Consider the following 143,214-nt stretch of genomic DNA (forward strand, 5'->3'; position numbering starts at 1 on the left):
ATTCCATCTTCCTGGGTGTCTGATTTATTACTGCTGCAAAGAAGACTTTTCAAAATTCATCTGGTTAGAAGACTTCAGAAACAAAGAGAACAAATGGCAGTTAATCTGCTTTATCTTTAATTTTATTTCTAATTGAACCCTTTCTTAAATCACACTTCCTTTGAAGAACACTTTGTTTGCCATTCATTGTTTGTGGCTTTTTCTCAGGTGCAAAAAATTTGTTTCAATTAAGAAAGAGAAAAAGCTTTGAGGAACTTATCACCCAAAAAATGCAGCTTTATCTTTTATATAAGCATACATAGGTCTGAGAAATACACGGCATGTCTCCAATTCACTTGATTAGCTAAAGAATTCCTTCCTCCCTGCAGTAAACCAGAGTTGTGCTTGCAGTGTGATGTTTGTCCCTTCTGTGCCTGTGCTTTCCACCTTCCAGTAGTGCCACCTGGCTGTCCCTTACTTGAGGAAGGACTTGCCATCAGCCTGGCATCCAGAGTCTGTTTAAATCTTTGCAAATCAATACAAACAAGCAGCAATTGTCAGACATCTCTGACCTTCTCTTTACTGTGAGAGTACTTGAATATTGAACCAGATTGTCAGGAGAAGTTATGGAGTCTGCATCCTTGGAGATACTCAAAACACAATTGGACACGATCCTCAGCACCCTTATCCATCTATGCTTCTTTTGAGCAGAGATTTTGGGCTAGATAATCTCCAGAGTTCCCTTTCTGCCTCAGCTGCTCTGTAATGTTCTCTCCAAGTGCCTTAGCAGCTTCAGGGAAAGGCCCATGGTCATGGCTAAGGGGTGAGTCCTCTCTTGGGGGGACTGACTGTCCCTGTCACCTGTGTCTGGGACAGCCAAGTGCTCTGGTAACCAGGCTAAAGAAGCTGAACACCAGATCCTTTTCATGCTTGACCGTTAAATACCATAACAGTGCTGTTGTCCCAAACTTGCATGGCACTGTTGCCTTTGAATAATCAATGGAAACAGCAGGGCATGGAAGGGAAAACAATCCATTTTGTGCCACTTAAGAAGGAAGCAATTTACCTGAGAAAGAGCTCAGACAGCAGGTCTCACATGGGGGCAGTGAACCAAGCGGGACCCTCATTTGGCACTCTGCATGTTTCTGTCAGAGGGACTGATCTCCAGAACTGCAGCTGAAAGTACAGCTAGAGTCAAAACAGCTGCAGCATGGAGGTCTTGGACATGATTTTCATTATGTCAAATTTAGTCTATGAAGCCTTGAAGGCTAATGCAGTGTATGATAAATCAGGTGCCCACTGAAAAGAATGCCATGTAGGATCTTGCATGCTGCTGCAGAGTAAACTGAAACAAGTAATATCTGTGACAGAAAGCATCGCAGACTCATTTTGGCTTCTACCAGGCAACTCAGCTGCTGACAAATAATATGAGATCAAATTCAAGCTATGTATTTTCTGTGGATGCAGAGATGTAGGAAAAGCCTTGTTTTGTGTGTGCTGCCATCCACAGAGCTCTAAGAGATCTCAGTAAGTCCCTCTAGCACTTCAGATTGTGTGAAACAATGCTGCTCTTCCTTTCTTCAATTGGAGTTGTGCCTGTAAAAGATTTATTTGTATTTTAAAGTGCTCTGTGTCTTTATAAGCCTAGTCTAAGTCATGTGAAGACCTTCTGTCTCCTTGGAGATGCTGTGTGCCTTAACAGGGAGAGAAGGATTCATGCACTGGATGTAGAGAGAGGCTTGTTAGCCTGACAGAAGAAAATGCAGGCTGCCCTGTTTCGCTGCACCAAGGGCAGCAGCTGCAGAGGGCAGGCACATGTGTGCCACCTTTTTGCCTCAAACAGGGTGATGGGCTATGCCTTTGTTTGTAATGACTCTGGCACTGGGGGACTTCTGTTGCTGAAGGGCGTTGCTGGTATTCTGGGCTGGCCTCCCTGGCTGCAACTCAGACGGGTGTAGCAGTTTCTGTTACAAGGGCCTGGAAAGAGGGACTGTTTGGAAAGCAGCCAGGGCAGGATCTAGCATACTTCAGAGCTGGAGGCCATTGCTGCAGCATCCCAGAGTCTCCACGTGTTCAGTACCTCAAAGCTGCATGGGCCTGTAATAAAATCTTGCCCCAAGTGACTTTTCAAGGCTCAAGATAAAGGCCCTGGCTCCTCTCCCAGCCCTCGCATTGGCTCTGGAGAATAAGCCTATTTTTAATGGATTTTCTGCTTTTGTTTTTCTGCTTATCAGTTATTAACTGCCAGCAGTTATTAAAAGCCATGGCTGGCATTTTGTGTAGCATAGGAAAGCACGGTAATAAACTGGTGACCTTTTTCGGTCAAAAGAGTAAAGTTGTGCAGCATGTCCACAACTGAAATGAAAAAGTATAATGAAATGCAGCTCGTTTACAGATGATTTTTGAAGGCTATATGCAAGATATTTTTATGTTTTTCAGGAGGGGGAGGCCTGAAGCCATAACTGAGGCGTCCAGGTGTGCTGATGGGAAAAGGAGTGGGCTTGTCCAAGGGAAGGATTTCCTCGCAGTGTACCAGTTTGGTCTTGTCAGATGCTCACAGAGAATGACAGAGTAATTTAGACTGGGAGGGATGTACAGAGGTCATCTTGTCAAACCCCCTGCTTAGAGCAGCTCTAATTAATTCAGGTTGTTTTAACATTGAGGCTGTTCAACAGAGCTTCTGTCAGTTCTGTTAAACATCACTGACAGGAGCACTCACTTCTCAGTTTAAAATAATTGATTGCTGTCTTTGGTCTGAGATCCATGGCCTGGCTTGAGGAACTGGTAGACAGTTATGCAAAACATCTTTGCTTGTAAATTCCGGAGATGTTATTGCTACAGGACTGGCCCGTGGTCTTCTCTAAAGGTGTTCTCTGTCTCTGGAGCCCGCGAGGCTGTGTGAGTGTGCACACACAAACCCAGGCAGTCTGTCATTACCCTTCTTAGGCAAGCAGTCTGTCTGACCGGCTGGGCTCACTTTGCAGGGTTAAACTGAGAGAATGGTCATTACATCTTTTTGCACTTTCATTCACAAAATCCTGTGCACCCACATTCTTGGATTTCCACCCCACGCTTTGATAGCTGGTTTCCGTGCTGCTTCCCTAGTATTAACCAAAAAAGGTTACTAATTGCCTAGCTTACTGAATGACACCCTAATGCCTAGCACTTTGCAACTTGATAATTTATTGTGAGGAAAATTATTTCTTAATTATTGTCTTTTCTTGGTCTGTCTGTACCATTGTTCCTGGGGCACAGGTATGTGTAAATTGATTTTGCATCATCTGAAAGAAGCAAGTGTATTTCCTTATTTCACACTGTTTTGCAGGGCAGTTCATTTTAATGTGTAATTAATTTGCAAACAAAGGCAACCTACTTAAAGTTTAATTAGTCAGGTTGCAAAATATTCTTGATTGTAAGAAAATGAAATAATTTTTTAGGAATATCTTTGTTATTTCATACAGGAATAGTCTGTCCTAGTGTGATCTGAAAGCTACCAGAAGTTCATTCATCTATTGCCCAATTCCTTTCCTCTGGAATTACTTCCTGAAAACATCTGCAATTTTAATGAATGTTTTTCATCCTTGTTTCAGGGCTCAAGATTTCAGGTAAATGATGTCCCAAAATCTAGCAGTTTTCTAGAACCTACTTCTCCTGTAATACATTTTTTACCTGATCCAGGTGGTCAGAGTTTGCCACTGAACTTCTGCACACATCAGGGAGAATTCTCTGCATCTTCCAGGGCAAGCACTTTTCCCAGCATAAAAAAGAAAAAAGAAAAAAAAAAAAAACCCAAACAAAAAACAAACCAAACAAACAAATGAAAAAAAAATAGGAAAAAGACCCCAACAAGGAATTCTAAGGTATTTTCTTGACTCCTGCATTGAATTGATTTGTAATCAATCTCCATCACTCCAAGTGCTTGAGCTCCTGTAGGGATGTGTGTGTTTCTGGGTGGAGCAGGGAATCCTTTGTGCATAATCTTTTTAGAGTTTTACTAACTTTGAACAGGAAAATAACAGGGTGGGTGGTGGGAATGGAAGGTACAGCCCAGGGAGGGTATTAATGCTTGACAGGTACCTGTGTCCTCAGTCAGTAAAGGCTCAGGTAAGGCAGGCAACTGCAACAATGCCCTTTCCACAGGGAGCTCGGAGAAGCCAAAAACCCCAATTTTGATTTGATCAAAGCAAATGAAAAAATCAGTGTTGCAGAAACAGCAGATGCTGTTTAGCAGTGATCAGCTTTTCCCACAGTCCTCAAAAGAGTCTGCCCAGATGATCCTCCAATTGCACTGAAATGCCTGTGAATGGATAACTTTGGGGAAAGATGGAAAATGAGTTGGTATGTTTTGGTAAAATTTTACTCAAATTTTCATCTTGCCTTTTTTCTTTCCTACCCTCCCTTTATTCTGAGGCTGTTTCTGGAATAGAGTGAATGTTCCAACAAAAATAACTGAAATCTTGAGACTTCATGGGAATACCAAATGCTTCAAGCTTTTTGGCACAAATGCAAGTGCATCAAACAGCATAAAACGGATTTGCTTTCTTTGCTTTCTTTTACTTTTTCTTTGTGATTTTCAATTTTTGATGTAAATGCACATTTTCTCACTAGTGAATCTCCATTTTTCCCCCTTTCCAGATGGCTCTGAAGAATCACGTTTGTGCTGGGAGAAGGGAATTCCAAGGAGATTGGTGGCCCTTTTCACAGAGTAAGCATTTTCCACAGGCGGGGTTATGCCAACCATTAAATGACTAACATGTAATTAGGAGGCTGGATACTTATAGTTGTCTTGTCCCTGATGCCAAGGGAGTCCAGGACAGCTGTGGATGAGTGAGCACCGAGGTAGACCAGGCTTGGCTGACCAAGCCATTTACGTCCGTATTTGTTTCTGTGTTGGCTCTCTCAGAAGACAAGTGACTTAGCGTCGCGGACAGCGTGGTGCCTCTCTGCTGCGGGTTTTACAGTGAGCATGTGGTAGAAGGTGCAGCCACTGAGGGCAAGGCCTGCTGTAGGGATAAAAACTGGACAGAAAGGGAGTGCTGGAAAAGGGAAATCTCACGCACTTCCTGTTCCGCTGTAGTGAAGAACAAGTCTTATTGCTTGGGCCGGTTTATCTGCTCACTCCATCTCTGCCTGGGGAGCTCTTTGATGCGGAGCTGATCGGAAGGTTGCAGTCTCCTTATCAACTCCATGCTTACCTCTGTTTGTTTTTATTCTCAAGTTCGTTCCCTCATTTTGCAATAACCCACAGGGTGCTGGGTGTTGCGCCAACCGTGCCTCAATGAAGGATCTTCATTCAACAGCTTTCCCTTCCCGTCACACCAGTCAATGCGACTCCTGCGTTTTCCAGCACCATTCTCTGCGCAGCCCAGACTTTAGCCAAGCCTTCATTGGTGGGCAGAAAGGCTACCAGGCCTACCGGGACCTGCCATGGGATCTTCAAAAGTAGGTGGCATGTTTGAACCTGGCAAGTTTAATTTGGAGGGGTAATGGTGGTAAAGGGGACTGTCTGTGGGAAAGCTTTAGGGCTTCAGGGACATAGATCTGGAGGAGAAATCTGGTTTTTCTCTTTGCTTTGCTGCTCAATGCTCTATCTATGCCTCTTTCATGCTTTTCGACCTGGGGTACATCCTGGATCTGTTTGAAATGTGCATTCTGAAAAGGGATGACAAACAGAGGGAAAGCTTAAGAGGAAATTGCAGGATGAAAGGGTGGTTTTGGAGGTTGAGGTCTGGATGAAAAGAGTAATGTGGCTGGAGTGAGAAATGCAGAAGGAAATCCTTCTCTAGCATGGCCAGGAGTACAATGATTTGCTGTTTGTTTAGAAAGATGATATCAGGTTGACACTTTTCTTCCTTCTGGTCATCTTAAGCTGCCTGAAGCAGGCTTTTATTGCAGCAGTGAAGCCCTTTTGTGTCAAAATGAAGTGCTAGTAACATGATCTTTGAAAAACCTGTGGTTTGTAGTTGTAATATTATTTCCCCCAAATCCTGCAAAAAATCCTGGTTAAATAAGTGATGTCAGCACAACTACATTAGGGGAACACTATAGGTGTTCATCATTCTGGTTTTATCCCTTGTATTTTCATGAAGAAGCCATGATTTTTAGGGAGCAATGAGTAGGTGGTTTGCATCAGAAAGTATTTTAGGCAGTCAGAGATGCTGGATATCCTTAGTTTTTTTTTACTGTAACAATATTTCAGACAGCTCGGGAAAGTTCAGAGTATTTTTACAAAAATAAGTCTTCCAGGTGCAGCACTCTACCATTGTCTCTTGGGTCAGAACAGTGATTGGGTTCTAGATGTGCAGGAAACATCTTGGAATTTGTAATTTCTGTTTAACTCACTGGATTCTGGATTCCTATGGCAATCGGGGAATGCTCAGTCTCCCATGTGTATGTTTTTTGTTGTTGTCTCAGCAGTTGATGAAGCTTAAATGTATGACTTCAGGGACAAAATTAAAAATAAATTGAATTATTTAAAAAATCCTAATGATTTGCGGGGATGGTTGAATTTTTTTGTGTGGTTGTTAAAGACTACATTAATCTTCTCTCTGTGTTGCTTTGGGCAACTGGCTGTGGATGATTGCAAGATACTACTTATTTTTTCCATCCTCAGTATTTTTAAAAGTTAGGTTTTTAAAATAATTTCAGGGCATACTGAAATAGAAACATTGTTTCTGGATGGACAAAACTTATTATTTGTGCCCACTGAAGTGTTGTTCTCATTTTGTGGAAACAATATCATTTTAGTCAATAATCTTGACTTTGCCAGGAGAGGATGAAGTAGTAGTGATGCTTAGTAGTACCCTGCTCAATACCCAAAGATTTTCTGCCCCATTTAATATCCATAACTTAAAATATATGCTACTCAATCTGTCAGGTAAAGAAGAAATCCCCACCAGTTGTGATTATCAGTTTGTGTTTGTTACATAAGCAGGGAAAACTAAAAGTGAGTTCTCTACCTAACAGAACTGAAAAGCCTTTTTTTTTTCTAGTTGGATGTAGATCTACTTGCCATGTCCTTGTGATATCAGCAGTGGTATAAATAATTTTAGTGACAGTGTGCTAGAGGGTAGTTAAATAACCTCTGAGTACAGTTTGGCTGCTTCCTATTTAGGAAAGGATTTAATTGTTTAAATGGTTGTTTAAATTATTATAAAATCTAAAGTACATTGGGGGAAATCTGTGTTGGATATTTACATATTTGGGAAGGGATGAAAACTGCCTAGTCTTAATCAAAGCCCCTGTGTAACCAGAGTTCTTTGCTGGGCAGGGATGTGGACCTGAGTGTGGAGCTGTAAGCTGTGCTGTTTGAGCTCATCCTCCTCTGCCTTAGTCCCTTGTAAAAGTGGATTTCACTGGCAGCTTTATCCAGTTCCAAGATGCCACTTTTCAAAGCATTTCAAGCTTTTACAAAGCATTACGTGTGCTCTGTAAAATCCTTGAGGAAGCAAACCTGCTGAGGAAATCTGGGTGGAGTAGACAGCCTTGCTGGCTGTGCTGTGTCCTGCACTCTGGGCAGCAGGTGCAATGTCCTCTCTGCAGCTTCCCTGTGAAGGTCTCGTGCCCTGGCAGGGTGAGGGGCAGAGTGGCTGGTGTCGTATAGGGCAGGCTAAAAGTGAATATGCAGGTGGAAATGCAGTGCCACTTGCACCAATTTGTCATGCAGTAGGTGGGCAAAATGAATGCAAATTACAGACTGCCGAGGTGTAGCAGGAAATAGATGCCAGCCCTGGTGCAAGGACACTCATGTGCCACTGGCATTAGTGGGAGTTTACCTCGATTATTGCAGCAGGCAGATGTGGTTCCTGCACGGTGCCAAAGAGAAACCTATCCTGCTCAGTTTGTCCCAGAGCAGATCCTGAATTCAGGAAACCCTAGTGGAATACTTTTGCTTTTGGTACAGACCACACCTGATTTGACTCATATGGAATTGGAACCGTTGATATTTGGAACCTTGCTGATTTCCCTCAGTTTCTGGCCATTTAAGACAAGAAAACTAGAATGAGACAAGACCTCCTCCTGTGCCTTAAAATCTTGTCATCTTCATTCCCTGAGCAAGCCCCAGTGTAATCCCAGCTTTTCTGGCCTCTGCTGTTCCTTTTAGAGAATGTTTTAGAAGTGTTTCCCTTTATTGATTTTTGCCATGCAGCTTTGTGATTGGGCATTTTGGGTCAGCATAAGCTTTGCAAATCAAGGAATTCTGCTTCCACCACATACTCCTTCCATGATTATGTTTTTTGTTAAATACAGACCCTCCTTTTGAATGAACCCAAGCTACCACAAAGCCTGGGATGGCTTAATTTGACATGTTTCTGATACAGGACAATCTGAAAGCTTCATGTAGTCTGTGGACAGATTTGGTCATAACAGGGAGACAGATTTTATACAGAATTGAACGCAGAAATTATCCAGTTTCTCTGCCACTGGAGAGTTGCCTGGGGTTTCAATATCGGCTGAACCACCTGTCTAAGGAGCTTTCTCTAATTTCAGCAGCATTTTTCTCATGAAGAAATTTGTCCATCTCTGTTCAGTGAAAATACATTGCTAGATTACAGCATTTCACTGTTTATCTACCTAGCCTAGCAACTGTTTATTATATATTGTGGTTTAACCTCAAACAGCAGCTAAGTGCCATGCAGCCACTCACACCCCACCCACATCACCCCCATCCCCGTGGGATGGGGAGGATATTTAGGGAAAAAAAGGCAAAACCCAATAGGTTGACATAAGAGCAGTCTACTAATTGAAATTATTAATATTAATAATAGAGAGGGAACAACAAAAAAATACAAATAAAGATAACTGATGTACAATACAATTGCTCATCCACTGACCAATACCCAGCCCATGCTACAGCAGGGAATGGCCCCTTCCAACCAATCTTCTCCCCATTTATATACTGAGCATGATGCTCTGTGGTATGGAATATCCCTGTGGCCAGTTCAGGTCAGCTGTCCTGGCCATGCTTCATCTCAGCTCCTTTCACATCTGCTCACTGCCAGAGTGTGGGAAACTGAAAAGTCCTCGACTGACAGTGAGCACAACTGAGCCACAGCTAAATCACCACTGTGTTACCCACAATATTCTCACACTAAGCCTAAAACTTGGCCCTGTACCAGCTTCTAAGAAGAAAATTAGCTGTATCCCAGTCAAAACCAGGACATAAAGTACAAAGCACAGGAGTAGATATTATTATCCAGAAATATAAGCATTTAAACTACAAAGGAAGGTGGATGACCAAAGGAAGGTCAGATTCTGAGTCCACATAAGCTGTCACAATGCACACCAGCAGAAGAGCTGTATCTGACTTGCAGAGCTCCTTGGGAGTGATAGCAAGTATAGCTTTCATGTACCAGTAAAGAGATTTATTTCAGTAAACAAATTGAAGCACGTCACTGTCCTACTGTTTGTGTATTTGTATATTACTCTGCATTGTAATGTAATATTACAACTACTGCTATACTGATTTTTATTTTTATTTTTTTTTCTGAAAGCACCTTAAGAGATAGGTACTATATGTATCCTAAAACAGCGGTGAAATTTTGTGGATCTAAGCATGCCTCTCTTATAGGAAGGACTAAAAACAGAGGACGTGTAATAGCCCACAAGAGATCATCTCTAGGTGACTGTTTTGGGTTTGGCTTTTCATCAGCCTGTCCTGTCAGCACCTTTCCTGAGCAGCCACTGGCAGTGGGTGCGTGCCAAAGCAGAGCCTGTGCTCTCCTTCCTGGAGCATGCTGACTTAGCTGGACACTGCCTCTGACACAAAGCTCACTGCAGTAATGGAGGTCTCCCACTGGCGTCCAAATGTGCTTCCAGCCCTGGTGAGGAAAACCTTGGAGGCTTTTCCTCTGAAGCAGCCAGTTTGACTCCTAGATGGCAGTTTTAATTCTGCTTCTTTGCAAGAAGTGAATCTAAATTTCAGTAGGTAAAAGATACTAATTTCTTCTATAACCTAAGAGTTTCAGGCTGCAGTGAGTCAAGTGCATTTATGATTTATTTAATGCAATGTTTATAATTTGTTTATTAAACATCCTTAAAAACCCAAGTAAGGATATTAAGCAATAATTTAAATTTTCCTTTGAGACTAACATTTTTTCTTTTGATACTCTTCTGTTACTAAAAGTCAGACATAATTAACTGTGTCCTTCTTATGCCTTCTATAATGCATAATAGGAGGGATCCCTCTGGCTCTGCATTCATTGGTGTGAGCTCCTTGTTGAGGAAAAGGTTCCTGAAAAGCTTCTTTGTGTATGATGTGAAGGAATCAAAGTATGGAATGCAGGGCTCCAAATCACAGACCACTGTTCAGGAAAGGTCTCAGTGGGTATTTCTGGGAAAATGTCAGCTGAATTTCAGTTGAAAAAGCGGAGACAATGTTGGGAATTACTAGGAAACCAAGAGAGGACAAAGAAGTAAAATTGTTTTGTCAGTGTAAACAATTCTATGGCAGTTTTTGTTGCTTCCCTTTGCCAGCAAGTATTTTACTCCTTTTCCTCACTGGAAAATCTTAATCCATGGCAGTCTTCTGTCAAGAGATGAAATCCAGTCCTTGTTTGCAGGGCATTTAAGATTACTGCACAGACATAGTTTCCTGGGAAAAAGCAGAATTCCTGGGGAACAGGGACAGGCCACTTCAGCTGCAAGCAACCTGGGAAAAAGCAGAATTCCTGGGGAACAGGGAACAGCTGCAAGCAGAAGGGACCTTGTCAGAAAGCCCTCTGAGGTCAGTGGGAGCTTTCATCTTCAGGTATTTGGTTCAGACATAAAATTTCCACTTCTGCTCTGGAGGACTTCAGTGACTTTCCCAGCTGGAGTGTTTTTAATCTTAGTGTGCATTTCAGTGCCTGTGCCTTTGCTTTGAGCACATAGCTCCCATGGAGTAAGCAAAGGCTGCTTGGCTCTTGGTCTGAGAAAAATAAATTCACAGTGTTGAACTTTTATCATCTCTCACCAGAGTGTTCAAGCCCTGACAGGTCATCACACAGGTCTCAGTTGTTTCAGTTCTGGCACAATAACTGTTCTGGCAAATAACTATTTTCTCTTGTGTGTACTGAATCCCTGTAAGTGCTGTTAAGTTTACACAGTGGGACATGTCAGATAAAATAATTAGTTTTTGAGGAACGAACCTTAGAAGGTACAGCAAAGCAGTAATAAAGTTCAAAGTTAATGGGAATAGAAAATTATCAGTTCAATAATCTTTCTGGGTTTGTCTCACAGGTATCTTTGAAAACCTGGATTAGAAATCCTCTTAGTCTGCAGCCTGTCTATTCAAAATGTTGGTCCAGATGGTACAGCCTAACTAAGGATATTTTGCTCAAAAATACCTTTTGTTTTTAAAACCAATTTTCATTTTTAAAAGAAATTAGGAGTGGAGGATAAAATTTAACAGCTGTTTAAGATAAAAATCAAGAAAAAAGACATCCAAATCCCAAACAGCACCTCCTTCCCCTATTAAGTGACTTTCTGAGATGAATTCCTTCTAAACTATTCAGTTTAGAAGCTGGTGCTGAAACCCCTCTGCACGTCTTTGAAATGATGTTCTCAAACAGGCTTTGTGAATTAGGTGAAAGTCATGTAAGTGAGTAAAATTACATGTGTGAGTAACTGTTGTGGACTGGGGCTTCTGTTTGTTAATGATAACATGGAACTTGAAATAGAAGAAATAAAGAATAAGAGTTACAAAAAATTTTACACTATATACCAGAGACTGCTGAGAAGGTTTCAAATTTATAGTACTCTATTTAACAGTGTCCCAGCCATGTTACTTCTGATCTGAAACTGCTGTTTCACTGATATGATAGGCAGTAATTTCTTCAGGCTCACCCTGCTGTGGTGCAGATGTGGCATTCAGCCTTTCAAATGGGCTTCTCCAACCCAGCATTTTGGTTTGAGGTTATGCCAGGATCATTACAGCTGAAAGACCTTCCAAGTGTTTTCCTTCTGTGCAGCCTAATCAAGACAACTGTTCTTTAAATGAGAGTATCTACAAGAAGACAAGGGTAGGTTGTCTTAAATTAAATGCACTTTTGTGTTTGTTTTGTTGGCTTTTCTTGTAACTTAGTTTCATTTCAAACATAATAGACACACTTGCAAAAGCATTTAGGCCATGCAAAAGACTATTACCTAGAGTGAGGGAAAAAAACTCCAACAAACAATAAAACAACAAATGCATGTTGAACTCACCACTGACTTTATGATTTCACCTAAAAGCTACAACTTAGAAATATTCTTATTAGTGAGGTAGAGTCCTGACTATTTATACTTCTATATTTTTCATTTCTCCAGTTGAAGTTTTAAGGCAATTTTCATACAATAGTCTCAGAAATAATTTTGGAGGTGCTCATCTCTGAACTGTTAACAGGGCTATTCAATTTCAGTCTTTGCTTTTTGGGGCCATTTTTTGTTGGCTGGTTGGTTGGTTGGTTGTTGTTTTTTGTTTGTCTGGCATTTTGGGGGTGTTTTTTTCTTGCTGTGGAGTCACAAATGAGTTTTGACGCAAACTTGATGAGAGGTTAATGGCTGTTATACAGGATAGCAGGAGGGAAGGGAACACTAAATAGGACATGCAGAACAAGTCAGAACAGATCCAAGTGACAAATTATTACTCCCATTTTCATTCAATCACGTATCAGGATATTTGGCCTGAGTCAGTTGTTTTCCAAGCCAAAGTAATAAGATTGTAATTGTAAGGCATCTCACTGGAATTAAAATGAAATATCAGCATCTGCTTTTCTATTTATGAGCCATGCACAGTTGCTTGCTGTCCCTTTCCTGCACACAGCTGCAGGGGTCACTTGCAATTATTTCAACTTATTTGGATGTATTTAAACTTGTGGCTCATGAGGTGTGTGCTCTGGGGGTGAGCTGTGTGTACTTTGTATGTGGGACCTCACACCCTTGGGGGGAGGATCCCTGCAGCCTGCTTTTCTGAGGCGGGCTGCACCTTAACCTGCAGGTGTGCATGTCTGCATGAGTGAGGTGTGTGAAACAGAATGAAGGACTCTTTACCAAAAATAGTGGCTCCTTGTTCTGTGTTTTGTAATGGCTGATAATAGAAAAATGGCTTTAAGGTTCTTAAGGAGTATTTGAGTTTAGAGACAAAGACATAATTTGCTGTAACAAACTTTTTTTCAGGGCTTTTTTTTTTTAAATCACACTGACTGTCCATTGGCTTTTCTAATGAGTTAATTTGGATTAGTATCCATGTAATCAAGAGCATAGCAGAGAGAAGCCTCTGGTGAGAATCCTACTCACATGTCTTTGCCCTTCCCTGTCATTCCATCACTTCAGCAAATACTGCTTAAAGCAGTATTTGCCTTTGTGTTTAGATTCAGTCTGAATAAGGCAGGAAACCTAGGCTGGACCTCTGAAATCTCTTTCTCTTTTTTGTTCAGCTCTGTTTTGAAGGCTGAAGTGGACTGAGCAGCTGGAATAATGTATAGATACGTACTATACAAAGTATGGGGTGCTTTTCCCCAATTTTACTGCACAAAGCAGTTTTGGGAGCAAAGGTTCCAGTGTGTCTGATAAATGATTTGCTTAACCAATTGAAAGGTGGATACACTGCTGCGTGAAAGTTCACCTAGCTGAAAAACAAGTTTTGGTTGCAAATTTCTAGGTGGGAGTCACATGAGAATCTTAGTAAGACTCCTATTTGATTTGGCCCTAATAATACCTAAAACTGTCAAACCCATCTGTGTTCTTTGACTTCTAGCACATCCCAACACCTATTTCAAAATAGTCTTGTGTCATGGTTTCATTTTCAAGGGTGTTGGGTGAGAAGTCAATTTGTATTGCTGGGAAGAATCAACTAATGTTGAGGGAGAAAACTTTAGCTTACTTTTTTGTGGGGGGAGATGGGGGCTAAATAGAAAAGGATCTCTTAATAATCTCCCTTTGTTCTTATTTTTCCCCAGAATTCATCAGTCAGCCATCAGAATAAGACATCTTGAGCCCTGGAAAATTGCTGCAATCGTTATTGGAACAGCAGTGGCAGCAGCAATCACCATTGGTCTCCTAGTTTATTTTCTGGCATATGGTAAGTTTTGCATAATGTACCATTTCCTCTGTGCCTGTTGTGCCAGATGATGCTATGAGTTTTCACCAGTCTGTCTAAAGCTTATTTGGGGGGAAAAACACTTGCTTCTCTAGAGCTCTCTTTCCTTCCTCACTTAGCATCTTTGCAGATCTCCTAGGAACACTTCCTGTGGTGCAGGGTGATTTAGGGCTGTGGTTTCTGTTGGTTTTCATTTACTTTCACTCATTTCACATTTTTCTCATGATCTACTTTTGGGATGAAGTCAATACACAAGTGTCTGGTCTCCCTTACACGAGCGGCAGACAGAGCTTTCTGCATGTCTCTCTGGGATGTTTCTCTGTTCCCTTTCTCTGATCACTCACAGCTTCCTGCCAGGGCTTGGAGTTGAGTGGACAGGCCAGGAAGGAAGGTAACTAAGCAGCAAGGTGCAGCTTGTGATTCCGTGTGAGCCCTAAGTTCTGTTGGTTGGCCAGAAATGTCACAGCTGGGAAAACTTGGATTAGATCACCTAACCAAATCAAGTGATTATTCCTAGCTTTTGGAAGCAGTATTTCAATGGGTTGGATACAGCTGAAGGCCCATCCACTTCCTAGGTGTTAGGTGCCAGGTGTTTCTCTAAAGTTCATTCATCTTGGTACTTTGAGTATTGCCTGTTCCTCTTCTTTCCCTTACAGATCAGAAGCTGTTCTATTACAGTGCCAATGTAAAAATCACCAACATCCGGTACAATAACGAATTTTCCAGACAATCCTCAGGAAGGTTTAGAGACCTGAGCGAGAGGGTTGAGAGACTGGTAAGTTTGGATCATTGTGCCTTTCCATTAAGGACTGTGTGATAATAAGAGTCATTAATGTGAACCAGACCACAGGGTCTGGTGTACCCTCAGTCCCCAGACCTGGGAAATGGAGAGTAGGAGAGGCACGATCATACCAGGCACTTGGCACTCGGCATCTCCTAGGCTGTCACTTCTCTCTGTCTCTGCAGTGTTGAAAGAGATATTTAAAATCATCTCAGCTTCCTCCTATATCACTGATTGTAGGATCACAGAATACTCTCACCTGAAAGGATCTCACAAGGACCATCAACTCCAGCTCTCCAGTGAAATGCTCATACAGTGATTGAACCCACAGCCTTGGTGTTTTTGGCTCTAATCAGCTGAGCTAATCTCATTATTTGTGTGTGTTCTCTTTTCATGCCCTGAGCCTGGTTTTGTGATTTATGTCCCATTGTCTCTAAGGAAAGCATTCTTTTACACCCTCTCCTTTACAGGGTGGGGAACTCTACCTGTTGGGCTGTTGCTGTGTGTTGAGAAAACAACACACAAGCCCTTTTCCTGCGCCTTTGGTATGTTTTGTTGGGAAACCCTCCTACAAATAGCAGAGGTTGCTGAGTGGCTCTCAGTCATACAGTAGCTATGGAAATAAATAGACACATTGCAATTTCCTTTCTTGTTTTCTCTTTGGGACACTACCCCAGAGATGCTAATTACAGAGTTCATCTCTATACAGCAATAAGCATGTGATTGTGCTTGTATCTTTTTGTGTTTCATTCATCAGAATCTGATGCATATCTCTTACCTCCTGTTTGGCAACCCATGCACAGATACCCAGTTACTAGGACAATGCTTTGTCCCCCACAATCATTTAATTTAGGGAATGTCACTTGTCCACAACAGAACGTGAGCTGTGCTGGACATTGCTCTGCAGAAGTAGGGTGCTGTGTAGGGACTTGGCAATACTAGCATCTCTTCACAGCTCCACTGCGGAGGTCTTCAGTGATCTTAGTCAAGTTGTCCTCTTCTCTGTATGTGTCTGTTCTCTTTCTGCCCTCTTTGTCTACTGGGACCTAGACCAGATTTCCCAGGATGTACTTCTGGTGCATATCCATGTGTATAGAGTCCTACACAAGCTGTGTTTGCTTAGGTGCTACCACTTTACAGCTATTGCCTAATAATTGCAATAATTTTCACCTTGTGATATAGGACCTTGGAGAGGGAATGTTCTCCCTGACCAAGAAGACACTGTGTATTGCTGAGGGGGAATGAAGGCAAGGACTGAGAAGGAGTCTGAGGAATGACACTTTACTGAGTACAGTTGTATTTCTTCCTCCCATTCCATTCCTTTTTATTTTTTTTTTAAACATGTGCCTCCTTTGGCAAAGAAACACTCATTTTAGCTAAGGAGTACTTTCAGACAGTGTCCAATGCAATCAGATTTCCTCTGAACATGGCTATCAATTTAGATGCTTGAATGGAAGCCAGTGCTTTAGAAACCCCATCTCCTCTCTGGGTGTTGAGCAGCTCTGACAGTAGTGACAGTAAATACCAGTGCAGGTTGAGCAGTGAGAACTATTATATCAGGGCATGTTAATTGTACCTGATAAGTAATACCATAACAAACATACACAGAACTGTGCTGTCTTTCCTTCATTCCTGTAATTTTTCTTAAGAGCTGTCCTTAATTCAGCCATTAAATTCTATGTTTCTGTCTCAAATTTTATGAATTCTTTGCTTCTGTAAATGGCCCCTGCCATAAGTTTGGCTTTTTGTGGTTTTAGTTCCAGGTGTTCCATTTAACAAGGCTGAGTGATGTTGAGAATTATCTGTAATCTTATTGAAAGCAACTCCATATAGTAATGAGACAATGTGTTCCTTGTAAGTGTGATTTTATAACAGCAAAACTCATCTTGTGGTGATAAAAATCAAAGCAATCTTTCCAGACACACGTATCCTCTTGATATCTTGACAGACAGCTGTCTCAAAACATTTGCATTTTTCTTCTCAGCATCTTCACAGCAACTATGATAGAGGAGGAGAAACTTGAGTCCTTTATCACATTTTCTAATTTGTCTGGATTTACCAAAGCACTTTGCAGTCTTTCCCTAGCTGGTTTTGGATGTCCAAGCCTTTCCATTGTCATAGTAGTAACGATACCTTAAGCTCATGTTGTGAAACAGTGAGTCAATGCAGATAAATGCAATGTCTTTCTCAATACTTGGTGCAAAGTGAACAGAAGTGAATCATCTCTGATAATCAGAAGCATTCAAATTACCTGAGTTAGTGCAACTCCCTGCCAAGTATTCCCTTCTCTGACTCCTTCCTGATGAAGCCCTCCTTCATTTGTCTCCAGAAACACCCAGAAAAGAGCTCATTTCAGAGCTGGGGTTTCACCAGGACAAATGTTTTCATTTCCATATGGAAGCCATATCGTGACTTCCTTGGGACCTGCAGCAAATGCCTGATGTTTGCTTTGGTTTCCAGATTTGAATAGTAACACCCATTGTGTGAACAACATTCCTGACTCTTATCTCATTGAAGGTGGGAGGGAATGCAGCCAGATCATGCCAGAGAGCTGATGAAGCTGGTACTCCAGTCAACATCTCAGGGCTGACTGGAAAGTCTGGAAACTGTCTTCTGGGGTGGAGCTGGGGGGACTGAGGAACAGATGATGAAAGGTCTTTGCTCCTTGACTGGCTTCCTGTAAGTGTCTGTGAGTGTTTCCTTTGTGCTCTCTTGAAAAATCAGACTTGACTGAATGCCACTATGGAAAGAGAGATTCCAGCTTACCAGAGCCTCCTCACTTTTCTAGTTGGACCAGTCCCTCTTCCCTTGCCAAGCTAAAATGCTCTGTGCCAGACTGTCTCCTCTTACACTAAAAAGGGCACAGTCACAGCTTCTCCAAGGAGCTTCTATTTTATAGTGGGTTCACTTATTGTGTGGCTCATCTGCACAACTTTTACACACTGTTTTTCTCCAACTCCTTCACCAGACTTGGATTTCTTCTTCTTCTCCCACAAAAGATATTAATTCTTTTGGATTTCCCAAGAATGCCTTGGAGACACTAACTACTCTCTTACCAACAGTATCCTGGGGGAGATTTCCAAGGCCCTGCTTTAAGCTTTGCTTCTCCAGCCTCTCTGGCATGCCAAAGAGTGGAGGGAGCTGTGACAATCAGATAGATCTGGGTGACTGGGATGATCCCAGTTTGCCTGCTCTGGGCAGCTGCAGTAACTGCCCTGTGTGCAGGAAGAAGGGTGGAGGGGTGTTGTGTCTTGTGTAGAAAGTCATCTTTGACCCCAAGGAAAGGGGATGTGCAGTCAGAAGAGCTTGAAATGAGCATATCAATCTCAGTGGAAGCTGTCTCAGCTGAAGGCTGGCAAGTTTCTAGCTGTGAGAGAGAAGTGGATATCAAGCAGCCACAGCAGGTGATCCCTTGTACATGGCTGGTTGCTCAACAGAAGACATCACCCTTTAACAGGGGTGTGTAAATGTACCTGTTGGCTCTTTTTTGCCACTATGACAAATTTCTGATACTTCCTCCTAGAAGTGGTGGGCTTTCCCCTCCTCAAGGAGAACCTTTCTCCTTTCTCAGGCACCTTGTTATCTCCCTGTCTCCTTCTCTGGCCAGAGCTGTTCCCAGCCCTGCTGTGTGGCTGCTTCTCCCTGTTGGAGTCCACGTGTCTCTGTGGAATCTTGTGCTGGACTCTGTACCATTCCCAGCTTCTGGGGCTTTGTCCTGTCATTCCCTTCTCAGCCCCTCTCCCATGTGCTGGTAAGCCCGGCTGTGAGCTGGGTGGATGGATGTTCCTCAGGTGTGAGTGCAGCATGGCTCCCTCCTTAGCTGGTCAAGGGCCTGGGGGAGAGTTGAGGTGTTTGTTTTCCTTTCTGGAGTGCCTTGAGCCATGGAATGGACTGATGTGGGTTTCCCCTTTTGTCTCATAATCCAGAAGGCACCTGGACTACCCCCTTGTCCTTCCACCATCTGAAACCAGCACAGAACTAATTGGCCGGATCTGGGCAGTGGGGTTGGGGATTATATTAAAACAATACCTGGATGCTTCCACTGGGAAACTACTGCCTATCCAAATATTTCTATTGAATTAACAGAATTTCATGAAGTAATTTTCACCTCAGAACTCAGCACTGTGTGCCATGACATCTCCTTAGAAACAAATGTCTTGCTTCAGCTACTTCAAGTGACAAGAGAATCTTCTATGTCCTTAAGTACAGGTGTTGGGGGAAAGTTTTTAATTAACACAGCTCTTGAAGTTTGTCCTATCTGATAGAGCTGAATTAGTGTGGGTTTAATTTAATGTCTCTACTGGGTATTGCAGAGGCACTTGAGATTCCACAGGAAAATGCTGCCCAACAGTTCTGATAATGATGCCTGTTCTCAGCAGGTTGAAGGGCTCACTGCTGAGTCCCTCTACTGGAACTGGTGAGGAAGGAGGCAATTTTCTCCCTTGGCAGATGATGGTTTTAGAGGTTGTTGAGACACATCTCTCACTATGAATTGGGTGGAGAAGAAACAGAGGAGCAAGCAGGTGCCATGCACCTCCTTGCCTCCCCCCAGCTCTGACACCTGATAACCCTGTTTGCTGGAAGGGTTAGCCTTCAACAGGATGCTTGTAACTGAAAGGCTCTTTGCTTTATACCCAGGGACAAGTTTGCATCATCCCAATATCGGGAAGTATCTTGAATCCTATAAGTTGTGAACAGATTACTGTCACATCTGCATCTGTCAGAGTTCTGATTAGGGTTTCTATCAGAGCTGGACTCCAAGGAAGCCTATCTGAAAACACCAAGAACACTGGTGAGTGAGCAGATGAGGCTGCTGTTTTATAGCACTTGGCCTTTTAGGGTCACACGTGACTCAAGTCTTCCTGGGGAGCAGAAGTGTGTAAATTTGGGAGAGAGAGGGTGGTGAAATACAAATCCCTTCAGAGCACACAGCTGCAAAGCCGGGTGAAACTGTGCACGAGGTGTGTTTGTCACACCTTCCACGTGGGTGTTTAGATAAAGCTCAAAAGTCTGTGGCTTGCTCCATCAGTGCCTCATGGTCCTTGGGTTGGGAGGTTAATTCAGTAGGAGCAGATCCCCAAGGCAGCAGGTTTTTGAAACACTCCTAAAGAATATTTGTTCTGGGAGACCAGACTGTGAGGATCATTTTAGAGATGATGAGTAAACATGCCCTGAGAAAGGGGAGTATGCTGAAGCTCAAGGCAGTCCAACATGACTCTCATTTTTACAGCAAAAAAAGTGCAAGTATGTGCAGGTATCTACAAGTACGATGTAGCTTCATTTGCTGTGTGTGCAAAACCCCCACTTGTTTCCCCCTCTTAGCCCCTAAACCAAAAGAAAATTTAATACAAATTAGCCAAATCAGAAATTATGGTATTTGCAGCAGCCAGACTTTTCCAAGGACTTTTCAGAGTCTCTCAGCACCCAGACCAAACTGAATAAGGATGTTCTATATGTAAGAAATGTCAAAAGAGATTTGGTAGTGTTTATGGATAGTGATCCCAAAATCTAAAATCGAAGTCTCTATTTAAACTCAAGCATTCCTAGGCTTCATATGTGTTCCCACAAGTAATTACACAGTACCAATATGAGGTGAACAGAGTAGAAATTTTATTAAAGATTTTCTTGTTCATCATTAAAGGCAATTTTATTTACAAATGCATCTATAGTACAAAAGCCAGAATAATTAAGCTTTTTAAATTTAACTTTTCAGAGACTTTTAAAAAAAAGTCTCTTTTTTTAATTCTGAAAAACAATATTGTAAAATCAGGAAAAAAATCTTTTATCTATGTAAAAAAACTTATTTTAGGAACATTTTGAGAAGAAAAGTACCAAAATAAATTTAGGGGATTTGACAACTTCCACTTTATAAGCTTAGTTTTAAGGGAATGATTCTCACAAATAGGAAACATTGTCCTTGGACTAGCGTGGTACAATTGGGGTGCCCTCTATGGGTGTCTGGGGCTAGAAACAAATCAGAAAGGATTTTCCATGGAAATTCAGTCAAGAGGGAAACAGCAATGGATCAGTGGCCAAGATGACAGCCTGGCAACATGTTTGTTTAGCTCTGGAATTAGAGGCTGACAGCACACTTGACTGTCAGTATGTACATACACAGGTGTGGCCCTGAAGAGATAGGTGAAATGCTGTACTCTGAGAGAGGAAATAACTCACAGCAAATGCCTGCATCTCACTTGTGATGCTGTTTTTAGAAGTTCCTATTGAAATTAAAAGAAGAAAAAGCCCATTAGTGTAGGTATATACTGCATAGATTAAAAAACTGGCAGGCTTTCTTCATTTTTAATTTTGTTTCCAGTTTTTCCTGTTGCCATGGGTCACATGGAAATGGGAGAAACTAGCACAGGAAACTAAATATTGAAGAAAATATGAAGCATTTTAAATGCTGGTGTGCCTTGACACAGTGTAGCACACGGACCTAAGGCTTAGTGCTTTTTATTACCGGTAAGAGCTCAAACTTTCAGTGAGCTCTACCTAAATCTCATGAATTTTCAAGATGAAATCATTAGTTATTAAAAATATGCCTAATATTCAACTTTTTTTCCTGTGTAAATTCAGTGATCCTTCAACATCTTTCATTCTTTGACTTACTAATGCAATACACTTTTCTCAAGTAAAAGGCATACAAGTTGATTTTTCTTTTAAATTTTTTTCCTTGGTTCATCAAAGCAGAAGTTATAATATGTATGTACAAATCCAGAAAATTCATTACACACTTCACCTTCAATAAACAAGTAACTTTAGTACTGATCCAGTGTGCATCATTCAAAGCTCTCAAATGTGCACAAGGAGAATGGATCTGAACCTGAGGTGGAAAAAGGAATTCAAAACGAAGCAAAGCACAGCTATCGATAGTGTGTGTGATTAAGGGTAGAACCTTATCTTAATTATAGACTCACAATCCAGAATTACTGCATTGTTTGCAAGTAATTATATCAATGAAGTGATTCAAGATGCAAACCAGTGATCAAAATCTGGCTGGTCAAGAGAGCGGCTGCTTAGATCCTGGTTTTGTCCAAAGGGGGAATCTAAATTCAATACTGGAGTTGTGTGGTTGGTGGTATTTGGGCACTTGTAAGCTGAATACATAACCAACAATCTCCCTTAGATTTCACAAACCTGTTATTTTCCTGAGAGGTGGTTGCTCTTGTATTTCAGCTCCTTACCTCTAAATATTGCTTAAAAAACCCCCCCCAGAATGCACATGGTAATTTTCCTGGAGAAAGTGTGTCATTTTGGAAAGAAGAAAAACCCCAACCACAAAGCCCTTCTCTAGATATTGGCACAGATGCTTTTCTCATCAAACCTGATTTTCTCTCCCAAAGTTGGAAATCGCCCCCCTAAGTGGACAAAATTTTAATAGCAGTGTGAAAGTTTTAGGAAGCTAATTATGGATAATTGAAAGCAGGGAGTAGGAATGAGAATACTTAGGTGACCTTAATTCCAGCTGTCACTAATACACATATAATGAAACACTCATGTCATTACATGCCTTTGAAATTGGTTGCACCAAGCATAAGCATGGTACTTTAAATCCTGACGTTATCCCATGTATTAGTCCTCTTAATTTCTTTTATCCGAAAGACCAGTCTTTTTAGGAACGACAATTGTACAAGGACAATGATCCCTCTTTTGCAGATGTGGCCTCTAGGAACCATCCGGCTGAGCTCCTTATTTCAGGGCAGTCAGGCAGTGCTTACTCACCCTCAGCTTTAGCAGCCCTGTTAGCATAAACCCTGTGAGGAGTTTGTGCTGCCATTTGCTGATGTTTGGGATCACACAGCTCTTGCCTGCTTTGAGACCTGCCGTCCTTGTGTGTGTGGTTTCTGATGGGAAGGATTCTGATCCTCTGGTTTGCTGGAGGCAAGGGGACCATTGTGCTTGCTCTCCTTCAGGTCTGTTTTCTTCACCTCAGGCAAGGACTGTGGCTGTAGGGCTGTGGTATTAATTGGAATGTCTGTTTCCAAGGAGAGTGTGATGTCCACATCTCGGTTTGGAACAGTGCCACATGCTTTTTTTTTGCTGTCCCTGTCAGTCTTTCTCCTTGTGTCCTCTCTCAACCCCTTAGCTGAAATCAGGGCACTAAAAATGTCAGGTTCTCAAAGGAGCAGCTACTGGATTTGTATTATGGTCAGCTCTAGGCGTCTCAGCATGTTGAGCTGTAAACTGGGGAGAGTCACTGAATCAAGTGGTATGTTGCAATTTCTATTTATGGTTAAAAAGCTTTAAATATCACTAATAATAGGCTTTACATCCTAAGTAGCTACTGAGGTAAGAGGAAGAATGTGGTATGAGGATAGCTGTTGAAGGGCTAAACTGGCAGCAGGCAAAAAAGCAATACTATTGAGCAACAAGAGGCTTTGTGCTCCCAAGCCTACTGGATGCTTTGGAACATCCCATGCAAGTAACTCAGTGCATTCAGCAAATATTCCTGAGGAGAGTTCTGTCAAACTAGATTTAAGATAACTTTCTGATAAACCTTGTGACGCAGTGTGCGGTGGCAGAGCAGTGTGTGGTGGGAGAAAGCAAGGGCTTGACACAGCCAGCCTTGCTGGGTCACTTCCAGACACAGCCACACATCTGGGCAAGGCCAGCTCATGTCAGTTCCTACTACCCTGGAGCAATGGGATCCCTGTCGTGACCTATTTCCAGGGCTTGGCTAATTTTTGGGTCCCAGGGAGGAAGGACATATTGTGTGACTCTGAAATCACAAAGATTTTTACAAAAAGAATCACAAAGATTTCAGTAGATTGCTCACGGGCCTTAGAAGGTTGAACATGGCATGACGCAAGAAAAAGAGCATGATGATGAGATCTGGAGTTTTTTGAGACAGAATAGGAAAAGAAGTCTTGTTGATCAAAGTATAAAACAACTTCAGGCTACAAGCAATGAGGAAGAATTTTTGTCTGGGTTTGTACAGGTGGGAATGTTTTGCCCTCTTACTGCATCTTTGGTGCTAGCCTCTATATGTTACTGTATTGGATGGATCAGCACTCAGGAACAAAGTCCACTTTGTCTAAGAAAATTGTTCTGCATAGGGAGAAGTGTTGTAAAAAGTTTGAGGAGTATGAAATGAAACTGAGGAAATTAAAAATGTAATTTTCTAAATAACGCCTGTCAGGAAAATGCTTCTCACTTGAAAGGAGCAGGACTTGGCACTTGGTTCAGAATGCTCATAGACCTTGCCTGCAGCAACAGCTGTCACAGTTGAGATGCTGCTAGACAAGGGCCAGGAAAAACAGTGAGAGCCACTTAAATAGTGGTGAATTTAAGGGATCTGGTCATGACAGTGTCACTTTTGAGGGGCTGTGATCAAAGCAAAACATTTTAAATGAGTTTAAATGCTTCTCGCAAGCAGGACCAGGTCACACATGGTCACTGGACAAAGTCCAAGCTGCTTCTGCTCCAAAGGTTGTGACTCAAACTGAAAAGAAAGCTATTAGCAGGCTGGAGAGAAATGTTTTCTGTTTGGTGTGTGAAAGGCTTCACCAAAAAAAGAACTGTGAAAATATAAGGCAGAACATTAATCTCTGAAAGTTTTTATCTGACGGCATCTTCCTACATACTCTCCTCTTATATAAACTCTGCATGAATATAAAGATTACTTGTAATAATTCAGGTTACCAAAATCATAGTTGAAGGAAAGAAGAGATTTGGGTCATATTTTCCAAGTTAATTCATCAGCAGGTGAGCAGCAGGCCACAGTGCAGAGGTTTGGCTAGTGTTTCTTTCATGATAATACACAGTAGATTGCAAAAGTAAAAAATGTTAGCTCACATTTGAAGGTATTAAAGGCCCTGCAAGGTTCACTGAAAACAAAGCCACCCTTCAGTTATTTTTTTGTCTGAGGGTGATGTAGTGCTAAGGCAACTCTTAAGGGTGGGAAAGTTAGTGAGAGTGTGTAATGGAAAAAGTGTCTACTTTCTCATTCAGATATGAAAGCGTGAAAGAGAATAGAAGCAACACAGATTTGGTATAATTTTAAATCATATGCTTCCTGTTCTCCCCATGAAAATAACTAACAGGCCTTCTGGATTGAATGTTCTCAAAACAGTGTCCATTGGTGATAGTTTAGTTGCGTTTGGATTCCATAGATTCTTTTTGTTAAAAGCACAAACAAAAGTTTTGTGAGCCACCACTGGAAGTCTTTGTCTATGCTGCACCACATGGTGCTCCTAATCAGACTGCATGGAACACCTTGGAAGTGGTGCAGGCTGAGGAGAAAAGGAGAAAGCTGAACATGTTGGGAGTACAAAAACCACAGTCACACAAGCTGCTTTGGCTGTAACAAAGATACACAAGAGAATGGGTGATGGAAGTAAGGATCCCTGTATATCCTGCAGAAGTGCAGGTGGAAAGTGTAGCAAAAACACTTAACATCTGAGACAATAAGGTGTCTTGAAAATCCAGCTGTCAGGAGGAGATAAAGGATTTGGTAATGTCAAATGGACACAACCCTCTCTTGCAAGGGATTGCGAATTCCTGCCCTCTTCACTCCCAAGCTGGAAGTCCCTCTGCTTTCACTGTGCTTTTTAGCAATGCAGCAGCTTGAGGTGTATCTCAGCCCAGCCCAAGGCTCTCTTTTGATTGCAAAGCACTCCTCAAAGAAGTCCCTGTCCCAAAGATCTCAAAAGTTCTCAAAGACAGTGCAGCTGAAGATAGCACATGCCACTGCATGCCACAAAGCTGGCAGTGCTGCTCAGCCACATGCTTCTGCTTACACAATCACTGGTGCAGCAGGTAACACTGTGACAGAAATGATAAGCAAATGTTATCATTAAAAAAAAAAAAGGCAAAAAAACTCCCTTTTTTGTCTAAGGGCAGCTGCTTCCAATAACCAGGGGAGGTTGTGGTGGAACAGGATGTGGAGTTATAGGAAATAAAACTCTTTTTAACTGGATGCATCATAAAATGCAGTGGTAGCAGCTTGCAGTCTGCAAAGTGAGAGGATAAAATGCATTCTGCATATCTACAGCAGCTTGTTGCAGTTGAGATGTCTTTTTCCACAGAATTTTGTCTGTTCCAAACTAATTGCAGATAACTGCCAGTAAGAGCAAGGTAAAACATCAGCTAAATGCATGACCATTAAAATGTTTCTTTTTTTCCTTACTAATGTATGCTTAAAATCACCTTAAAATAATCATTGTGCAATTTTCATCTTATAATTATTCTGCTTCAATATCCCTGCATAATGCCATGAAGCTTCATCTTGTGACAGCCAAGGCTGGAAAATAGGGGGTTTGTGTTCCTTGGGAGGAATCATCCCCAGATTTCATGCTTATATACTTGTTTCTGTATCTGACATATTTCAACATATTAATAGTTTGAGAACCACTATTTTTTCCTTTCCTTTGGAAAACAGAACATCTTGAGAATGGCTAAAATAGACTGTCTTTAAGGGCTAAAAACTAGGAAAAAAAAAAAGACAGCTTACATGATGTTGTAAAGCATTTCTGTGCAGTTTTTCCTGTAATGCATTTGATGTTTACAGGATATGTTCAATTTACTGGGTCTTGCTGGTAGGAGGAGTTGCTGCATAACTCACCAGTGACTCTGCTATTTCTTAATCCTTCAGTGATCCCGAGCCATTCCTGGCAGAATTTCATGCCATGTTATATCACACTGAGCTGCCTCAGACCGATCCTGCAATCTTGAGATGACATCCTGACAGGATGTAGTTGAGCAGGAACTGGTAAAGATGTTATTTGGGGATCGATTCCTTAGGAGTCCTGAATTTCCAGTTTCTGATGAGAATTGCTTGATGATTGTCCAAGCACGTGGAAAATCACAAGGGTGATAGGGGAATATGATAATATATAATAATAATAATTTGAAATTATTGGTGGCTTTGCTATAGATTTCTATAAGACCAAGGGTAAATGCTGTGTCAGAAAGGGTCCCTACAAGAGAGGCTGAGTGCACTGCAGAGCACAGCATGCTGTATCCGTTCTGTGGGCAGTCTGTAGGAAGCGGTGCTTTGGAAGAGTGCAGCAGTGTGTTCCAAGGATGTTTATCTATTTCTCATTATGCCTGCGAGAGGTCAAGACAGCACTGCAGTGGCACACTGATGTAGCCATAGGACATTTAGAAAAATTAGTTTGTTTTTTTATGATATGCCTTAGGTCAAAGGGGAAATGGTTAGAAAAGGTTTGTGACAAATGTTATCTAGAGGCTGGGCTGCATTATGTTTCTTGGCTCTGTAACCTGTGAGTTTGTTACTGAATGCTGTTTTCTAATGCTCCTTCCAGCAATATGTCCACTTCCCTCCTTCTTTGTTGTTATCTTATATTTTTCTTTTTTCAACAGATCGACAAGACATTTTACAATTCCATTTTAAGGAAAAAATACATCCGTTCACGCTTAATCAGAGTGAGGTATGTGAGATTATAATAAATGCACGCAGCTGAGATAAAATTAAATGTACACCAAGCCCAGCTAGATCTGATTTAGTAAAGTGTATTCAGTAAAGTGTGTGTGTAAAACTAAAGCATAATCCCTAGCTGAGCATAATCTGGTTCTGAACCTTGCTCTACTTTGGATCTTAATGCAGAAGATACCCTTCAGTCAGTCCAAATTCCAACAAATTTGTGTTCAGATCCTGAGCAAGCTTTAGTTATTAAAGCAGAGATAACTAAAGCTATCTAAAACCAAAAAGGATTTTCAGAACTATTTCTTACACCATAATGCAGATGTCATTTCTAGCATTGCTATTGCACTGGGCTTGTCAGGTAAAACCAGGCTGTGCTGGTTCAGAAAGTCCCAATTGTGGCTCTAAGAATGGGATAAGTAGGTGCCCAGGAAACAGTAGCAGCACAACAGACCTGTGATAACTGCTTCTTGGTATGCTCCCTGCCTCCAGGTATTTACCACTTGGGAGTTCTTGAAGTGGTTGTGGTTTGTTTAGCAGCCCTCGGTGAAATTATTTCCCAAGGACTTGTCTGTTGTCTCCCGGGCTCTTGAAATCCGTGCACCTCAGTCCTTTAAGAAGGAGACTTGTGATGAACCACCTTCTTCCGATCATTCAATGACCCCTAGCTCCTTGCTGAAAGACATGATGAAAAGTTGATCACTACCCCTCCTCTCCATGCAATTGCTGATACTGGACACTCCCATCATATCCCTTTTCTCTTGCACTCAATAAGATCCACTCTTTTTAATTTTTTTTTTTCAGTTGGAAATCCCAGTCTACTCAGCATTCTTTGCATTTCAAACTGTTTCTTATCATCCTGTTCCATACATCTCTCAGGTCTGCTGTTCCTGCTTTTTTGAGATGAAAGGGTCAGACCCATAGTTGAGATTATCATTGAGCAATGTGGAGCTTTTTTTCCTCTTTTACTCTCTATTCAACTGCCAATAATACGTAATGTTTGATTTTTTTACCACTGTTAAGTGCTGAAAATGATCTTTTTATATAACTGTCTATTGTAGTACTAAGATCTTGCTCCTGAGTAACAGTGCCCAACACTTTGTAAATAGACCTTGAATGCCTTCATAATCATAGACTAAAGCTGCAAGACTAAGATCTAAAGATCTAATCCTTGTGAATGTGCTCCTCTTTGTTCTTCCATGGTTTGTGACATCCTGCATCTTCCTCTACCTTAGCTTAATCCCTAGTTACACAGAAGTCGTTATTGGAATGTAGATTTAAGGATATTTTTTGATACAGACTAGAGTGTTGCAAGCATAGGCAGGGTGATTTAGGGATCTGAGAGGCCAATATGTAGGGATAAGAGATATTTTTCATTACTTCTTTTTCTCAAGAATAGACTGAGGTACTTGTGATGTTTGCTGTGTTGGATGCAAGATTTGCATGTGCCAAAGCTTGTTTGCTTTTTCAGATATACACTCTTTGTGCCTCTTCAAGGGCTCAGACTGCAAGTTCTTTTGAGCAGGGTCATGGTTGTGAATTTACTTGGAAAGGACTGTGCATATCTTTTGGCTCAGTATAAGCAATGCATCAATAATAATGCCCACTGCTCACTGAGAAAGACAATACTAATCTTGACGAGGTGTCCTTGGCTCTGGATCTCTGCTATATAATAAGTGAATCAGGGTGGGCAGTACTTAGCTGAGGGTTTTGAGAGGTGTGGTTTGCTTGCAAGAGTTGATACGGTAATTCCAGTGTGGCACAGCACAGGAAGAGGAGTGGGGGGAGAGGTGAGGGAACACCTCAGAAATGCAGAGCAACACCCACAGTTGGATCAGATAATATCTGGAAAATAAACGACGGCAATCACGCTGAAGTTGGAACAAATGGAAAAAACAGTCTGTGGAAAAGTTCACATACAACTTCTCAGTCTCAATTATGAGATCCTTGAGGCAAAGAGTGTGTCTTTCTGCTCACCTACAAACCACTTATATGCCTTGGCGTGCTTAAAGCATGTGGCCTTTTCTTTCCCTTCACTGGCGATATCAGGAATGTCTGTTTCAATTTGGCACATGTTCCTTTCAAAGATTAAAGCCTGATTGCATGAGTTCTGTACAAGCTGTCTGTCTTCTATTTTTCCTTTATGTAGTTACAAATTTCCAAGACAGTGAGATATAACTAGGAAATCTTCTCTTTTCCTTTCCTTGCTAAAGAAAGAGCAACATGCTTTTAGTTCCTCCCCTGTATGAAGTAACTGTGATTTCATCTCTTGTGGCTTGTGTCTCATTGCTTCTTGGTTCAGGTGGGAGGAGGCACAAGAGAGAAGGTTCCTGGTGCAAGTCCTTACCTTCCCTTTGTGATGACCAGGGATAAGATATGTGCAAGTACAGAGCAAGATTTACTATGCCAGATTAGTCAGTTTGATGTTTGTAGTCTATCATTCCATCTCTTGCAGTATCTGATGCTTTAAGGTAAATGAAATACAACTACCAGGTGAATTCAGCCTGTTACAAGACTTTTCTCCCTTTTCCTTTCCCTGATCTTACATTAAATCTGTGGAATTGTGTTTCTCAATGTGTGTGCTGCTTGAACTTTTCAATGAGGTGTTAAAGGCCCCTTTTGTCATCCATCTCCTTGACTTTAATAAATATACTGTGGGTATGCTGCCAAGTTTCATTTATTGTTGCACAACATGAGGTTATTAGGAATATTCTCCAAGAGGTTGCTGCAGTGGAATTAGGTTGTGTGGTCTCTCCCCACCTCCCAAAAAGGTCCAAGTACCTTTTTGATGATGATTGTAAATTTTTATTCTGTGTTCAGGGCCATTGAAAGGTCTGTGTAGATACTGCTAATCACCTACCTCATGTTTCTGAAGTGCTGTTTATCCAGCTCTTCATTGCAATCAGATCACTTCATCCTTCCTCTCTTCTGTCTCAGGTGTGTAGTCAGCGACTGCTTTTCAGACTCTAATATAAAATTGGCCATTTGTTCACAGAAAGCATCATGCCACCTTCTAGCCTATGATGCATTTGACCATTCAACATTCTTGGATTTCTTTTGGAAATTTCTTCTTACAAATGTTTGAAAATGTATTAAATCTTTTATGTTACATTGCCATTGCTAGAGGAGCTAAGATAAAAGCTAAGAAATGCAGAAGTGGGTTGGAGGTAACGAGACTCTTTCATTGATTTGTAGCCCAGATACTGATGGTGTGATGACAGAGGCTTTGCTCACATTCTGGTTCTCCTCTACGGATTGTAGAGAAGCACTGCGGGAAAGAGTTGGAAAGATCTTACGGAGGGGCCTGCGAAAATACACAGGGCCTCTGCGAATAAATGTCCGATCTTCCACCGTCTCAAGTAAGTATATTACATTTCTCTTAAAAGTAATTCTTTCCATTTTCTGATTGATGGGATTTGGTTTTTACCTTTTGATGATAGCTTTTTGATGTTACTGTGTCTGAATGACAGTCTTTCATGCTCCTTAAGTTAGATCAAAATCAGCGGCAAACCCCCCTAAATCTTTGAAAAATATCTTAAATATGGATAACTGGGAGCAGTTACTTTGTCATTTCGCAGTACAGCCTCAGACTTCCTCCAAACTGCAGTACCAACTTTATGTTACTGTCATGGAGCCTGAAAATGCAGGAAGTATATTTGGATGGGGAAAGAACCAATGCACTGAAAAAATAATATTTGGTGTGAAGGTCAATATCCTTGCAAATTCCCCAGAGGAAAGGGAAAGAAAGGCATAATGTTCTTATCTACATGACTTCTCAGCTAGGGATTCTACCCCCTTCTTCACAAAGCAGACATAAATCTGCAGGACTTGACCATTAACTGCACTACCTTCTACACTTTGGTTCTGCTACAGAATTTTTGTGCAGGTTTAGAAATTTGTCTCTGTCTTGGCTTCAGTTATATATAGTCAGCAATTTTTCTGTGTGTCAAACTTTTCAAGGATGAATTGCTGGTTGACAGCTAGGGACAGAAACTTGCTCCATTTGTTTTTGCAGAACTGCTTGCTCCTAAGTGCAGGGGTGACAGTACAGTGATAGGGTGGGTGCTTGCTGCTTGCTGTTCCACACCAGACTACTTGAACCAGAGGTTAGACAGCTGTATTTACAGAACAAGATACCTGGGCCAGATTCCATACTGGATGGATCCAGACTTCCTCCCACTCAGAAATGAGCAGAAGCAACTTCTTGTTCCTCCACTTGGTGCTTGAACTGGGCACATATTTGCATTGTGGTAATGCAATGGAACTCAAATATGAGCTGTCACGCTCCCATTGTTTCTGGATGGGCCAACCAGACTTCCCCTTTGGAATGGCTCAGGATGATAGGTGACATCCCTCTAGGCAAATAGTCACCATTTCCCTGCAGTGTTATTTATATGCCAGTAGTTCCTGTTCAACAAAGTGCATATGTAAATTCTCCCAGATAAAAATACTGTATGGGCATCAGAGAGATTCAAAGACATTTGGTTTTGTTTATACAGTTGGGTGATGAGTTAGTGAATTTTGGATCTTCAATTTAATTTGATGCTTTACGTAAAGAATAACACTGGAAAGAGTACAAAAATATTGTTTAAAAAGGACTGTGATTTTATCAAGTCAAGTTGCTTTTATTCAGTCTGGTAAACGTGGGAAGCAAATCAAAATTATTTTAGTTGACCTTGAACTGCACCAGGAATGTTACAGTAATGCACTAATAGCTAATTAAAAAATTGGCTAATGTAATTGAATTGCAATGTTTTCATTAAATAGTCTCACTAAGAGATGGCATCTATATCACTTTATCAATGTTGTGTGACAAACTATGTGTTGCTTTTCTTGGCTCTCCCAGCCTAACCATAAAACACTGACTGTACAGGTCAGCTACTCATTACAGGACTAGCATTGTGCAAGTGCTATGAGTGACACAAAGGAACATAAACAATACTTTGGAATTTCTAAGAGACAACAATAAAAGGCTGTCCAAAAAACAAAAATTTTGAGCTTTCTTTGCTAATAGGATTTCAGCAGTATTATGAAGCTTAGGCCAGATCCAGAATGGTGTTGCCATTTCAGGTGGATTCAGGAGAAGAGTAGAATGGAGAGCTCCTGTGCTTTTTGAGGAGGTGCTGGTCTCAATTTATAAAACTCATTTCTCACACCAGGGAGAAGTGACAGTTTTCAACAGATCCTAGAGGTCCAGAGAAGAATCTAGGTTTTTCCTTTTCTACTTTTCTCTCCCCTCCTGAAATATCTTGTCCACTATTAGTATTTAAACCATAGAACCTAAAAAGCCCTAGATTTTTTCCATGCTCTGCAGGCACCTTTCTAAATATTGCTTCATTTTACCTTTTTGCCAACTTGAATCCTTATTTATCCTAAGGCATTTTCAGAATGACATTTTCATAATGGCTTGTAAAAAATCATTAACCTGCTCTTTGTAACCACCTTATCAAAAGATTCTAATTTAGGGGCCATGATATAGCTCACTTTAGCTAAGCATAGCTCACTAGTTGAACAAATCCAGGTCAGGAACTCATTTATATCACATACTAGGGGGAGTCTGATAAAGGGAACCTCCTTAAGTCTTCCTCCCCCGAAATAATCACCTTGCTGTTCAACACCATGTCTCAACCTGCGCTTCACTCACAAGTATTTGCCTTGAGAATCAGCTCCAACAAACTCCTCCAAACTGGGTGCTACACTTGAAACCTTCAAGCTGCAGTTCAGATCAGCACTACAACATTATGCAGTCTGCCAGACCAGGGGTAGAACTTGCTTTGCATCTGCATTCCTGAGGATTGGGAATAAAGATGCGATAAAGTCTATACTGACAATATTTTCCTAGTTTTTTTTTTTTTTTTTTAATAAAACAGAAAGAAGCTTCATTATACATATGTGAGAAAATAGAAAATGGGCAGAACTTCAAGGAAAACAACACAACACTGTCTCTGATTTTTCTGTCACTAAACTGCAGGTGTTCTTTACACAGGACTGCAAAAATACATTTTTGTCAGGGTATCTTCAAATGTATTATTGCTGAAGTTCCTGCTTTCTTATTTATCTAGACATCAGAGACCCCTGGTCAAGGATGGTTTACATCCGCACATTCCCTCTGATTTTGATAGAAAATAAGAACTGATAGAATTCTTCGCACTTGTGTACAAACCCCACTAGAAGCCAAATTTTCAGTGAAGAACTCAGCAAACCTTCCCTGAAGAGCAGTGCAAGGGCAATCAAAGTGAGATATCAAAGTGTCAGATGGCTTGGAAACACCCATGTTAGGACTTGCTCCTCCACTGGCACTGAAAGAAGATGTTGCAGTTTGCCTTCTGTATAGCTCTGGCAACAAAGAGTTCTCCTGCAAGGCTGATTTATTTTCCTGAGGGTTTCTTGGTTAGGAGTCACCTGACAGCCTGGATCCGTATTAAGTAAAGTGTAGAGCAGCTTGCCAGACTATTTCCCTTTGTCAGGTAGGTTGGAAGTATCCCAAAATGTATTTTTGGGAATGTACTTCTGATGTCAGAAAGAAGCTGGTTGCAAGATCACTGGCACTGTTCAAAGTGAGTAGGAAGGATTCCCATCTGTTGCACAGCCAAAGGTTTTGACCATGAATAATGAGTCATGAATTGGTTTTGATCAACAAGCCAGCTGTTATTGTTTCTATCCATCTGGAATCTGGGGCTTGCTAAAGCTCCTAACTACAAAGTACAGAACCTGGCAGACAGATTCTTACCTCTTTATCTAGTCTTCTGTGGGAGTCATGCAGATGAGTGTCTGACAGGGTTGATGAGGAATGTTCCATGTCAAATAATGTATGGAGCAGTCTGGATATTTGCCCTTTATCAGCCACAAGAGCATCTCTCAGGAGTGGAACAGAACATGTATCTGTACATTGGGAAACAGTGGAGATCTGATATTCCTCCACTTTGAGGTCACTAGATTGGCACAAGGTGGTACATTTCAGTAAGAGTCTAGAGAGAATGATTGAAATGGGAGGGACTGAAATGTATTTTAAAATTAGTATTTTGCAAGGATATGCTTGTGATAAAGGCATTAAGCAGAAAGTCATCTTGACCTCTCTTCTCATGACCCAGATACATTAATTTAATTGATTTTCTCACTCAAACCTTGGTTTTTCCCTGCCTTGTCTGCAGCGGTGGAGAGCAATTTGGGCTGCCTTTACTGTAGTAAGACATTCATTGCAGCTCAGGCATGACTGTAGGTCAGGAAAAAAAGTAATGCTAAAAATCTTACCTGTTTTGGTGCCTGTTACAGAACTGGTACATAGCAGATCCCTCCTCGAGCTGCAGGACAACCAGATGGAGCTGCGAGGTATGGACCTATGTCTGCCTCATGGACAGGATTAAGATGCTGATGGGGGACAGTGGAGGGAGGCACAGATGTGAGGACAGGTGCAGTGAACATCAGCAGGGAGGGAACAGCTGGGTGACAGTGACAATTAGAGGCCAAAGCAGTCGTGTCTCTATCAGGTTACTCTACTCTGTTGAAGGAATGAGAATTGCATCACCTGTCTCTAAGCCATGTTTTGCTACTTCTACAAGGATACATCTGGAGAGGTAATTCCTGTTGCGAGCAGTGAGAATATTGCAAGATTAGTGGAGAGACATTTTAGGATGTATGAACTATGTAACCACACAAGAGCATGCCTTTCCTGCTAAACCCAAAGCTCATGTTTTGCCATCTTTCGTGAAATTCCTGCAGTTCCTTTAAGATACAGTTTTTGGAACACAACTGAATCTGCTGCTCACTGTTCTTATTCCCATTTCCCTCAGTACTTCAGACCTTTGTGGTCTTCCCTGTAATTAAAGAGCATTAGGGTAGAGCTACTATCCCCACCTCTGTGTGCACTGCAGGACATGCACTCTGTGACATTCCTCTCAGCCGCCCAGTTTGGTGACCTACTGAACCTTGCCAGTGATCCTCTTTTTGTCTGCATGTGCAGTTGTTATCCTGCATAACTCTGGGCGAGGCCCCTGTTTCTGATGTAGCTGAGAATTTTGTAATTCTCACTCCTTTTAAGAAAGTTGTTATTAAAATGTGGCAAAGGACAGTGGGAAAAATGTTTCCTCTGCTCCCTGGAGCATTTCCCAAAGCTGTGCTTCAAATGCATTTCCGAGAATGTGTTATGAGTATTGAATAACATACTCTTTTCTTTTTTTTGTCTACAATCCTTTCCTCCATTCATATCCCTTTTAAGAAAATCTCCACCTTACCTTTTCTGTGTGAAAAAACATCTTAGACCAGCAAGACGCGGGAACTTGATATAGTAGAGGATGGAACATGCAGTTTGCTTTTGAGACTAGAAGTTATGTTTCCACATCTAGAAAATCTGTAAGTGTAGAAACCTATAAAGAAAATCAAGTTTCTTTTATGAATCAGCACCTGTGAGAAATTATGTAATTGGGTAAAAAGCATTTATCATCTTTAAATTTGCAGCCATCTCTGGCCCTTTCTATGCTGAAAATGCATAATATTCCCGAATAATTAATTTGGTTGCCTTGCTTGCACTATGTCAATATAATGTCTGATACTCTTACGTCATAGAGTTCTGTCTGATCTTTTCCTTTTAACATAAACACTGAACTCTGTGGATAAAATGAAATGAGGTGGTGGGCACACGACTGATTCCTCTGATGCAGTGACACTGACATCATTTAGAGATGTAGCAAAGTGAGCACATTTTTCCATAGGAACCTCTGAACCCCTCACAGATAAGATGTCCCATTCACTCTGCAGTTAACTATGAACATTTCCTTCCAAGATTGCTCAGATACATATGTTGAGGAGTAAAAAAGTTCTTCACTGATAATTTATTAGCCTTAAATAGTAAGTACAAGTTAATCAGAAATTAAGAATTTACCCGTGTTTTAGAGTTATTTTGTTTAATAAATATGTAAAATAAAAATATTAACAAAATTGCTTGTCCAGTTGGAGAACAGAGCGCTCTTCTGAGATGGAATCCCTAAGCTGGATTTCAACAGATTGCTGCCATTTTAATTTAGACATTTGTTTTATCAATAAAGTTAAGCAAGCTTGAATTCATTAGCAAGCTCCATTTTACAGGTATTCAGCACAGGTTCAAGTCAAACTTGTTTACAGTAGAAGCTTGAACACTGTTTTCCTAAATGTGGCACAAACAAATACTTTTGCAGCCATATGTGGTTGGGACAAGATATGACACTTTAATTGTTACTAGTTGATGCTTTTTCTTGGTAGTGCAAACAACCAGGGCAACTAGTAAATGAGCAGGGCAGTGAAATTTTCTCTCGTGCCTTACAAGTGACTGCTTCAAGGCAGGGCTTGCAACACATTGGCTGGCACAATATGAACATCTGTGCTCTTCAACAGGCCAAAATGTGAAGCTGGTAACAAATGAAGGCAAGCCCCTAACAAGGTAAACCAGTAAGCCACCTTATTTCCAGTGGTATCATGTAACTCTAATGCTTTTGATCTGCTGTGGGCTCAGCTTATCTGAAAATAGGGTCAGTTACTTCAGTTTTCCAAACACATTCATGTGCTCTGCTTTTGGGACCCTATCCTAGTGAATACAGCACTGAATTTGCTAACAGTAATTAAAAGAGGATATCACTGGCCTTTTTCCTTCAGCAGAGGATGCGAAGGAGAGTATAGCAGTTGCATAGCAGTGATATAAGACATGCTGACACTCAGAGCTGCACAGACTGGCAGTGTGTGTATGGAAGGCTTGTGTATCCAATTACACAGCAGTTGATCCAGCTGGAAGCAATGGGTAAAATTTTGCCCACGTGAGGTTTGTACTTTATTCTAGGTGCCTCATAAAAAGGCAAACAAAGATACATACAGGTGCCTTGCAGAGCACCTGTGACTCACAGCAAAACTCCCTGCAGAGGGAACATGCCAATTGAATTGCTTCCGGCACTGCACTTGAACAAGCTGGTTGCTCCTTTTGTCTTCTCAATGAGCTTTGCAACATAATGTAAGTGATAATAATTGGCTGCAGGCTTTATAATTATGAATTATGAGGTAAATGTCTCTCCACCCAGAGAAAAGCTAAAAAACATTGTTGTCAAAAGGCAAAAGGTCCTCTTTCATTGTGAGTTACATTTGTTGGTTTCCAGACATAAAGTATTGGTGGGACTCAAATGTTGAACTAATTCTGAAGGTTGTATGAATTTCTAGGAAAACACTGGATGCTCATCATAAAGAGCATCAGAAGAAACAAGTAGGCTCAGATTTTTCGAAGAACTTCTAGCCAATGTAAATATACAGGGGAAGTGGCCAAAGCCTTAGTACAGTTTAGCAAACAGTAATGTTTACACCACCGCTGAATCCCTCTGCTGACCCAGCTTTTGCTCTGTAGTGTTATTCCATTTTGATGTAAGGGTTCTAGGAGACAACCAACCATATTATCCATGGAAATTCACAGAATACAACTAGTGTTACTGAAGTGCACAATCACATGTATTTTTAGTGTTTCCTTCCTTTTTTCATATGAATTGAGAAAGTACAAATGAGCACTTTTATTTGAAAGAGCACCTTGGAAGTTGTGTCTCGCCCACCAGTGAAATGTAATTATCTTCATCATGTGAACAGTTCCTGTTCATAGGGAATAAGACTTCAGTTCCTTCTATAGTGATTAGACTGTGGTGCTACATAAATGTCCAATTTTAACTCATCTCCCATCCTTATAAAATAAAGCAGTGGTTGCACCCACATGGAAGCCCTAGCACTGCCTTTGGTCTGTAACATTCCCTGCAGACAAGCTGTACGTGTGCTGGAGTTCTGCTTGTTTCCTTTATTCTATCATAATCTGCTTACTGTCATATTAAGAAATGAGTGAGCACACGTCTGGTACTGGTGGATTGCAAACAGACCATTCACCCAGCATACCTGAGGGAGTGTCAAGCCTGCATGCAAAACACTTGTGACACAAACCCAACAGGTGACAAGTGTGAGCCAGAGCTCTTTGCATTCAAAAGAGACTCCTCCTGACTTGGTGTGGGTTTGGCTCAAAACTAGGGTAATATTCTGTGTAGCAGCAAAGAGAAAGGAAGGAATTGGAGAAGGATAGGGATTTTCTGAGAAAGCCTATCCAGACACAAAATATGAAGTTGACACTAGTATAGGATCACTATATAATGAAAAAAACTGTATTGAAACTGTGATTTTAAAAAAGAAATTAGTATTATTTTTTAAATTGTTTCAAATGCTGGGAACTACAGTGGTGGCTCTAGTGAAAAACAGCATTCTGGAAGAATAGGGATAGATTTAAACCTTGAGCCAATGCTTGTTATTGTCAGCATGGGCATGCCATATTTTCAGTAAACATACAACATGCATCTTAAAGGAGGGAATGTATTGCTAGAACCTGCTGTGTCATGCAATAAATTGCTATGAACTATCTGTTTTAGTATTATTAGTGTACCAATAAGACGGAGAAAGGAGAGTGAGCCACTGCTATTGTAAACTTCCATTGCTGCAGTGAAGTGAGTGCCTTCTGATCTTAAAGAGGGCACAGATCTCTTGGAGAGTACCAGATCTTCTCTGGCCCTCTCTTGGATGTAATATGTGAACTGTTGTTTTTTTTTTTTTTATTTTTTTTGCAAATAAGAGTAGCTTTAAAATTTCCACCATAACAATTTCTCCCCAACAAAATTGTATATCTTGAGTAATACAAGACGTGTTTTGTCTTACTCCCCTCCAGAAACACCGGGGGCCAGCAGGATGGGCAGGATGAGTGCCTGGTCCTCAGACAACACTGACTGCAGAGGAGGCCAACAGCCAGCACATGAATATGAACACATATGGGCTACCTGGGTTTCTCTAGCAGCCCCCTCAGCCATGCCTCCTGTGTGCCCTGTACTCAAATAGCTGCTGGGGGAATGACCATGAGGATGGGGAACCTTGTGTGTGCTGGCCTGGCCTTACCCTGACTGTTTGTTTGTTTCTTTGTTTCAGATGTGGAGCCGGTAAGAGCAGAAGCCATCTTCAATGACAGTAAGTGAGGCTTTTTTAAAACATCAGAAATCTCATCTTCAACTTTTAAAATTAGTGTCAAGAGTCCCTGAGTACATTTCCTGGCCCTTAAGAGCCTTTCCTCATCCTTCTGTCTAATGAATGTGACCTTGTACTCTCAGAAATTGGGACTTCGTAATTTTCTTTAGCACCCATTGAAAGGAGAGAGGTACCACAAGGAAATTTGTAGAAGTTACATCAGCCTGTGATTACAATCAAACTGTTCTGGACTTTGGAATGGCTGACAGCACAAAATTGTTCCTTATGGAAATATATGGAAATGTGACTGGTCTTCTCAAAGCATTGCTGTAGGAGTTAGATACTGATACCTTATTTTAGAGATACCTTGTTTTTTAAGTTTTCAGAGAAAGAAGTCAGCTTGCTTGGAGATAAAATAGTCATAAAAGCTATCTTTGCTTACAAGTTGTGTTTCTTTTAACTCTGAGAAGGTTTGATCAGTTCCTTAGCAATAAGCTGTCAAACAATGGAAGATTAAATTACATCACTTTTTGGGTCTGATGTAGGTGCTGGTGTTCTGGGACACTGATAGAACTGAGTTTATTCCCTGTGTTTTGAACATTGACTGCTCAGGTGGTTGGTAGAATTATACAGTTTTAGGACTAGTTACTGAGGATTACAAAGAGCTTTCAGAAAGAAAAAAAATGTTTTTTAAGACATTCTTATGAACTATAGTATATTCTGAAGTTTGTCTGTTACACAAAACTTTTGGACAGGTAGATTTAGGTTTCACTGATTTCCTTCATTTTGGTTTTAAATATCAGAAGAGAGCAGATTCTACACTGAGCTCATGAACTCCTCAATGTGGTGTAACCTTTCTTTCCTCTTCTAAATTTATGAACAGCTTTCAGTCTGCTGTGCTATTCCAGCCGCTTTTGACCATGAAGTACTGTTAACATAATGCTGTGCAGATCCTAGCAGGAAAGGGATGAGATAACACTCTCTGTGGCTCCAGTTTTTCACTTCTGAGGACTTCATGGACCCTGGGGCTGCCAGCTCCTCAATGATGAATTACCAAGTTCTGTTTTGACCCCCTCCCAGGTCACTGTCTGGGAGACGAGCCATGCAGCAATGGTTTGGACTGTGTGGTCACTATGAAAATAATTCTCATCTTTGTCTCTTTTTCAATGAATTGGGATAGTCCTGTGTGTCAACTTTCCTAATGTCTAGCTGAAATTGGGACCTGGATGAAAACTAGTGGGTCTTGGTCCAGGTAGGATGGATTTGATGCTGTTTGGATGGGAGAAGACAGCTGAAGTAGGTCTGTTCATTGAGGAAGTTTCTAAAGCTATGCAGGAGCTTCAGCTGCTCCTAAATATCCTCAGTTTAATAGCTGAAACTGTGGATATTTCAATTTCTCTCTGGGTTTGGATAAAAATGCTTGTTTTGTGTCATGGATGCATACCATGCTGGAGGTATCCATGCCTTTTGTCATCTCTGGTTGGAGTAGTGTGATGCTCTTTGCTTGAAGTGCCTCTCCGGGTCCACTTGCAGACTGTGGTGATCAGTTGCCTGTCTCCAGGTGACATCTTGCTGATGTAATCTGCATGCATGCATGGTAAAACCCCATGACTTGGATCATTCCCATTCTAGGGTTTGCCTTTTTCATATTTTATCCTAATGAGAAATTACCTGAGACATTAAAGTTGGCAATGCCTCTATTTGGGAATTGTCTTGGGTGTGTGGTGAATGTTTTGATTCCTGAGTTGGGCTGCTCACACAGCTAAGCCTGAATGTTTGACCATCATGGCTTTTGGTGATAGTCAGCTGTGCATGGGTTGTGCATGAGGAGCTCGGATTTGGGGGCGCTGGTGGAAGGTATGTTTTCTTGTTGATGACAATACATTTTTACAGAAGATAGATGATGTGGAATTTTACGTATGTTTTCCACAGCCATTCGCAGGATTTACTAAACAGAAGAATAGCTAATACTCTCTTTGTCCTTTCTGACAGTCTGTGGGTTACGGCAGAATAGATCAGTCAAGTCAATGGCAAAATCCTCCTCGCTGCGAATTGTTGGTGGATTGTCTTCTGCAGAGACCGGGGACTGGCCGTGGCAGGCCAGTCTGCAGTACAATAACATCCATCGCTGCGGTGCAACGCTCATCAGCAACACATGGCTGGTGTCTGCAGCTCACTGCTTCAGAGAGTAAGTGCCCATCTTAGAATCTGCAGCAGAATGTGCCCCTTTTGTATCAAGTTGTGTGGCTTTGCAGATTTGCACCACACTCTTGACTCTTTCCCAGACAAACAATTTTGGAAAAGTCAGAGTTAAGTAGGCTCATCAGCTGGATGTTTCAATGAGAAACTAAAGACTGGCCCTCAGAGCAGAACTGGCAATTTTTTGAGTGAAAATCAATAGTCACTTGGTGTACTGACCAAAAAAGTGCTGAAAAGGTAAGGTGAGTGAAATGGTGGAGTATTTGTTTCCTGTTATACTTTACATTTCTTAAATGTATACCTTCGTGTTACAATGGGGTTGCTGCTACTGCAGACTGCTACCAGCAATTACCATCCCATGTTCCTGCCCCTCTGCTCAGCCATGCACTCCCAGCATTTTTTGTTTAAAGCATGGCAGTTATGAAGCTGCAAGGTATTTTAAGATGGAACAGATTATCACTGTGCCAGAGTAAGGGAAATGAAGAGTTCACAGCAGAAGAGCTTTAGGATTTGATGACAGCCTATGGCCACACAATGGTTAGATAGGGACAAGGAGCAGGGGAGGAGTACAGGACCATGGCTAAAGAGGGAATGCAGGAGTGCTCTCTTCTAACAGCAGCCCACAGTTTTGCTACGGAAAGTGAGGGATGCCACAACTTTCTGGTATGGAGCTGGCTTGAAGGAGTTTTACAGTAAAGGTACTCTGCAAATTTCAAGTCCCAAACACATATTTACAGCAAAATACTTACAGCACTCTTACCTTTTTCAGCATGACTCACCCTCAGAAGTGGACTGCTACTTTTGGAGCTCTTTTGAAGCCACCAAGCTTGAAGCGATCAGTCAAGACAATTATCATCCATGAGAAGTACCTCTACCCAGAGCATGACTACGACATTGCGCTTGTGCAGCTCTCCAAACGAGTTGAGTTCACGAGCAGCATACACCGGGTCTGTCTGCCAGAGCCATCTCAGACTTTTCCCTACAATACTTACGCTGTCATCACAGGCTGGGGAGCTCTCACCAATGATGGTGAGTCCTGAGTCTGCCAGGTGCCCTGTATGGTCCATAAACAGCAGCTCTGAGTGAGCTGATATGACTTCTGTAGACACATGTGATATGACAGCAAGCCTAATGTTTGCAATAGGTTTGTTTAGTTGCAGGCATCAGTTTCTTGTTCTAAAACTGGAGTGAATAAAGATGAAACACAGTCTGGAGCAAAAAAAAAAGACTCTTCTGTTTTCCCACCCTTTCCATGTCATATTGTAAATTTTTAAGACAGGTAGTCCAGCCATGCATGTGTTTATAGAGAACCCAAAAAACGATTTTGCCAGCACTAGTCAGAAGCTACAGATAACTCTGTGAGCTTTCAGGTGAATGTGCAGAGTGAGCTGTGAATTACCCAAGCTCACACTCTTACAAGGCCACACTAAGAGTACATGTAGCAATGGAATCAAAATGTCTTCATTTTGTATCATCTGCTCAAATTTCTGCCTAATTTGTGTTCATGGAACATGGAATTTGTGTTATGGAATATGTGTAAAATATATGGCTTTACACTTAAGGTGCTGTGTACCATGTGATCATTAGTTCAGTCTTAATGGTACAGTTCCTAAGTGAGTCTGTGATGTTATGTATATTCTCCTTAAGGGCCTGACCTAGGCAGATCAACAAACAAAACCTCCACATTAAACCAAGTCCAGCTGGTCCTCCATAAGAGGACATTAAACACTCTTCCTGTATATTAACTACTGCAAAGTAATTGTGTTGATAAATACCCAAATTGTATTTTCTCTCAGGTCCAGCCCCAAATGCTCTTCAGGAGGCAACAGTGAAACTTATTGACTCAGACACTTGCAACAGAGAAGAAGTGTATGATGGGGATATAACACCCAGGATGTTGTGTGCGGGATACTTGGAAGGAGGAGTAGATGCTTGTCAGGTAACTGTAGCTGAAATTTAGAAAGGAAAACCATTTTAATGCTGACTGCAGTATCTGGTTGACTACATCTTAATGGACAGTGTATTAGTCTCTTAAATAGCACTAAATGCTATACTAATTATGAGCTGTTATACTAAAATGAGCTAAAAGTTACATGTCTTAAGTAGCTAACACCAGACATCTGTAGAGATGAGAAGGAAGAAGGCTAAGAATGTTAAGTTACAAGAAAAAATGCACTGTCACTCACTGAAATTAAATTCTGGACTGGATCATATCATAACAGATCTGTTACAATATGATCTTTGGTAACAGACTTGGCTCAGTGAAAAGAAAACTGTCTGAAATAAAGATAACTATAAGGAAGGTAGGTGTAAAAGAATGGGAAGGAAACACACATGCTGCAGGTTTGCAACTGTTGTAAGGAAATGTTTATGTTCAAACAAAAATATTTCCATAGTGATAACTTTTAAAAACATAATTCCTATTTATGTTATTTTAAAAGATTTTACTCTTAAAGTGCTGATTTAATACAGACTCTTCCCTTAATCCTAGTCCTACAGATTTTTGCCCAAAGACAAACTCCCTACAGAGTAAGCCTGGGAACCTCATTCCTCTGTTCCTGGCACAGCACAGAAAAGACCTAAGCAGAGGGGTACAACTGCTGTTTAGTTCAGTAAATAGTTTTGGTGAAAGTTGGGGAATTTGGTCTGTTGTGTGAGGATTGCCTCTCAGTTTGTAAGGTTTCCAGTTTAATTATTATTACCATGTCATACTATTAACAGTATCAAAATTGAGCCTTGGGAAGTGGATAATACCTTAAGGAGATATCATCTAACTAGAAGACCAAGTTCTTGATGAAAGCTCCAAGCAAAAAGGAGCTCTAAGCTAATTTTTAAATGTTATTGCTGAAAGTGACTAAAATTGTTTATTTTAAGAATAGCAATTACTATTAAAACCTGTTTAAAAAAAGGTTCATGCTCTCTTAGATTGCTGCCTGTACTGGTGTTTCCATAAGAAGACAAGGCAGGTGGGAAGCAGAGTATCACAAAACAGAACAGAAGCTTTTTGTTAGGTTTCTTACCAAAACAGAGGTCAGGAGGTTCCCTGACAAACAGGAAAATGCCACAGACTTCAAGTTTCAGAAACAGCCTGGATTCAGCACAAAGGGCTGCTCTTGAAATACTGCTTGTTAACTTCTCTTATAGGATAGACCCTCCTGTCCATACAGAGAATTGTATTTTCTCTTCTGATCAATTAAATAATTTTTCCCCCTCCTCTTTTTCTAGGGGGACTCTGGGGGACCACTGGTTACTCCAGACTCTAGACTGATGTGGTACCTCGTGGGAATAGTGAGCTGGGGAGATGAATGTGCTAAGCCAAATAAACCTGGAGTTTACACGCGAGTGACTTATTTCCGTGACTGGATCACCACAAAAACAGGCATCTAATTCCAAAGTAAAAAATGGATTTAACTACATAGACTACGTGTAACTCATGTCTGTAATTCTGAAAGGTTATTTTTTTAGTATATATATTTCTATGTAATTTTGGTTGAAGCAACCTTAGTCCACAGCAAGCACTATCTTTGCTGTCAGAGACGCTAATGCCTTCTGAGTTCATGCTAAATGTATGAAATTGTCTGCCTCATCTTTGAGCTGTGAAACTTTCTCCCTTACCAGAACTTATGAACTGACAGCATTAAAATTACATTTAAAAGCTACCAATTTACCTGCTTTATAAATGCAAACATTTTCCAGTGGAAAAAAAAGAAAAAAGAAATTTTTCTTCAGCCACGGGCAAGGTCTGCAGTTGAATCTTCCTCCTCCAATGAAGCAAATGCTGTCACAGCTGTGTTTCTAGCAAAGTGGACCCTTGATGATTATTCTTGTTAGAGACTATCATCTGCACTGACTCCAGCTGAGAACCTGGATGCTCACCTTGCTCCATGGCCTTGGTAACTAAATGTAGATCAGCAAGACTGAGGCTGGGTCCTAGTTAAAGAAAAGAATGATTTCTGTGCTTGCAGTAAGTTAGAAGGGGAAAGAGAAAAGCTTGATGTTCTTATTGCAAAGCACATTTTAAACAGGAATGTTTTCGTGGATTCTGTGAAGTTCAAGTTGCTTGAAGTTGCTATTGTGGAAGTGCTTCATCACAACATTGTGCTGCTACCTCTGTACCTGTTGTCGTCTAGATTTACTCTGTTCAACACACAGTATGCTTAAGATGCAGAAACACAAGCTCTACCCAAACTGTTTTGTTTTTGTTTTTTTTTTTAAAGTGTACCCCCATAACAATCTCACTAGAAATAAATATGACAACACAGTATGCTTAAGATGCAGAAACACAAGCTCTACCCAAACTGTTTTGGTTTTGTTTTCTTTTAAAGTGTACCCCCATAACAATCTCACTAGAAATAAATATGACATTTAAATTTGTTCTAAAGGAAAAAAAAAAATACTTGCCACAAATGAACTGGGAACTACCTTTTTTGATCAAGAAACAGCACGCTTTTCCAAGGGCATGCCAGCCAGCAGAAACTTATCTCACTGCAAAGCAAGTGATTACTGATACTTCACTGATGGATTCATCTCTGCCATGAATGAATATGATCCTGAATATGAATGTCTTATGAGGATGAAGAGTAATTTCATGTTAAAGAACAGTCCCAATAAGAACTTCAGAGTAAATGCAATCCTTACACATTGGTTAAGCACTTTTCCTACCTCTGTGCACAACCTCTCATGGATTGTTGGTGGAAGGGGGTCCTTTAGAGCCAAGGCCTTCAATGTGGGGATCCAAAATGTCACTTGTAGTCTTCAAATGGCCACTGGACTGCTTAGGCTCTGAATGCAGGACTCACAGGAGTCTATACAAGACACGAATGAACCTGCAAGTCTCGCAGCTGCACCTACTACAGCTGAACGCTCTGCTGAAGCATCCTGCCTCCCCCACTGCTCAGGACTGGATCTCTCCACAGCCTTCCTACTGTGCAAGCTCTCCAGTAATCAGCATCCCTGGGAATGAGATGTTTGGCATTTCTTGAAAACTCACACCCTGAATTACAAGTCTACATAAGAATGGAAAAACCTATGTTTAAGGCTTGGTGTTGTAGGAGGGGTTGTCTTGTTATTGGGCTACTTCCAGTCATTCTGTATATCTTTTGAATTTTGGTAATAGACAAGTTGCCTTATCTCAGAAAGAAATCTACTGAAGATTTCAGATTAGTTTTAGTTTCAACACAGTAGTACCTTTATTCTGATTTTCCATGTCATTGTAAAAAGAAAAGGATCTTGGGACAGTTAGGAGGATAGTTAGATGCAGCAAATCCATTTCCTTAAGTTATTGATGAATTTTGTAATTTATGCACTTTTGAGTTGCTGCTATTTTTCAATTAAGAATTTACTCCAGGCAGGGTTCAGTTATAAAACAGAAACTTCACGGAGCTTTGGATTAGATAACCGGAACACATTATTTTCTTTTAGTGCTTAAGTCCCCTTTTTCAAAGGCATATTTTTTGGGGAAAAAAAGAAAGCTACACATAGTTTTTTGTGCCTCTTATTGGTTTGAGGGTGCAAATCATGAGAAGTGTCCTTTACAATCAGCTGATTAATTGTGATTGAAAATAAACAGTAGTTCACTTTCATAGACAGCTAAGGCTTTGTTTTGCACTTAAATCTCTTCTTGCATAGCAAATGGAGGGGCAACAATAAGGAGGTCAGGCCCAGATACAGCCCCTAGAAACTGATTCCTACCTCACACAGCAAGAGACATGTAAATGCAATACTTTAAAATGAGAAAGGCAGCCTTTATTTCAGATTTTTCTCGTGAGGGCTAAATAGCCAAGAGGTGTGTGGGAGAATGTCTACCTTACTCAGGGAGTCCTGAGCCAGCCAGATGCACTTTTCATAAACTTTTTAACAAACTGTCTGGCCTAGGTTTGTCTTATATTCCATGTCAGTGTTTTATTTATGATGACTCTGTTTGTTTTCTGCCTTAGAGTAAAACAATGGGCTACTGTGTGATCAAAGAAAAGGTTTTTAAAAGCCTTTTATTATTGTTGATGTTAAGATTTAGCAAGGATTTAAACAAAATAAAGGCAATATGTTTCATAACATTAAATGTATTTAAAAACAACTGATCTTCTGTCCTTTTTCTTTGCATAATAATAAGCTAAAGTTCAAATATGATGCAAAATAGACTAATCTTCCTTATTTGATATAAAACTATTCTAAAACTACAGCTTTCTGTCCATTCCCGGACCTAGAAATCATTTTGTTATTAACAGTAGTTGAACTTTACAGGTGTTTCAGCGAAGACAAGGGGAGACATTTGCTTTTCTAAAATACTCAGAGGTGAATTTCAGTTAAGATAGTACTATGCAAATTTGAGAATGGATCTGAAGCTTCATTCAAGAATTCACCACCTCGCTTCTGCCCTTGGGAAAAACACATGTGTGATGTTGCATCCCTGCAAATTTGCTGTATGGAGCTCTGTATAACCGGTACCAATTTTCCTGAGATTTCCCAGGTAGATTTAAAGCATCAAGAAATGTGTTCCAAACCTCTGTTTATTCCAAATGAGTTGTCTGGTGCTTTCTCAATGTTAATTTTCAGCTCTGAGCCAAAGGAAAGAAAGAAGAGGCTGATTGCACAAGGCCTAATCATGTGAGGAGGTCTGGTTGAATGACATCAATCTGTCATCAGCATTTCTTATGTAAGTAAAGCTTGTAGAAAATCCCATTCTGTATCTGCTATTCCTGTTAACAAATTAGATGAGCTGAGAGCCAAAAGTCATTATTTAACCCAATGAATGTTTATTTGGCAACTTGCAGCCTGTGCTGCAGATTCACAGGCATGGAAAAGCTGGCTCTTCCTTTGGAAATGCATTCACACACATCTCAGTGTGAAATCAGCTTAGGTAATCGGTGCCCTTGTTTATCTGGAATTATCAACATTATTAACATGGTTTCTAGGAAGGTGTCACTTGCTAGAGCAGCTCTAAGTGGCAAGATCCTTCGGCCCATCCTGCTGGGAAGCTGGAGTCCTTTTAAATATGCCATCAAAACACTCCTACACAGCATGGGTTGCCAAAAAGAGGAGACAAAGCCTTGGCAGTCAGCACCTTGCTCCTGCAAGAGCTGAGGGCAAGCCATAGCCTATGGCAGGACATTTGGAAACACTGAAAGATGCTGTTGTAAATTTATGGTAACTTCTGGACTGGCCTGTGTGCTACACTGAACTGTGTTTGCCTTATTATTTTCCAATAACACATTTTTGGGGAAAAAACTACAGGAGTTTTGTCTGCAAATTTGCTTACTAACTAAATCGATCAGTGAAACAAATGTATGTCTCCAAATCTCCACTTTGAAGTCCCCACTAGGAATGTGAAATTGCACCTGTAAACCAGGAAATTAAAGACAAAAACTACCCAAGTGGCTTGGATTTTCTCAGCAGATGGAGAAAAGAAGATTTACAGCTACTTCAGCTTCAGCTCCATTTGAAATTACTGGCTCTAAAGATGTATTCAGTACCTGGATGCAGAATGCATCTACAATGGTGCACATAAACTGAAGTTGCAGAGATTTAGGACATGAATAGGCTCAAATCTGGAGGTGGTGGTGTTCTCCTGGCCACAGCCTCATCCCACTCATTGCTTCAGCAAGTCTGCAAACTGACAGCTCTGCTTCCTACCTCAAAGCTATAGCTGACTTTAAAATGACGCAAATAAGGAACTGGGATTTTCGTTAAAATTAATTTATTTAACCAAATTTACTAAGGTTTTAATGTCATATATAGTTTTTAAGAAGAAGACTATGGGGAAAAAAGTCAATTTACTCCAGATGTTTCAAATTTTGCAGTCTTAGAAAGGTAAGGGAAAACCTGTATGTTTTTTGATTTGGTACCATCAGCCTAGAGAGTTCCTGAGTACACCTGCTCATTGATGCATTTGGCTTCTGGGGTAAACAGAATCTGTGCATTTCTTTGTGGCATTTTATCTTAGAAGGCCCACATTCGTGGTTTCACCAGTTGTTAGTGTTTGCCTCCTTACTGTTAAAGGATTACATGAGAATTAACTGGATGTTGTTAATTCTGCTGTTTCTCCACTTAGGCAAAAAGCTTGTCAGTATTTCCTGTGACTATGCCAAATCTATTTCATGTGAGATGACTGTATCAAAGTGGACTGGGTCTTGAAAAATGCAATGACCTGGACACAAAGACGGTAGGTAGCAGATTCTTTTAATTATTATTATTTTTTGTAACAGTTTTGATGGGTAAGTGCTTGAAAATAGGAATGGTTAGGTTAACCTTGGAAAAAAAAAGGTTAATTTTTAAGGAAAGAAACCACAATATATCGGTAAAAATCGCCGACAAGACAAAAATGATGCAAGTGACAAAACTGAAGCTGACTTTTTTTGGTGTTTTTAATCTCTTCTTCATCCCCCACCCCTATTCTTTTTTCCCCCCCCCCCCCCCCCGCCTTTTTGTCACTGGGACTCTTGTTAATTCCATTCATTAGATACATGCACTGCTCTTTGAAATTACTGTGTTGAAATAATGAAAGTAGTTCTTCCATGTTCTGATTTTTATGTATTATGTGAAAAAGCTACAAAGCAAATACCAGCCTTAGCATCAATTCCTTTACTGGTAATAGTTGCAGTCGACATCCAGAAGGGTTTTCTCCGATAATCCCGTCTCTGAGTTCGGCATTCCAGGCTTCTAGTGGCCTCTAGTGGCTCTCCGAAATTTGCCCGCATCTTCTCCCATTATTTCTGCGTGTGCAAACCGCGGTGTAGCACGCAGGAACCTTCACCTTGATCCTGCCAAAGTACAGTCCAAGTCTGAACGAGCACGGTGTTGTCCAGCTGCTCTGAATCTTTGTTAATTAAGCACAAAGGCTATGTGCACTCTTGGATTGAGGTGTAAATCATGAGGGTTGCTAGAATTTTGTTAAAAGAAAAGCCAAAATAATGCACTGGATATTTACAAAGAGCACAAAACTTGGGTCTTCTTGGCCTTCCAAATTTCCCTTAGGTGGTTGGTCTGTTTGGGTTTTTTAAAGTTATAAATATTTTAAAATACAAGGTGACTATGCCATATTCGCTGTATGCAAGGACACTTTTGAGTGCTCAAATCCCTCCCATTCTAGACAAGATGTGTTAATGGCATCAGGAATGATTTCAAGTCATCAGAAGGGAAGGCAGGGTTCAAGGTGAAGGGGGATTAAACTAGATGATGGGAAGGTGGTCTGTAATGGGGTCTTAATCAAGTGTGGGAAATACAAGAGAAAATATTTATGGGAGGAGATGTTGGTTTTACGGGGGTGGTGTGGAGTTGGTCGCGGAGGCAGCTCGATTGCCTCTCTCATGCCCGCCTTGCTCTCTGCTGCTTAATCACCACCAAAACAAGAGGAAAGGTTTCCACAAGCCTGAATGCCACCCCGGTACGGGCCGTACTTTGGTTTTGGTAACTCTTTGCCAAATTTCCTCGGCGGCCTTGGCTACCATCTAGTGTTTCGCAGTTGGCTCCCTAGACCCTTTCAATGAAGTTCCGCCCGTTTGTGCGGTGGGTTGTTCCTCTGGTGCTCCCCTGCGAGATACACAGGCAGGTGTCGCAGGAGCAGGGCCCGGGAGCGCTCTTCATCGTCTAAACTGCTCATGCTTGAACCTAAGGAGGATTTATTGATTTTAGTATCCTTAACAGCACTGTGCGTTACTTTTCGGGCAGAAAATGGCGAAGATGTCAATGGTTTAACTGGCTGCGGCCAGGCAGTCGGCGCGCAGCCCCTTCCGCCGGCGAGTCGCGGCGGACCCGCCTCCTCAGGGCGGCACCGGCCCGGCCCCTCATGTCGGCGCAGGCGGGGAAGCGCCGCGGCACCGGCGCCGCCGGTTCCCACCCCTTTCCTGCCTCTTCCCCCGCCGCCGCCGGCTGCGCTCGGCCGGGGTGGCCGGGGCGGGCGGCGGTGCCCAGCGCCGCGGGAGCGCCCCGGCAGCGGCGAGCGGGGGCTGCCGCCGCCAGGCTCTGCTGCCGTCGGGGTGCTTCTGAGGCAGCCCCTGAGCTCTGTTGGGGCTCCCCGCTGCAGATCCGAGGTGCCGGTGTTCCCGCATTAGCCCGGCTGGGCAGGAACTGGGTTTGAGCCTCCTCTCCCTCTCTCCCGCCGGCTGAACAGGGAGCCTGCACCGACTGGGAGCAGCCGCTGGAAGCTCCGGGTAGGTGGGATGAGTCCAGGCCTCCGAGCCATCCCGGCGTGCTGAACCGCGAGTGGTTAACGCTGCTTCAGCCTGCGGTGACCCGGAGGTAAGAACAGCGTGAAAGCAGCGCACCGCTGCAGCTCCTGTGCCTTTGCTGCTCTTCAGAGCATCTCAGCCCTTCCTGGTAACTTCTCGTAGCTTCCCGCTTTGTCCCTGGGTTATGTCATGCAAGCAGCTGAGGCTTTAAAGAATGAAGAACATTACCTTAGCACTTAAATACAAGGCTGACATTAAAACTGATAGTGTTGGCTTTTAAAGGGAAGCAGGCAGATGTGTAAATGTTGAGCCTCTGGTAAGAAGAAGGACATAGTGTTAGAATGACTTTTTTACATCCATTTCTTTGAAACAGACTAATACCAGTGGAACAAAAGTGAGAAATAACTTGGATGCAGAAATACATTAACCAAGTTTGTCCTACAGTCACTTGACCACAGTGTCATTAGATCCTCCTTGTGGAAGGAGGTATTTTGCCCTACCTGGTGAGTGCACTGGCAGCATCTCAGTGCTGTAACTATGACTGCAGGAGAATGGGGAACTAAAAAGTATATTGAAAGAGCCACTGTCAAATGAAGTCTGTGTGAAACAGGTGGCTGAGTTTCTCTTGCCAGTTGATCACACGTCCCAGTTGTTTACAAAAGACTGTTTGGGAGAGCATAGAGATTGAGATGGCTCTCAGCAACCACAGCAGTGGAAGCTGAGCATTTTTGTTCAGGGGTGGATCACCTTCCCCAGCTTAGTACCACAATCCTTTTATGTTGTGTAGTCCCAGAGTGGCAGTGCTGTTTGAGGAGGTGACTGTGGAGGAGCAGAACAGCTCTGGTCTGAGATGGCTTGCTTTGAAGGGGCCCTTCAGTCTGGTGTCTCAGGCAGTGGCTGAAATGAAGGCCCTTATTTAAGCATGGACTGAAGTCTGTCTGTAAGGTGTGGTGTGTTGCACTCTGGCTCTAGTAAAATGCTCATTGCTTGCCTTCAGCCCATGTGGGTCAAGGGCATGGGAGCTGCTCTGAAGTGGCTGGTGGTGTGGACTGTGGTGGAGCTGCCTCGTGCTGACTGCCTGGAGTGCTTGCTGAAGTGCAGGAGTTAATGCTTTGTGGATGAGATTGTGGCCTGTGTGCAGTGTAACTCTGTCCCTTGCTGTGCTATTTCAGTGCTTTCTGAAAACCAAAAGGATGAATTTTGGGTCAGAATGTTGCAGTCTCCACATCGTGACACGCTGCAGATACCATACTTCAAAAATGTTTGCCAAAGTCACCTGAACAGGAATTAGATTTTGGAAAACCAAAAGGATGAATTTTGGGTCAGAATGTTGCAGTCTCCACATCATGACACACTGCAGATACCATACTTCAGAAATGTTAAAATGTTTGCCAAAGTCCCCTGAACAGGAACTAGATTTTAGGCAGATTTGGAAGCTGTTTTAGGGTATATCTCTGCTTTCCAAAAAAAAATGTCCTTAGTATGTCTGGGCCCTTACTTTTCAGTCTCAGGAGAGAGGGTTGTCAGCTATGTGTAGTTTCCAAGGCAGTTTGTAGAAAGCTGAAATAAGATATGTGACCCAGAACATCAGTTCCTATCACTACTGCAGAAGTACACACGGGGTCTATTTTGGTCATCCTGTGTTTGGTGGCAGTCACCTGCCAGTTTCAGGAAGCACCAGCTCCCAGTGTGCATAAGTAAGAAACAAGGTGCCCAGGGGCAGATTGTTCCTAATCCTGGTGCTTAGTTATCACCAACTTAACAACAAAAACATCCTTGTTAATGGCTGAAGGCCTTAATAGCATAGATTCCATTTTTTCTTACAGTCCTATCAAACTGTCTAACTGCATGTTTTAATTAAATGTTGCAGTAATTCAGATCTTTGGGTGTTGGTTTCTTCTCTTAGCTGAAATACTTGTTTTTTAAGGTTTTCAATTAACATAGAAACAGTGCAGCATAAATGCCTATTTCTAGACATTCAGTGATCTTCTATCTTCTTTTCAAAAAAAACCTACTGATCAGATGGATGCAAGTTGATCAGCTTGGAGCTGATAAAAAGAAGTTGCTATTTCGGTAAATCTAGCTGTAGCAAATATGATAAGTAAGTCTTGCATTTCCTCAGTGGGGAAATTAATGTCTGTTTGTATTTTGAAAGCATTTATTGAAGATTTGCAGGTTTTTGGCTGGAGTGTGTTTTCCTTACCCAGGTGCTGTGATGTTCCAGAGCTTCTTAATGTTCAAAGTGATTCCTGTGTAGCATCACTTTTTTATTTTTCAGCTCCTTTAATGAAGAACTGAGTGGGGCAGGGAGGGGGTGCCAGCTGTGAAATTGTATCTGACATAACCAGCTCATTTCTTTTTGTAACCCTTCTAGTGTAAACAAATCACATTGAATCATGGCAGCAGACTCTATGGAAATTGATGATGCTTTGTATAGGTAAGATTGTCTGATTTTTAAGTGTTGCTCATGGCTTTTCAGGATCACTTGCATTTATGTGCAGTAATGTTACAATTTCATTCATCCCTCAGCCTCTGCTGTGCTTCTTAGTCCTCCTTATCAATATCTCTGTTACCTTCCAGCCTCAGGGTGTTGGATTTGAGGGTTTTTTGTAGATTAAAAAAAAAGTTAAATATTTATTTTGGTTTAGTTTTGTTTTAATTTGTTAGCTGGGAATGTCTTGAGATCACTTGGCATGGTAATTGTTCAGAAAGTCTCTACTGGGACAAATGATACCCCTGTAAAAACATGGTGGGATGAAAAGCTTCTTTGTGTATCAAAAAATAAAAAATAATTATAAAAGTGCTTGTATGAAGAACAAATAAGGCTTCTTTTCAATTCAGTGCAGTACTTCTGGTGTTGTGTCACTTTACTTTTTGGCAGTAGCCTCATGAAAGTTGTTCTTTTCCTTGATGATAAAGGAGATGTTTAGAATGGTGTAAGTTTAATTGTACAGTTGGATGTTGGGGCTCTCCCAGATTTCAGGATCTGACTACAAAAGCTGTGCCACTCTCTGTTCTGAAGATTTCTGATAACAAAGAAACTCTTTTGCGTGTTTGTGTCTTCAGTAGTTAATTCCAAAAACTTTGTTTATCCTGAAGAAGTTTTGCAGTGATTTAAAATTATAACTTTATTTATCTCTCTAAAATCTGGCACTGACAAGATTGTGCCAGATAAATGCATTTCGCTGCATGCATTGTGAGTGCAAATCTTCTGTTTGATTGATAAACATTTCAATTTTTAAAAAGTTTTTTTTAATGACTGGGAATTCTTGACTGCTTTTATGTGCTCTTGACTTTGTGTCTTGTTTTGGTCTGAATTTGTCTTTGCTGTAGTCGCCAGAGGTATGTTCTTGGAGACACAGCAATGCAGAAGATGGCTCAGTCCCACGTGTTCCTGAGTGGTATAGGTGGCCTTGGGGTGGAGATTGGTAAGTTAGGTAACATTTATTTTAAAAGACACAAGTGTGTGTAAACATACTGTCCCAGAATACTTCTGAACCTTAAATTTAAATATAATAAGCACATCTGAACTGTCTGAGAGAATTTATATGTGCATGATGCATATTACTAACATTGCAGATGCAGGAAAGATCCTGGACTTAAGTTCTCATTTTACTAGAACAGCATTCAAATTTTACTTTAAAATGTGCTTCCATGAGCCAGATTGCTTTACCCAAATCTTGTGTCCTGGGTGAAGGTTTAGGGTAGGTAATCCAAGTTACTCTTTCAGGTATCAGTATGAATGAATGTATTGTAGGAATAGCTATAGCCCAAATTTTTCCCATGTATGAAATGGGAGGATGTGTTGGAGAACAGAACTATGTGGTGAAAATGCCTAACTGCCCAGATACAAGAGACTCCTTAACAATTTTCCTCACTCCTCATGAGCAAGATGATGTTGCTCTGGCTGGTTCGTGCCTGGGGTGTTACTCCTTCAGTTGCCTCTCATGGTTCTCTGCACCAGATGCCAGAACAGAGTCATGGGGTTTTGTAGTTTATTGTCATTACTATCTCTGTAATCACAGTTGTGGGATGAACAGCTGACAGATGACAAATGTAGAGAGTCTTTTTAACCTGGCTTATGTTATTTTGCTTTCTGGGGTGTTGTAGAATGCTTGAGCCAAATGTAAAAGAGAAAAAACCCTTAAACTATGAAGTTCTTAACAAAGAAATACTGTTATTGTCCACCTGAATAACTATCCAATTACAGATTTGCAAATAACCTGCAATAATCTCTCTCTGGTTTTGCTTTGTTCTTGTTTTTTCAGCCAAAAACATCATTCTGGCTGGGGTAAAGGTATGTAAAACAGTTCTATTGTTAGGTATTCTTGGGTAAGCATTAGAAAAAGGCAAAACACTACTAGCTAATTAATCTAAAGTTTCTGAATCTGTTTTTCAGTAGAAGGGTTGAGAGACCTTGTGAGAACCTAGGGGTGAGAACTTCCAATAATCTGGATGTTCTAGTGTTAGATCTCACGTTAATGTCCACTGTGCTCTGAAATAGCTCATACAGTATTTTAGCCAGCTGATTAGATACTGAATCCTTTTGTACAAAGTAGTTTCTCCTAAATGGAGTGATCCAAACTTGAAACCCAAACTATTCAAAATATGTTATCTTATTTTGTCAACCATTAGAATCCTTTTGTGTAGACATTAGAATGTTGGGTGTTTTAATCCAACAACTGCTTTTGTGCTGCTGGGATTAATTTTATTGGCAAGAAGCCTTTTAAAACTTCTTTCCAATAGAAAAAGATCAAATGAGTCCATTAATTTTCAGATGACAATTGTGCCTGTATCACAATCTGACAAAAATCATCCTTGATATTTAAATGCTCTCTGTTACCACTACAAACTGGAAGGAAAATGCTGAATGAAGTGCATGTTGCAGATGTGTTTTGCTCTCTCAAACAGTAAGAGTTTTCTTGGGAAAGAGGTTGGGAGAGCTTGTTCTTATATGTGCTACAGCTAAATCTTCTGCAGTGTTAGTCCTCCACCACTTTATGGGGCTTAATCCATTCTTTTGGGTGCTGTGACATTGTATATTTTTTCCAGCAAATGCTTTTTGACAAACTTTCTTAGGCTCTTACAGTTCATGACACCAAGCACTGCACAAAATGGGATTTGGGGATCAACTTCTTCATCCATGAAGATGATGTTACCAGTCAGAGGAACAGGTTAGTGGAGTCTTTGGAGTGAGAGAGGACTGAGCCTGATGGCTCATCAGCATCAAAAATAGCAGTTTGTTGTCCAGGAGCTCATATCAAATACCTATTAAACCCTTTCTCTGGAATTGCTGGCTGTGAGTACAGTGCCCAGGTAGATATTAGAGGAACTTGTCTAGACTTGGGACTGAGGTTCTGAGTCACAAGTGTCACTCACTGCTTGTTATGCAAATTTGATAGTGGGGGCCAGCATGCATTTCTTCCTTGGGCTTTCTCAGCCACCTGTACAAGATTGGACAACAGCTATGACAGCAGACAATCTGTGAGTCCTGTGGGATATTGGACACAGCAGTTTTCCTCAGACCTGCTAGGAACTGAAGTGTAAATAAATGAGTTGTTGTTATTGCCAGGAGACATTGTGAGGGTCTCTTGTAGGGTATGTGTAGTATGAATTTCTGTATTGAAAATACAGTTTTGTAGATATGTAAAAAATTGAAAATTGCTTTTCTTTCAGGGCTGAGGCCACACTTCCTCGTATTGCAGAACTCAATCCATATGTCCATGTAGCAGCATCCACTGTGCCACTAGATGAAACCACAGATCTGTCTTTCCTAAAGCACTACCAGGTATGTCACTCTTAAAGCAGTTGTATGTGTATTCGTGTATTTTGTTCAGATCATACAACTTGGATTTTTAACGTAAGTAAATAGAATGAAGAACTTTGAAGTATATGTTGAGATGGTGTAAATAAAACAGTAGGTCTTGTATTTAGACTGATGAAGTGTTGTGCGTATTTTTTTCAAGACTAAAACAGTGGGTTTGTGTTCCCACCACTTTCTTAGTACACTTACTATGGAATTTGCTATGACAATAAATAGCTAAGTGGGGTTGCTGTACAAATATTTTTCTTTGAAGGTGAAACTGTGACTATTCTTTGCAGCTACATAGCATAGATGTCCTACATATGTTCTGTGTGCTGTATTCCAGGCAGCAGAAGCTCAGGCTGTATATTTAGATGATTCATGTATGTATGTATGTAATGAAGTGTAAGTGCCTCTATGATGAAGTGAGGGCACTTGCAGTTGTTCAGTCAGCTGTCTCCTGCCTGTGTGCATGGCTCAGTCTGAGTAGGGAACCTTTTCTGTGTGGCTGACATACCAGCACACCAAATTTCTGAATGTCCCAGCTACAGCAGGTCAGTGTAACTGAATGGGTTGCAGTGCACGTGCCTTGGAACCCAATACTGTCCTAGGCATTAAAGGAATGTGTGTAGAGAAGCTGTGTCTGCAGTTTTATGACCACAAATACTGGACGCCTGTGCAGACTTCTTGGTGTGCACTGATGAGTATTATTTATGTTTGTTAGTTAGCTTTAATCCTAAAATTCAAAATCTACATTTTTGCTGAGATTATCTATAACTGTTTTGGTAAATATTCTAATTGGGTATTGAATTTCAAAAAAACCCAAAAACCTCCAAACAAACAAAAACCTGAGAATTTGCTGTTCCTGTTCTTACTCATTCTGTTTCCAGAACTTGTGGGGTGGTAACAAATCTGCTTTAATGAAAAAACTTCCTCAAGACTGCTTTCTCTTAAGTGTGGAGGATAGGAGTAAGGACACCTAAGTAACTTAGTCTAGGTGCTAAGTTTTCCTATAACCTGAAGATACTGATTGCTTTCAGTGTCTTAGAAGTATTTCTGTTCTTGTTCACAGTGTGTCATATTGACTGAAGTAAGTCTGTTGCTGCAGAAGAAGATTAATGACTTCTGTCATGCTCAGCAGCCACCTATTAAGGTAATAGAAAAAATGCAACACATGAATAATCTGTACAGTGGGCATTCTGGACCTTCAGGGTGTTCTTTCCAAAAATGATGAAAGCTGGTTATGAGGTGTATAATTCAATGCAAATGGCATGTTGATGCAGCAGCAGGAGTTCTGGGAATACAGTGCTGCTGCTGGTATTATCTGGATACCAGCACAGGTAACCACAGCTTGGTCCTTAATTAAAAAGCAGTTGTTTTAAAGAAATAGTTTTCACTGTTAACTCAAAATGGTTCTGAAAGAATGTGCTGGCACTGAAGGACGTGCTGTGGCTGAATGTAAGAGAAGCAGGAATGGCAGCATTTTGCTGTGTAGTGATGTTACTCCTGTGTTGTGAATGGGCACAGAAATGCTCCTGCAGGTTCAAGGTCTGCCCTCAGTGCTGTGCTGTGTAGTGTGGCCTGAACAGGTTTTCCATTCTACAATGGAAACAGCAGGTTTCCATTGTAGAATCAAACCTGCTGGTCTTCAGCAGGCTCCAGTGTGAGGCATCATATCTGTGCCTTGTGCTGTTCTAGGGATGCTCATGATTTTTACTTTCTCTTGTAGTTCATCAGTGCAGATGTGTATGGAGTATGTTCACGTCTGTTTTGTGACTTTGGTGATGAATTTGAAGTGCTGGATACAACAGGAGAGGAGCCAAAGGAGATCTTCATTTCAAATATAACACAAGTAAGGGATAAAAGTCATTGTGTTGCTTTAACTGTGTTTAAAAGGACTCATTGTTGGCTCTTGGAAAAGAAGAGTGCCAGAGTGCTTCACTTGAGCAGCCTGCTAAGCAACTTAAAATTGGTGCTGTGGGAGAAGCAAAGTTACTTTGGTTACTTTGTTCTTACTGTTGCATCCTGTTGTTACTTACTATGTAACATAATAATGATTTTTTGATTGGGGAGAGAGTGAGAGGAAGAAATGAGATGTAGAAAGAAGATGTAATTTTGGTGTGGGAATAGGGTAAATCTTCCAAGGAAGCATGAAAATAGGCATGAAGAGAGCACATTTTATAAGAAACTGCAGCCCCTACAGGCAGGCTACTGGAATAATCAAGGGCATTGAGAGCATATTTTGAAAAAATTTAAAGGTTTATTTAACCTACCAAAGCAGAGGCAATGAGAAGAGGATATTATTGCTAGTACTTCCAGTGCAGAATGTAAGGATGTCCATTTAATCTTGTATTATTGTTTTATAAAGGGAAATTACTTTAGGTCCTTTTTGCAGTTCTGGAAATCCAGACAATAAGCTCATTCATCCAGCAGCAAGTCTTTTGTCCTATCTCCACTCTAGATACAATACTAACCAATCTAGGAGAAGTTGTACACCAAGTTGTGTTTGGTGTGGATTGAAGCTTGTGATATGATGATTTGGGTATCCTGTTCCTAGGTGCCTTTAAAAGGGAATGGATGACTTGATTGTTGTTCTCATTAATTACATAAGGAGTTCATAGCTGAGTTTCATGTCTTGTGCTGATTACCTGCCAAGTCAAGGAATGAATATATATTTCTATATGTGCCTTGTGTTTAATAATCTGATACCTGAATTTGGTTGTATCTTCTTCCACTCTGAAGTGTAAAACTGATGAAAATTAAAACTCAATGCCATCAAGTGCCTGCTCTTGTCCCATAGACAGGGTCATGGTGGCACTGTGTCCCTAAATCAGAGCGGAATTTTCTCCAGTCAACTCCTTGCCATTGTTGAGTTCCACAAAGAATGTGGTCCACTGTAACTAAGTTCTGTGCTGCTTAACTGAAATCTTTCCTGTACTGGGGTCTCAGGAAGGGATGAGAGGAGACTTTATAGGCCAGGCTTACTTGCAAATCCACCAGGTTACAGCCTGAGGTGCAGCACAAGGTACTTGATGAGCTGTGTTCAGACTGCAGTGAGGTCTCTGTGTGCGTGGCAGGTTGAGGTGTTGTCTGAGATTCCTGCAGCTGTAAGCTTGTCTATGACCTCCTGAAGCTGTGTCTCTTCTGTATGCTGTCCAGCTTTTTAAGCTTCCAAATTTTCAAGAATGAGTTTGGATGTCCTTTCTAAGGATATCAGAAAGGAATCATGGAGTAATAAGGACCATTTACAAGACTTCATTTTTTTATGCCTCTGAAAATTTCTTTGAACGTGGGGAGTATTTTTAGTTTGGAAAAAGGGGATAAATATTTTAGAACATAACAACGGATTTGACTGCTGAGAGCTAGCGAATGCAGTTTGCTAACATACTGAGAAGGAAAACAGTGAAAATGAGAGTTTGTGTTGTAGAAACACTGTTAAATTGAAAATTGTAGGACTGAAAAAGTTGCCGTAGGTAACTCTCTTGCTGTGACAGAAATGAGGTGTTAAAAGTATTAGAGACTGCAGTTTCAGCAGACACAAAGCTATGTGCCTGCAATACAATGTGACCCCAGTGCACAAGAGACTTTCCTCCTTGCTGACTGCCATTTTTTATTTCAGTCAAATCCGGGTATTGTCACTTGCCTTGAAAATCATCCACACAGGCTTGAAACAGGACAGTTCTTAACCTTTCGGGAAGTTAATGGAATGTCGTGCTTGAATGGTTCCACACACCAAATAACAGGTAAAGTGCTGCTGACTCATTTGCAAGGTACTTATTTTCTGGCCTGGTTTAGCCATTGCAGTGTTAGTTACCATGGTCAGAGGAGTGCTGGATTGTGCAGACCTCCAGTGAGCTTGCACAAAAAAATTGCTTTTTGGTGCAAAGGTCTTCCTGGTGTTGTTTTGATAGCATTTAGTAAAGGCTACCTGAACTCATCTTGCTGCTTAAGGAGCCAGTGGAATTGCTCAGCTCAAACTGTGGAATCTAGTTGGCAGCATCTGAGCTGACCATCCTTCACTGCTGATGAAACTGGTTTGGTATTTGGAGGGTCCCATAATGCCTGTGCTTCTGTCATGGTTTTGGATACCACTTGGTGTGTCATTGTTTGCCTTGTAGCTTTTTTGGGTGACGATTTAAGTGTACAGGGATGCATTGACAATGTTCTAAGAATGCTTTTGAAATTATTTTCATGATTTACATCTACCCTGCTTTGTTTTACTTCATGCATGTCTCAAGGCATTCTGCTTGGTTCCTTTTGGATACTAGGGAATTTTCCAGTTCCCAGATCTGAATGTCTGTTTGTAGCAGAAGAGAGAGCAAGTGGATGGGGATTGTTTGTTTGTTTTTACCTGTTTTGTGGTCTGAGACAAAAACCAGTACCCTTGAAACACGTGCTTGAATCTGTTTCCTCTGGGCCCTTGCATTTTGCTAGAACTGATGCTGCAGTCAGTTCATTGCTCCTATTCATGGCTTAGCTTGTGGTTTTAGTTTTCCATGAATTAACAATTTTTCTGTCTTTTTGCCTTGCCTGAATGATGCTTCCCGTGTATGAGGGGGGAAAATGTGTCAAAATGCTCCAGCTGCCTTTTTTGATTACCTGTAGTTCTCATCACAGGGCTAAAATCCTACTCAGAGCAGTTAATACTGGACACTGCTGTGCATGTTCTAAAGAAAATTAAATGCAATTTCATTTTTGTTAAAGAGCTGTGGTCATCAGAATTCTTGTTAAATCTGCTGCCACTTAAAAAAGCTCATTTCATAACAGATCATGTGAAACTAATGCTTTGTCCCTCTGCCAGTTTCTGGGTTAATCCTGTTAGAAGGATCAGCTGTGCTTATGCTTCCAAAACGAGGTTGCCTGCTACAAAATTGCAGTGCTAAAAGAAAGGACAGGAAAACCCCCCCCCACTTCATTGTATACAGAACTGTAGCATCCAATGGCACTTTGAATTATCTGTCACTGTTGATTGTCTTCTCTTTTCAGTGGTGTCACCTTACTCCTTCAGCATTGGTGATACATCAGAGATGGAGCCTTACCTGCATGGAGGCATAGCTGTGCAAGTGAAGACGCCCAAGATGTGTTACTTTGTAAGTGGGTCTTTGACAGAGCTGGGTTCTCAGGTATTAATGCTCTGAGTACTGGAAGCAGAGTTCAGCACATACATGTTTCCTAGAATTATAGAATATCCTTTGTTTGGAAGGGACCCACAAGGATCATAGACTCCAGCTCCTGGCTCTGCACAGGACAGCCCCAGAAATCACACCCATTTAAAGATGAGTCTTGCCACTAGGATATGAAACCTCTCTGACCATTTTTGATAGAAGTTGCAGTAGATAATTATTTTTAGCATCTACTACGGTATGAATAATGAAAAGAGCAATGGCAGTGCTGGTCAGAAAGGATATGTATTTCTTAATCTCTGTAGGAAGAGTATTGTTTTGTCAGGTAGAAGTGGCTGTTGTGTTCTTAAGTAGTGTGTTGTTGTCATGAATTCTGCTTTTCCAGGAACGGCTGGAGAAGCAGATAACAAATCCATTATGCCTTGTTGCGGATTTTAGCAAGCCTGAGGTAATTATCTTGTGGGGATTTGGGCATAAGTGCTCTAATAGTAAAAATACATGAATTGTAATCTGTAACTTTAGCATATAATTTCTTTTTGCCCTTCATGCTGGGCTTTGTTATTGATGTTTGGCAAAATGCAGTGCATTATAATTTCTAGTTAGAAGAAGATTACTGCACTTTCAGCTTTAAATTCTTTTGGGGACTCTTCAGTTGGACTTAGTTGAGGTGCGTGTTGTATGTGTGTAAAGGGTGTTGCATTACTGAGCAACAATTTTTGAAAAACAATAATAAAATGTATTTCAAAGTCACTTTTAATGTTATTTTAAAAATTTTTTTGAGTGTTGTATTTAAGAGACAAGAAATGAAATGGTAAGAAAAAAGTTCAGATAGTTGTTTTTGTTTACGTCATTTCTTTCTAGTTTGTAACTGATCAACAGCTGTTTTTTTCTTAACAGGCACCTTTGCAGATCCATGTTGCCATGCTTGCCTTGAACCAGTTCCAGGAGAACTTTGGTCGTGGACCAAACATTGGGTAAAGCAGCAGTGTGTTTGCAAAGCCCCGAATCAGACAGATCTCTCCTTTTTGTATAATTCCTGGGTGGCTGTGAAGCAGGGTACCTCCCCTGTCTGGTGCCTGATAGACCATGTAGAAATGGAAAGTTGAAAAATGTTACCTGATGTGTGTCTGGGTGTGTAACAAGGCTTTCCCAATACAGCAGTGACACTCTCTGGGCCCAGGTAGACAGCAGATGCTTCTGGAGGAGGCTTCTGTTCTAGTTTTTTTACATTGTGGGACTGATATGGAAAAGTTGTTTCAGTGATCCTAGATTGTCTTGTAGTTCATGGATTTAAAAAAAAAAATAACGTAATGATTTGGGTTTAATTTTCAGTGGTTTTCATTCAGCTGTAGTTCTTAATGTGTGTAATTTTGAGCTAAATGAAATAAAATTACTTAAAAAGTATAAATCTTAAAACTGTACTTGCGCCTGGGCTTTTCCACTGAGACTCCTGTTTTTGAGCTAACCCTAACATTTAGAAGCACATCTTGAATGCTCACTGTTAAAGATAACGAGATTCTAAACTTCCTTCTGTATCTGTTGCTTTTTTCTTTCATTGATTGTGTTTCTACACAATCAGTGTAGAACTTCGGAATGTTTAAGTCATCATTATTGTTTCTACCCTGGTGTCTAGATGCCTTCAAGATGCTGAGGAAATGCTGAAAATAGCCATTTCTATAAGTGAAACACTGGAAAACAAAGTGAGTAAGGAATCATTGTCATTATGACTCACTTTTTAATGTGCTTATTTACTTGCTTAAAAGTCATGTTTTATTTGTTGGTCCTTGTTCTGGCTTTTGAGTCCATTTTGAGATAGATCAGCTGGCTTTCTGAAGGCCATGTGAGGAAACAGAATGAGATATCAGCATGGGTTCAACTGAATGTTGACCTGATATGAAGGCTGATCCTGTGGTGATGTGAATCCAGTTTTTAGACAAATGCATGTGACAGATACAGGTTATATGGTGGATCTGTCTTGGGTGGAATCTTGGAAACCTTTTTGCTAGTCAGAGTGAAATAATCTGTCTTTTACTGAAGAAGAATGGTCTGTGAAACTGTCAAACACTGACTTGTTCACTGAGGGGGTAAACCTGTTCCCGTGTCTTACATTTCAGCCTCAGGTGAATGGAGATGTGGTGAAATGGCTGTCTAGAACTGCTCAGGGATTTCTACCTCCTTTGGCTGCAGCAGTGGGTGGTGTTGCTAGCCAGGAAGTCCTGAAAGCAGTAACAGGAAAATTTTCTCCATTGCAGCAGTGGGTAAGGCTGTCTTGGTTTTTGGATGATTATTTTGACATCTCATGAATGGATAGTTGTGTGTAAATGCTGTATATTCAGAGTAACCTGAACAACTCCTATAGCATGGAACTAAAAAAAAAAAAGAAGATTTGAGACTATATTTAGAATAAGCAGTGTTTTTATGTGTACAATAAAATTACAGCCAGTTTTAGTAAAAAGAAATTGTATTTGGGGTTCAGATAGCACATTGTTTTTCCACACTAGCAAAAAGAGCCTTGACTTGTCACTGCATGGATGCAAAGGTGTGATATAGTGCAGATACCAGCTTAAGCTACTGTACGTAAGAGCAGGGCTTTCAGACTCTCAGGAGAAATGTCAGAGTACAGTTGGATTAAAAAATGTCACCATCTTCAGAGTTACCTATGGAGGGGTAACATGCCTGTCAGAAGTCAAAAATTTGCAGCTCACCTGTTTGGGTTGTTTTGTCCCCTCTGTGTTCAAGTGTTTTTTCCTGTCCTCTAAAATTGTGAGCTGAACTGTAGGGTACCAGATGCTGTGTAGTCTTCCAGTGACAGTAAAAACTTGGTGCTCCTACATTTCCAGACTCTGTTGTTCATACAAAGTACTTAGTTTTCAAATTTAAATAACATGAATGTTTTTCACAGGTTTTTAATGGATTTCTTTTCTTTTTTTTTTCATTCTTTTGCAGCTATATATAGATGTTTTAGACATTGTAACACCTCTAGAGAAGGTGGGCTCTGAGGAGTTTCTCCCACGGTAAATATAACTACAAGCTGCTGCCTTATGTACAGTTCACATCTGAGTCTCAAGCAGGCACAGATGTCTTTTAAAGTTAATTCAGTGCTGTTTGCTGGAGGGACAGGTTGGGGGTTAAGAATGTGTGTCCTATTTTAGCATGAACAGGAATTATAGACTCTGTCTATAGACTTTCTTAGTTCATGTCCAATTGTAGTTTGGCATCAGTGGTGCTACCATGATAAATAGCAGCTTGAAGTCTCCTGTTTTTGTCTCCTGTGCCTGCATAGGGGAGATAGATACGATGCCTTGAGGGCTTGTATTGGAGACTCTCTGTGCCAGAAGCTCCATGATTTGAATGTTTTCTTGGTGAGTATGACTGACACTGTTATACTTTTTGCAAATGCTTTGTTGGTACAGCTAATGCCCACTGTCCTCAAAATACATGAGGGCAACTCTGTGATGTGTCACTGCAGAATAAATGGTCCTGAACTGGAGTGGACTTTTCTTTGTGGTTTCCATTTACATTTCTGATTCTACAAATATATGTTCTTTAGGTTGGCTGTGGAGCCATAGGCTGTGAAATGTTAAAAAACTTCGCACTTCTTGGTGTTGGTACTGGGCAAGAGAAAGGATTGGTAAGTCACCTGTTAACCTTACTTCTCCCTAGAAGTAGTGTGACGGGGAAGAATTAAATGATTTGACTACTAAAATTCTTAAAAGCTTAAGTCTTGCTTCAGGTTTATCTCTGTGCAGAAGATACAATGGCCTTGGCATAGAAGGGTGTGCAATTAGAAGGAGAATACACTTGGAGCACTCTTGCTGTATTTTGATTTTAAAACAAAATTTAGTCAGTCAGTGTAAGCAGGGCTTTGGCCACAGTGGATGCCAATAGCCGTGTTTTGTTTAGACAAGTGTTTATAGAAGTTTCATCAAGATCATTGCTCAGTGTTGCACTTAAATTGTAACTTCAGCTGTTGCTTTTGCCCCTTCTGACTTAGGTTACAATTACAGATCCAGATTTGATAGAGAAATCCAACCTGAACAGGCAGTTTCTTTTTCGACCTCATCACATACAGGTAGGCTTTCTTATTCAGTAAATTTTCTGGACTATTGTGTTTCTCTGTCCTGTGTTCGTACAGAGAGCTGAACTTGAGTGTCTGTACTTCTGTCTGGAAAAGACTTAAAGGCTGTAATGAAATCTAGGGTTTTTTTTTAAACAGTGCCTAGAACTCCTATGGTATCCAACTCATCACTAGTATCAGTTAAGTAAAATTGGCTTGTCTAATCTTAATTTGTACTGGTGTTTTTGACTAATGAAATCTCTCAAATTTGACAGCTGGATGAGTACTGAATTGCTTAAGAGCCTGCCATGCATTACTATGTTGGAAATGCTCTACTATGCCATTGAAATTTGGGGAAAATAAACCAACAAAAAATAGACAGTGCTGGTAGAAATGTTCTTGATATAGCTCAGTAGTGGTGCTGCTGATGGAACTTGACCAAAGTTTGTGTCTTCTGACTTAATTCAGTTTTCACTAAGCTGGTAAATAGTTTTGAAAGAGCCCAACATGTACATTCAGTAAATGCATGACACAGAAGCTGTTAATTCCTTAGAAGCTGAGAGAACATCCCCGTACTTGCAAACACAGCACAAAATAAGAAAGGTGGCTTAGATCATGACAGCAATGCAAAAAAAGGCTTCCCCTGCTCAAAACCAAACAGTTGAATTTTCTGCTTCCTGTTTATGTGTAGCAAGTGTGGGAACAGACTGCACTTTGGATGGATAGATAAATGGAAGATGAACCCTGCAAGCTTTTAGAAGCCACAGACTTGAGTGCTGATCTGATCCCTAGATAATTGTGGTATGGCTAGAAGTGTTGGGTAGGTCAAGAACTCTGTTTCAGTTTAGCTTCTGAAATTTGGTTTTGTGTGAATGCCTTGCAGTATTGTGATTATTCACAGGTGCTTGATGTCTGTACTGGATAGACCCAGAGTTACTAATGGGTTTATCCTCAGACAGTCATGAGCTGCTCATAAGAAAAGAAATTCTTATGAGTGGCAGCATCTGGCATCAGTTTCAGTTACTTGATAAACCGTTTAAGCACTTCCACGATGTGGTCTCTGAAACACTAAATAAAAAATAAAACTAGATTTATAAGATATTTATCAGTGAGGGAGGTATATAATTAAATATGTTGTTTATTGTATGTTTTGCATATTAATACTTCTCGCAGTGAATTTTGCCTGATCAGTAAATGAAGTTGCTATTTCTGTGTCCCTGATGTTCTTTATCTGCATATTGCTGATATCTGTATATATGCTTTCAGAAACCTAAGAGCTACACTGCAGCAGAAGCAACTCTGAACATCAATCCTTACATAAAAATTGATTCAGATATTAATAAAGTTTGTCCAGCCACTGAGAACACTTACAGTGATGAATTCTACACCAAGCAAGATGTGATTGTGACTGCTTTGGACAATGTTGAGGCCAGGAGATACATTGATAGGTAAGGGGTGGAAGGGAAGCAAGGGCAACTGTTAACTTTTGATGAGGATGAGAATACTCCATCAGTTTTAAGGCTGAATTATTAAAGCATAAAATATGGATTTAAATTTAAAAGTAGAGATATTGACACTTACAGATAATTTCTAATGCTCATAATCCACACATGCTGAGGTGTATGGTATCCTGATCTAACCTGAATAGTTCTTGTTTAATATCTTTTTTCCTGAGTTTAGTGTAAGCTTTCCACTCTTCTGAAAGTGCCTAGAGACAACTCTGGTTGCACTCCAGTAATGTGTGCAAGGCAAGAATGTAGAGATTGTTCTGTACTCTGATAGTCTGTGTCTTTCCATGTCAGTCGTTGTGTAGCAAACCTGCGTCCTCTTATAGACTCTGGAACTATGGGAACAAAAGGACACACAGAAGTTATTGTGCCCCATCTGACAGAGTCCTACAATAGTCATGTAAGTCTTCCAAGACCTTCTCTCACCTTCTGTAGCTTGTCCCATGATGCCCTCTGATTCTCTGATCATTTTTATGTGTCTTTCTAAAATAAGTGGCCTATTTGAGCTGCTGAAGAACAGTACTGTTAAGAAATAATTGCTTCCTTTGTTTCTGAAGAAAACTCACAGGAAATAAAATTTGAGCAGTTCTTTACAAGCATACATAATAGTTCTGTTTGAATGGGAAAGGGGAAATGAACCTTCAGGCTCTGTTGCTGATAGACACTACCTGCAGTGTTGCTCTATTTTAAGTTCTTGTGGAGATATTCACTGGTTGAGAACACCATGAAATAGTGCATGTGGACACAGAGACAGGATTTTGAGCATCCTAGCTGTCTTGTTAGGGTCCATACAGAAGTCTTTCTGGCCTTCAGTGACAGGGCATGAAAACCTTTGATGTTGAAAGTGTACATGAATGCCAGCTCCACATCTTGGAAAAGCTGGCTGGCAGTTTCACTTGTTTGTTTCAAAGTTCAGTTTTGCTTTCCAGTGTTGAGTTTAGACTACTCCTCATAAATAAGAATTGACAATACTAGCTAGTGTTCATAAAACAGATTTCTAAGCATAAAAAGCCACTTTGTATTTTATAACAGCAGAGTTTTTAACTTCCGTAGTGTACAAGTTCTTGGTGCTATTATTAGCAATTAACCTGGATAAGCCTGCATTGACATGCAACCCTCTTTAATTACAGCGGGATCCACCAGAGGAAGAAATACCTTTTTGCACCTTGAAGTCTTTCCCAGCTGCTATTGAGCATACAATACAGTGGGCAAGAGATAAGGTAATGAATTAACCTTTCTGGCATTCAGCACAACTTCATGTGTGTTTGGAAGGGCTGGCATCTGATATTCTTCTTGCATAATGCCATATTTGTTCTTTTTATTTTACAGTTTGAAAGTTCATTTTCTCACAAGCCTTCATTGTTTAACAAGTTCTGGCAAACCTATCCATCAGCAGAAGAAGTTTTACAGGTAAGGGAATGTTGCCAGGGTAAAATAGAGGGTTTAAACAACTGCTTTATGGATTTTATTTCTATTTAAGGCCAGTGAGATTAGGGTTAGTTTCTGACTTTTTTCAGAAAACCTGAAGATTTACTTGGCCAAGTCATTAGTTGATCATATGAGCAGTAGTTCTGGTGTGTCTCATAATTAAAAGCTTCTCCAGCTCATAGGCTCTGTACATGATGTAGAAATACCAGAAAAACTGAGATACTGCTAGTGTGTGATTAGTGTATGTCACACTGATATGTAACTAGCTGGGAAAAATGAAACTAAGACTGAGTTTGAAGTGAGTTCAAGTAGTAATAAATTAGATTGGAATTGTTTACTGTCTTTTTCTTTTGAGTGTGTAATGGCCTGTGGTTCAAAGGGCTGGTGGAAGTAAATGGGGAAAAACCCCAGTGGAAAGGAGCACATAAAGGATACTATTTCATGAAGTGAACATCGGTTTCCTCTTGCCTGTGGATTACTAAAAACATATGTACTGTTTGACTGGATTAGGAGGAATCTTGTCTGTTTTAACTTTTTCATGTTTCTTTATCTAGAGAATAAAAACAGGAGAGAGCTTGGAAGGCTGTTTTCATGTTATTAAAACTCTCAGTAGAAGACCCCGAAGTTGGACTCAGTGTGTAGAACTAGCAAGAGTAAAATTTGAAAAGTATTTTAGCCATAAGGTAAGTAAGATCTGTAAATGAGGTAGTGTGATGAGGATGATGAAGATTTTAGAAAACCTGGTGTCCCTAATAATGAGGTGTTCAAGTCTTTGCATTCACTTTCATCTCTTCATAAATAACAAATTATATTTGAAACCTAAAAATGCGGCGTCCCTTTTTAACTGTAGCACTTCTAGGTCTGGTTTATTAACTCACTCTTAGTACTCTGTTCAGTATTCTCCCTGCAGTTTTCTTGGCATTTTTCCATTGTTTTCCAAAGTGTCACGATTATCAGATGTCTTTTATTAGGCAGTGGGTTTTTGTTTCCCTCGCTAGACTTCAGTTACTGAACTCACCTTTGTAACTCTGATGTTCTCAAAGTTTTTTCTGAAATAAGAGCCAGTTGTTCTGGCAGTCTGGTCCGCAGTGTCTCTTGAAGTATGTGTGTAATTTTGTAGGAAAGATGGGATTGGGATGTTGTGGATTAATAAACATTCCTATGCATACAGGATCCCTGGTGGTAGTTGTCACGTTGAGAAAATATTGCACTACAAGTTGTGAATCCATATGCAAGAATCCTAAAGTGACAGTAAGGTGGGGGAGAATGCATTGCTTCTTGGATTAAATGCCTTCCTTGAGCTTTGTACAGATGAGGTGACATTGTCATCTCCGTTCTGTGAATGAAATGGGCAAGCACTCTGTCTAGTAGTGCTTGTCTTTAAGCTGTCCATCTTGACAAAGGTGTTTGATTTTCTTAACTCTTTAAATTACTTTAGCTAGTCAGGCTTGATTTAGTGTGGTCATGTCAATCTATGTGACAAATGACTAAAGCTCTCTGGTTTTTCCTCTAGGCTCTTCAGCTCCTTCATTCATTTCCCCTTGATACACGATTAAAAGATGGAAGTAAGTACAAATGCCCCTTTATGCCTGTTGAAAATTCATGGCATATGTCATGTTGTTGCTGCTCCTGGTTCCTTAGGATTTCATCTTAAGTCTGTTTTCCTACCAGGTTTGTTTTGGCAATCACCAAAGAGGCCTCCTTTCCCAGTGAAGTTTGAATTTAATGATCCTTTGTAAGTATAGTACTGTCCCAGCTGAACTCAGTAACATCCTATAAAGCCCACCTTACAGCAGGAAGTGCAAGGCTGTGGCTTTATAGCCCTGGAAGTTGGACTGGAATCAATAGCTGTTAGTGCACAGTCTTACCCAGTGGCAGATTTGGTGAGCTGCCAAATACTTTCACTGCAGATAATTTAACTTTCACTGCTATGGGATTGGAGGGTGCTTTTCTGACAACATCTAATGTGAAATGGCTTAGAACAACCCATTTCATGTCTTATATGGCTGCAGAATTACTGAGTTGTTGCTGTCACACCTCCCTGCCCCCACTGTCTACATCATAAAATGCAGGATGTGCCAAATGACCTAGTGAAGGGATTACTTTTCTTGTTCAATACAATTTGGGTCTGACCTAGATGGCTTGGGTATTACAGATAATTTTAAAAATGGATGTGGTTGATGAATTAAAAAGCTTTTATCTTCTGTATATCTACAATTGCTTTGAGAAGCTGGATCACTGTTTTTAGTTTGGGTGAAAACTGACATCATGGTAAATATCAAAGTAATTCTGAGATTAAGCTTTTTATCATATTGATGTCATTTGAGCATTGGTAATTGTTTGCTTGACTGCAAAGGATAAGGAGGCATGGTTTTCATTAAATAACTCTCTACTCGTCAACATTTGCTTAGTTTTGGGGACATCTTCTGAGTCACTCAAAGTGTGCTATTTTGTACTGTGTACACTAAAGGATGGAAATTCTCTTTCTCAGTATGTTTGTTCAAGATCTTGAACGTGATTGCAAACCTTTGGGCAACTGAAGTAGAAAAAACAACCAACCAAAAATAATTCTTTTTTCTTTAGGCACTATGGTTTCATCGTGAGTACAGCAAAGCTCTTTGCAACAGTGTACTGTGTTCCTTTCACAGAAAAGGTAATCCAGACTGTAACAGTGTTCCCTTAACTTGGTGTTCAGTTTTGGCCTATGACCAGCTGCCAGTTCTTTTCAAGGGCTGATTAAAGAGATTCTTATAGTAATCTGTCCTTCAGTACTGTCTGTTTGGCAGCTGCTTACACTTTATTTAAATCCCTAACCTGGAAAAGAAATGAGTAGTGTATTGGATATTTTAAGTAAGCATTGAACTTAGTAATTATTATTTTGATGCAATATAACTACTGAACTGAATGAAAATCTCTTTAAGGCTTTTTTAAAAATTTATTGTCTTAGTTATGCTATGGAGGTTTTATTTCCTACTGCTTACAGTCTCTGCATTGCTTATCTTTTTTTTTTCTTGTTTTTTAATTGGACCTTCCTGTAAGTCAGGTTTGCACTTCTGTTCAGTTTTCTAGTGCTAGGCACTTCACACTGCTCTGGTTTGTTGTGGCAAATGAATTGTCACTTGGTGTTTTAATGATGATGTTTAGCTGAAACATCCCTGAATATCTGTGAGACTTTTTGAGTCTAGTATTCTTTGAAATCCTATTGTATTACAGTCTTTTTGTGGAGGCCTTTTTGAGTTGATGTGAATTTAAATTGTTTTTCTTCAAATCCATAACAGGACTTGTCAGAGGAGACCATTTTGGGGATTATTTCATCTGTGAAGGTACCAGAGTTTAGACCTTCAAACAAAGTAAGTGTAATATTTAATTTAAAGAAAAAAATAAAATATTCCACAAGCATTGTCCCACATCTCCAACTACTGCATTGATGCCAGTGAGAAATAAACACAAACGATAATGTTTTTTGGGGAAATAAGTGTGTTAAGGTTAGAGGGAGCCCCTGAGGAATACCTAGTTCAATCCTCTTGCTTAAACAGGGGCAGCTAGAGCAAGTCATCAAGGACTATGGCCCACTGGGTTATGAATATCTCTGAGAGTAGAGACTTCACAGCCTCTCTGTGCCAGTGTTCAACCATCCTCACAATTTTTCTAGGATGCTTTTGTTTGTTTCTTTTTCTTTGCAGTATGTTTGTATGTTTCTTAGGGAATTTTGTGTGCTTCAGTTTGTGTCTTTGTGCTGTCACTGGGCCTGCTGTGCTGTCTGTATTTCCTCCCATGAGATACTTGTGCACATTGATAAATCCCACTGACCCTTGTCTTCTCCACTCTGAACCACCACAGCTCTCAGCTTCTCCTCGTATGAGAGATGCTCCTGTCCTTTAATGTTCCTAGAAGCTCTTGGCTGGACTTGATCCAGTAAATCCATGTCTCTCTTGAGCTGGGGAGGAAAGCCTGCAAGACAGGAAATTTAGTACACTTGACACCTCTGCTGTATGAAGTTTATGTATTTTATTATTCAAGCTCTGCACACTTGCAGGTTGTACAGACTGATGAAACTGCAAGAAAACCAGATCATATTCCTGTCAGCAGTGAGGATGAAAGAAATGCTATTTTCCAGCTGGAGAAGTCTATACTATCCAATGAAGCACTGGAAAGTGAGTAGTGTAAACCAGTGTCATAGTTTAGGAATATCCTGCATTTGCATTTGCCACTAGCCACATTCGCATCTTTGGATGAAGCAGTTCTGGAATTCTGCAAGAAGTAGAGCTCATACCTAAAGCTTTCTGAAGTGCCATGCAGATACCTGTCCTGTTGCTTGACATTATCTTATGGTTCTGTATTTTTGTGATTCCTGGAAGTTTTAGGGCTTTCTCTTATGCTTGCTTGTAATTACAACACTGATGACAGGGAGCAGGCAACAGTGGGGAATTGAACTCTAAAGGAGGGGGAAAGGGTGCTGGCTGGATCCCAGATGGACTGCAAATGATTTGGGCATGAGAAGGCTGAGTGTTACTACTTAGAGTTCTCAGTCTGAAATGATCCTAAATTATAAAGACTGTTAAAAGTCTTCCTCAGCATCTTCTGGATTTAAAATGAGGATGATCCCATTCCATTTTGTGCCTGGCCACATGAAGAGGCCACTAGGTGATTTAAAATGAGGATGATCCCATTCCATTTTGGCCACATGAAGAGGCCACTAGGCAACAACTACACACAAGCTTTTTTAGCCCATGAATCCAGGAGAAAGATTAGCTTATTCCTAACTCATTCTATGGAGTGTCAACTCAAAACTCTGATTCCAATGCTACTGAGTCGATATTTTGAAATTTTTTCAGATAAACTAAGGTTTAAAAGGCAATTCTCTCAGGATGGAGCTTTAGTGAGGTGGGGTGTATGAAAAACATCCATAGGGATGTTCAAAATCTATTCTTGGTGGTGCAAGGAAAGTAAAATTATAGAGCTCTGTTGATGTTTATTTCATTATTCACTTTTAGCAAGTGATATTATGAGGGGCATATCCTAGCATAGGAAAACAAGTAAGGCACCAAGCTCCAGGATGTGAAATGTTTAATTTGTTAAGGTTCTGCTTCCTTTAAATTGTGTTTAGGACATCTTCAGTTTTTTAATAATAATTTTTTGCTCTTTTATATTTTCTTTTTGATGAGCAGCTGACTTGCAAATGAAGCCCATCTCCTTTGAGAAAGATGATGATAGTAATGGGCACATAGATTTTGTAACAGCAGCATCAAACCTGCGAGCCAAGATGTACAACATCGAACCAGCTGATCGGTTCAAAACAAAGCGCATTGCTGGAAAGATTATTCCTGCCATTGCAACAGCTACTGCTGCAGTATCAGGGCTGGTGAGATTGATTTTTAAAATGCATATTTCTTTCTCTTACTGTTTCTTGCCTTAAACTGCTGTTGTCTGGGTATTGATTACTGCTACCCTGACAGAGGCTCCTCTAAAGAAATAGATTTCTTTCTTATGTACCAATAGCAACAGTAATGCTTGATTCTAGGTGTGATTGTTGAGGAATGCATGTAGTGCAAGTAGCTCAGCATGGAGTTGCAGTGCCAGCTGAAGCTTGAGCTCTGTGTGGGAGCCTCAGGCCAGAGGTTGTGAACTGATGTTGACCCTTTGCACAACAAAGGGCATGGGGACCTGTGGCCCAGGACCAGACACTCCAGGACACAGCAGGAGCTGAGGACTCAGCTGGAAGACCCTGGACTGTTAAGCACCGAGACTGTAAGGGTACAAAAGCCCAGGTTGTCCTTTGTTCAGGGCCCCTTCTCCAAGGCACCAGCTTGAGCTGTTATTCTGTTGCTATACCATGGTAAAATTACTCAAAGAACCTACAAGTCTGAGACTCTGCTAAGGAAAACCCAGCGTCCAGCAAGGAAACCTTGTCTGGCTGTGAGAGTGGGTGAGTAGCAAGGCAGTGATTGAGAAGCTGCCCCCTGTGAAGGGGATTCAGTCCCAGCAGTGAAAGTCTTTGGTGGTGTGAGTGTGGCTGCTGGAGTGGCTCCTGAATGGTCAAAAAGGAAAATTTCCTTAACTTGGTGAGTCTTGGATGCTTTTATTTTTGATTTGCAGCACAGAAAGATGGGTTGGAATTTTGCATTTTGATTTGTTTTTGGCCATTAGTACTAACTTCCATCAGAATGCCGCTGCCAAGAGTGGAAAGGATCTGTTTTGTAGTAGTTCATGTTCATGCATCTCAACAGAACCTCATGCTTTGTGGAGATTGCATGAGCCAAACAGTTTTGGAAGAGTACTACAATAAATACAGTTTTGAATGTTTTAAGTATTTCTCTTGGCTGCAACAGAATTTATTTATGTGGCATAGTGGGTTGCATTTCCATGTTATTTACTCTGCTGATTGGACTGATGTCATTAACAACTTCCTTGGTAGTTGCTGGCCTCTTAACTGCACTAGAGTTGATAACACTAAAACCTAATAAATAAATTCTAATTTACTGCAGGTTGCACTGGAACTCATCAAAGTTGTGGGTGGCTACCCAGCTGATGCATACAAGAACTGCTTTCTGAACCTAGCTCTTCCCATAATGGTCTTTACAGAAACTGCTGCAGTAAGAAGAACGGAAATCAGGTAGGAAGGACAATGGCAGAAAGGCAAGAACAATATTTGGAAACCTACTAATTGATGCTTAGAACTTGCTGAACCATTCCAACAAGTGTGAATTTTAAATAGTTACTAAATCCAGATATCCACTTTAAGGCTTTATGTGCTCACATAGCAGAGCTGTGATGGAACCACAGCTCATGGCCATACTCCAGTTAAGCATTCTAGATATTCAAGGATATTTTTTTGTTGTTTAAATTTGGAAAATGATTAATTGCTTTGTGCTTGCTATCAAACTCTGCTGTCCACTTACTGTGTACTGCTAGAGGTATAAGTGATCCTTGTAATACTGCCAAGGGTGTCCCATAATGCATTGCCCAAGAACTTCCTGTTTGGAAAATACACATCATATTCATGTGTCCTAATTTTAAAAAATAGTGGCTTTAAAGGCTTGGTTTGGTTTTCAGTGGAAGCTGTTAACTGTGAGACTTGAAAAATGTAGAGAAGGTAGATGTGTGGCATTGTTCTTAGGAAACATCCCAGACATGCTTTTACATCTTGTTCAGTACCAGAGCTATTTTTTAGTAGGTCTGAAAACTCAGTAATTTCATTGTCAGATACCACGTTTACTTAGAGGTCTTACTGTGCCTTAGCAAGGTCAGAGGGCTGGAGAAATGGCAGTAGAGAGGGAAGAGGTTTTTGCTCAAGATTAAACAGCACATCAACAAGAAGATATGGCAGTTCTCCAATACACTTTTAAAGGGAATGACTGAGTTCACATTCTAAAGTAACAACCTTTTACTTTTTAAAACAGAAATGGGATATCATTTACCATCTGGGACAGGTGGACAATTTATGGGAAAGAGGATTTTACTCTGTTGGACTTCATAAATGCTGTCAGAGTAAGTTATCTACTGTTCTGGGTTAAGACAAGAGGAAATCAGTTTCTTGTTTTGGGTTGTTGAATTGTGGTTTGTTTTCTTTTTTATTTCCATCAAGTTACTGTTCAAACCAGAAAAATTTTAGTAATAACTAATGTCAGTGGGAATGTCTCTAATGTCTCTAAGGCATCCAAGCCTGTTTTCAAATTCCTTGTTAATTCAGTTGGCTCAAATGTATCTTAATAAAACTTTCTGTCAGCATCCATGCATTAGCAGGTTTTCTGGTTTGGATCCTATGGATTTCAATAATTAGCTGTAGTATTTGCAGCAGTAGTATCTGCTGCTTTGGGCAGCTGTTCTAGTCTTTTAACAGGTTTTAATTTGTGAATTCCAGGAGAAATATGGAATTGAACCAACTATGGTTGTACAAGGAGTCAAAATGCTCTATGTTCCTGTGATGCCAGGCCATATTAAAAGATTAAAGTTGACGTAAGTATAACTGGAAAATGGGATGCAAGTACACATAAAAATTTTGTTCATTGCTTGTATCAACGCATGCGTGTCTGACAGCATTTTTTCTCAAAGTGATTTCTAGCCATTGATACTTCAGGAAGAAAAAAGATAATTTCTTACTTTATGTAAAAAAAAAAAAATAAAAGAAAAAAGAGAGATTCAGAGGATCAGAGATTCATCATTCATAGATTCTCTCTGTGATGAGAAAAGGAGACTTGCAAAATACTGCTTTAACTGTTGAATACCAGAATGAGAAATCTAAAGAAGTCTGACAGTAATTTCTTGAGGGGAAAGAATGTACCCTGGTTCAAGCAGAACAAGACTACTAGAACCTTTGAAACTGGCTTAAAACTCATGCTGATATTTAGCAACCAAGCTCTGAAGGACAATGTATTGCTTGCAGTTTGAGATTTCTGTAAGTCTGTTCAATTATAGTCATTGCTTGAGATTCAACATCACTTCAGCCCTTTTAAGAATGATGACATTCACAAAGGCTTTGCTATGCTGCTTACAGACAGGAAATTGAGGTATTTCACCCTGGCAGTTTGGCAGGATGTGAAGGCAAGGCACTGGGTTTTGACTGAAGGTCTTAGCAAAATAACAGCCAGATTTCACCCAGGTTTAGTTCTGCCTTACACCTGTGGATTGAACTACTTTAGCTCAAAATCTGTTCCTTACAGCTCCTGTGAAGTGTGTGGTAGTCAGTGCACACAGACTTTGCTGAAGCAAGTGGATGCACTGATCAGTACTGTTTTGAAGGCCTGACAGTAGGTATCAGGCAGAGAGGTATGAGCAAGCTACTTCAAACACCTGGGGAGAGAAGAGCTGCCAAGCTGTAGAGTGCCTGGCATACTAAGATGAGAATTTACAGCCTGTCTCCAAAAACATTGCTTATATGCTTTCTCTTACAGCTGTGTAAATAATTTTGAATGAGTGGGGTATGTTATGAAGTCAAAGTCATGGTATGAAGCTGCCTTCTAGTGAATATCAGGATTTTTTACTACTCTGAGACTTTAATGGGCTGTCAGGAAAATGGAATACAATTTGCTAAAGCTCAGGTGGAGGAACAGCTTTTGTGTGCAAATTAGAGGTGGCTTATTCTTCTTATTCTTTAATTTGGTCTGTAGTATGCTGGGCCAGTACGTATTGCTGGCAGTGAAATTCCTCCTAGTCTGGCCCTGAATTCCCACTGCCAGTCCTCCTAGTGCATTTATGAGCTGCTCTTCATTTCTTTATAGGATGCAAAAGCTTGTGAAACCATCCGCTGATAAGAAGTATGTGGACTTGACAGTATCATTTGCTCCAGAGACTGATGGAGAGGAAGACTTGCCTGGGCCACCAGTGAGATACTACTTTGTTCAGGAAGACAATTGATGGTAGAGACACAAAAGTCACTCATGGACCATTTGTTCTGAAAGGAGTGTGCTAATTTTCAGCTATTAAAGATGGTACTATATATTTCTTTTTGGTGAAGCCTTAATTAAATGGTGAAAATCAGTGGCTTTGCACTGAAGACAAACTGGATTTGTTTCTTCTGCTCCTGTATTCTTCAAGCCTGTTTGCTCAAAGGAGGATTGGTCACTCCATGAGATGGAATGTCCAGTACAGTCCTTACCATAAAGGCAAAATCTGTATTGAGGAAAGCAAGAAGAATGGTGAACCTAAGAAATGGTCCTCATTTGCAAATTAGGCAATTTGCATTTGCTTAGGGAAGAGTGCAAAAAATAGGAAAAGCACCATTTTATGATACTCCTGGTGTTCTAAGAACATCTCAAACTCATTTCATATGTTACTCCATTCTCAAAGAAGAATTTCATTCTTGCCATCTACATGTGAGATTAGATCCACCTGAAAGGCTTAAACTCCCCCTTAAAAGCAGAGGAACTGCTTTGTTGTGTGGCTGCTTAGTGGAGCCCTGCTCAGCACAGCTGTCTTGTGTCAGTCTCAACATGGAAACATAGGGAGGGGGTGTAAATTGTCAAAACTCCCCTGAAGTCCAGAGAGCTGGAATTGTTGATTATCTGCACTAAGACTGTTCTTGTGGAATATTGCAGTGAAACCTACCGGAGAGCCAAATTAGCACTTTCAACAATAAAACTTGGTCTTCAACAAAGAGAAAATGTTCTTGAGCCTTTCTGCCCTCACCAAATTAAAATCATTATAGCACTTGATGATGTCAAAGGGAGGAAAAGACAAATACCACTGGATGTTTGTCAAAGCAAACTGTTACTTCAGCTGCTTCTTTTGATACCATCTCCCTAGAGCAAATTGTTGTGCTGTACACCTGTCCTCAGAACCAGTCTGAGCTGCACTTAACCACGAGGTTTTACCCTCACTGGTCAGTTATTGGGATATGTAATTATAAAATTTATGCTTAATTGGAAATCATTATGGACTAGTTTTGCTGCTGTGGTGAGGCAGAGGTGTGTTACAAAAACACCGTCATTTAACGGTGCACTAGTTTAAGCACTGGGTACTTGAGGTAGTTCTTTTTTTCTCCCCATCACAGAAGAGCAAGGCAAGATTAGAAAAAAAACTTATAAACTGAAATACTCTCTCATGTGTTTCAGCTTTAGAGATTGTTATTGAACATTATGTCCTGCAGCTGTTGCAAAAGCTATTAACAACTTAGCTCTTTATCCTCAACCATAGTTTATTAAGCTTTAGGGATGTCTTCACATTTAATTTAATGATGTCACTAATTAGTGCTAAGGATCCCTTAAAGGTTTAGGTCAACAAGAAAACAGTCACCTCTCACAGTTGGAGGCTGGGAAATGAAAATGAGTAAGTATACTTTGTTATGTTAGTGTGGTGTCAACATCATGCTTATGCTTTTGAAATAAGCAGCATTTAAAAATAGTAAATTCTCAGTACTGTTCTAGAATGCCATATGACTGTCCTCAGGGTTTAAACTAAACTGTCAGATATAATTCATGCAATGGCTTTTACTAATGACAACATGTACACATTTGAGAGCCTTGTAAAAAGTCCAGGTCAAGGGATCACAGCCAGAATTTACAGATATTGCTTTATCTTTATGCTGCTCTTATTGTGTGTGTCTGTTGGATGGATGGATGCTCTGTGGATGGGTTCTGCTCAGTTAAAAATTTGGTTATGGTAAAATTAAAAATGCACAACGACTCTAGATATTTATTAGCACACCTTTAAAATTTTTGGATATAAATTAATCTAGGTAAAAGAACTAGTAACTTCAAGAGGACTTTCTGTAGAAGAACTCGGCATGTCAAGTGGCTCATTAAAACTGTTCTTGATCCTTTAAGCATTTTTGAATTTCTGATATGGAGAGTGAAGATGTTTATGTGGAAGATTGTGGAGTACACTGATTCAGTAAAGGTGTTTATATGGAAGATTGTGGAGTACACTGATTCAGTATTTGTGTTTGATAGAGCCTGTTTCTCAATCTGTTCCTACTTTTTATCAAAAGTCTCTGCAGGTGCTCAGCATGATCATACTAAAAAGGCTCTGGGAAAGTGAATTTTGGGGTGCTGATCTTCCGAATCTACAATGTTGTCACAGTGCTACCAAGCTAGAGGATTATAGGGTTACCTGGAACCTGAGAACTGCTTTATCTCTTTTCCTTTTTTTTTTTTTTTTTGTTCATAGCAGTGAAAGCTTGTATTTGTCTAGGACTGATGCACAATTCCTGTGGAGTAGCTGAAGCTTGCTGTCTTCCTGCCACAATGAAGAACTGTCTTTCCACTAGAGCACTTAAAATAGCTTTCTTTCAAAGTGTTATTCTTTGAAAGAGAAGTTGATTTGCAGGAATGATGTTTTTATCAGTAATGAAAATCCTTCTCACTCAAATGCTTTCTTGAAGAGTTTGCTCATATTCATCAAGCTTTCTCTGAATTTCTATCACTCTTAATAGATGCAGTTAATTAATTTGTGCATGCCAAGTATTAAGCAGCCAGATCAACTTTTCTCTGGTTAGTCATCAGGTTTCTTTAATATTGGGAGTAGTGAGGATTCTGTGTGAGGGTCTCAATACTCTTAACAAGACTGCTTTGATGGATCAGATGGATTTAAGTTTTTATTATCTACACCACAAGTAAAAAGTAGATGTTCCCATATTATTTTCCCACCCTTTTCCTATGTACAGTGAAATACGTGATTTCTTATTAAAAAGATAAAGCTATTCAAGAATAGTGGTATATAGGGAGAGCAACTCTGGCACCATTTAGGCTGTCACCTCTTCATGGCTTTTCACATCCTGAAATAGTACGGGTTTGAGCTAGGCACAGAGTTCATACACCCGTCAGACTAGTCATCAAGTACAAGTAAAGATTTTAGATACGTTTATGATCTTCATGTTTGTTATTTTCCTTGTGTCTTTGAAACAATGTGGATGTAGGCCAGTAGTTTTAGGAAAGGAACTGAATTTCAGCCAAAAGCTGAAATTAACTTGAAAGTTTATCAATCCCTGTGCAATTACAGAAAGCAAATGTGCAGCAATCTAAACCTTTGTCCAAAAGTTGATAATTTGACCAGAGACCTTTTGAATATTTATTTTAGTAAAGGTATGTTGTGTGTGGTTGATTAATTAGCTGGTGCACGTGCTTATCCATGGTGCACAAAGTTATTGATGCTCAAGCTTAAATGTGCCGTAAGATCCATAAGCATTCCATAAGCATTGCTCACAGCAGAGCTGTGTTGGTGACGTGCATCCTTTTGTGTGGCACAGGTGAGAGACAGGGAAGGAGTGTTAAGTTACTACTACTGCCAGCAGCATCCAAGTTTAAATTTCATAGGAAAAAAGCTGCAGCTCTCATCTGATGCATGCTGAGCAGCGCCCTCTTCACAAAGTGATCTAAACTATTTTCGTGAAAAGAAAGTGCTAACCTCCCACTCTATGATGTACTTCGGGATTTTCCTTTAGTGGTCAGAAAGGATAGGGATAGGACCTGGTGTTCCGGTCACAAGTGTGTGACAAAAAGCATCACTTAAACCTGTGTATTTGAGCAGTGTTTTGCCGGCACTGTAAGGTACCGCGACCTTACGTTCTCAAGCAGTAGTTGTTTTTTGCTCGTTGTTGAGTTCTAGAGTAGAATTTTAAAGAAAAAATTGCAACGCCGCGTGGTGACAAGGGATGCTTTGTAGCGCTTGGAAACCCGAAGATTTGAACTGGTGTTTCCCACGGGCGCAATAAAAGAACGGGAAGAATCCCGCGCCCGTCCCCTCAGAGAAAGGCGGGGCGGACGGGCGCAGCAGCCTCTTCTGCGCAGGCGCAACAGCCGCGCGCGCCTAAATGAGCTGCCCTGCCGGGTGCGCGGCAGCCGCCGGCCAATGGGACGGCGCCGGGGGGGCGTGGCCGGGGCGCGCCGTGCGCGCGCCCGCCGGCAAAGGCGCGCGAGGTTCGAAGGCGGCGCTGGGCGCGCGCGCGCCGGCCCCGGTCCGGGATGGCGGAGACCTTGGTGAGAGAGCGCGGCAGCGGCCGGGCTCGGTGTCTCTGTATGTCTGCGTCGCTGTCTGCGTGTGTGTCTCTGTCTGTCTGCCTGGTTTGTTATGGGCGGCGGCCGGGCCCGTCCGTTGCGCAGAGGCGCGGCCCTGGGCGCGCTCCTGAGGGGAGGGACGGGGCCGCCCTTGCACTTCCCCCTGAGGAGAGCGAGGCTGGCACTGGGGTTCCGCGCTCGCTCCGGGTCCGGGCGGGTGGCACCGAGATTTGTGCTCGGAGGGCTGGGCTGTCGGGAGCCGCGTTCCCCTCAGGCTGCCTCTGGGGAGCCGCCTTCCACGGGAGAGCGGGCACATCCAGAGCAGGACGCTTGTGCAGCCACGCTAGAATCGTGCCTAAGTTTTAAAATTGTTCACGTGTAGCGCGACACGAACACAATAATAAATGAACCGTTAAAGGCTCTTTTAGGTCCTTGACAGAATTTTTAATTTCTTTAGTGCGCGAGGTCACTTGCCAGTGCATTATGGTGCGCTCTGCTGCGAAGCGAAGGGGGTTTAAGTTTTTGTTCGAGTGCCGGACTGACGGCGGAGTGTGCTTCGTATAGTTTCTGAAGTGATGGCTTGTGGTCAGTTGTTTTCCCGTGTCACTTGTATCCTCCTTTTGCCGATGATGAAAATTTGCAGTGAAATCTATCCATATAGAGTTTGATTGTTTTTGATACCGGAAGTAATATCCAAAGGGGAATCGCAATGAAATGCAAAGTACCGTCATGTGGCAAACTTCCGAACAACATGCAGAATTCTCTTGTGTTAGGATTAGATATTGCTAAATATTCTAAATTTACGTGACTCAGGAAGAGGTTATAGTTGTTTTTCAGCTAAACATTAACATTTTTTTGAGATTTTCCTGTCACATTTGTGAAGAACTGTACTCTGCTTTGCTGTAGAATTTTTCTTGCCCTTCATTCCCATTTTATCCTCTACAACCATTGCTGGTTCCCAGGTCAGCAGCTTTATTTGGTTACACAGAGGATGTGCTGCTGCTTGAATTATTACTGCTCTAGTTGTGGTAAATGACTGGGGTCCTGTCTGCTGTTTGAATGACTGGTTATACTTGGGTTTCAAGTGTATGAAGAGGCACTGTGGCAGTCTAAGAAAAACAGTGCTGCAATAACTCCCCCTCTCCCACTACTTCAAGATGTCTCAAGAATCCTCGAGATCTGCTAACTTGTTTTTCTATCAAGTGCCATCATGCTTGGTAAAAATTGATTCTTATTTCTTCACAGAATCGTTTAAAAAGAGACTACAGAGCAAGATTCTGCCATGGAGGAGGGTAATTTGCATTTAAACACGTATTCTTAGATTCTGGAAAACTTGCCTTGATTTTTATTTTAGAGCTAAATGTCAAAACGACTTGATGTACCTTATTAAACTGATCATATGATGTTTCCCAAATTTCTTGTATTTCTTAGTGGTAAGAGGAGCAAGCTCTGTGGGGGGACAAGGCTCCGTGGTTTTCCTTGCTGAGGCAGCAGATTGTGGTGTGGCTGTCCCTAAGGCACCCCTAACTGGGCTGCCCGAGTAGGGAAGCAGTTTTCTGTGCAAACATGTTGCCTTCTAAGGGGTAGAGAAAAAAATGAAGCCCAGGCAGAGTTCCAGCATGTTTGGACCTTGCTGGTAAATGTTAGAGAGGGGTTTGAGCATTTGCAGTGCTGTGATGTTCTTTACATGTGTGTTTGTGTCTGTGAAGTTTTTGTTGCTGAAATCCATTTCTGGAAATGCATTTCATGCGCTTACCAAATGTACACATTTAGCTGTTTTTAAAGGTATATCATGATCATTATGGGAGTAAAACTCCATGGCTTTTCTAGTGTTGTTTTGGTTTTGATCAGCACTGTCTGGCTGGTGAATCACTCACATCTTCCCTTTTCATTTGAGCTGGTCACTTGCTTATGGATAGGAAACCTTAGGCCTGGTTCTAGGTCTGCTGAGACTGCATCACTGTGCAGGCAACATAGTTCCAGGTCTGATTTATTAAAAAATTACTTATTCAAGTGAGACTAGTCAGCCTAAAGCTCATTTACCTCAGGGCTGTTGCAGTAGTTGCATGTTTTTTATAATGTAGAGAGAATCCTTCATTCTTATAATCTGTGGCAGTGAGGCTTTTTTTTCTGGAATTCCTACTTAGACAAATTTCTTTGCAGATATCTATGCATGGAAATGGTAGATAAAAATATATTAAAGTTTGAACTAGAAGAAGTAATAACCTAAAATATTTAGAAGTAAAACTTTGCTTCTTTAATATTCTTTAATATTTGAGATAAGAGCATTTGGCATTTTTGATTGAAAATATTTTTCCCTCTTCTTTCTAGAAATAAGATTGATCTACGGCCAGGTCAAAACGTACTGAAACTCATACAGGATTGTTTTGAAAGTAAGCTCTTATTTGGTGTTTTGCTTGATTTGCTGATAAAATAAATAATTATTTTATTCCTTGTGTTATATTTAGTGGTAAGTACATAGAAATAAAAACTGGGGATAAAATGGATAAAAATAGTATTTCTCAGGGTTTCTAAGAACAGCCCCTTCTCAGATTTTAAAAACTGTGTCTTAGCTGTCTTATAATCTCTTTCTCAAGCATCTGATTCCTTTCTTGTTTGGATTTACATGACCTTAGTGAGCCTTAGAACTTGTTAAAATAAATAAAACCTGGACAATTCCAAGATTCCCATATTTACTGGTTTTTTCTTCATAGGTTGCAGCAGTGATCTTGCAAGAAACTCTCCAAATTGCTCAACCTTTCTTTTGGATAATGAGAAGAGGACTTCAATCCAGAGACAAAGGCTAAGTTCTGTCAGTGTCATAGTGTAGCACTGGATACAGGTTCATGTGGGTACAAGTTCAGTTCTGTAGCATTTAGTTGTCTATATAAGCACCTGTAAAAGTATGTCAGCTACAATTTAATGATCCATGATAGTTGTTGAAAATGTGTGGGTTTTTGTAGTTTGTTGTGCTCTAATAGTAAATATTCTATAAGTAGAATTATTTAATAGCTTTCTTCCTTGGGTTTTTACTAAAGAAAGCTTCTTCAGCTTTTTGTCCAGTTAATTTTCTCATGGTCTGAGGCTGAAGCACGCTGCCTTATTACCGGTGGTGGGTATGGCTGTCTTGGACTCCACTGGAGTTGGTTGTGATCACTTTGCCAAGTATATGGGTACAGTTCTTAGCTATCAGATGGGCAGTAAAATTTAAAGGGGATTCATGTAGAAAAGCAGCTGGATAACTCCTGGTAGGTATCTGTACAATAACTTCATATATGTCTGTAACTTTGTTGATGAGTGGAAACAAGGTGAAGGCCTTGTTAATGTGCTGCCTGAGAGGATGATGCCAGTAATCTAGGCTGTATATTTAGTTTTAATATTTTGATTTTACTTTTTTCTTTTAAGTAGATATTCTGTTAATGGCAGGGTTTAGAAGAGGCAACATTATAATGGTATTTGTTTAATTTAGTCTGATGTTAGAATATAATCTCAAATCAATTCTTGCTTAACCTCAGCCTGTCCAAATAAAGGGTAATTAAATAGTTTAAATGTATTCATTCTAATGACAATAATAAGTAGTTTACCTTGAGATTAGCCAGATGTCTAATCTCGAGGTTAAAGCTGCATATAGATTTTTACTGTGCACACTGTTTTACCTGTTGTTTGAAATTTACAGTTACTTTTAGAGAGTTTTACACCATAGAAAGCTGAAGTGCTTAGGTGAAATGGAACTGTGATTTGAATGAGTGTGAATTAAGGGAAGAACATAAATTGTATTCATGTTCTATAGAAATGTATATTCCTGTTAAAATACTGTTGCTTTATCAAGTATTTTACTTTGTCTCATTATTTGTTACCAACTATGACAGCACAAGGCAGGGTCAGCCAGCTCTGTGAAAGGAGCCTGTGAGTCTGCAGAACCCTCACCTGCACCACTGCTAAAACCAGTCAGCAGCAGAGGTTGGTCGCACTGATACTAATTAAGGCTTTTAAAGTAACTATTTCTTGAGATTTTGTAAGGTTTTAAATAAAAGAATTAAACTTGCTCTATATATATGGCAGGACAGTCATGTGAATCACACTTGAAGCCTGCAACACCTGATTATGTAGCTACTTCTGAAAAGACAGAGTCTCCTGTGTCTAAAAGTGAAAAAAAAGATACTTTAAAAGATGTTGAAGCACCGTTCCAGCATCCAGCCGTGCCATTGGACCCTGAGAGTGATCGTGGGTCTGTTGGATCACCTTTGCCTGTGGAGGAAGCGAAAAGTTCTCCTGTAGTTAAGTAAGTAGAGCTGACCATGGTTGTGGTGTCATATTCCAGGTGTGCCCCCCACCTCAGGGGAAATTGAGTTTGGACTGTGAACTCATAAAAAATAATTGAAAGGTTTTTAGGAAGTTCTATATCTGGGTTTAGAAAGGGCAGAATTATATTTTATTTAATATTCTGGTGATAAAAAGTGCAGTACCCAAGTGAAGGAAGCCTGTCAAAATAAATTTAAACTCTTTTTTCCAGGAAAGTGCACCAAAGTATCACCTTCTCAGATTGTCTAGACTTCTTCAGTGAATCCTATTGACAGCATTGACTTTAAAAGTTAACAAAAATTTGTTAAAGCAGAAATGAGCAGTCATTGTTCCTCTCGCTTTGCTTTATTCAAAGTAAAATAACTTCAGTTGTGATTGTTATCTCCTTGTTGGAAGACTTCAGCTGAACTGCAGCACTGGCCAGTGTCCTGGCCACAGTTCTGCTTTCCTAGTGGTCTGAATCTCTGGGATAGATCATAAAGATGGACTGACACTGATCCCATTGACTCCCTTTGATGGAATGAGATTGGAAAGACAGTGCACCTACAGTCTAGGAAACCTCACAATTTCTCAAGCACATCCTCCTAAAATTAGGAATTTGTCTTGCTGAGCAGCCTTTACTTTGATCAAGAGTCACATGGTGACTCCATGTTGCCTGTGGGCACTTGCTTCTGTACTGGAAAGCACTACTGCTAACCTGTGTTGCAGCAAGTTTCCAGAGGGAAGCTCATTCATAGGAAGTGAGATGCTGTCAGCAGGAGCATCTGTTCATCCTCCCAATACTTTATTGTGCACTCAGGATTTATAGCAGCATATTTGAATGCTGTTTCTGTGCATTCATAGATTTCATTTTGATAACTGGAGTACGCCAGCTGCAGCAAAGAGCCATGGAGAAGTGGAAAATTTGGAAGGAGCTCAGCCTGGGGGAGATGAGCAGGTTGTTCCTGTGCAAGGAACAGAACGTGTTACTGCATCATCTGCCCGGACAGAGAAGACTTTCTCTTCAGCTGTCTTAGCAGCTGTAGCAACAAGAACACTTGTACAGAGGTTTGTATGGAGGCTGAATGTGGAACATATGATGGATGAACTTTATAATAATTCTTTTGAGGAACATTCTGTGCTGTGTCTAGGTGTGGGGAGTTACCACTAGATTTGGAAGACTGAAAGTCAATTTCCCCCCCACCCTGATTGATATGAATGTTTTTTCCCTCCATTCTTTAGATATTCAACTTCCATATCACCACCATCACCTTGTCCTGTGAAATATCAAGAAATAGAAGATGAATGTGAATTTTTAATTGATGAGTCAGGTGATGCATCTTTTACTTCTTGGTTTTCAATACCTACTAAGAAAAAAAAATCAAAAAATGATGGCTCTGCAGCTCCCATTTCTAAACCTCAGCCCTCTGAAAAGGAAAAGACACGGAATAAGAAAGTCAAGAACAGAAAAGAACAGGTTAAAGCACTTAGTAAACAGGAAGAGGATCATCTGGATGTTGGAGCTTTTGACTTCAAAGAAACGTCAGTGTCAGATCCAATCTCTAATAGTGAAGAAAGTGTCCTTAAATCTCAAAGTCGAAAGAGTTCTTGTGTGGGTAAGTTAACAGCTCTTCAGACTTTTCCTTACAGGTCACATCACTGGATTATTTTCTGGTGTTTTATAAGAAAATTATAATAAAGTAGATGATAGACATCAATAGATTCCTTTTTTGGTGTTTCAGTTGCGCAGCTAGATTTGGGTGAGACAGAAAGGCAGTGAGACAGTGTCTTCACTTTTTTCACCACATCCTTTGCCTTTCCTGTTAGATCATTAACAATTAAATTAGCAGTGTTGCCTTTTTGTATGAAGAGTCATAGCAAGTAGGTACCCAACAAGCTTTTGTTCCTCTCGCCATAGAAAGGCAGTTATTTGGACAGAAAGGGGATTGATTTTTAGGAGTTATTTGTGAAGGGTTTTGTAGCATGAAACACTGAAAACTGGAAAGCAGACTGAATGTAACATTTCTGCCCCTTTTTTTATTAGGAAATACTGGAAGTACACCAAAAAGTTTATTGTAGACTATACTTTAATGAAAGCCTTCTTTTAGCCAGTGGTGATAAAACTGGTTTTGTGATACCTCTTTTTTTTATTATTTTTTCCCCATTTTGATTCTTTGGGGGTTTTTTTGTGCATTCAGATGTCAACATAGATCTTCAGGTTTAATGGGAAAAGGTATCAATGTCCAAATATTTTGTGTATTGACAGGAAAGACTAAAAAGGATGCACTTAGACAAGACTCTCCAAACCAGAAAAAGAACACATCATGGAAACCAGAAGCTGAAGAACTGATATTGTCATGGGCTGGATTGGAAGCGGAACCATCTGATGAGGAGCAGTGTGAAACAAGGATGCCAAGTGAGGATTTGCCTATGCCCTCATCTGGGCATCAGAAAGAGCAGACTGTGTCACTGAAGAAGTCTCTCAGGTCTGCCAAGAATCTGCGGTTGGCTTCTAAAGCTTCTAAACATTTAGTTAAGAAGAAACAAACTGCTAATCAGAAACTTCCAAATGTCAAAGTAGCTAAGAGAGGGACAGTAACTCCAAGGAAAAAGCTTAAAATATCTGTCCAGAAAAGTAGTAATAAAAAACCTCAGTTACAAAAAGAGGAGAGTTCTGACAGTGAATCTGGTGAAGAAGAGCTTGAAAGGGAGCCTTTGGAACAGAATGAAGTGTGTACCACATCTTTGCATGAGAAGGACACTCCTGTGATTCAGAAGTTGTCTAACGCTGAAAAGCCTAGAAATGTGTTACACACACCAGAGTCACCTGGTGGTGCCAAGAACAGAACTCCTCTAAAAGCACTCCAGCATCCTGTGGAGAGTGTGAAGAATCATGGAAAGAAATGGTCTGCCAAGTCTTTAGGGAAGATAACCAAAAAGACTCCACACAGAACCAATAAAGCTCTTTGCTCAAGCCCTGAAAGCCCTGAGTCTCAAACAGATTCTGACAGCTCTTCTGTACAGGACGTGGCAAGGAAAAAAGAGATGTTACCAGATGTGAAAATAAAAAGTAACAAAAGAAAACATAACAGGTAGCATGGATCACAGTAAGCCTTTTGTGTGATTATTTACAAATGTGGTGTATAACTTGGTAGATAATCAAATGTATCTTGTCAGCTTTTAAGCAGTGATGGCCCAGTTCAGGTATGTGGTAGTTTGAGGCTGGTTGAATAGTTAAGAGTAACCAAGCAGTTTAATCAACATGCTTTTCTCAAAGCTGGTGCCATACTGTGTCTACTACATGAGGAAACTTGTTCTAGTTAAAGTCTTCTTGTGAGACTTGCAGAGCAGATCTAGTTTAACACAACCCCACCATCCATGGAAAAACTTCACTGTCAAGTTTGTTCCTTTTTAAAAATAAATTTAGAAAATACAGCATTTAATTCTTCAGCTATATATTTTTTGTCAGTCTAAAGACTAAGTTCAAGTGGTATAAAACCTAGTTTATAATCATTGGTCTTTGCACTGCTTTTTAATTTTTTTAAATGTCTTTTTTATAGTTTTCTTCATGACATAAAATTATTGACCTACAGGTTCCTTTAATTAAGTTTACTTAACACCAAATATAATAAGAATATTGTTTTCTTTTCTAGGGATTCCTTTGAGAAGGTTGAGAATTGCGCAAGGTAATTTCCCAAGTTGTCTGAAAAACGTTACTTTAATCCTGCTTCTGCCCCACAGAGTCCCCCTGAGACTGGGGTGCAGCTGCTGTGTTCTGTGCCCTACTGGTGAAACACTGAGTAGGACAGGACTGTGATTCCTGCTTGAGGGCTTTAAATACTGTGCTAATACACTTAATAAAGTAATACAATTTTTCTTCCTGTCATGAATAGGGGGTCATAATAAGCTTCTTGCCTTTGGGGATTTCTTTCCTTTGAGGCTTGCTTCCACATTAGTGTGTAATTTTTGTACAGAAAGATCAGTGCTCCTAGAACTAATGACAGCTGCACTAATAAAATTGATGTCAAGTAGGGTATAGAACTCTATCTACAGTCCAAACTCTTTGTGCATGTACATAGGCATGTATCTTCCCCTTTCATGAGAGGGAAAGTTAATCACAAAGCAAACAGGAGTGGCAGTCTGTCAATTTATAAATTCTTATGCAGTCATTGTACTGAAGATGTTGGGGGCTGTATTTCTAAGGGGAACCTACTACAGACTGACTTGGACAAATTTGCAGTGTAGATTTGCTAACCTAGGTAATTTAGATGCACCTTTTGGAGTTGGGGTGGATAACAGCTGGACTTCACTGGCACAGTAAAAGCAGTGAAGCACAGCCTCAAATGGGGGAAGAAGGAAGGTCAAGGGTGCTGATTCTAAGTCTGTAGGAGAAGTTCTGTTACAAGTGGCTTGATTGTTGGAGTTATATGTGTAAACTGTTGCCATTTTATGGGGGAGGTTTCATGACATACTCCATATTATTTTACTGTCCTTTCCTTAGAGTATGCAAAACAACTCTTTAAAGCACTTTTATAATTATGGTATATGGAAAATTGTATGGTAATGCTACAGAGTGGGGGGAGAAGGTCTGTTCTGGAATGGATAAAAAAGAAAAAGTTTAGGAAACCTCTTTAGGGAGGAGGTGTGAACACTAATTGTCTGCCTGATGACCAAGTAGGGGAGTAGTTCATGTACTTCGATTTCTAGGGAGGAGTCATTTGCTTCAGTGTCTAATTGGTATAGATTTGTTTAAAAGCAAAATAGAACCCAGCCCACATGATCTAAAAAAACTTAAATTCACTATTCTTGGTAGTGCTGTAATGTTCCTTTGACATGTTCAAGCAGGTGTATTTTTTTTCCTTTGCAGTGGGCCTGTTCTAGAAGATAGACTTACTTCCAGCACTAAATCTCCTGAGCTGGACGATGTATCTTCAGGTATTGTTTGAACTTTGTAGTTCATTGCATTTTATGTATAAGCTTCTTATAAACTGTGACTGACAGCTCAGTAATTTCTGTTGTATTCAGCTTGTGCAGGAGAAGAAATGCAGAGTTTATTGGCTGTGGTTACATTTCTGTCCAAGTGTATGGTACAGCATGCCAGCTTTATGTGGTTAGCTTTGGGAGGACACAGCCCTCCATGTTTTGGCCTCATGCATACCAGGATAAAGTTATTCTTTATAAAATACTTTGAACAACATTTTCAGGCATAGTTTGTACCAGTTTGATGCTATGTGATGGTCCCATATGCAGTCACTTCAGGTAAACCTGAGCCAAATTACAGCACTGATGGGGTCATGGCCTGTTCCCCAAAGAATACTTTGGTTTGGTGTTTTTTGGGGGGTGGAGTTGGTTTTTTTTTGTTGTTTGTTTGTTTGTTTTTGGTGGTTTTTTTTGTTTTGTTCGTTTGTTTTGTTTGTTTTTGTTTTTTGGGTTTTTTGGGGGGTTGTTTTGTTTTGTTTGTTTGGTTTTGGTTTTTTTTGGGGGGGGTTGTTTGCTTCGTTGTGTTAGGGGTTTTTTTGTTTGTTGTTTGGTTTTATGTTTGGGGGCTTTTGTGTGGGGAGGGTTATTATTATTTGTTTTGTTTCAGTTTTAAATTTCACTGCACAAGTTTCACATGTTGTCATAATGAACATGAGCCCTGGAGATACGAAGTCTTTTCGTTTGTGCTTCAGAGCCAGATGTGAATGTTATTAGTCCACGCAATGCTTTTTTTAGATACCTAGTTTTGTGTATGTTCTGGCAAAAAATTTGTTCTGAAGTTAGATTTCAGTGGTATAAATCTGAATGACCTTGCACTTTGATCAATAATATTATGTGTATAGTTTATAATTTGTCAGTGTTCACTTTATCAAGAAGGATAGGTCTGAGGAGTATTTACTTGAATGTATAGTTTTCAAGTAATTTTTAATTTTACTCTGTTTAAAGCTAATTACAGATACTGTTTATGTACACTGGATTTCATATATGTTTATAGCAAGAGGTATTGGTGGAAGCACTGTCCTTGGGACTTCTGTTTGTGTTACTTTTGGTTGCTTCTAGTCGGCATATTGAATAAAAGTCAGGAATAATAAATGCCTTTGGTGATGGGATTTTTGAATGTGTTTTCAGATAATTCTGAAGACTTGAATTGCAAATTAAGACACCTGTTGTCAGATGAAACAGCAAAGCATAAAATAGGTAAGAGTATTTTAAAATGTCATAAGTGTCTAAATGCAAATGCATTTTCAACTGGATGTAAATGTTGCTGAAGGACACACAGACAAACACCTTGAAATGGGTTCATTTCTTCATAAGCATTTACAGATAGGGTTTGTTACTTCTTCAGGCCTTCAGCCCATCTCTTAATTTGAAAATTACTTTTTAAAACTTCTAGTGTTTCTTTTTTTGTTGCTCCATTCAACAATTATCTTTTTAACTGCCACACTTCCGTTTTTCATGGTATTGTGTTAAGGAAACCTTCAGATCTGACCATCCTGGTGCCACTCTGGCAGTCACACTCCCAGCACCACACACTTAAAGTCCTGGGACTGAGACCCCTTTACAGTGGGTGGCTCTGGTGCCCTGACGGGTGCCCCATTTGACACTCTACACAGCCAGACAAGGTTTCCTTGCTGGTTTGACTCTGAGTTTCTCATAGCAGAGTCTCAGACCTCTGGTTCCTTCAAGTAATTTTATGGTGTAGAAACAGAATAACAGCTTAAACTGGAACAAAGGACTATCTGGGCTTTTGTACCCCTGAATGTATTCCTAAAAAACTGAGTCAGGACAAACTCTTACTGTACAGTGAGAGCAGTAAGAGTTTGAATTGGTTTTATGCAGTAAAATTGAGGGTGCAAATAACCTGCCTTCTGTGGTGGTCTGAGTCTGGATAGGATGGAACAATGGGCAGGTAGTCAGTTGTAGTCCCACTCTTGTCTGTTTTACATTGTTGGTGCTTTTTATTGGCTTCATTATTACTTTATGCACAACACTTTAGTTGTCTACCTTCAAAAACTGTTTCAGCAACTGTTTCGTATTTACCATTTTTAACATTTAAATATTCTTGATTAATTTGCTTTGAGATCTTAAAGGGCTTTTACTCTTCTTAAAATATGATACTGTATTCATATATGGCAGCTTACACAACTTGAAAGTTGAGACTGTGAACAGTCTTCAGCATTTATCTGAGAAATCCTGGAAATGTGTGGAGTTTCTTTTCACAAAAGTGTTGCTCTTTTGGACCCTGGAAACAGGACTTCTGAATCTGGAAGAGAAGGATGTACTTAGGCAGTCTGTTACCCTCCCCTTCCCATAACTGAGGCAGTGCCTTTTCATAGTTACTGGTGAAATCCCCCAGATTCAGACAGGATTCTTAGTCTTTAGCATGTTTGCTGTCCTTGAGCTCCTAATGTATGTGTATCAGTGGGTCACTAAGATATATAGAAGGAAATCTAATGTTAAGTCAGGGTAGTGATTGTTGAAGAAAAAGGAGGGTGAAATACTGATTTATGCAAAAGAAGGCATTTGGTGATACTTGAATTCTGTTTTCTTGTGATAGCAATGTGATAAAAATATTGGCTGGGAAGGGCTGACCCACTTGTGGTACAGAACAAGAAAGAATACTTATTATTTTTTGTCTCTGAATTTTTCTTTCATACTTAATGACTTCATCCTTCAAATCAGTTATGCCTTCCAACACACCTAATGTTCGTCGGACAAAAAGGATACGGATGAAACCTCTGGAATACTGGAGAGGCGAGCGCACAAACTATTCTATGGAGCCTTCAGGTATTAGTTCCAAAATACCAATATTTGCTTCCTTCTGATAAAGCACAAAAGAAAAATCCGAGTTGATCTCGTGCTGTGCAAGCCTTGAGATGCTTACTATTGGGTAACTTTAAAAAAAGATTATTTGTGGTCTCCAGTTACTTAGTCATCTCTCCATGTAGTTTTCTGCTCTTCTGACACTCCTGTGTCACCTGAAAATAATATCAGCAGAGCACCTTAAGTACTTTTACCTTCACTGTTGAGGGAAGAACAGAACAGTTTCTCTGTATTAGTGGGTTTTTTATGTCAGAGATTGCATATGATACTGGAAAAAGAAACAATCTACTGGATCAATCATTGGAGCATTTCTTTTTGTGTGAGGATTCTTTTTGAGAGCAGATATTATAACATTTTATAGTCTCCGTGTAAAATACCCTAAGTGAGAAATAGAACTTGTTCTCAGGATTTTTTTACTGATAATTCATCCTAGTTTAGTCCTTTCCTAATTAATTAGTTCACTCAAAAATAGTATTTTTTGTGTCCATAAAAGTGATATTTTGTCTTAAAAAATTATTTGCACGTCATGGCTTTCTGAAATGTTCTTTGACTGAAATTTGATCAACTCATTTTCAAAATGTCTCAAGTTGCATTGCACTTCCAAAGTACTTAATGTTGAAAAGTTTTTTGTTTGTTCTGGCTTTCTGAAGTGATCTGAAAAGTTCAGCATCACGGAAGTCTATTCTCAATTGAAATGCTGGCTAGTTGTGCAAGTTTGCATTTTTTTAGATTTACTATGAGTTAGTGGACTTTGTTTAACTTCCTTTTGTTTCAGGAGGGCTTGTGATGAGTGGACTAGTGCATCCAGTAACAGAATCTCCTAGGAAGAGTAAAAGGAGGAAGGATTGTCCGAAGCAGAAAACAGATAAAACAAGTAGGAACAAAGACTTATTTCATTTGGATACTTTAAAAAGTCTCTTTAATCAAATGCTCTACTGCTCTAACATTTTTCTCCTGTAAACACTCAGTTGTCTCTCTGGGTGAAAATAATTTTATACCATAATTTATTAATATGATCTGATGAGGAAAAACCTGCTCCTACTGGATCTATTGCAATGCTGTACATTGTTGTAGTAAAATTGTTCACTTTTCAGCGTAAGAAAGGAAGAAATGCTAGACATACCCAGAAGTGCTGCTGTGCCTTTAAAGCAGGGGCTGAAGAGACTAAACTGTATTCATTTTATGTTCAGATCATGATGCTAGTCTGCACGGTTAAGGTATAAAAACTTGTAGCCATTTTACTGATGCCTGTCATACATCTAAAAATGCAGCAGAGAGTGTTAGTGGGGCTTCAGGCTGTTGTAGTTTAAATATAAAATCACAACATGGTAGGTGAAGAGAGAAAGCTTTAAGAACAGTGCATAAAATGGTTAAAAGTGGGCAATAAATCTATTTTTAAGCAAACAGAGTCTCTCTGGCCAGTATATAATAAATATATAAGTAGTGCTCAGAAAAGAGAGTCAAAGTCCAAAAGCCAAATTATTTTTGCCACGCTCTCTGGAAGATGTTGTAATGCTAAAGAGCCATTCTTTATGGGAACTGTCTACAACTTTTGCTTGAAGCTGAAACATTTCTCTGTCAAGTTATAGAACTATTAAAACATGTGCTAACAAACATGGAAAATGCTGTATGGTTCTAGTAGTAAACTAATCAGGACTGACATAATCATCAGAGAAATAAGGAAGAAAACAATCACTGTTAGTACCAATTTCTGATTTTATATGTGTTTCATTTAGGTTTTATTCCTTACCTCGAAAAGAAAGTAGTAGGACTAGAGGAGGTTTAGGGAAAGCCTAGAAGGACTTCTGTAGTGAATTCTCCTCAGCCCTGAAGAAAGTACTATGGAGGCCTGTATGGAAGAGGTCTAAAAACACCTCTGAAATCATGGGTGACATGGAGAAGGGAAATAGAAGTAAATGGTCTTGTTGGGGTTTTCTTCTTGATTTTTTAAACACAAGAACTAGAAGGTGTGGAAGGAAGACAATGAGAACTGTGTTATTCAGCAAAATAAGGTGGCCATTCTCACTGTGTACTTCCTGCCCAGAATATTGTGTGTGAAAATATTTATGTAGTTTCAAGGCAAGGACCAGATACATTAATAGGAGTGTTAGTAGCTTTAAATAAAGTGTGGGGGCTCCAGGTAAGAGGTGGAAAGTTGGAAAGTATTCCATTGAATATATTATATTGAGTATATTATGGCATTTTGAGGAATGGAAGGAGTATCTGCTTTGGGCCACTGATAGGAGACAGGACCCTGGTATAGATCAATATTTGATCCAAGCACAGTTTATATTGTAATATAATCACTTGCAGCCCATGAGAACCTGAGCTGGTAGTGACTGTTCATACTGTATCTTACAAGAACTATTGGTTGCTTCAAGTGCCTTTGAACTGTCTTCCAGAAGTGATTGATTTCCTCTGTGACAGACATTCATCCTCAGAAATAGTCTTTCACTCACATCCTTGAGTCTTAGTGATGCATGTAAGGCCTGTCAGCCAAGTAAAATTTCTAGCACAAATTCTTAAATGTTATTGATACAATAAAAATTCTGGTTTTATAGCTATAGAGTTGTACTTGTTGCTGCTTCTTTTTATAGAGAGATGGTTATGTTGGAACAAAGCTGTTCAAACACAGTAACTTTCTTCCTCCCCCTGATTGTCTTACTGTAAGAGTATTTAAGCTGCCATGAGTGCCTACAAAGTGCTATAGCTTGCCTTTAGCATGCTTCTTCTGTCTCTGTTTAAAGAAATTTCCTGTGCACTGTAGAGCTAAAATTGTCTGCTTAAGAGAATTCTGCAGGAGAGCTTTGGGGTATTTATTCTGCCGTGAACATTCTAAAGCATCTCTTTTCTGTTTGAAAAGCATAGTGTTGTCATCAATTCTTAGGATATTTCGTTCTCTGGAAAAGTCCTTTTTATTATAGCAATAGTTCTCAGATTTACAACTCAGAGTGAGATTCCTGTAATGTTATTTCTTGAGAAAAGGAAAATTGGACATGTGCTTATCTTTGAACACTTTCTCTCTTAAGTCCCCTGATGTCTATCAACAATAGGTTGAGCAAAACCACCTGTTCTTCACATTTCATCATGTATTTCATAGTCTCTCGGCATCTGTTGCTAGAAAAACACTTCTCTCAAAACACAGAGTTTAGTTTTGAATAAATACTGTTTTTAATAGCATAGGATAAATAGTTGGCATTTCCCCAGGAAATTCCTTAGGATTTCGAGAGTGTTCATTTATACACAGAAATTATTTCAATGAAAAAGACATTTTCAAAGAATTGTTATGGATGGTTTTCTTTATTTGAAGGAAGAGTATTCAGTCTATTTAGTCACTTATTAAAGGAAATTCAAGTATTTAATGAGTGACATCAGAATTATGGAAAAGTTGTGGTTCAGTTATTAACTTTTTGAAATCTATATTCATTACTTTTTTGGTCTTTTTTTGTTTTCTTTGTCTCCTCAGATAGAGAAGAGATACCTGTAAATTTGGACCACAGCCTAGGTGATGCATCTAAGCCAGCCGTTGTACTGGACCCAGTAACAAATAATGAAGTGCATCTAGGTGAGTTGAATGGATGTGACCAAGGGACTTCCTGTATTGTGTAGACTTCTGATAAAAAAAAATGTTCATGCCACATTGGGCATAAAAAAATACTCATTTCTCTTCTGGAGAAAGTTCTGAGGGAGACATAAGAAGTGTCCTAATTTTTCAGCTGAATGTTGAGTCTAGCTTTTGGAGGTGTTGCACTGAAACAATATGTATTGCACTGAGCGTGTAACAGGACTAATTATGTGGTAGCATTAATGTTAATCTCCTGGATATTTTTTGTAGATTGTATAAACACTGCAGACAGTCGCACTTACTTCTTCAAAGATGAAGCAGTAGAAATACAAAAAAGTTTGAATACATCTCTTTTTGCAACTGGTAGATTGATTCTGAAGCCATATAAAGAAAAGGGGCACCAATTTGTCGACATGGATACAATAGTAAGTGTGCTTTTAAAAAATTTGTATGGAATGGACTTTGTAAACAGAAGATCTGTTGGGGTGGTTGGAAATAACATATGAAGTTGAGAGGTACTCCCTGCCCCCCAAAACAAATGAACATTAATTAACTGTTTGCTGAAGGTTCTTTGCATGCACATTGCCCTGCTTTGCTCTGTATTAAATCTGTATGTCCATGTGCTCCTACTTTGTGAATCTTGCAGACAAGATAGAAATCACAGAAAAATAAAACTGGATGGACCCCATCCCCCTTTTGAGTTGTGCATCTTAGTTTTCATCAGTATGGGGAAAAGAGATTGCAGCTCTGCTGGCTGATTTGGGTTTTTATCTTTGTTATGTGTGTGCAAGTGTTTTGTTGGATATCTTCCTTAAATGGTGCTAACCTTAGAACCCTTTGGCTTCCATTAAGGCTTTCCATATTATCCATGGCAAAGTTATAGTGACATTACATAACACATCGTATTACCTGACTGCAGGGGACTGCTTCTATGTTCCAGCAGGTGAGTGTGTGTGTGTCTGAAACCCATTTGTTGGGAGGTGCAGGAGACTAAATCAGCGTGCTAGGAATCAAAATCAGAGTGACTGAATAGAGAATGGGACAGTACAGGGTGAGGAAGAATGGAATGGGACACAACACTGGACACGGGTTAATGATCTAATGGTTGAATGCAGGGATACACATACCTCTTGTTTATGTGAGTTGGCCTCAAAGTTTTGATGACACTACCAAGTTCTAGGAGTAAATTTCCCTTGGGATTCTGGTTCTGTCACTAGCTGTAATGTTGAGGAAACATCACAGACAGCCTAATGCTACTAGTAATTAATATAATTGTTTCTGTCACCATATGCTTGCTGATTTTTTCCTATGTAAAATTGTGAAAATCCATTTGGATCAGTTCACCATATTTTGTGCTTTGTGCTTGTATATAGAAGGTTCAAACTATCTTGTTGAATAGGTTGTAACTTCATATGTTTTCTTGAGAATTTAAAGACCTGATTTTGTATATTCTGATATAAAAGTGGCATGAATTCCATATGGGAGGCTGTTCATCAGTGGGTTAAGACACTAATCTGGAGATTTCATAGTAGTGTTAAGGCAGGCTGTTCATGAAGCTGTAGAGAGCTTTTGTACAGCTTTCTTATGAAGAGGCTTATCTTTAGAAAATGAAGAATTAGCCCATTTTTTCCCTGTTAACTTTTCAGCACAGTGTCCTGACTGAACAATCATTGCTCAGTTAATGCTTGATGCTTTGAAGCTGTTTCCATGTGCAGTTTTTATTGATAGTTTCTGTAGGAATAAAGTAAATTCAGTCACCTTAAAGTTTTGTTGTGGGTTTTGAGAGCTGAGAGCTCATGCCTGTAACATTCTTCTCAGTAAAAATCTTCTAAGCATAGATGAAAGTAAATTACATTAGGTGTATTCCTTGTCATCTCTTTGAAATGCACTGACCTGCCTGTAAGAGTGGCATCCTAGATTAAGAGCTAATATTCCTTCTGTTACAATATATAAAATGGAACTATATTTGGCTGAAGACAGGAGAGGACTTCAAAAATTGCCAGTGGATGCTAAGGAAAACTTACTCTGTTTTTCTTTGTAGGAAATGGATATAACATACGTAATCTTCTGAATGAAGAAAGTGTTCTTCTCTTCACACAACTCAAAGACAGGTGAAGAACTTTCCGCAAAGAAGTTTGCTTAAACACTTGTCAAATTTTTGTATGTTCTGAAGTCCTTTTTATATAGAAAAATGTTTGAGCAGGCCCACCCTAACATTACAAATGAATACAGAGCAGCTGAAATCAAGATAAGAAGAGCTGAGGGAAAAAACTCAGAAGAATGTTGGTAGTTTGTTGTCAAACTGAAATGACATACTGAAGGGCCTTGCTCTGCATCGCTTACTCTTCTTGTGCCATCCAGTGACAGAAAGATATAAGTATGAAATGTGTGGGTTTATTTGTTGTTCCAAATTGTATCAATATGCTTAATCTCCCTAAAGATGCTTAGCACTTGAAAAAACGTTGGCACCCTCAGCCAACATCTGATAGATAGTCTTAACGACTGCCTGGTACAACCTGCTTAGAATAATCTCTGTTTAAATGACAAACCTGCTGTTTGCATTCCAGTAATTGTTGTCTAGGAGATGGGCTGCTGCAAGGCTGCTGTGCTGGGGTCCAGCTGCCTCCTCATATGTTAACGACAGGCAACCCTTTCTTGTCTGGCAGCTGGATGATTAGTGCCTCCAATCTGAATAGGAAAATAGGAGCTCTTAAGTAGGAGCTTATCAGTTGTGTCTTTTGTGTGGAAGCTATGGCCTGATTAGCTCTGAACATTGTTGATAGCTTTATTTTGTGTAACAGTGATAGGTCATTGCCAAATGTATTACTTTAATATCTCCTTTTGATTTGCTTGCTGTGTTCCTGGATAATAATGAGGACCTTTGGGAAAGCTGTAATTATACCGTATACTCCAGAAGCCAAGTCTAGACAGCAGATGGTATACATAGCATTTGTCTCCCAAGCTCTTCGAGGTTCCTTCTGGCTGAAGATAAGGATAAACTACAGCTATTCTCATATGCTGCTTTCTCTCTCTGGTCACTGCTATCCTTGAGGAGAAGGAGATAAGGAAAATTGAATTGGAATCGTGAACTCTTAAGGACTTGAGGATTGAGCACTAACCTTGTAACCAGTCTTGGCCATGATCTTTATGCTAAATCTAGAGTATACATTAAAGTAGGAAAGAGGAATTGCCTTTCAGCTGTCAGCTAATTTCCTGTGTCTGTGAAAGGTCTTGGACATCAAGATTTCCATGCCTCTGTGTAAGATCCTTTGGATTGGAGAATTTGAGCTAATACTTTCTGTCATTCTCTTTCAAGCAGTAGTTCCTGTGGTTAGTGCTTATATAGACTGACAGTGGAAATACTGGGTAGAAGTTGTGTGCTGTCTTTTCATTCATAGCTAAGGCACATGTAACTCTGAGAAGATGAAACAGGAACATGCCTATTGCTATTTAGTTCTGTCTTGAAACAAACTGTTTACTGTCAGAGTTCAGACTATACAGAAAGTCCTTTTCTTTTCCAGCCTCAACTTTTGTAAGTAGTTTAAGAGTTAAAAAAGAAAAAAAATAATTTATATCACTAGCTATACATTTGATGTTGGCAGCTCTTCTAAATTTTGGGCTTGGGTTGGTCTCTTCAAGGTCAGCAAGATTCAAATAATGTCCTTCCTGTGCTGGAGCCAAACCAGCTACCAGATGGGCACACATGCTGTCTCACTGCTTGAGGGGATCCCACCCACTAAAACGTTTAGTTTTTAAGTCTTTCAGCTCCTCAGGCCTACAGAGATCTGGAACTTTGCCACTTGGAAAAAGTACAGGGCTAGGATTAAACCTAAGACTGTGCTTCTAACCGAAGCAGGTCTCTCAGCAGTCAGGCCATGGATGTGATGGTCTCTGATCCCAGCAGCAAATTGGTTCCAGTTAAAGATGAGAAGAAGAAAACTTTCCAGTTGTGTTAATAGCCAGGGAGTTCTGAATAAAAATGCCCTGCAGATTCTTTTCTGTGTTGCTTGTCTGTAGATTGAGTAGCAGAAGGGTGGTTACTTAAGGGGTTAGTGTAGGTAACTTAGGTGTATGGACTACAGGGCTCATGGTCCTGAAGGAGTGTGTGGGTGGATGCTGTGGCAGAACTCAGCAGGCTGTTGTTTGCCATGGATGTGTTTCATTTGGTGGGCTGGGATGAGAAGTGATGACAGTGTCATTGCATCAGGCACAGATGTGTCTTTGCCCCCTGCAACTTGGCAACAAGATCGTGAGGGGGTTTTCTTCTGAATCAAAAGAAAGAAGTTCTTCAGGATGCTTTCTAAAGCAGATTTAATGTGTGCAGACATTTTCCTGACATGGGCTGGAAAGTGCAGATGTTCAAATGCAGATTTCAGGTCAGCATGCCTGTTGGTGTTTTCCTAATTCTGTGGCTGGGAGTTTCAAGGAGAACAGGGCAGATTTGGTAGAGTATGTCACTTCTTAGGCTGGATGGCTTTGTTGCTCTCTGGCTGGTTGGTTTCTCGAGAGAAATGTCCTGTGTAGTTTGCAGAGAACATTTTGTAGCTGGACTACATCTGAATATGTTTGTGGTTTGCTTTTTGTAAGAAGCAATGTCAGGTTCATTAAGGGATGTTTTCTGGAATATTGCTCTGGTTTAGCAACAATTCTATTTTTTGTCAGTAGATGGGGCTTCAAGCACAGCTCTTAGTCCTTCGCTGGCCTCTGTGCTCATTAGGGTCTGGTTTTTGAAAAGCAGGAAGAACAGTGTGTTACAGGTGGCGATAAATTTAGTTGAATTCTCTTGCAAGGAGATGTACATCAGCTGCCATTCACAGTAAGACTTAACTACTGAAGGTTGCTACTTGTTGCAGCTACTTGCACAAATTGTTCTTTAAAACATTAGTACACAGCAGGACCTGGGTTGTTCGCCGTTGATCTGGATTGCGTTTCAAATTTTTTTCTTCAACTTGGCACTTGTTAGAAATTTGCTGCTGTGTCATTAGCCTAAATATAGTGTGAGGAGGTGCAGGAGAATCTTCTGATTGCCAGGACTCCCATGGCTGCTGAGTTCTACAGTGTGTCAATCAATAATCAGTTGCTAGTCAGAAGCAGCAGCTGATGTTTCACCTCTGCCTGGTCTTGTTTTGGTTCCTGCTTCCTACATTTTTGTGTACAGCAGGCCAAATAGAATATTGCAAAGAAATAAGCCTTTTTTGAAATGTGAGAAGTTAGTGTTCTACCTGCATACCTGGGATTCTTTTTGCCAGCCTATTTTCTGCTCTGCTGAGTTACCTCACTTCCACTGGCTACTGTGGTTTAGCCAGGTGTTTGTGGAGCAAGGCTGAAGTTGATTAACCAGTGTTACCTGTTGTGAAGTTGGGATCTTTGTCTTGAAAAAGACAAAATGTGGGATACACTTACTGTTCCTGGAGGATGCATACTGATATCCTAGTGGCTATCCCTGTTTTTCAGTATTTTAATTCATTGCTTTCTATCAGCAGTAATTGAGAGAGCTGGAAACAAAAGCTTTATGTTAATAGGTTCATGCATTCTATAGCAGGTACTATGGTAACATCCAGGGGCTTCTTTTAAGAGGCTTAACTGAGAAGTCATATCATAATAAAAAGCCACAGCTTTGAAGGCTGTGGCTCCCTTCAAAAAGATTACTGGTTAGTAGGCTCTTTTGCAAATCCATCTTTTTGTAGTTTCATTTAGTTAGAAAGCTCTTCCTGTTTTACTAAACAAAGCTTTTTGAAGCTTAAATTAGCAGAAGAGTGATTGCAGAACAGTCAGATGTGTATGCACATCCATATTTGTACAGCTCTGTAAACCTAAAATAGGAGATTGTAAGCTGAGTAATTACAGACAAAATAAACAGGACCAATAAAACAAACTTGAGGCACATGTACAGCTTCTTCTATTTTGCGAGTGCACAACTAAATTGGTTATCTGCAGATGATTTTAAATTAACGTTTGGGGAATGCAATAAACCTAAAGAGCTATTTCCTCATTTCATAACAGTTGAAAAGGCATTTCAGCATGAAGGAATATTTCTTGTATTTCTACTGCTGTATAGACTCTGCATGATGTCTTTTGTAATACAGAATTTACTTTAAGTGGTGATTGATTGCAGGTGATCCATCTAACTGAAGAGCATGGGCCATGCCTCTTTTAATGTATTGACAGCTGTTGTAACTGAACATTTCCTTGTCAGAATCCTGTCACTTCACAGATGTTCACAAATACAGTGAGATGAGATCTCAAAGGCAAACTTTTCGGGTTGCATGGATGAGCTTTAGTTAGGATTTGACAACCAAAGTGAGTCCTATGGTCCAGTTCTAAGATGAAAACATGGTTGATTGTCAGTCAGAACAGTGGGCTGCAGATTATTAGAAACAAATCTGTTAAAAGGTTTGTCTGCAGAGCTGTTCTGTGTTTTTAAGCCCACTCATAAAGCTCCTGTTCTGATCTGCTTCATATGAGCTTCTGTCCCCTAGTAAAGGTACAACACCAAGGGTTGTAAAACCACAGGTACTTTGCACTCCTGCAGTACTGTTTGGAGCACAAGAGCAGCAGTGATTGAAACAAGGAGCTGGAAGAAACAAAGTGTTTACTTTGTCAGCTTGACTGTTGAGATGCAAGTCTAAAAGTGTTGACAGAAATAATTATTAATGTCTAGAATAAGATTTTTTTATTTCTCTTTTCAGCTTGGTAGGTAAGGACTTTTAAATTTGAAAATTGAAGAATTCCAGTACTCTTGACAAATATTTAGGAAGTTTATTAAATGGATATGGTAGCTGTTAACACACATTATTTCATTTAGCTTATTACATTTTTTCACTGTGATGGTGTTTAAAGATGCCTTTTCCTGTGTTTTCAGTAACAGTATCTGAAATGAGAATTGATCAAGATGGCAGATGCATTGTAACGCTGTAAGGGTGTCTTCTGGAGTCCATGTGCTGTAAAAAGAGGGAGGGGAAGGGAGTGATGAGAGGTGTGAATGTAATGAAGAACCCTATGGTAGTGCTCAAAGACTGACTGGTCTAGATTATGCAAAGCATTTTCAGTGACGCTCAATAGCTTTGAAAAGATTGATATGGAAAAGGTTTTCTGGTGTTGGTGCCACAAAGACACAGCTGTCTCTGCTGGTAACCCACACTCCTGGTTTGGGATTCTAGTAGTGATCTGATCACCTGCATTTAAGAACATTATGTCATCTTATCTAAAACTACAGGGTTCAGCTAATGAGCATGATGTATAAACCACCTAAGAAGAGGTCTGAAATTAATGAATTTTACCCTTTGTTTATGTTAGCGACACTTTTGTGTTGTAGTACACTGGGGGTAATTACAAGAATTGAAAGTTAATTACAAAAAAGTTTTTTTCAAACACTATCTGGACTTGAAATTTTATTGCTGACAAAGAGGGGGCTCCCCTAGGATGCAGTAGCCTATTCAGTGAAGAAACTGAGCACTTCTCCTATATTTCAGTTAGTGCCAAGTGAGCTCTGAGGCTAATTAATCAAAACAAATTCACAATTAAGCCCAGGAAGGAAGACTAATTAAGTAGACAGTTAAGAAAAGTGCTGAAGAAGGGAGCAACCTTAAGGGGAAAGTATGAGACTCCCTGAACTGGCCCATGAAGGACAATTAAGTGATAATTGCAGAGGCCTTTTTGCATCTAGCAAATGCTGTCTGCCTTTTATTATGGCTGATTTTCTTAGTAGAAGCAGACATTTGCCTGATGAGCAGCTAAGCTCTACCATGCACTTTTAAGGTAATTCACAGGTAAAGCAGAGAGGTTGCTACAGCTATAAATTAGAACTCAGCTCCCAGACTTGGACAGTATTTTAGATAGTGAAGAAGCCCCGCTGAATTTTAAAGACAAACATAATGTTTACTTTATTTCCCTCTTCATTTTGTGGCATACCAAGTCCATGTTAGCATCCTGTTTAACCTTTCAGACAAATTACATTGAGTGAACTATCAGAATTTAGAATAGCTTAATTTTGTTCAGTTGCTTACCCCACTGAAGCTCACAGAATCATTACCTTATCATGAAATGACTTCTGCTGCTTATGACCTTGTATTGGGTTTGTATGGCCAGGTTTTCATAGTGGTGGGGCTGATTACTGGGATGGCTTCTGTGGGAAACCAGTAGCAGCTTCCCTGTGCCTGACAGAGCCAATGCCAGACAGCTCCAGTGCCAATCTGCCACTGGCCAAGGCTGAGCCTACCAGAGTTGCTGGTAACTACTCCGTGGTAACATTTAAGAATGAAAAAAAATGTTACTGTGCAGAAGTAATTATTGCAGAGAAGAGAGGAGTTGAGGATATGTGAGAGAAACAGCCCTGTCCACACCCAGGTCAGTGCAGAAGGCGCGGGGATGAGATCCAGGCACTGGAGCTGAGATTCCCCTGCAGCCTGTGACAGTAATGGGTGAGTGATCTCTCCCTGTCCTCATCTCAACCCAGGAGCCTTTCCTTGTATTTCCTCTTGCCTGTCCAGCTGAGCAAGGAGAGTTATAGAGCAGCGTTGGTGGGCACCTGGCATCCAGCCGGGGTCAGCCCACAGTCCTGCACTCATGCTGCATGATACATTTGTGGGTTTTGCTGGAAAAAAAAAAGAGGAGGAACCTACAACACTGGTATTATTTTAACTGAAAATATTTTAAATTTTCTTCTGAAGAACTTTTTAAGTTATCAAAACTATCGCTGATAAGATGCTGAGGCTTTTAGATGAGGTGCAAGCCCTAGATTTCCTGCATCCCTCCTTGCTAATTTCCATTGAACTGGGATGCTAATGAAGTACAAAACCTCTCTTAATTTATTTGACTTAGCATGGGTTATAGATTTGCATAAGTGTTCCCTTTTTTCTCCCCCCTCATATCTGGAACTTGAATTATTGCAGAAATTACAATGGAGAGGTCTCCTCAAGTATTTATTGAAATGTTGATAATAATTTCTTTTTTTAATGAATTTCCACGTGAACACTATACCACTGTGATGTACTGTGTATTTATATGCAAGTTGGCAGTTGTCTTCTTGAAGTATCTGCCCAAAAAACAAAAGCTCACTTTTGTCTCTTTTTTTTTTCTTCCTTCTCTTGGAACAGGCTGCAGGATGAGGCATTCACCTGCTGCTGTTTCAGCTCAGCTGTTCCATCAAGTTTCAATCTGCTCCTTCATTTTTTGTCTTGCTGCCTAAACTAATTTCCTGCCCTATTTGGATGCATTTTCCTTACCAAAGGTTTCTTTTCTGTCTTTTTGCCACTTGCAAGGATGGAATAATTTTTATCTCAGTTCCAGGTGTTTGAATAATTTCAGAAGGGTCCTTTGCTACCTCTCCTGCAAGTTTTGTACAGGGCCTGGCATAGCTTCCAATTTTCACCCTCGGAGAAGTGATGCAAAGCTTTCTTTGGCCTCTGTTCTTTGAAGGACTTTTGTGTAGTTTCAGTCCCAAGAAGGTTGGCTTAGGATGTCACTGGCAAGGTGTTTGCTATTGTCATCATCTGCCGTTTTTCTGGCTGCAGAAGCAGAACTGAGACTGCTTCAGGCCCACTTGGTTGCCCTTGAACCTCGTCCATCTGTGAGGCTGGCTCTGCAGCGCTGGAAGAATCCATCCTAGCACCATTCCCCATGGCCAGACTTACCCTGGAGCACTGTAGTATTGTGCTTTTTGCTCTCTTAGAGCACTAATTCAGCGTGCTGGTGACTACCTTTGCCTTGGCACAATCTTGATGTGTGTCTGCCATCACTTGGGCACCACGCCATACCCTGATTTTGTATTGGCAGGCTAGTCCAGGCATTCACCTGCTCTTATATCTTCATTCCTCTTGCCAGTGGGAATGCTGCCTGGCATCAGCTGGTTTTGCACAGAGGTGTGCCCACTGCTGTATACGTGGGTGTGGATCTCGTGTGCCCTCTCACACCCTCTTGCTGCTCGACTTTTCTGGTAAATTCCAGGAGAAAGTAATCTTCCTGGTTTTTTAGTGTTTCTGTGGTGTCTAAGGGGTCTGGACTGAAAGAGCTGTGTTGGGTGGCCCCTCAGGATCAAATTCATCCATTTCTCTTGGTGATGAGGCTGAGACCTGGCCAAGCATGTGACATACCCTTCCATGTGGAACAGTTCTGTCCACAAAGTTCAGACCCCAGCATCTCCGTTTTACCATTCGTAGTGCCATGGGTGGAAGTGTGTATTTGCAAAGTACATCAGAGTGTTGGTGTACAAGCTTGGCATCCTCATTCTTCTTGCTGTGGTTACTGCAGAGAGGTCAAGAGGTGTAGAAGAGATCAGGAAACAAGCTCATGTGAGGGGAAAGAGCTTATCTGAATCCAGGGCAGCTGACTCTTGGTGGTCGTGCTTGAGCAGAAGTGTTGGATCAAATGACTTCCAGAGGTCCCCTCTGACCTCAGACATCCTGTGAAGTTGCAACCTGTGCTATGGAAGCTGCTCTGCTACAAGTTTAGTTCACACTTTTGTTGGGAAGACTCTTATTTCTGTACCCCTCAAGTGGAGAACAGTCTTGTTCCATGTCACACCGGTATTGCCACCAGAGTGTGGGGTGTCCCTGAGCCCCAGCCACTGCCAAACAGCGAACCACTGCCATCCCTTTCTCCACACTAAAGGACAAAATGTGCACATTAGAGTCACAAGTGTCAGCTTTAACCTTGCCTTTCTGGTCTTGGCTCTAAGGAGTCCCTCTAGGGCAGACACATACCTGGGTTTTATGAGAAGCCCACTGCTCAGTTTGAGCAAATTAGCTAACGCTTTTCTGCACATACACCCCCAAGCATTTTACTGTATTTGGATAGTGGCTTTTTATTTTCACCTGCAAGTCTTAACAGCAGTCTTTATTCTGTGCATGGGCTTTAAACCAGTTGAAAATTTGGCATGTTGCGCAGTCCAAGCTATCAAGTTTCTGCTTTTCCCACATAACTCTACATGTGGAGTAGCAGTCCTCAGCTGTCACTTGATGTGGGGAATTGCATCAGGTATGCTCTCAGCAAGCATTTTAGTTCCTGGTTATTTTCCCTACTGTCAGCAGCTTCTTGTGACATTTGGAACTGCAGACCAGAGATTGTGAGCCATTTGTGTAAACCCAAGTTAAAGGGAATTCAAATAGATGCAAGATCTTTATATAAATAACAAGAAACTCACATTCACATTAACTGCTGAGGCCTCTTGGTCCTTCACAAGATATATTTCATATTTGAGGTAGCTTAGGAAAATACCCGGAGAGCAAGTGTCAGTGCCACAACCAGGTGTGGCTTTGACAGCTCCAGGTTTTGCACAGATGAACACATTTGTCAGAGACCACTATTAGTGAAATTAAATTAGGCTAATGTGCTCTGTTGAGTATAATTGAAATGATACTAATGTTTTTATTGATTTGCCACTGGAGTAGGTGAATGCTGTGATGTCCTTGCTGCTGTGAGTACAATTTGCAGTTGTTCCACGTTACTGTATTGTAACTCTCCAATATTATGGCACAGATAGGCCTGTTTTTAACTGTGTTAATTTGAACTAATTGCTGGGTTTTTTTATAATTTAGAACAAGATCAAGAAATGTGGTTTTGGACACCTCTTCCCCATAACTTTACCTGCAAATTGAAGATCATCTAATGCAGAGGAGTTCTAAAGAACATTGAACATTTTCATCGGACACCCCAGTTTTAGGGGCATGTTGTTTCATTGATCTTAAAGATCTTTCTTCAGTGTAAATGGTAAATAGTTTGTTATCAATTATCTTTTCTTTTGTATCAATAAATGTTAAGTAATGCAAACCAGTTTTGATTTCTTTGATTTTAAATAATTTTAGAATCAGTTTTCTAGCATTCCATGTGGTTTTGAAAATGCAGGTAATTGCATGAATTTGACTTGTAAATATATAAGAATAACCATGTGAGTTATCTTGAGTGGCTTCAAAGATGTCATGAACTGAAATGTTTCACTGTTTCTATGGAATTGTTGAAACATTCAAAGGGAGTTTGAAAGTAAAATAGTTTTCAAGGGATCAAGTTATGGAATCATTAAGGTTGGAAAAGACCTTTAGGACCGTCCAGTTCAACCACTAACCCAGCTCTGCCAAGCCCATCCTCATGTCCCTGAGTGCCATGTCTTTTAAATACTTCCAGGGACAGTGATACCACATCCCTGGCCAGCCTGTTTCAGAGCCTGACCACCCTTTCAGTGAAGAAACTTTTCCTAATATCCAGTGTAAACTTCCACTGGTGTAACTTGAGGTCATTTGCTCTCATCCTATTATTTGGGCAAAGAGAACCACCCTCACCTGGCTACAGGCTCCTTCCAGGTGGTTGTAGAGAGAAGGGTACCTCTGAGCACTTGGCCTTGTTGAACCTCAGATGGCAGTGGAGGTGAGATTTGGAAGACAGTTGACAGTGGCTTTGGTTGCAGTTTGAATCCCTGATGTTCCTGCCAAACTTACACAGAAACATCTGGTTGGAATGGTGTATGATTATTTTGGTTTTCAAGTAAATCATAGTCAGAGCCACATTCTGCTGCAGCATGTTATCATTCAGGGCTCTTCATATTTGGTATGTGATGACTTATGCTCTCCTCCACATTTTGTACAAAATTTTCAAGGTGTTTCCATTTAGCTGGAGATGGTGCTCCCTGAGAACAAATCTTGCCTAGTCATCAGAGTGAAATAAAATAAAAACACCTCCCATCCCTTCAAGGAAAACATGGTTCATTAGTTTTTCATTTGCCAGGAGCATCAGTTTTTAATGTTTTTCCCTTTCCCTTTATCTCCTGGGAATATCAATCTGCATAGATCTATTATTAATTCCACAGCAACGAGCTCATTTTCTCAAAAATCTTTACAGTGCGTAGTAAAAGTAGGTCTCCACGGGAATTATTTAATATCCAAATTGAACTCAAGTGTCCTATGGATATTGTTGGGTGGCTGTTGTGGTTGGTTTTTTTTTCCTAAAGCATCTTTGCCTCATCCAAAGTCACTGTTTTCTATGATCAGGTGAGTGTTGTAGGGTTGTCCAGCATTTGAAACTCGGGAGTCTGGATGAGTATTAAAATAATTCTGGAACCAAAACGATTTTTAGAGGTGGAAGGGTGAGGGAAAATCCTCTTGAATAGCAGCATATGCTATGAATGATACTGTATTGTTGTATAAGCATTGCAAAGAAGGGAAGGTTCTCTTGGAAGGTTCTGGAAGCTCTCTTTATAGCGTTCATTCCTGTCAGCCATGCCCCAGGAGCAATGGTGAGCATTTTACTGGCAAGAGCCTTGCTGGAGGGCAGGATTTCCACCTGCAGTTCTCGTGGTTCTTGAAGGCCTGTCTCATTTCCAGTAAGTGTTTGCCATTCACTGAAGCAGCAGAGAACCTGGCTCTACAGCTCAGCCTCCCGTGGCCCCTTCTGTGCACCTGGGTAAGCCCCCACCCATCCCAGTGCCTGGTGTCCCTGGGTGTGCAGCTCGGGAAGGGGAGGGTGGGGCTGGTGTTTTCCAGAGAGCCCAGACCTGGTGTGGCCTGAGGGCAGTGTAGGTCACTGTGGGATCCCTCCAGGGCAGGACCTGGCTCTGGAGTCTCTTTCCTCACCCTGAGTCGCTCAGAGCTCTTTTGCTTGTGGTCTGACCTGAGGAATGGTTGCTGCTTATGTTCTTTGCAGTGTTTAGGAGATGCTTTCACTCAGAACAGTCTCACAGTTTCTTGTTAATTGGCTCAAACCAATGCATCAAACAGAAACTGCAATAACCACATAGATCATGTGCTGTATTTTGATAGTCAAGAAGATTGTCTTTTTCTTTTACCTGCCCTAACCTGGAAGAATCAGAACATTTTCTCTTCCTATGCCAGTTAGACTCAGTCATAACTTAATAGAAGGAGGGCAGTTCCAGTAAAACCTGCACGGTGACACAACAGAAATGCTTTGTAAGCAAGGAGCTTTTTCTGTAACATGGATGTATCATTTGGAGTTTGTCATGTCCCTGGAAAGTCACAGTTTGAGGAGCTATAAGAAGTGATAAACAGGTGAGGTGCACAGTTCATGAGGGCACATTAGAAGATGAGGCTGAATTTTTTTTGCATGTGAAAGAATTAAATCTTTTTATCTTAGGGGATAGAAAGCAAAGTGTGGGTCTTAAAAATTACCTTTCCCCACTGCACAGCAGGAGGAGGTGGGGTATCCTGTGGCTCATACCAAGCAAAGGTGCTGGTGTTTATACAGTAGCCCAGTTTTGGGCATGGCATGTGCCACAAGCCAGAGTCGCTGCTTGGGGATTGCCAAGCCAGTTCTGAGCTCGTGTGTTTACTTGTGCTGTGACACGTGGTGGGCATAAAGGCACTTGCTTGTACTCGGGGCTTGGGAGCAGCCATGGAAGCTTCACGTTGTTGAGGGTGGTGGAAGAGATTATTAAAAGTCAAATTTATTACGGTTTTGGTGGCTCAGTGTTGGTTTTACCATTTGAGTCTCTTCTGTATTTTCAGTATCTTGAGTTAAACAGTTTCTCTCCTGTAGGAAGCCACTTGGTCACGCTGGTATGTGGTCTGCTGGTGCACATCTGTGACTGTTTTCTCATGGGATTCAGCTGTTACTAAAAAAAGATTTTCGTTCCTCTGCAGATAAGCAGGTTTTACTTGTCTGTTAAGGATAGTGTGATTTTTATTTTTATTTTTTCTTCTTTTCTGTTTTCCGATGAGTCTTATCCATATGCATGCTTAACTGAAAGGCTATATATCAAACCAGTGCCAAACGTTTTGTGGCCTAAGGAATTAAGATGAAAGTGAGTGTGGTGCAGACAGCTCTCCTGGCTGCCTCTCTTCACACTGAGGAGAGCTTTCCTGTGCTATAATAGCCTTGCTTTGCTTCAGGTGCTGCCCCAGCCTGGTGAAGTTCTGCCACACACCAGTCCTGCTGCCATTGCATCTGCTTTCTACTGCTCTGAGATCCCAGTCTGTGCAAGAGACACAGAGAAGCCCATTTCCAGCTCAGGCTGATTGTATTTAATCTTTTTTCTTTTTTTTTTTTTCTTTCCTCATGAAGGAAGTAAATAGAACTAATCTGTGGGATTTACAAATGGGTGTTCAGCCAGCCCTGATAAGGATCCATGGTCCTGAAGTCCTATGCTTGATTATTTTACATTTATGTCATTAAAATCAGGCTGCTTTAGGTTACTCTGCTAAATGTTGCAGAAAAAAAAGGCACTTGAAACCAGCACTGAGCCAAGGATACTTAAGCAGAAGGTAGCCTGGTAGCTTTCCTGCTGCTGGTTGCATTTCTGCCACACAGGCATATAAGGTAGGGGTGAGAACGCTTCTGAACTCACAAAAAGTATTGAAGTGGTGGCTTTTGGATGTTGGTCTTTTCCATTCTCTCCCTGAAAGGAATGCAGCCAATTTGACCAAAACAAATGAGTCAGAAGATTGCATTTTTATTTTTTCAGTTTTTTTATGTAGCTCACATCACCTTGCTCTGAATGAATGAATTGTGTTGTTGTGTTGCTGTGTTGTTTTGGCATGGGGGTTGTTTGCACTTTTTTTGGCAGTTCAGCCTCCAAAGAAACTTCTCATAGCAACTCCCTGTAACCTTGGCAAGCACAGAAACTGCTTATATGAGTGCAGGAGCAAGTGGACACAAAACCAAGTCAAAATACACTCAAAGTAAGTTTTGAAGACTTTTTTTCTCATGTTTGAGAATGCCTGTTGCTCTTTTCCTTTTTCCTGTGTGCCACAGTTCCCAAGGGCCAAGCGTCTGCAGAGGATAACAGACACATTCTGAGAGCTGGGAGCAGGACCGTGCCTCTGCTGAAGGCCAGCCAGGCAGCCCGTTCCACGTGGAGGGTGGAGGTTCCATCTGCCTTCCACCATCTCCAGACTGCTGTGACAGATGCTGTTTCCCAGGGAGCAAATCTTGCTGCGTTGCCCTGGGCTCCTGAAGGCAGGCGTTGGAGGAGGGAGGAAGCCAAGCCAAGCTTACGGAGTTATTGGAGGGATGCAGAGAGATTGTACCCAGCCAGAGGAGGACAGCACTAGCACCCGTACCCTGCTCAGAAGGATCTGCTCATTGCTGGTGTGCACAGTTCTGCTGGGGGCACTGTTTGCTTTTCCAGCTGGCCCTGATTTTGAGGGTTCTGCTCTGCCCAATAAGATGTCTTGCTGCTGTCTGTTATCCTGTAGCTCTGCGCTGAGCCTTCTGCCCTCCATTCACTCACCTTCCTGTGATCCTGCATAGTGCTTTTTTAATTCTTGTTTGTATTTTTAATGAGTTGAGGAGAGGTGTCATCTTGTTTATATCCATGGAAACTGGAGCCATGGGTTTTGAGTCATTAAATTTATACCTAGGCAGGACTGCTGTTGCACTCACTGCCTGCTGCATACAGACATATATTTTCATTTTGAGAGCTTGTGTTTAAAGAAGACAGCAACTGAAATCCTGGTTTAGATTGTTCTTTACAGCCAAACTGCTGTTTGCTGAATGCTGCAAGAGTTAACTTTCAGTGGAGCACATACAATGGTATCAAGTTTCTAGCCCAAATGTAAAAATGTAGTGCCTCTGCAGGTGAAATTTTATTTCTTTTGTGGGAGACAAGATAGGAGCTCACTAGAATGGGAACATGTGTAGGAAAAAAACAATATCTAACTCAGTCTCTTCCCTGAATGATAGCAACACCGAGACTCTGTACATATGTGACACAGAATAGTCATCCTTTTTCATCACATGCCTTGCATTTCTTCACCAGGTATGTATTCAAGCCCCGTGTGGGCAGGGGTGTGTTTGGCTGTGTTCTGTAAATGAAGTTTAGTGATCACAAGACATAGCTTCTGTTTTCCACTAGAGGCCAATGAAGCACAGGACAAGGCTCCTGCAAGGCTTTCAGGGAAAACCCCATCTTTTCTCCCTTCCGGACCTGTTGCTGAACAGTGGTATCTCCATCTTGATGACTATGTATTCTTTTAGAAGTGGTTCTCCCTCTAATGAAGTGGAATTAAATTGCTGTCTTCCTCTCAGAATTTTGTTCCCAAAACCAAACTCAGAAAGTTCAAGAATTGGCATCTTGATTTGCTGATATGTGTTCCTTACACGTTTTCAATTCCTAGCTGTTAACTATGCAGCAGGCTCCATGGAATAAAGGGCACATGGAAAAGGCAGTGGAAACAGTGAGTAATGCCAGTGTCTGGGACTTTAAAGAGTTTTTGAAAATGGTACATCTTGAGAGACTACATTTTACTGGGGAGCTTCCTAAATTTTTTGCTTACAAGTGACCAAGGCAATGAGATCCCACTCCGGCTGAGGAAAGGGTCTTGTCCCTCCCCTGACATCATTCTGCCTGAGTGCCTTGGTCTCCTGACTCCTCAGCTCATATCTGAGTCCTAAGTAATAACACTGGTCTTTTACAAAGTTTTTAAGAGGCCCAGAACATCAGAAGTCCTTAAATATGATGCTGGTGGTGTCAGCTCTGTGTCAGAGACAGAAGAAGCCATCTAGGATAATGTTTCTTTGCCTAGGAACTACCCCCTAGGAACTACTTTTTCTGTCCCAAGTAAGTGAAGAATAATGCTGCCTAATGTGTTGGTTAAAGCCAAAAATATTTACAGTAAGACAAAGGCACTGCTTGGGGCATTAGCTTGGAAGATGGTTTAGGATTTTGTTGCTGCCTGGCAGAGGTGCCTTTTGGGTGGCACATATGTGTGAGCCCCTCTGGATGCCACACTGCTGGGCTTCGTTAGAGCACTGTGCTTTGGCTGCTGATCCTAAACCTGGATTTCTCTGGGGGTTGTAGGAAACCTGACTTTAGAGGGAATTGTGCTTCTCCTTTGGAAGGATAGATACTGCTATGAATAGGCTGCTATGGTAGGAAGCAAACCTAAAGTAGGATTGCAGCTCAGAGGGTTGCCTGAGCTAGCTCTAATCACGTGGTGGCATGGCTTAATGTAGCCCTTTGAGCTAGGGCACACCCATGGGCCCTCCAAGATTTATCAGCATCTGCAAGCCCCTGACCCAGCCTATGAGCCAAAAGGGCTCTTTCTGTGGTTAGAGAGGGGAGGTCAAGCCCAGGCAACTGCTGCATAGACAGGCTGTAACCCATGAGGTGTCTCCTCCAACTTCATTCATCTTCTGTCTGCAAAGGATTTCCTAATGTGGCAAGATGGGCTGCATTGAAGTTTATACCACAGAACACGGTAGCTGGCTCTCCCAGAATAAATGGTGTTTGCAGTATTGCACTGTTTGCTAGGCAGGGGCCTCTGGAAACTGCCTCTGAGTTGCCAGTGGCTTCAGTGAATATTGAACACCTTACTGTCAAGTGCAGAAAGCTGATTTATTACTATTATTTACTCCTCATTAGCACTGATGTAACACAGCAGGGAATCGAGAGCAGCAGCAGCTTCCTGGCCGTTATCTGATGCTGCTGATGGCCATGTGTGTGCTGTGCTATGGTGTTATGTTTGTGCAGGACCTGAGATCGGGGGGGTAGCAGCTGGCAAAAATGAGGGAAAAATGGAAGAAAAGGGAATCTAGCTTAGCTTTATTTATCCCCTGGTGCAAGTAGTATCAGAAACACTCATACAGTGTATCACATAAATTGAAAAATAAGTAGGAAGTGAGACTGACACATCAGCTTTCAGTCTAAAAGAGTCTACAGCTATTTTTGAAAAATGAGCAGTTTTGTGTATTACTGGTCACACATGCTGTTTAATTTTCCTTGTTTTCCTGTTTTGCATCTTCTCTTTCTCTCATAGGTGGATGTCAAAGTGTCACTGGGAATTAATGCTAAATGCTCAGTACCTGTTTTAGAATAGAATGATAGAATCATTAAGTTTGAAAAAGACCTCCAAGACCATTGATGATCATTGACCTAGCAAACAGTGCTGCCCCATCCATGAAAGTGCTGTGGGAAGCACTGTCCAAGGTTTTACTTGAAGTTCAGGTAGACAACATCCACAGCTTTTCCTTCATCCACCAGTCAGGTCATCTGGTCACAAAAGGAGATCATGTTGGTCAAGCAGGACCTGCCTCTTGTAGCCCTGTGCTGGCTGGGCCAGCTCCTCTGGTTGTCCTGTCTGTGCTGTGTGATGGTGCTCAAGACGATGTCTGTAAACTTCCCCAGCACTGAGGTCAGGCTGTGACACCTGTGGGTGTCTTATTCGTTCACCTCCTATCAGCTGGGGCCTCCCTGATTAACCAGGACAGCAGGTAAATGATGGGAAGTGGCTTGGTGAGCCACTTTGTGTTCAGATGTACCTGAAAGATTAGGACCTTATGATACAAGGTGCTGTGCAAACAAAAACTCCAGAATCTCTATTCTACAATGTTTATATTGTAACTGACAAGGGGAAAATAATTGTGTCATTTTCCTGGTGTTTGTACACTCATTGAAACAGTGGGGCCACCCTTATAAACCGGTTAATATTAATAATTCTTCATTTTCTGAAGAATGGCGTTACAGGGTGACTGCCTTGCTGTAACTGAAACATTGTAAAACAGGTGTGTAGAAAAAAACACCCAGCTTCTTGGTGGAGTTTCAAGACAAGCACATCTCTCTGCTGAGGTTTGCCACATCAGAAATGTTCAAATGAGAAAAGGGGCTTGGGGTATTTTCCTATCTTTAACTGCAAGATGCTATTTCCCTTGGCCGGTGACAGCACCTTCCTGCCCAGCTGTTTCACCCTCATGTAAAATGGGTGATTTGGAAACTTGCGCTTCAGCAGCAGTGGAGGAAGAGCCTAGGTTTGACAGCTGCTGAGCAGAGGCAGTGACTCTTGCATCATGTGTGATGCACAAATGGGGGATACTTTTAATGCTTCTTAATATGTTAAATTAGAGGAATGTTCAGCCCTGTTTTCTTGGTGCAGGTCTTAATTCTAGAGGTTGATTTTTTCCAGGGAGTAAGTTCCTGCTCCTTACAGCAGAGACTGACTTGGGGTGGAGCTGGCAGCCCTCTAGCCGTGCTCAGGCTGTGGCACATGGAGGTGGCAGTTCTGTGTTTGGCCAAGGCAGAGATGCTGGCATCAATCCTCAGCTGCCGTTCAACTCAAGCCAACAACTGCATCAGGGTGCACTTCAAGCTGCGCTGACTGGGAAAAGTACTATTAGATCAGTGCATGTTGTATTTTATCCTAAGCCTTTTATGCCATCCCCAATATCACAAGTCAGCGGGATGCTTACGAATGAGCAGGAATGTTTGATCTGGGCCTGTAATTTTGTTAACCGTTTCCCCTTGTTTTAATTTACATTTGGGTGATTCTGTGAGAAGCTATAGTGGAATTTAATAACACTAATATTAAAAAACCAATATCAGGTCTGCATATTTCAATCTGATTAGTAGTTTTTCTCTTGATTAAATTATGCATTTTTAATGCAAGCCCTTCATTTGTCTGCAATAACATGGCACTATAACCCTCTGTGTAAAGTGAGCACAATTCAGTGCCCTTTTTGCTCCTGCTGGTCCTGGATGCAAATTTCCTTGTTTCTCAGTAATCTTTTCTCTGTATCCATCATAGCGCTTGCCATTGCTTGCCTAGAATAAAAGGTCATTGTAAATCCTGATTACTCTGGAAAGTTGCTCACACATCTATTTCCTAGGCTTGATACATTTCATCCTCCTGCACGTCGGAAATAGATTTAATCAAACATGAGAATTTGTCTGGGAGAAACCGTTCATGATTCTTTTTCTTTGTGTGTGGTTTTTTTTTCTTCCCATATAAAATGGTTTTGATAAATACACCCCCTCCAAACCCCCCGAATTTAAACTGTTTTTCATTTTAGTTTGGAGAGCTGACATAGAATAATTATTCTTTGTCAAAATATTTTCTTTTTATTTTTTGCAAGAGATGCAGACAAGAATTTGCTCTGCACCTCACTAACATTTCAGTGATTCTCCCAAGTCAACCGCACCAAAGTGTGGTTAAAATGGTAAGAAGAGAGCTCAGGATCGCATTGCAGTCAATAGCAAAAGGAGTGTTGGGTTCAGTGACACCAGGACATCATGCTGCTGGGGTTATTTGGTAAGTACATCTTGTTTCTGATGCCCTCAAGGTTTATTTGGTGTTTATTTTTTGTGTGAGGTTGATTGCAAGTTTTGCCTTTTCCACATAAAGAAACAAAGATGGTAGCCAGTTCACCTCTTTGTGGCTGTCTCATCAAAACCCTATATGGATCTGGAGAGATGTGAAAAAGGGATGAGGGGGGGGCCTCAGAACCAACCTGACCTGCTTTTAGCTTAATTTTTAAATAGTCTTAAAATTTTCTTCTTTAATTTTGCTGCCTGCTAGGAGGCAACAGTCCTGTTTGCTACTACCCTCATCTATTTTTTACTACCCTGTGTCTGCACAGGAGTAAGCCAGCATGATGAGCATCAGCTACCACTTTTGTTTTAAAAAACTTAGATAATGCTATTCTCACAGTGTAGTCTGACTATAATTTTCCAAACATCAGGCAAAGTGCTGGGCTGTGAACTTAAACCCACAGAGAGAAAAAAAAAAAGAAAAGAAAAATATGTTCCACCAGAAGACTCACAGCCAGCTTTAGTGTTATAATAATTTGATATCCTTTTTACTACAGATCCGTGATTTGTTTGCTTTTCCAAGCAGGACTGTTTCCCCACCTCTTTCCCCTTATATTCTCTCATATTCATGTTTATCAGTTACACACAGAAATAAAACTGCTTTATGGTGAATATCCTCATTAATGTGCTTTAAACACTGTTGACTTTAAAACGATCCACTCCAGAGCTCCAAAGGCATTTTCGAGATTAAAAGTATCATTCCCCTTTTAGCACAAACAATGTGAAGGCACCAGGTAGAAGGCAGAGATAGGGGAAAACCATTTCTAAAGCTGAAAGGGATTCAGGAGATTTAGCTACAGCCTATCCGGCTTAAAATAAAGTTACAGCCCTGTCCTTTCCTGTGGCTCACGTCTCTGGCAGCAAACGTCATTAAAGCCGTAGAGAGAGGCATCGCTGCTTGTTCTGAATTGCTGAAACTCAACAACCAAGAAAATAATGCCAACTAATGCATCCCCTCTGGGGCCCAGTCCTTTAGTGGATTTTTTCTTTTTTTTCTCCATTTGGGCAGGGAATATTGTGAAAGTGAAGCTGTGCATCAGGAGGAGATATCTCTGGGTACTGGATATACATCTTGTCAAAATTTAGACCTTGCTCTTGCTCTGAGGATTCAGGTAGTTTTCTGAAGGCACTAAGTGCCATTTAAGCTTTCAGATATTTTAAATCAACTTCTCAACATGTACCAGCATGATCTCCTGCCTCATTCAGCTGCAATGAGCCTTAAACCTAATTCTGCACATGCATATGCCTGAACTGCCTCTGCTTTCTTGTTCAGTTTCGCTCTTACTAAAGAAGAAAAAAGGCAAATTACTCACTTCATTGTCAGACTACATTTGGGGACTTCCATACTCAGCCCAGCTTTACTGCATAGAAGTCTTCCTTCTTTTTGTGTTTGCAGAAGAACTTGGCTCGTGGTCCTTTCTGCAAACCAGATCTCCGGGCTCCCAAAAACTCAACCTCTGCTTTTCTACAGTTGGAATTCAGGTGCCTACCAAAGCCATTCTGCCAGTCCCCTGCCCAGGTGGACAGGGAAGAAGAAATATATCAAAAGCCTAATGAGTTGAGATGAGGACAATGAGAGATCCACTCAGCAATTACCATCACAAGTAAAACAGATGCAACTTGGAGAAAAATTTAACATTACCAATCAAATCAGAGTAGGGTAATGAAAATAAAAACTAAATCTTGAAAACCCTTCCCCCATCCTTCATCCTTCCTGGGCTCAACTTTTCTCCCAAATTTTCTACATCCAACCATGCAGAGGGATGGGATTGTGGTCAGTCCATCACATTCTCTCTGCTGCTTCTTCCTTTCAGGGGGAGGAGTCCTCTCACTCTTCCCCTGCTCCAGAATGGGATCCCTTCTACAGGAGACAGTCTTTCATGATCTTTTGGCAGCATGAGTCTTTCCCATGGGCTGGAGCTCTTCACAAACTGCTCCAGTGTAGGACCCTTCCACGGTGTGCAGTCCTTTAGACACAGACTGCTCCACTGTGGGTTCCCTGTGGGGTGACAAGTCCTGCTAGAAAACCTGCTCCAACACAGGCTTCCCTCTCCACAGGGTGACAGGACCTGCCACGAGCCTGCTCCAGTGTGAGCTTCCACAGGGTCACAGACTCCTTTGTGCACTCACCTGCTTAGGTGTGGAGTCCTTCATGGGATCACTTCTCGTCCATGTGCCTCCCATGGGCTTCGAGGACACAGCTGCCTCTCCAAGGGCTGCACCATGGGCTGCACGGGAATCTCTCCTCTGGTGCCTGGGGCACTTCCTGCCCCTCTTTCTGCACTGACCTGGGTATCTGCAGGGCTCTTCTCACATATTTTTGCTCCACTCTGGTTGCAGTTGCTCTTGAGGTAACTTTCACCCCTTAAATCTGTCATCCTGAGGAACTCCTGTCATCGCTGTCACCTTGTTCAGAAGTGGCTCTGTCTTGGAGCCGGCTGGGACAGACTCTCTTGGACATGGGGGAAGTTTCTGGCAGCTTCTCACAGAAGCCACCCCTGTAGCACACCCTTCTAGTGGTCTCTGACCAAGCTGGCCATGCAAACCCAACACATGCAATAATATTGCACTTTTAAGCATTCCCTGCACAGATGCTTCTGATTCTACCCCTGAGCCCTTGAAGGTGGGCTGCAGAACCACTCCTGCGAATCAAAGCTGCCCATTCCCATGGCTGCTCCCTGCTCGCGGTGCCTGCCGTGCATCCTCAGAGCAGTAACGAAGCTGTCAGTTGCAGGCAGCCTTTGCAGATTACCCACACACGTTTTGCTCCTGTAAAGCCTCTATTAAGGATGCCATTCCGTGATACATATTTAAGTCGGTATCTCGGCACCACGGTTGCCTGCGTGGAAGAAGCCGAGAAACGATTACTGTGAAATTGCCTGCAGCTCTTGAGCACAGGAGGCAGCAACTGGTTAATAGTTTCTTAGACAGCCCTGGCAGATGTGTCAGGTTGCTTCGCAACTGCGCACCTCGTGGGAGAGCAGCACGCGCGAAGCTCCCCGCTCCCAGTGTCCCCTCCTGTAATTACTCCATAGCATCATTTCTACAGTGTCAGCAGCAACAGATGGACCAAGCACTATTTTGCAGGACTAACCACAAAGGGGGAAAACTGCAATTATGTGTCTGATGATTCCCCAGGGTAGGCACGGGTCATTTTGTGGAAGGCAAGAGACTCTGAAACAGGTGGGATTATGATGAGTGTGGCCATGGAAGATGAAACAATGGATAAAATTACCTTTCACCTTGTGCAGTGCCACTGTCTTATGTGACACTGCTTCCAGTCTTGCCTACAATGGGAATTCAAAAAGAGCAGCTGCAAAATGAAACATCCATTTGGCATCAGCTCACCAAGTTGTGCACTGCATAGGACATGTTGAGTGAGCAGATAAAGAAGGGTGCAAGGCCACATTACTTTGATACCAACAAAACAGCCTGCTCTTCCTTAAGCTTGTAAAGAGCTCCAGGGAGTTCCCAGTCAGAGCTGAGTGCCTGGACTTTTACAGATCTAGGTTTAAGTTGAAAACTCCTGGAATTGTCTTTTAAATCCTAACCTAGAAAGAGAGAAATATTTTTTAAGACAGTCTAGCCTCTCTAACCCTGTATTAAAATAATTTTGCTGCCAAAGCCCTATTTACCAATTATCTATTTAATTTCTATGTTTATATTAAATGTATAATCAGATTATATATATAAGCTGATTTATTCAAGGAGAAAACTGAAAAAGATTAAACACTTTTGTGCTGGTCGTATCCACATTGCAACAGCAAAACTCCTGCCAGAGCCCTATAGGAGAAGTAATCAGTCCTTGTGCTGCCATCAATAATGCCAAACCTCCCAATTTGTCAGGGAGACATGTGATGGCTGTGCACTGAGCAAGTCACATGTCAGCTGCCTCCAAGGCTCCAAAAAATCTTACCAAAAAAGCCCTTCTTCCCTTCCTCCCTCCCTTCCTTTCTTCCCCACTTCCTTCCTCCCCTCAAATTTTATGTTTACCAGGAATGATTCTGTCACCACTTCAAAGCAAGGGAAAAGATTTTATACTTAAAAAATAATATCAACTGCTTACATTTGATTTTGTCTTACAGTAATGGTGAAAATAAAGCTGTTATGATCTCTGTGACAGTCACTACTGCTAATGCCTATCATAAAAGCCAGTAAAGAGGCAGATATGTTGATTTATCATGCATTGCTGCTCCCATATATCTACTTTCTAATAAAAATCTGTGGAATTATTGCTTACACTGAGCTTCATGTGCCCAAATTTGTATAGCTAACTTCTCCTGGAAGATTTCAAAGCTTTATTTATGGGAGGCTTTTATCTAGCTGTAAGGAAAGCGCTTGCAATGGGAGAATGCCTACCCTGGAGACTCAAACCCGTTAAGTGTACAGATTTATGCCACCCCAATTCCCCAGTGGAAAACATGCTCTTTATCTGAGCTCTCGATTAAAGCCTGGCTCCAGCACATGTTTGCTGGCACTGAGGATGCTGGTAACCAGGGATTTTTGAATGAGCCCCAGATAAGTCATCCAGCACCATCTCTCCAGGCAGGACCACATGTATCACCTAAGAGCAAGCCCTCCTTCTAAAGCCCCTAAAGGTTATTTCTCAGCTGTGGTTTTTTTCCTCCCAGAAGAATTGCTTTCTTGCCTGCTTCTTAATCTTATCACAGAAGGATTATTTTTTGGATTTTAGAAATGAAATTGTTTGTTTTAGAGTTTGCTACCTGCACACAGCATGTGCTGAGAAGAGCAATGTGTTATTTTGAGCCAAAATATGTTAAATATGGTCTTTGGAACAGGATGTCTCCCTATCTTTTCTCTACAGTTCTTGCAAATTATGATGCATTTTGATCGATTCAAGAACCAAAGAAATATACCAAGTGCCAAGTTTATCTCCACGAGGTTATGAGGTGAAAAAGGTTGATGCCTTGGAGAAAAACACCTGTTTAAGGATGGCGGTGAATGCAGTGAAGAGCCAATTCCTGTTTCCAGCAGCAGTTTGGAGCTGTGTCCATCCTCTCTGTCCCTCTGAGCCCTTGGATTCATGCTGAGAGTATCTATTTCCCTATGTCCATGTTCAAGTGGCATATTGTAACAGCTCTGACTTGGATCAGGGGGAAGGATCAGCACACAGTGCTGAGCTAAAATCACTTGGTTTTGGACAAACATCCCAAACCAGACCTGACTCTGGAAATTTCTCTGCACTTGTATTTTTCCAGGTTTGAGACCCCATATCCTCTTCATGTTTTTGCAAAATCTCAGCAAGCAATCATACAATGTGTAATCCCATGGGCACGGCACTGAAAGGGACATGCAAAGGACAACATTCTCAGTAAATGGCATTAGTTAAGGGACAGGTTTGTGTAGCATCCAGCTACATAGTTATCTTCAAAATAGTTATCTTCAAAAGGTAACTGCTGGTCTGTTTCTTACCCTGAAACCAAATTGCATCCTCTTAAACCTCTCCTTTCTCTCTTTTTTTTTTTTTTTTTTTTTTCGTGAACTGTTAGTGAAATGGGAGGTAGCCTACTTCATAACTTCAAAAAACATATTAAAAAATTTGTTTGGTTGGGAACTCTTAAAAAACCCCAGGAACTTCCCCATTTCCCATCCTGCTTTAGACTGAAGATTTCAGACTCATTTTCTTCTCAACATTGAAGCCTCATTCCTCTTTCTCCCTAGTAAATATTTCTTCATTTTCAAGGTTATTCCAACTTCCTTTTTAAAGACACGGAGATGATCTCCAGCACTAATAAGAAGTTAGCAGAGCAATCAATGAGAAGAGAAGGCTTGATCCTTTAGGCAAATTGGGTCTGAGCCAGTTAAATATTTGTGTGGGAAGAAAGCAAAACTCTCCTCAGATATGTGTCACCTGTGCTGGAGTGAGGGCTGTGTTTGCTATAAGAATGCAGTTTGGGCTGATGCGCTATTTACAAGTCTGTCCTGGAAGCAGTTTTGCATGAAAGAAAGGACATATTTTTTCAACTAGTATATGGAAACATGGTGAAATTGGGAAATAAAAAAGAAATGCCCCAGTTTTCAATTCTGGGAGCAGTTGCTTTCAGCAATATAAAAAGCCTGTCCTCAAACATGGAGTGAGAAGTTTCATTTTGAGTCAAGCAAATTGTTTTGGTTAATCTGAAGTGTGTCATATGGTAGTGCTCACATTTTATATACCATGGATCCTTAATAACATGGAATAATTTGGGGGATTATTCTACAAGTGGAATAGATTTTGTAAAATATTTGCTACCATATGTGGCTTCCCTTGCATGAGAAGCATGCAAATAAGGAAATATATTCTGAAGAGCTTTATGCAATTTTCACCCATCATTGTTCTCCTTGAACAAAACAATTCTTCACTATATAACCCTAAGAATCAAAATATTCAAGCAAGTAAGAAGTTCTGATAAAGTTGGGGCATTTGGACACTTAGCTTGTGGTTGAGGATGAGGATGAGAGACCACAGGTGCTCACCAAGGCATTCGTGGTTGAGGATGGGGATGAGAGACCACAGGTGCTCACCAAGGCATTTGTCAAAGCCTGTGTAAGTTCATTGAGACAGGGACCATGAGTCTGTCATCTGCTCCATTTCTTCTCTGTGCCACAGAGTGCCTGGCCTACAGCAGGATCCATAGTGTGAATACTTTTGATTGGTACTTGGTGAGTTGATGCCATGGGTCTGTTTGTAGGACCATTCTGCTTTCATATTTTGTGCTGTCACTGACTTTGCTGGTACGTTGGCTCAGGTAGACCAAAGCACTTTTCTGATCTTCTGTGTTGCCTTCCCTGTGCAGTCAACAGCTAAGCAGCTATAGCTGTGTCAGCATTAAGCCCAGCAGATTTACACTGCAAATACTGGCATGGTGAAATTTTTGCAGATGCCCCTGGAGGCTGTGGATTCCTTAGAGATGCCTGGAAGAAAAAAACCTGAGATGAAGGGAAGTTGGAGAAAAAACGTCTTTAAGAAACATACTAGAAGTACTCCATGGGAGGTAGAGTGGGTGTCCTGGGGTGCTGGTGAGAGATTGATGGGGAAAGGTAATTCTATTTGCCCATCCTTGGACTTTGCAAGGCAGAGCTGCACCTGAATTTCAGATGGGTAGTGCTTCCCATGCTGGAGCTGAGGAAGGCTGTTTCTATTTGGTCTAATGGGGGCACAGAAAAATCTTCTGATGCCTTGCCTGAGATGGTGTTTAATTTAAAGGAAAAAGTCTTTCTGGTCAGAATAACTGCATGCCTCCCTTTGGGCCAGTGCTCGGTCATGGTATCAGATGCTGCTTAAGAGGTGCGGATGTAAAAGCCATCTGTAGTCACAGATATGTGACCCAGTGGTTAAGTAATGGAGCAACATGCCAACACAGCTGGCTGCTCCCTAGCTGTGTATCCAGCAAATGTTTTTGAATGATTCCATTTTTGCATGGCGTTGCTGGTGCTAAGTGGAGCTATTGCATTACCAGCAATTAAGGCACTTTTCCCCGAGGCTGCTCAGCCCCAGCCCATCATGAGATGCAGGCTCACATAGCGGGTGGGCTGACCTGTCGCAGAGGATGAGCTTAATGGAAAGGTTTTCTTATCCCACTGAAAAATGAGCCTTTTTGGAACATTTTGCAGAAGTGTCTCTGCTCCCTGGGGGGCTGCACCCTCTGCAGGAAGCTTTATATGGAGTGTGGGAAGAAACAGATTCATAGAATGCTTTAATTTGAAAGGGACCTTTACAGGCGAATTTCCCTGCAATGAGCAGGGGCATCTTCAACTAGATTAGGTTGCTCAAAATCCCATCCTGCCTGACCCAGACATGGGGCACCTATGACCTGTCTTGGCAACTGTCACCGTCATGTTTTTTAAAAAATCTCTTTGCCCAGGATACTTCTCCTGGGAAGCTGAGAAACCTCAGAGAAAAATGAAAACAATAATTATCTTGTTTGCTTCTCCTGAGTTTTACTGCTTTGGAATGTGGTTTGGAGATTGTTTATCCAACAGGTGATTGTTTCATTGGTTGCATATGAATTGTTTTTACTTATTAGCCAGTTATGGTCAGCTGTATTGAAGCTCAGGAAAGAGTCACAAGTTTTTCATTAGTATCTTTCTAGCTTTCTGTCTGTATCATTTCTGTATTCTTTAGTATAGTTTGGTATAGTATTTTTTAATATAATATAAATCATAAAATAATAAATTAACCTTCTGAGAACATGGAGCCAAACTCTTCATTTCCTCACCTTCATCAGGGTTGCCCTGAAAATACAAGAGGCAACCTGTTCCAGTGTTTAACTGTCCTCACGGTAAAATATTTCATCCTTGTATCTAGTCTGAATCTACCCTCCTTCAGTTTAAAGCAATTCCCCCTTGTCCTATCACAACAGGCCCTGCTAAAAACTTGCCACCCCGGGCTGGCTCATCACTCAGCTTCAGTTACAGACAGACTCTCTCCAGCCAGTTCATAGCATCTGCAGCACTCATTACAATAATTTTTATTCTGCTCTTTTTAAGGCATGCTCATTTCTCTAGGAGAACATAGGTGAAATAATGGTTTCCCAGACTTACATGTAATGAACATGGTATTTCATACATGCCTTAGAGAGTTAAAAAAAAAAGGTCTGGTTTGAGTAACCTGTGTGTAAGCAGTTTTTAATAAGGCATATTCATGTGCTGAAGTGAATCATTCTGGTCCATTGAGTAAATATGTATTAAAGTAATTTTCAAAATACTTTCTTGCAGCCAATGAGCTGGAAAGGGTCAGTCCAACCATGCATCATTTTTCAATGCATACATTTATTTATGGAATAGAAGGAGGAACACAAAATTCTTTTGTTTACCTGCCTGGCCAAATGCATCTTTAGCTTCTTCAAGCACAGCTATAATGTTTGGAAGGAGAGTCAGCAATGCTCTTTCCTGGTGTTGGGATTGCTCAGTGAAGGGGTCCAGATTCACCACATGAAGACAAGAACTGTGACCACATCTCTTTCTCTATCAGCAAAAAGCCCTTTGCTTTTGACATGAATTTTCAGGATAAAGGAGGCCTTGGAGCAAGCCCAGGGGAAATGGGTGAGGCACTCTTGGTTTGAGTTTGTAATTAGGATTGTATGGGAGCGGAAATCCATGGCTTGGCCTTGATTTTTCCAGTATGCAGAGCAGGACTGGAGCACCTGGAAACTTCCTGGCAATTTAGCATATCATCCTGTTGTTTCAGCATCATGGTTAGTCTTTGGTCATTTAAATTCCAAAGAGATAATGCTTTAGGAACCTGAATTTGTTTTTTGATGAGGATAAAACATGGGCAGTACCCCTATTTTTGAAGGTGTGCAGCAGGGAAGTTGGAGTCAGTAGCAGAAGTGTGATTAACCTTGGATTCATTCACATGTTTTCAGATCGATTTTCATTTCACAAGAGTAAATCATAAAACATCTGGGACAGTTTGACATAAACATGCAGACAGCAATTAGTCCTAGCCTAGGGGCAAGAGGGCAGAGAGGGAGTTTTTGCCAAGGTCTGAACATTTGTGGATTACTTTACGTTTATTGTACATGTGTGGACTTAACACCTGGAAAAGGAGTCAGAACAGCAGAAATGCCCATTTTCCACTTCAAGCACCTAAACAACAGAAGCAATTAGTCATTTGCCTCCTCTGGAGAAAAAGAGCATTTAAAAAATATATCCCAAGCAGGAATATGCATGTGTGCCATATTCCATCATTAATGTATCTCCAGCCAGTGTACTTTATAAATATGCACAGATGGCTCGTGTTGCTGGTTAAGATTTACAAATTAGGTGGTTCATATTTTTAAACAAACCCTCAAGTGCTAAATCAAGAAAATGTCATGACTCTTTAACAATGGGGGGAAAAAAGTCTAGTTCAAAGGCACAGCTGTGGGACATCATGGGATTAGAATAAAACAGGAGGCATTTCCCTTCAGGAGCTGGATATAATGTATTTAAACCATTATTTTTGTGTTTACAAAGAGAAGTCTGAGTCTGGTGTCACCTTATGGACCTTCTGCCTCCTTAGATGACCGGAGGGGCTGGGAGCCATGGCTTGCTTTGCATCTGTTGTCTCCCCTGAGTGCTGGTGGGTATGTTACCAGGGCAGCCAGCAGCTCCAAGAGAGTTGGGACTGTGATGCTGCAGTAGCACAGCAAAGAGAGATGCTCTGTCCCAAAGAATCTGCTCCCTCGGGGTGGTTATATCCAGGTTTGTGTGTGTTTATATGTATATGAAAAAAATATAAACGGTATACCCACCAGCACATTTGGATGATGACAGATGGTGTTAATGGTGATAATAATTATGCATAAATTTCTTTTATCTGCACTTTTACTCACTATTGCAATGAAATGGACATCAAACTGTTCCTGTCTGTGCCTTCCTTCATAAAAACAGCTGAGGGGTACCCTTCATTTTAGTTATTATTAAAAAGAAAATACAAGTGAATTAGGTTAAGGGGAAAAAAACCCAAACAACCAGCTGCTAATTGAAGCAGTGCTTTAAAGTTAGTAGAATTCTCTGTGTTGTGTATTTGAAAATTTTTAATTGTTTGGTCTGTGTTAACCTCCTTCTGATTACTGCCTGAGGTTCCCTGAATTCTGTAAGATGCAGAGCTGGGAAATAGCTGGCCTCTTGTGCCAATATGGGGGGAGTGCCCAGCTTCTGTTTTTAGTGTGATTATATGTCCTCAAGGAAGGTATGGCTGAATGACAGTGTTTTAAAAGAGGTGTAAAGTAAAGAGGGTAAGGTCTGTATCAAGCCTCTATGAAGATGTTTGTGGAATAACACTGCATTTTCCATGATTGCCCTTCACAATGAAAGATGTAGGAGCTTCACTGAAGCTCTCCCCATACCCTTTGACAAAGAAATAACCAGAAAGTGAATTGATCAAAGACTGAATGTAGCCATGTTTTCTTTAGCTAAAGAGCTCTTCAGTCAAGTACACAAGGGTGCATTGAGATCTGAAGGCTGAAAGTTGAGGGCTACAAAACAAAAGGCAGATTTTAACAATGAGGAAATTACCTCTGGAATCAGCTCACCGAGATGTGGTGTGTGTCCTTTTGCCTTAAGTCTTCATAGCAAAGCTCTGTGCTCTCTGAAGCGTGTGGTAGGACTCAGACTAAAAGTTTCCAGCCCAGCTGCAGGCATAACTGGGTAAGAAATTCCCTGTTCACTGTTTGTAGCTTTCAGACACTTAAAAATCTTCCTGGCTGGGCTTTAGTTTGGTGTGTGTGTGAGGAAAAAATATAAAATCTCTTTTCAATCTAACACTGGGAAATAGTTTCAGAAGACCTTTGCAATCAATTATTTTTTTAGTAATTCCTGATGGTTTCTCTTCGTGATTTGAACTGTGCTGAGCTGAGTGAGGTCCAGGAAAGTTGAACTTGACAAGACCTCCTCTCTCTGGATTCACTCACCTTTGCACTTCTTAATTTGACAGCAGATACCCCGATAAAGAGCTGATAGATAGTAAAAAAATTCTTATTTTATTCACTTGCCTAAATTAATACTCCATTTTTTTCACCATGCTCATCAGATAGATTTCACATCCAAAGTGAACTTAATTTTTGATAGTGATGGTGCTGAACAACTAATTTTCATGGCACTTAGGCTTGCTTAGTCATCAGGAATAATCTTTTAATTGTTTTCCATCTCTCAAAAATGATAATTTAATGATGATTGATTTAAATAAGTCACAGCTGCAGGAAATACCCCTCAGCTCAGGCATGGGGCTTCTGCTCCACTGGCTGCAAGGAGATCACCTTCTGTCCTTCCACTTTTTGCTCTCCTCATGTTAGCGTTCAGGAACACATAATCATGGAATGATTATATGCAGGTGCTTTTATTGAAGAGCTCTGGGTGTCAGGGTTACAGACCCAAATCTGACTCTGTCAGGGGTTCGGGATGAACATGTTTTTATATTCTATTGTTATATAATTTACATATTAATTATTAAACTTACATTGTTCTATTGTATACATTGATTTCATCCAAGCATAGGTTTCTTGTGATCCCCCCTCAAACCCTTGAACATAGTTTCTCATAATTCTTCTTTCGATTAGACAATAATTATATCTAAACAATCATCACATCTAACAATTATATCATTTATCATATACTGGTTACGCAGGTGCAGTTTCACATGATCTGGCAAACGTAATGCCTAATGTTTCCCAGGGCCTACTTTTAACATTTTCCCAGGGCCTACTAAACCTAGCTTTCTTTCTAACTCCCTGAATTTTCTATTATTTTAAAATCTTTTACTATCACCCACAGTGCTTTCAGGGCTGTTTTCACATTTCCCCCTCACTCCTCGCTGTGGCTTTTTGCCCTTTTTTCCCGAGGCTGCCAAGGCGCTGTGCAGCGCTCAGGTGTGCGGCTGCCGCGCAGCCAGCAGACCTGGCAGGGAGCTCCACTTCTCAGGCCGGCGTCTGCATCGACACGGAGGTGTGAGGGCAGTGCAAACACGCTGCTTTTCCTCCTAGTGCTGGCTAAAAATGTCCTCCAGCTGAGCTTCTCCTTCAGGCCTTGTTTCAGGTGTCGCAGGGGCCCAGGTGTGGCTGCCGTGCCGAGGCTCACCTGAGGGGCAGCCTGGCTTTGCAGGAGGGAAGAGCTTGCCGATCTTTCTTGACAAATGTGGTCTTAAGACTGTGAATGGTCGTTGATTTTTTATTTTTTTTATCTTGAAAAGGCTGAATTATTGCTTGGTTTATTTTTAAGTAAACTCTTCTTCATGTGGTCAAGCTGATGGCCTGAGAAAAAGCAAGAGGAAAATGCGCGCAGCACCCAATGCCCAAGGACAGCCCAGGGTTTTCTCAAGGCCTGCAGTGCTGGGGAGAGCTCTCCCATCCCTCCGGTGCTTTTCCCTAGTTTTCTGACTGCAATTCAGACATCTACACTAAAAGGTATGTGCAGTTGGGTTTTATTTCATTTTTATTTCTCTGATGTCTGGTCTGGCTCTTTACACAGCTTGGCATTTCTGTATCTTAATCTTCTCAGTTTGCTTGCAAGGAGAGGAAGAAATGTACAAACACTGGAAAAAGACACATTGTGGCAGCAGAATTTTCTCCTGTGATAGCAAGAGCAGCATTACATCCCATTCCTAGTGGTGAAAGGCTCTAGTTCACCTTTGGACACTCTTGTCCAGGATTAACTTAATTTTTTCTTTTCTCTGTGCTTTTGTTTTGCCCATGCTCCTGTAAGAGCTACAAGAAGTTTTTTTAGTCAAAAATGAGTGATTCTACCCTACAAAATTATTTGCTGGGTTAGAGGCTTTCAATAACGCACAGAAGAATTAAAACAGAGATGCTGCTGTGAATGGCAAAGGAAAAGGAAGCTGCCTTGAGGGCACATTCAATAGGTTTTGGAAGCTGGGTCACTCTCTGAGACCTCAGAATACCCATCTAAAAAAGCCCCATCTCCCTTTTTCATCAAGCAAGCGGCAGCACTGGAACAAATATTCAGTAGAAATGCAGTGGGTGACTTTGTAATTTTTCTGATCCATCTTGTGAGGGGCTCAGGAATTAAGAGTTTTGCCATAAATAGAGGATTTCAGCTGAACAAAAGCAGGTACAAAGAAAATTGGGCAATTTGCAAGGTTATGTTCACCCCGTCTTCTGCCACCTGGTGCCATGGTCTGGGTGTGGGGAGCAGCCATGTGGTCCACTCAGCCTTTGTGTGCCCAGTGTTTATCACGGTCAATGCATACATATTGAAATCCTTCTCCACATCTCCATGTGCATCTGGTTTTTATAGCTACTTGATTTTTTTTTATAGCTACCTGATTTCCCACAGGAATTCCTCATCTCTGGTCTGTCTATGCATCTCCATTCCACAGTAAGCATTTGCACTATGGCTTTACAGTAAACTCAGTTTCTTCTCTGTGTCTGTAGCATTCAGACTGATGAGGCTACAAGAAACTCATCCATTTAAAATCATGGCTCATAGTTTTGTGGTCTTTGATTGAGATTTTCTGCATCGAGAAGCTGTAGGAGTTACCTTCATTTTCAGACAAGATTCACATTGAAACCAGTGAAGAAAACCAGGGTAGTTATTTAAGTGCCTGAGTACGAAGTCAGCTTTAAACACTGAGCTCTGCCAGTGTTGTCTCTCGCAATGCATGGAGATGCACTCACTGCTAATTGCATAATAAATCAGGGCAAATTGCAAGGTGCTGTGGCACTCTGGAGCGGCCTTTGAAAACCTGCAGCCTCTGCTCACCAAGCAGCCCTTGCCCCGTGTGAACTCACTGTCCTGCTGCTCCTGGATGCATCGGCTACAATTAGTTATAAGCAGATAGGAAAAAGTGTGTGCTGGTGGATTGATGAACCAGGGATCCCTGGGGTTGAAAAGCATTAATCCTCTTAATTTCAATAGCAGTGAAGCTTTTTAATTGCTGAGATGGTCTTCCAAACATTTCCTAAGGGAAAAGCTGGTCTTCCCCTGTTGTGAGGTTGGCTGACTTCCTGGGAATAGATGGAGCTCGTGGGAACTACAGGTAAGGACTGGACTGGATCTTGGGTAAAACTGTCCAGTATGTTTCAGGGACACATGTGTCTCTTACTGTGGTGGATAAAACTCTAGCAAAGGTTGAAACTCATGCAAATGAGAGGCAGCTGTGGCTCCTTGAGCCCTAAGGGTTCTGGGGCAGTGTGTGCTGGCTGCCTCCCATACCAGGAGCTGTTGCTGCAATGGGGATGATGGTGTGTTGCTGAACACTTGCAGTTGGGTTTCATTTACAAATAGTTTAGTAAGGCTGTTCTGGTTTTACTTATTTGTTTTTGAAGGGCAGGCCTTCCCTGCTGAGTTGTCAATTGCCAGGCTTCCAGGAGTGTTTCCATCCTTTCATGGTGATCAGAGAAAAAAAGATGAGGGATTGCAGCAGTGGTTCTGTGTCAGTCCTTGGGGATATAGTCCTTGGTGTGAAATGTATAAAGACCTTTTTATATGATAAATCACAGCAGGGACAGGCATGTCTGTCACAAACAGATTCCTACTCCACAAGATGCTGAACAAACAGGGAACAAACACCTGGCTATTGTCCTAGCTAGGTCGGTACATACGTAACCTGAAATCTGTGTGCACAGTTCCTTGCATTAATGCCAAACACAGAATGGTGCTCTCACCCCATGTAGATAGATTCTGAGTTCAGAAGAGTTCCTAAATAGAGCCAAATTCTGATCCAAAGTTGCGGAAGTCAGAAGAAAATTTTTATGTAACTTTTGAATCAAATGTAAAGTAAAATTAAATACTTTTCTTCACAAATTTAAAAATTTATATTGTACTTTGTACATTTCATTTTTTAATGATACCTTTTTTATTTTAAGGTTTCTAAACAGATGAAGTAAAAAAAAAAAAAAAACAACCCAGATTTCTAGAAACCTAAAATATGCCTCTTCCTGATTTTATCTTTTTTTTCTTTATTTTTTCTTTTTTCTTTTTTTTTGTTTGTTTGTTTTTTGCAATCAGGAGTTCATCATAAATGAACTTTTTTATAAAAATGGCTTTAATTTTGACAAAGTGTTTGCTTTCTGATGAAAAACTGTTTTGGTAGAAAATCTCCAGATAGTGTCAGTAGCAGACTCTTCGCATCTATAGCTTAAATCTCGTTAGTGTGTCAGGGTTTTGAAGGTAACTCAAAGATCCAGATTTTTTGGGGGTTCAAAATGAAGAAAGTCCAAAGCTGTAAAGCCTGTTTTAGCTTTATCTGCACACAGCTCTGCCCTGTTTGTTTGTTCCTTCTGAGAATGAGTATTTATGTGTGTGTATGTGTTTTGTTTAGAGTTTTATATGAGGGCAACTGGTGAACAAGCACACCGGAGATAAACTATTTCTCCATGAGTTTCAGGCTGAAGCCCAACCTGATTTATTAATGTTTTTCCCTATTTGTAACAAATGTTTTTCTATTTCCCCTATCGGTTGGTGACACCGTTTCTGTGGTAAATGAACTGACATGTGAAGGTAATGATGACAAGGGGCTGATAATGGATGGTGAGTGGAAAGGGGGAGTTCAGTGCAACAACATGCCCTGCTGAGGTTGATCCAAGGACACCTATCAATCAAAATGGTGACAGCAGTCAGGGAAATTTAATTGGAGATTCATTGGACCCTTAATGATGTGACAAAGAAAAATAAGGAGGCTAAAAAAGGCTTCTGGGCTTTTCTTCCCCTTCATTCTGCCAGTTCTCAGAAGGAGAAGGGGACTGTGGGATTGCCAAAGGCGCCTCTTGTCATTGCAACTGTGAGAGGTAATCATCATGCTTTGAAAGGGAGCAAAGCTGAGCCAGTGTGTGTGTGTATATATATATATACATATATATGTATGTAACATATGTATTTCATTGCTTCTGTTCAGAAAGACCTTTTCTTTAGCTCATGTGGCAGGCTTACCTGCCTGTTGATCATAATTGGAGGTGTATAAAAAAGTTAACAAGGTTACCTGTGCCTTGCATGAAAATGGGGAAAAGCCATATACTGGTGTGGGCAGTGTTCCCCACAGGAAGCTTTATTCCATCTCCCTTTCTCCTAATCTTGTTTTATCACCAACAAACATGATGAGTTACTTTTGGGAGCGTGCAATCTGTTGGAACTTGAGAGCTGAGTTACCTGGCTTGTAAATGACAGGATAGATAAAAGGCGACCATTCCTTCTGAGCTGCCTTTCAAAACTAGCATGGGTATTTAGTGCATATGGATAGGTCCTCTTGTTTGGCTTTTGCATACATTTCCATGAATAATACATTGTTGTTATTATAGTGGAAGGCCCAATATGTGGAATGAACTCTCTGCTGATGCAGAGAATCTGTTAATTTATTTTCACCCAGCAATTCTCTCTCTTTGAATATGCCATGTAAGAGATGGCTCTTTGGGTTGGAAGGACTCTGCTGTGAAAATACTTCATACACTTGAGATATTATTTGTTGTTGTTGTTGTCTGAAAAAACCATTCCCTCCTCTGTTTTGATTCAGCTTGCTTAGTTCAGTGTTGAATCTGGGTAAAATGACAGTGAATGGTGTATTTTATCAGAGAATGGTGAATTTTATCTACATCTTTAAGTTCTCTTTAGTCTAATCTATTCCCACCAAACGAGACTAAGCCATACAGCTGTATCTGTCTCAGTGATAGTCCTGAAGTACAGCAACAACTACTGCAGACACATGTAAATATTTGTGTTCATAAAGAGCTAAATACCTTTATAATTAGATATCTAAAGAGCAAAATACTAAATATTGTGGTCACAAGCCAAGTCACTGGGCAGATGTAGCCATTAATGTGATGGTCAGAATTTGTTTTGGCCACATTTGTAAAGATGTGGGCAGAATTTAATTTTATGAAAACATAAAGGGAAACCTTGATTTACCCCTCCCCTCCCACAGTGAGCTGAGAAAAGCTGATAGGAACCGATCAGGATGTAGAGTGTACGATAGCACACAGCATAAGATGGGATTCAATAATCCTCATCTTATCTCTTCTTATTTCTGAAGCTGGTGATGTGCATCGATAATTAAAGTGAATGGCAAGCTGCAGTGCCACCCTGACCTCTGGGATACCAGTTGTCATTAATAATAATGCAGTCAGACAATAAGGTTTTAGCACCACATTAATACAGACAGGATGAGAAAAGGGGGATAAAGCCAAAGGGATAAGCCAAACCCCTTGGTTTCATCTGGGTATCCTTTCATGCTGATCTCTCCCTTCATGCTCTTTGATTCCAATTATTCCCCTCTTTACAGCAGGAATATTTGTTTAATTATGCTATGGGATGGGAGGAGCAAGGAAAAACAGATTTGGATCTACCTATTCTTTGGGCTCTACTATAGTTGTATTTAGTCCACAAAAATCCATTCTTACCTTGTCAGAGACTGCACTGGGAGACCTTGCCTGCCCAACTGGACCTGCAGATTGGCTCAATGCAGCTTTAGTCAAAAAGTTAAGGGCCCAAGCTGGAAAATTCAGGCACGACTCCTTTCCTGCCAGGTGAGAGCATGGCTCATAACACCTTTGATCTCACACCAAAACTTTCAGGAAAGAACACTTCTCTGTTATACTGCTTTCTGCATACCTGTGTAGCTGAATTGGCCCGTTTATCACTGTGAGAGCATCTGCATTTGCCAACTTCTCGGTGCCTGCCCTAAAGCCCACAGACATGTGAGATGTAATACTAGAAGAGTCTACGTTAGAGCCTGAATATCATTCCCACACATAAAAAAGGTGAAGTTATTTCTAAAAGCCTTCAACTTTGCCCAGGCTCTGCTGTTTGTCAAGACAGGTGAAGTTTTGCCACCAATTTTTTGTGACTGGTGGGCTTAGAATCCAGTCAGCCCTGTACCAGTGTCCTCCACTGCTCCTCTCTGTACCACAGTTCAGCAAAATGCCTCGAAACCCTCATAACACAGGGGTAGAGATGGAAATTTTGTGTCATAATAATGTGTATATATAACAAATAATTTTTGTCAGAACTGGACTGGCAATTTCTTTGTCCTGCCTGAGAAGGGGCTTCACAGCAGTGTCCCCCATGAGCACAGCCCACGTGAAGAGGCCTCCTTTTGTCTTTCACTGTGACTTTGCTGGTACTCCCTGTGCACAACCAGTGGGACTGCACAAGCTGCTGTCACTAAGCTGCCCAAAGAGTCTTGCCATCCATGCATAATCCAACCAGCCTCTGGATAATGTATTCACAGTCATTTTTGTGTGGTTAAAGACCGGTCCTTCTCCCCTTCTCCATACTTTCCCAAATGCAGAGCAGTTTCTCTTTCATTTGACTTACAGCCTTTCTGTGCCCTTCTTGAAATTGGTTCCCTCCCCTCACTGCATTTCCAGTTTGGCAGTGCTTCCTACTGCCAGCACACATTCTCCTGTTTAACAGCTGCCCTTGAAATGAGATTAGGCTTTTATATGCACCTGGCACCAGACAGATTTGCGAGAGGAGGTTTAGGATGTTATAGGGTGTTTAGGGCCACACAGGGTGTGCTGTCTATGGGAGCCTGTTAGCAAGAAACTGATGTTAATCTGTGGTACAAGTTGTATGCACTTCATCTGTTTTTACCACGCTGATTAGCTCTCAGAAACCCAGGTTGGCACTAATCTTAAAACTGTTTCTTTTCCAAAGGGCATTTTCCCTGACTCCTTCAGCATACCTGTATCTTTGTCCTTTGGGACAGCACCGTTGAATCAGCATTTTGATTATGGTTGATCTGGCCGTAACCTCAATGTGACCACTGGCACTGCTGCTGTCATTGTGTGCTATTTCCCCCCCTGTATTTGTACTGCAGAAAAAAATGTGCAGAAAGGAGTGATTTGGGAAATCATCTGGATTGGAAAGGTAGCCCCAAACACATTTATTTCAGAAATGGCTTTGCCCTAGAGCTCTATGTCCCAACAGTCCTGCAAACTTGGGAGGAACAAGAATCCTCCTCTCTTTGCCATTTCACCCAATCTCCAGTTAATTTGATCTCTATCTGAGACCACCAGGGAGAGAACATCTATTAAACAATAAAATAGACCGATTGTGATGTATTTTCAACCGCTTTGGGGGAATTCTACAAAATTAAGTATCAGAATTGTTTTTCTTATTGGCAACTATTGATCTCTGGCTGTGCCAGTTTCTCTCATTAACACTTTTATTACCTTGTCAATCACAGCACAACCTGCACTAACCAGAGGCTAAAAGGATTTACTCTTATTAACAAAACTGTCTGGTGCCTCAGAGCAATAAAAACAGCTGAAACCACTGGGGGAAGGAGAAGTCTGCAGAGATTTTGGTACCATTTTAGTCTGGAGACCGTTATTCAGAGGGAAAAAAATCCATAAAATAGGAGCCAGTTTCTCAGCTGATGCAAATGATCAAAACCTGTAAGAGGCATCAGAGCAATGGGGCCGTCTGTCTGCAAGCAGAGGTCCAGCCAGAAATTCAGGGTAATATCTAAAAATAGAGTAAAACTAAAAATGCTGTTTGTGAGCCAGAAGCCTGGTACTTGAAGCTGCAAATACTGAATGAGGCAATGCCTGCCCAAGCAGATGTGGTGCAGGGGCTGTGACTGGTTTCTACAACCTGAGAGTGCCATTTTGGGGACTCAGCAACTTTTTAAGCCAGTCCCTTTGGGTGTCCCTTTACATGTCTCCGTATAGACTGGAAAAAGATATTTTAGGCTTTTGAGAAGCACACAAAAGTCTCTCTGTGAGTGGGACTGACTGTTGGCAGGTATTGGATGTGCACTTGTCATGAAGCTGGGGGTATCTGATATGCACATGATAACATGGTGACAGCAAATGAGATAGTTTGCTGCTGGTACCTTTCAGTAATAATAATTAAAAAATCAGTTTCTTCTTAAAAGTATTCCAGAGTTAGTAGTTTGAAGGACTTGGCCCTTGGTATGATCAGAAGCAGAATTCAGTTGCTTCAGGACAGGGTGTCCCAGCACTCTGAAAATGGACCCTGAACTGCAGTGGGACATAGTTATTGAGCTTCTGAAGAGGCAAGCCTGTCATGATAACCTCTGAAGTGAGGTACTTGATTACATCTTCTGGCAAGAAAGGGCATGTTGCTTTTACTACCTAGATCTTCTCTCAGGCTTAAGCACCTTTAAAGGTACTGTGTTTAAAAATCTCTTCTTGTAGTCTGTGGTGCTACAGCATTTGTAAATGGAAGAGTTTATCCTTAATTTCTAAGTGACAAAATAGAAGCCTCAAGTTCTAGTGTGACTTGCAGAGGTGGCCCTCATGTTCTGTGTGAGAATGTGCTCTTTCACACTGATCAAGAGAGATGCACATCATGGGAATGCAAAGGTGGTAGGAATGGATGGTGTCATCCTGAGTATTTAGCATCCTTCAACACCTGAGCACTCAGCTTGCTTGATTTCTTAGGAGAACATTTCATTTTAGGAGAGCAAACTACTGGTGTGCTTGCTGTGAGCTCAAGGCAGCAAACTCACACTGTGCCTATGGAGCAGAGCTCCTGACTGTGCCTCAGGCCACGGGACAGGTTACACTGTGTGTGCTGGACCACAGGATATATATAAATCCCTCTCCTCTGCTCCATTCCTCCAGACCAGGCTGTGTGATGGAGTCAGACCTGGATCCTGGCATCACTCCTGAGCTCTGCAGTGTGGCAAGGAGCATCTCCTGGCCACATTTCTCCCTTCCCCTTGCTATCGCTCTTGAATGGGCAAGGCTCCAAGGCCTTTCTTTTTTTATTTTTTTTTCCAAAGAAGGCAGCTTCCTTTTGACAGTGTCTTTGAAACATAGTGAGATTTTCTCATTACTACTATGGAAATATAGTCCAGATTTTTTGTCTCTTTCCTAACCTCCAAGGTCACCTAGACACTTCAGGGATGTGAGACTGCTCACTGGAGTAAGAAAGCAATTGACAAAAGGCACAAGATGGGTGAAGACAGCCATTAAAATCCTGCTCTAGCTCTAAATATAGCAATCTTGCCATGCCAGTCTCCTGTAATTTGCATGTTGAATTAGCATCTCATTAATATCTTATTAGGGACACTGGAAACCTAATGACAAAAACAAACGCAGCATGTGCGAAGAAGAATAATAGAAGGAGCGAACTGAATAGGAGAGCTTCTCCCCCCTTTTTTTCCCCTTGTGAGTATTCAAATGAAGGCTCAGCTGCACTCTGTCAGCCGGGCTGTGGTTTCTGACCATTTCAGTGTCATCAGAGCCAGGAGGCTGGAGGTGCTCCCATTGCACAGAGCTGCCAAGGGTTAAACACCCAAAGGACATCCGCAGACCCACAGTGACTGGTCCACCCTGGCATGCCTTGCACTGATTTACAGGCAAGGTCTATTTTAGTGGAGGCTCCTCCGACCATATACCAGCTTCCCCAGGGCTTCAGAAAGTGAAGTGTTTAGATCAGAGATCCTGAGCTACAAGTTTTGAAAAAAAATCATCCCAATAGATGAAGAATAAGAGTGAAAATTTATTGGGCTTTTCTGGGATCCACGCAGGATTTAGTTTAGTTCAGGATTTCCTCTTTCTTAGCTCACCTCTATCTAATTTTCTCAGAGCTCACAGCAATGAGCCCAACCATCACAGTTCATATGAACTCTCCTCAAATGACCAAGCACTTCAGTGTGCATGTTCCTGTCACTGATTTTGCTGCTAAAGTAATATGGCACCAATTAGATTACCTCCCTCTGGAAGTACATTTCAGCTGCAAAATGAACATTGTATCATTAGCACCTTTCCCTTCCATCCTCCCAGGGGATGGGAACACCAGGCAATGCAAGTAGCATAGTGCCAGCAGCCACTCATTTTTCTGGTGGAGAAGTGTGTTTAAAGGATGCTGCCCATGTTCTCTGCAAACTTCAGTAGGGGATTGCTGCTGGCAGCTTTTGAGAGCCTTGAAGTCAAAGACCATCTGATAGAGAACAAGAACTCTCAAAAAAGAGAAACTCAAAGGCTGAAGCTGGGAAGTTTAAGGGAGAGAAATAGTAGGAAAACTGTACATCAAAGGGAAAAGCACAGTGTTGTATAGGGCACAAGTGGGCTTTGCTGTAAGGGTGGGATCAGGCTGCAGAGCAGGTGAGGGAAGGGATGTGAGTTCCCCTTGCTCTGTAACCATGTAGGCTGCAACTTGGATAGGATTGTTGTTGTTGAGGCGGTCACAACACAAAGTAGAGATTACAAGCAGTTTCAGATGGTAACTCTTTATTATTGAACATGGTTAAATTTTTATATACTTTTTAATTGTTTATGTTTCTTCTGCTCTAATTATTGGATAGAATAAATCAACATAACACTTTTGGTCAAAAGTTATAGTGACTTAACTAACTTTTAAAAAATATTTTGTGCAGCTGTGAAGTTCTCTTTTTATTTTTTTTTTGTTTCTTAGTTCTCTTGGTTTTTTTGGTTACAGCTTTGGAGAGACCCCCTTATCAGCTTTTTCTTTTTTCTCAGCTTTTTCTTGCTCCTTTAGCTAACAGGCTTGCTGTTAGCCTCTTCTACATAGGATAGGTTGCAATTAGAAATCCAGCACATTAAAGGGAAATCAAACACTTGTAAATTAAGGAACACATGTCAACTCTAGTCAGCTGTTTCCTCATCAGATTTAGCTGTAATGTATTGGATTAGAATATTTAAAAACCCATACAAATAAGGGAAAGCACACAGAGCATGGAAATGCTCTTCAGTTCCTCTTTATAAGCATGTTACAGTAAATAATTTGGGTCTGTATTTATGTGAACTGTTGAGTTCCTGGGTGCTGGCATTGTACAGTGTCAATGAGTTACTCTAAACCTGTTTTGCAGCCTTGGACTGAGAGAAGCAGAAGTTATGTACTCCACATTGCTCTCTGACACAGTGTATGGAGCCTCACATGGTGAATGAGCTCTTTTGTGTTCGCCACCATTGCATGCCAATTTTCTGGCTGTCATTCCAGAAAGTTCTCTGCATGTTTTTCCACAGAAGAGATGGCAAAAAAAAAAAAAAAGGTGTTTAGTAGAGCATGCAAGGATTTGTGACCCCTGTGTTGTGGTTGTTGGGTGCTTATGATTGTTGGCAACATCTCTTGATCTTGCCTAGTGCCTCCAAAGCATGGGACTGAAACAGATTATAATCTGTTAGAGGGTAATGAACACATTCTGTCTAGGGGTTTTCACCTTTTCTCCACACTGTCACTGCACAGTGCCCTAGATTCCCTTTGTGT

The 143,214-nt window shown here is 40.9% G+C and overlaps 3 protein-coding genes across 4 annotated transcripts; all 3 read left to right on the forward strand.

Moving 5' to 3' along the window:
- The first annotated feature begins 5,257 nt into the window (after positions 1-5,257).
- Positions 5,258-44,781, forward strand: LOC120502772 (transmembrane protease serine 11E-like). The gene is made up of 10 exons (XM_039710537.1): positions 5,258-5,421; positions 13,899-14,020; positions 14,695-14,813; positions 27,144-27,211; positions 30,400-30,563; positions 39,160-39,198; positions 41,188-41,383; positions 42,164-42,423; positions 43,191-43,333; positions 44,620-44,781. Exons 1-10 carry the CDS (start codon positions 5,258-5,260, stop codon positions 44,779-44,781), a joined length of 1,437 nt encoding a protein of 478 aa, XP_039566471.1.
- A 6,493-nt stretch (positions 44,782-51,274) lies between these two features.
- UBA6 (ubiquitin like modifier activating enzyme 6) lies at positions 51,275-78,914 on the forward strand. The gene is made up of 33 exons (XM_039710525.1): positions 51,275-51,627; positions 53,932-53,994; positions 54,891-54,985; positions 55,826-55,854; positions 56,637-56,731; positions 57,234-57,345; positions 58,433-58,513; positions 59,090-59,212; positions 60,980-61,103; positions 62,347-62,450; positions 62,869-62,931; positions 63,381-63,457; positions 64,117-64,183; positions 64,598-64,741; positions 65,430-65,497; positions 65,767-65,845; positions 66,034-66,114; positions 66,478-66,555; positions 67,807-67,988; positions 68,343-68,448; positions 69,179-69,268; positions 69,378-69,458; positions 70,031-70,159; positions 70,990-71,041; positions 71,148-71,211; positions 72,060-72,129; positions 72,755-72,826; positions 73,513-73,630; positions 74,645-74,838; positions 75,962-76,089; positions 76,877-76,964; positions 77,338-77,432; positions 78,695-78,914. The coding sequence occupies exons 2-33, from the start codon at positions 53,954-53,956 to the stop codon at positions 78,828-78,830; spliced, it is 3,066 nt and encodes a 1,021-aa protein (XP_039566459.1). The 5' UTR covers positions 51,275-51,627; positions 53,932-53,953; the 3' UTR covers positions 78,831-78,914.
- A 3,886-nt stretch (positions 78,915-82,800) lies between these two features.
- CENPC (centromere protein C) lies at positions 82,801-114,362 on the forward strand. 2 transcript variants are annotated; one of them, XR_005627596.1, is made up of 20 exons: positions 82,801-82,888; positions 84,152-84,198; positions 85,238-85,299; positions 85,621-85,718; positions 86,776-86,866; positions 86,969-87,188; positions 88,052-88,255; positions 88,430-88,803; positions 89,454-90,279; positions 90,841-90,873; positions 92,055-92,122; positions 93,296-93,364; positions 94,850-94,954; positions 95,766-95,864; positions 98,457-98,555; positions 98,826-98,980; positions 99,408-99,498; positions 100,597-100,666; positions 110,090-110,261; positions 114,249-114,362. XR_005627596.1 is itself a non-coding variant. In XM_039710625.1 (19 exons), the coding sequence occupies exons 1-19, from the start codon at positions 82,874-82,876 to the stop codon at positions 110,130-110,132; spliced, it is 2,769 nt and encodes a 922-aa protein (XP_039566559.1). In that variant the 5' UTR covers positions 82,801-82,873; the 3' UTR covers positions 110,133-110,310. The 2 variants fall into 2 exon arrangements, 1 of the variants encoding a protein (XP_039566559.1); XM_039710625.1 differs by lacking the exon at positions 114,249-114,362 and having other exon boundaries at positions 110,090-110,310.
- Positions 114,363-143,214: the final 28,852 nt, after the last annotated feature.

This window comes from Passer montanus, unplaced genomic scaffold (genome assembly GCF_014805655.1).
Source record: "Passer montanus isolate IOZ18808 unplaced genomic scaffold, ASM1480565v1 scaffold23, whole genome shotgun sequence".
NCBI classification, from domain to species: domain Eukaryota; kingdom Metazoa; phylum Chordata; class Aves; order Passeriformes; family Passeridae; genus Passer; species Passer montanus.

Excerpts from the sequence above, each read along its gene's own strand:
- LOC120502772 (XM_039710537.1), top strand. The coding sequence starts at position 5,258 with ATGAAGGATCTTCATTCAACAGCTTTCCCTTCCCGTCACACCAGTCAA. Across the intron at positions 41,384-42,163 it reads GCAGCTCACTGCTTCAGAGA|CATGACTCACCCTCAGAAGT; the intron begins GTAAGTGCCCAT and ends TACCTTTTTCAG. Across the intron at positions 42,424-43,190 it reads GGGAGCTCTCACCAATGATG|GTCCAGCCCCAAATGCTCTT; the intron begins GTGAGTCCTGAG and ends ATTTTCTCTCAG.
- UBA6 (XM_039710525.1), top strand. The coding sequence starts at position 53,954 with ATGGCAGCAGACTCTATGGAAATTGATGATGCTTTGTATAG. Across the intron at positions 54,986-55,825 it reads TGGCCTTGGGGTGGAGATTG|CCAAAAACATCATTCTGGCT; the intron begins GTAAGTTAGGTA and ends TTGTTTTTTCAG. Across the intron at positions 72,827-73,512 it reads AGTTTAGACCTTCAAACAAA|GTTGTACAGACTGATGAAAC; the intron begins GTAAGTGTAATA and ends GCACACTTGCAG.
- CENPC (XM_039710625.1), top strand. Across the intron at positions 85,719-86,775 it reads AGAGACAAAGGCTAAGTTCT|CACAAGGCAGGGTCAGCCAG; the intron begins GTCAGTGTCATA and ends CAACTATGACAG. Across the intron at positions 90,280-90,840 it reads AACAAAAGAAAACATAACAG|GGATTCCTTTGAGAAGGTTG; the intron begins GTAGCATGGATC and ends TTTCTTTTCTAG.